Source organism: Gadus chalcogrammus, chromosome 20 (genome assembly GCF_026213295.1).
Source record: "Gadus chalcogrammus isolate NIFS_2021 chromosome 20, NIFS_Gcha_1.0, whole genome shotgun sequence".
Classification (NCBI taxonomy): Eukaryota; Metazoa; Chordata; class Actinopteri; order Gadiformes; family Gadidae; genus Gadus; species Gadus chalcogrammus.
This window is the reverse complement of record NC_079431.1, coordinates 20,672,232-20,796,515: the sequence shown is the minus strand read 5'-3', so window position 1 is coordinate 20,796,515 and position 124,284 is coordinate 20,672,232. Positions and strand designations below refer to the sequence as shown.

Genomic DNA, 124,284 nt, shown 5'->3' with positions numbered 1-124,284 from the left:
GACTGCGCACACAAAATGTTGAATTTGGTCAATAGGATTTCCTGTATTCTGGTGCATTTTGGGGATGGCCACTACCAAAAAAACGATTTTCTTGGTTAAGAATAGAATAGATTAGAATCAAATCTTTATTTGTCATTGGGTTAAATACAAAGTATTTACACAACGAAATTAAGGTGCAGATCTTGTTCAGTGTTTTTTTTTTAAATAAATAAATAGAATACAGTAAGAAATATTAATACATATATAACAACAATAACCCCTCCCTTCAACTTAAGGCACATTAAAGTGTCCTACACCCTCCCCTCCCTCCCAGACAACAACGCCTTCTGCCCACATCTATCTAAATAGCAGCAGGTCCAGGAAGGTAAGCAAGATGAGGAATGTCCAGAGGTAGTGGTGATCGTTTATGTGGTTGTCTATGTATTGCACAGGGGTTATTTTTGTTAAGCGTACGTATGGCCCAGGGAAAAAGCTGTTGGTTAGTCTGGTGGTGTGGGATTTCATTGAACTGTAACGCCTGCCAGAGGGAAGCAGATCGAACAGGTGGTGAGCAGGGTGCGCAGCGTCTTTTAGAATGGCACTGGTCCTGTTTCGGCAGCGGGAGCTGGCCAGCTCTTCCAGGGTGGGCAGTGGGCAGCCTGTGATCTTCTGAGCTGTGCCTATGACCCTCTGAAGTGCCGTCCTGTCTGCCGCTGAACTCCCAGCATACCATGCTGTGATGCAGTAAGTGAGCACTTTCAATGGTTGAGCGGTAGAAGGACACCAGCAGCTTTTGTTCAAGATGGTTTTTTCTGAGAATTCTCAGAAAGTGTAGTCGCTGCTGGGCCTTCTTTTTTATTGCCGTTGTGTTTGTGGACCAAGAAAGCTCCTGAGAGATGTATGTTCCCAGGAACTTGCAGGACGGAGCCCTCTCCACGCAATCCCCATTGATGTGCAGAGGGGCATGGGCTGGGCTGTGTCGTCTGAAGTCTATGATGATTTCCTTAGTTTTGGATGTGTTTAGTTGGAGGTTATTTGCTGAACCCCATGCTGACAGCTGCTGGACCTCATCTCTATATGCCGTCTCGTTGCCCCCAGAGATGAGTCCGACCACAGTGGTGTCGTCAGCAAATTTTATAATGAGATTGGAGGGGTGGGAGGGGGAGCAGTCAGATGTGTATAGAGTATACAGAAGTGGGCTCAACACGCAGCCTTGGGGAGAGCCAGTGCTAAGTGTGAGGGGGGAGGAGAGATGGGGGCCGAGTCTCACTTGTTGTGGTCTGTTGGAAAGGAAGTCCTTTATCCAAGCGCAGGTGGAGGCAGGGAGGTGTAGGCCCAGTAATTTATTTATCAGGATGTCCGGGATTATTGTATTGAAGGCTGAGCTGTAATCTATGAAGAGCAGTCTTGCATAGGTGCCTGGGTGTTCAAGGTGGCTCAGCGTAGAGTGGAGGGTGATGGCAATGGCGCCCTCAGTAGAGCGGTTAGCCCTATAGCGAACTGATGGGGATCAAATGATGCTGGGAGGCAGGCCTTGATGTGCTGGGCAACCAGCCTCTCCAAGCATTTCATCACCACTGACGTGAGTGCAATGGGCCTGAGGTCATTTCCGCTTTTACCAGCTGACGTTTTTGGAACTGGGATGATAATTGCTGATTTCCAGCAGGATGGGATGGTGGCTAGGGACAGAGAGATGTTGAAGAGCTTGGTGAGAATCCCTGTGAGTTGGTCTGCACAAGCTCTGAGTACTTTCCCCGGTACGCCGTCGGGTCCTGTCGCCTTCCTCGGGTTCACTTTCCTCAGTGTCCTTCTAACCTGATGTTCTTGGAGGGTCAGCGGGGCGTTGGTGAAGGCTGGGGGGGGGGTTGGTTGTCTATCCGCCTCAAACCGGGCAAAGAAACTATTTAATTCCTCTGCCCTTGTAGCATTAGAGTTGGTAGTTGTGATGTTGTGGCCCTTGTAGTTAGAGATGTGCTGTATTCCCTGCCACACCTGACGAGGGTTTTTGTCCATGATGTAGCCCTCTATTTTCCTTTTATATGCTAATTTAGCAGCCCTTATGCCCCTTTTTAGGTTTGCTCTGGCTGTGCTGTACTGAGCCCTATCTTCTGACCTGAAAGCAGTGTTGCGGTCCTTGATAAGGGGCCGCACTTCACTCGTCATCCAGGGTTTCTGGTTCGGAAAGACCCTGGTCTGTTTTTTGATGGTGACATTTTCAGCACAGAATGTGATGTAGGATAAAACAGACTCTGTGTACTCCTCCAGGTCCAAAAAAAAACAAAAAAAAAAACCCCACTCTGTTGTTGAGAAGCAGTCTTGGAGCTGGGAGAGAGCGTCCTCTGGCCAGGTGTTGATGGTTCTAGTAGTGGGCTTATTTTTCCTAATGTGAGGGGTGTAGGCTGGAATGAGGTGCAGTGAGAGGTGGTCTGACAGGCCAATGTGTGGCTGGGGTACTGCTCTGTATGCATGCCTAATGTTGCAGTAGACATGGTCGAGTATTCTGCCCTCCCTGGTGGCACACTTCACATACTGTATGAATTTAGGGAGGACAGCCTTTAAACAAGCCCGGTTGAAATCTCCGGCGACTATGTGTACCCCATCTGGGTACGCCTGCTGCTGTTTGCTAATAGCTCCATGAAGATAGTTTAGAGCTATACTAACGTTAGCGTCTGGAGGGATATACACTGCCATAATGATTACTACAGTTATCTCTCTAGGTAAATAGAAAGGGCGGCAGATGACCGTCAATGCCTCTATGTGTGGGGAACAGTAGCTGTGGGTTGCTCGGCTCTGTGAACACCCAGGCATGAAAATCACTCACCTTTCGGCGAAATTCGCCGTTTTGAAACCAAAATAGGTGACCTCCGTGAATCGTGTAGATTCGATGAAAAAATATTTGGGGGGGGGGGGGGGTAGGTTCAGAGGCCGGCCAGTTTATAGTCCTCCGTAAAGTGCTGTACTTATGCTGCGTTCGAGTATTCTCTGCGAACCGACTCGGATCTCGGATCTGACGCCACGCCCACACTTCAAGCGTTTTATTATTTCGCTCGGTCGTTGGAGGAAAACATGGACCCGGAAAGCTGTTGTCGCGGTAGCATTGGCAGAGGACCAGGCGCTCCAAAATAAGTAGGCTATAGGCCATAGTCAAGTCAAGTTTATTTATATAGCACATTTAAAACAACAGTAGTTGACCAAAGTGCTGCACACGAATACAATATATTTGTACATAGGCAGAGATACGGACGCAGTAAGGTATTGCAGTAATACGAGTGATTGAAAATACCATTTTAACTAGGGCTGCAACAACGAATCGAAAAAAATCGATTACTAAATGTCGTTGTGTCGCGCGATTAATAAGTTACTCATAGGCGCAGCACTGTTTACAGCTAGCCGCCGACGCGACTTTCCGTCTCGTAAACGGTCGTTGCCATTTGAAACGGTCGATGCCATTTCCGAACATTTCCGATTGCGTCCGCTCTCCGATCTTGAATTCCGAATGCTTCGTGAAACGGTCGATGCCATTTCCGACCATGTCCGATTGCGTACGCTCTTGGAGTCAGTTAAAAACAGCACAGGGTGGAATGTTTTTTTCCGCTCAGTTGCCGTGAGTAATTATGAAACTATCTATGCCAGTCATACATAATGATTGATTGAATAGAGGAGACCTGGGACAGTTGCAACACTTTTTGCTATAATGGCTCTTTTGCTTAGCAACAATTTGAATTTAAGGGATGATATTTGAATAAAATAAACTTACATCTGTCAGCTATTCATCAATACAATTTAAGGATGATTACCTTAAGTACATTATTCACAGTTGGCCTTTGAATGTAAGATGCCAACAGCAACTGTCCCCGTAAAGACACCCATGATAAAGACTGATATGCTCGGATATAAATAACAATAATCGGGTTAAATAACTTCACATGGTGTGTCTGGTGTGTTTCCAGCATTCGTAGTGTTGATCAGCAGATATATAGTCCGCCAAGACGTTGAGGTTGCTTAGCAACCAGAGACTCTGTCCATGTAAGTGAACGGAGCGTTCCCTCTTCGTCATAACTATCAAACCAAACATCCTTCACATTCACCGAGCGAACATTATGAAAGTAAAATGCACATTTCTCGTTAAAAATGTTTCCATAAAAGCATTTAATGGCGTAACTATGTTACTATTTCCACACAGAATAAAGGAAGATGTCGGCCGTATGCTTCTGTCCAAGCTCACTACTCTCTTCCAGTGACGTCGGGTCAAGCTCAACGCTGATTGGGCAACGCGGCTAATCAATTCAAGATCGGAGAGCGGACGCAATCGGAAATGTTCGGAAATGGCATCGACCGTTTCAAATGGCAACGACCGTTTACGAGACGGAAAGTCGCGCCGCCGACAGGTTGGTTCACGGTTCATGCACGCCACAGCGAGCTTCAGTGTGAGCGACCACAGCTTGTATTTGTCATATCTTAAAACTGGACTGTAGGCCTACATAAAAGTGTTGTACCTTCACTGTCTTTAGGTTAAAAAAAACTCCTTCAACTCAGTATCCGTCTAGTGGTCCAACCGAAAATTCTGTCAGCTGCTGCTGCTGCAGACGTTGTGCAGACGGGCTCGGAGTCGGCACCGCGTGCATCAACAGTCATTCAAAGCAGCGGTAGTAATCACGCAACCGGACGGTGTAGAAAGTCCCGTCAGTTAAAAATAGTAATGCCGTTTTTAAATCCATGTTAAAATCGGCAGGATATAGAGATAGTTGGCTTATAAAAAACAACTAACCAATGGTCACAAACAGTGTCAAATGTGATGTGTTCAGGTCGGCTCAGAAATACGATTGATGCGTTCAAATGCAGCAGAAAAAAAAAAAAAAAAAAATTGGGATTTTGGTGAAGACTTGTTTTCCCAGTAATATAAAATAGATAGTAAAGATAGAATTAATTATGACCTGTTGAATGTCCTATCTTGAACTATCATCATCTTATCAGCAATTAAAGCAATATTACAAGTTCTATTTCAAGGAGTCTCGAAAATGGTATCAATAGGTTTGACCGGTTAACCATGGACATCCCTTATATACATATAAAAGTATATCATACATTGTATGTTTCTTTTTTGTGTTATCCCAGTTATGTTTTTTTAATCTTTTTATTATTTAATATTACTTTTAATAGTTCCGGGACGTTGGAGCAATAACCTGGTGTTTTTACATTTCAGTCTGCACTGTGAATTTGAAGTAATAATTCAGTTTTTGAATAAAGATGCGGCAAGTTTATTTTTATTTTTTTCTATCCGATTCATCGATTAATCGATTATTAAAATAATCGTTAGTTGCATGGATACCCCGGACCCCCCTAGAGGGATAATATCCTTCTCACCTTTTTCACCCCTGACCCGTTTTCATGCCTGACACCAGTTATTATTTACATACAAACTCCGCCTCCTCTGCTCTTTCCGGAGTCTCTGTTCCTGTCGTCCAGTGTTAATTGAACCAACATACATAATTTCATTTTTTCCATGCTCAAACAGCCACATGAATGGTTAGTATTTTTATCAGTGCAAAGGGCTAACATACATCATCATTCTCTCAGTGCGTTTACATGCAGAGTCATTATCGGATAAAGAAATGAATAAGACCTCAACCGGACTTTTAAAATGCATGTAAACACCTTTACCGATCTACTTCGGACCGAAATCGGTACATGAACGGACAAGCGAAATCGGATAAGAACACCTAGATAACTCTTGGTTATCTAGGTGAAGGTTTCTACCTGCATGTAAACCCGTGTCGGATTTCGCATTCTGCGCATGCTCGAGATCTTGAGGCCGGGGAACGTGAGCCGGAAGTAGAAGGAGACGGTAGTTGTGTTGTTATCGCCATAGACATATAAACAATTCTTATTTCTTTATAAATATAAATGTTTAATTATTTCTTTATATTTTTATGGTTTTCGCCGTCGGAAAACGAGAAACGGCGATTTATTTAAAAAGGTGACGTAGAAGATGGAGGAAGCCGGTGTCATGCCATTACCACCTATAAAGTGAAACCCCCTATCATCATCAACATGCATTCAGTACACACTACGCTTCGATTTCACCCAAGGCTGAACTCAAAGTACACGTTTTCCTAAACATCAACAATGTTGTAAAATAGTAACTTCGTGCACATCTGTAAAAATAAACGTTTTTTTTCTTCTGATGAGTATACGATCTTTATTCATTCATTGCGCCGCGACCAAACTGACGGGGATATTCTCTGATATTTTGAATCTTAAAGGCACCCAGTGCAACTTTCGAGGCTTAAAAATAAACATTCAATTTCTAGTCTTTTTTACACGTAGTAAGTTTCAATAACTCCATACCATTACATACCGACATTCAAGCAGCAAAGATGAGACGTCGTTGTGTGGTGAGAACTGATAGAAAATCGATAACAACACAATGCCGCCATTTTCTTTATTTTTTGTAACCTACAATAAATAAAGCAGGCTTCCAGTCAATGGAAAAATGGCTTCTCCCCACCGGCGATTGTTGTTGTTTACGATTTTCTATCAGTTCTCACCACACAGCGACGTCTCATCTTTGCTCCTTGAATGTCGATATGTAATGGTATGGAGTTATTGAAACTTACTACGTTTAAAAAAGACTAGAAATTGAATGTTTATTTTTCATTGAATGTTTACATAAAGTTGCACTGGGTGCCTTTTAAAGACCGCGTCGGGTTCTCCGACTCTGGTACTTCCACAACAAAGACTTGTAGTGGGGGTTATCTCTGCCATGGTGGAGAAGGAATTGGGGGAAATGAATTTTGGCTATGACTCTGAAGGCAAGATTGAAACGCTACATGGAGGAGAAAGGGATCGTTGCCATATGCGGGACAGCTGTCGGTTCACTTCGGGTCCATGTAATTTCTCCAACACTCCATTGTTCCGACCTCTCGTCGTATGCGGACCGCAAACGACCGAGAGGTAAAAACAATGTAGTAACAGCTGTCAGTTGACAGCTGTATGCTGAAAACATCTTTCTCGAATGCCGCTGTTACACCAAATTTGTACCGGGTGCCAAATTTGTACCGGGTACGTAATCAGTTGTCCGTTGCCAGGCAACGGACAACAGATTACTTAAGGGGTTGTCCGTTGCCAGGCAGGTTTCAAAAAACAATCGCACTCATTTTGCCAAACACAAAATAATATAATACAGATAACGGATCGCTAGATAACACTTGTTTTTACTTTATATTTGTATTGTATTTAATTGTTTAATCAAATTGGTCTTCTGCTCTAAAAATGTTTACTTTTCCCACAATTTCGTAGAAAAGCCAAACGTCCACAGTCTCAACCCATTTTGCCTATATGACCATTTTGTTATTGTTTAACACCATATGGCTATTATTAGGTGAATACCATTAACAGTGCAAATTTTCAGATCTGTGCTCTTTTAAGAAAGCCCTTAATTCTCTTGTGAAATGTGTGCTTGGAGTTTTCTTGATGTTGTGTCTTGTGTGCTTATCAATAGACATTTTCACCATGTGAATGAGGCTACATGCAGTTCAGGAAGTCAGTGGCTCAACAGGATAATGCCTTGTACTGGTGAGCTTTAGGTTGAGAGTTTGAATCCTGATTAGAGCATTATGAGCAAGCTGATTATGACATTCTGTCATTGCCACTCATTTAAGAAACACAACATTGAACAGCACCTGAAATTCATCAGGCGATCAACATTCCGACTCATTATTTTCCAAGAATCGGACTGCCAAGACACAGTATGGCATTAGGGGATCTTCTTCGTTAACCATTTTCCTTCATAATTAACTCTGTCATATTTATATTTCCTCCGTTAGTGTTCTTGACTAAAAAGGATTAATTTCCCCAGAATTTCAAGGATTTTCAGGTATATGCTTTTAAGAAAGCCCTTAATTCATCTGGCTGCAGTTCAGGTTTATCAGTGGCTCAATAGGATAATGCCGTGTACAGGTTTCCTTAGGTCAAAGTTCGAATCCCGATTATAGCATTATGAACAAGCTGAACATGACATTCGGCCATTGCTTTGCAGCTCACCTGAAAGCCGAGGCACAGTATTGCATTAAGTGGAACATCTTCTTCATCAACATCTTTCCTTCATAAATATTTGTCATATTTATATCCCTCCATTAGTGTGTTCTTGACTTTTAATTTTGCTCGGACCTTGTTAATCACCGCTTGCGGATATATATTATTATTTTATTAAATTATGTGTGGGCCTGACTGAGTGAGGATGTGGGCCGTATGCGGGCCAGTTGCCCTTCCCTGGTGTAGAGGGTGGGGTTCGGGTGTGTGTCAGTGAAGGGAGTGGGAGGGATTCAGGTGTGAGTTGTGTAGTGATTGGGGTTCAGGTGTGTGTCGGTGTAGAGTACAGGGTGGGGTTCAGGTGTGGGTCGATGGAGAGTACCGGTGGAGTTCGGGTGTTTGTAATGTTTCAGGAGTGGGAATCAACGTTCCACTGTGTTGCAGGTTGAAATCACCCAGGATGCCTTGCAGGCAAGGATGGAAGCCACTGCCCAGGATGTGCGGGCGTTTGCGCGAGGTTATGCCGCCTCCGTGGAGACGCACTGTCTGTCCCTGCTACGACGCCTCGAGGAGCTGAGGGTGCAGCGCAGGTACGTGCTGCAGCCAGGTGTTACACTCAGGTGTTACACTCAGGTGTTACAGCCAGGTGTTACACTCAGGTGTTACAGCCAGGTGTTACAGCCAGGTGGTACAGCCAGGTGGTACAGCCAGGTGAAATAGCCAGGTGGTACAACCAGGTGGTACAGCCAAGTTGTACAGCCAGGTGTTACAGCCAGGTGCTACAAGTGTTACAGCCAGGTGTTACAGCCAGGTGCTACGGGGGATACAGCCAGGTGCTACAGGTGCTACAGCCAGGTGTTACAGCCTGGTGTTGCAGCCTGGTTTGTGTTACAGCCTGGTGTGTTACAGCCTGGTGTGTTACGGCAATGTGTGTTACGGCGATTTGTGTTACAGCCTAGTGTGTTACAGCCTGGTGTGTTTATATTTGAGAAATGTAGTATTATGCCTATATATTTGATAACAGTGTGAAACAAAGCAAAGGGAATTCCATGTGTGGTTTATTACACCTCCTGATAGCCCTCTGAAAGAAGCTCCTTATCTCATGTTTACGTCAGAGCCGGTCCTAGGGCGACCGGTGACCACTGAAGCTTTTATCTCTATATTCCATGACCTCAGTCTATTTCTCAGTTAACTTATATGTTAAGGTGAACTAATGTCACAATTAAAGGGAAACGTTGCCGGCCGTATGAATGTACAGTATCTACCATATGGTTAAAGGAGCCATGTGAAGGAATGTCAACGAAGGCCTACATCCTGAGGGATATTTAAGTTTCAGTCATTTACATAATTACGAGGGGGGGGGGGGGGGGGGGGGCTTTATGACGTCCACAAGGAAGAAAGGAGCCCCCTGCGGTCTTTCTCTCACGTTAATTACACTGACTCAGGCCCCCCCCAGGAAACTATCTTTTCCCCTCCGTTTTCCTTGGCAGTGTTTCAGGAATTTCTCCGTAAAGATGGACTCATTGCAAAAACGCAACTCGCTGTAGTACATATTAAAGGCATCTATGTGGTGCTGGTTCTAACCCAGGTGTGTAACAAACAGCTGTGCAACAGCCAAGTATGTGTTATCACCGTGTCTTTAAAGTAAACCGCAGCTTGAAGCAGCCATCTGAACCAGCGCTCCCTCTCCACAGGAACCAGCTCCACCTGCAGAAGGTGCAGCTGCAGCAGGCGCTGTCCGACACTCGTGGCGGCGTCCGGTTCGCCGAGAGGCTGCTGGCGTGCGGCTCAGACGCCGAGATCCTCAACGCCAAGGGGGTCACGCTGGCCCGCCTCACCAGCCTGGTGGAGAGCGGCTACGACCCCAGCCCGGCCACGGTTGCCCCCGACGACAGCAGCAGTATCCACTTCCTGCCTGGGGAGGGTGCAGGGGAGGTGGACGGGTACCCAGTGGTGGGGGTCATCCAGACGCAGACACTGGACCTCAGCAGGTGCACCATCGAAGGGGAAGGTAAGGCTACTGGAGCTCTCCTACCATAGAGAGATGAGCACCATTAAAGAGGGGATATCATGCTTCTTCGACTTTACCCTTTAGACTGTTTGTCTATATGTTTTACGTCTGCTAAGCTAAGCTGAGTCTGAGCCAGGGGGAGTATTCGTTCCCACCGGGAACTACTCGGGGGTCGGGCCTTAAAGCGACATGATACAAAACTGACAGTTTTTGAAAGATGCGGAAATTGGTATTGCAGAGATGAACAGTATGAGAATAATAAGGGGTATTTTAACATACAGGCATGTAACCCTAGTCTAGTAGTCCTAAATGCAATTATGAACCCTAAAGAAGCATGATATGGGATGTTTAAAGAGAAATTAGGGCCTTGGCATCTTACTCATGAATGCGAACAGGTAGGCTGATGGGAGGTAGACCCAGGAAAATTTTACTTTACGTTAATCATCCTCATCCTAATTTGAGAATGAACACTTTATTGATCTCTTTACCTTATCATAGACCTGCGGGAACATTTCAAGTATGCTGTTGCATTGTTGAGTATGGTCTTCCTCCAACCCCTCATTGAGCCATTCCCCGAGGCAGTTATAGCTTATCTAAGTAGTAGCTGTAGCTGACATTCCTCGTTGCTAGGGCACTTTGAAGTGGGGATAACTAGCGGGTAAAGGAGAATGGTGTGCGTGTGTACATGCTGACAGTGAGGATTTGTGTTCTTGCCTTTGTCTGTTCCATTATTAGGTTAGAGATGGTTAAGTTGAGGTAATAGGTTAGAGGTGAGACAGTTAAGATTAGTTTGTGTGCTTTTGGGTCACTCCATTTACAAATTATATTAATTTAACTACAAATAAAGAACCCAACAAACCATGAATTTAAAATACAGATATGTATTTATTTAATTATGAAAGTACATCACAGGCATAATTATCAATTATGCATTTTATACATTATTCATAATCAATTAGCAACCCAATACCCAATACTTTGTTTGTGTTATTTAAACTTATTTATTAAGGGTTAGGGTGGGGTTGATCTATTATTGCGTACAATCCATGTTCCTAAGGCTTTATTTAGGCTTTTAAATATATTTGATTTTGCTATGTCTCCAGGTCCTGTAGTGTAATACTTAACAAATGAAAAACTAGGCTTGGTTCTGTTTTTGGTAAATATATGTTTTAGCCGGGTTCCAACCTTCAAAAAAAAATACAAGGCAGCTTAGGAAAACTTAATATTTACATATACAGGTGTACTGACTTGGTATGCCAGGTGGTGCTGTTTTCAGATTGACCCATCTCAATAGCTGTTTATGGAGTTTTAAAGTGTTTTCTACTTTTTGAAGTTAGACAAATATTATGTATTCAACAGATGTTGATATATTCCTCTTTACCAGAAGTGGATGGGCAGGAGTATTCACTCTTTTTTTCACAAGCTTCTTTTGTCATAACCACAGATATACTATATTTTTCTATTTTGGAATACTCCAGCGCATGCATGCCTGTTACTGTCCGTTTTGGGTTACCAGGCAACTTCAAGCATTCAGCCTACAACCCTGCAAATTTGATTGTGTGAATTGAGATGACGAAAGCCATATAGTACTGCCCCCGAAAATAAAGTTGGAGCGAAAGCATTTTACAAAATCTGACAGGCAGGGACTAGCTCAAACAAGGAGGGTTGGTTTTCCTTTAATAACAGGTATAGGAAATGTCGGCCGCATCCGTTTCTCTTCACAATGCCGAAGCAGTCGCCTGACACAGCCAGTCCAATTCGCAAAAGCCTGTTAGTCTGCAACCTCTGTTAATTTCCATTTCCAAGGGGAGTCATTCCCGGGCGCGGACCCAAAATGCCCCTGGAATTAAACCTACCACCAAGTCCCCTCCAGCGAAGAAGGGCATGGTTGAAGATCTCATGACAGCATGACTCTGTTGAACCAAGTACGGAACCGGTTGATCTTACAACCTGAACAACCACACTCCAAAAAAGTTTGCAGGGGTATGCATATGAGTGGTTGAGAGAGAGCGTGCAAGCTTTAATGTCACTTTAATGTCAACCAAGTCAGGCTTACAGATATGCCTGACGCATTTCATAAACGAGCAGGTAGGGGGTAGGACATTTGTCTGCATAGGGATTGCAGACATTGGGAGTTGAACAGCCCGACCATTACAGTATCCTGTCTTGTGTGAATGTTTGTACCCTCACCGGTCTCCTCTGCTACTCCACCCCTCCAGGGGTGCAGGTGGGCAGGCAGGGGCAGCCGGGACACTTCACCTTGGTGTGCCGGGACTCCGCCGGACAGCCGCTGGGTCGCGGCGGGGAGAACGTTCTGGTCAGCATCATAAACAAGGACAAGAAGAACTGGTATGACTCTAGAACACTGCCACCCTTTGACTGCACCTTGGCCCACTAGAGGGGCGCCAGAGGTGATGGGTAACATTTAGAAATGTTTCAAATGAATCCTGAGATAGGTCTGCAAAACGAGTCGTTTAGCAGGGCCGTTGATACGTAATTATTTTTATATTTTCAACCATAAGCATATAGTAGTGTATCCGATTATTCATTTGATCCTTTTTTATGTATTTGACTTTTAATCAGATTGAAAGCATATCATATTAAGTTTACTTTTGATTGTAAAGATGCATTCTTTGAGTATTCACATTAATAGCTGCTCGGCATTGGATATTGGCTTAAAGAGAATCAATACACAATCAATGACTTTCTCTCCAGCATGGTGGAGGCTACGGTGTTTGATAAAAACGACGGTAGCTTCTCTGTTTCCTACACGCCGGCAGAACCTGGGAGCTACTCTGTGTGGGTCTGTGTTAAAGCACAACATGTCAAGGTACTGCTTTTTATTCATATTTTTAGTCCTACTACTAACATGTATCCCAATTAGCGAGAAACTATCCTTTCTCTTGCTCTGCTCCGGCTTGAACTATCTTTTGGATAACAATCAGTAGTAACTCTCTAAGGGCGCCCTCAAACTAGGCCATCTGTACCGTGCCCAAGTCCGTTTGACACCTGTAAGTACGATTTCCCCCCCCCCCTTGCTGTGCCGCTGCCCTCTGCTCACACTAGGCAATCTCAACTGGGCCTGAGTATGGTTGCTTGTTGTACATACGTCATCACCAAGCGTCCGCTGCTTAGTAGAACAACAGTGGAGAACAACACAGAGAACACAATTGACACATTACTGACTTTGTTGCTTAATTGGAGCCGCTCTACTCAGATACAGCCCTCTCTCACTGAGCATTTTTACACTGCCAAATATGCCGTTTTATGCCCGCCTTTTTCGTGGCACAGTCCGCACGTTTACACTCCCCAAGGTAAATTGCCTGCTTGAGCTAGAACCCCAATTTACCCTCCCAGACCCTGCACACATTGACAGTTTATTGGGTTTCATTCTGTTGTAAATGCGACGGCTCCGTGGTTCCAGGGGGTGCGGGGCTTGGGTAGTGGTGTTGGCTGCACTGTCTCCACAGAGACACGCAGTGATATGATTCATTGAGCAGTTGCTAATCTGGAAGAGAAAAAGGGAAATCCGCGAGCTGCTTATCATGGTGAGAGAAGGGGGATGGCACTCGTATATAAACAAAGACGTTGAAAGATGGTGGCGAGCTTACGAGAGAGACGAAGAGGACCTGTCCAAGGCTGTTGTCGGGATAAAAATCAAGTGGTCCAAGCAAAATAAAGAAAATGGTTGGCGTTTTGCACTTCCAGCTCAGGTTGTGTGGTCCGTGCGGTGGCATGGTGTCGGCTCCATTAGGCATCCTGTACCGTGGGCCTGAGGCCACGGAATTGAACTGTACAGTGAGTACGGTGTGTCCCTCCCTCTCTCCACGCCCTCCCTCCTCCCCCTGCCCTCCCCTCCCCCCTCTACCTCCTCCTGTCCTTCCCTCACCCGCTCCCTCATCTCCTCCCCTCCGTCTCTCCCCCAGTCGTCCCCTATCTCTCCCCCCAGGGTTCTCCCTTCCCACTGACCGTGACCAGGCGTTGAGAGGCGGCGATGGCCGGAACGTTCCAACTGCTGCACCTTCTGCTCCAGCGGGGGGGCTAAAGACGCCCGCTTGGCTGTCCTGGAACCATGCCTGGTAGGACACACACACTCACACACGCAGAACATAACACAAAAGCGCTCCCACACAATAACTAAAGCATACACTTGCACTCGCACACTCACACGCACAGTTTGATGGAATGTGCTAGGCTCACTCTGGTTGTCAAATCGTTCCCAGCGCGGATCTTCTCACAAGTCCTGGAAAATGAGTATCATCTTGCTTTCGTTATCTCCCTTAACATTGTTTCCATCCCTCATTCCTCTATCCCCTGTGTGTGTGTGTGTGTGTGTGGTGTGTGTGTGTGTGTGTGTGTGTGTGTGTGGTGTGTGTGTGTGTGTGTGTGTGTGTGTGTGTGTGTGTGGTGTGTGTGTGTGTGTGTGTGGTGTGTGTGTGTGTGTGTGTGTGTGTGCGCGCGCGTTAGGAGGGTTCCAGGGCTGTGGTCATGGGCATAAGGGCCACCCTGGGCAGCCTCACTGGTCGTGCTGCGGGAGCACACAGGAACAGTCTGAGTGCCGGGCCCCTGGCCATAGGCCAGTGACGCCGACCATGCGGGGCCAACTGCGCACAGTGGAGCTCTGAGCCAATGGAATCATCACGCCGTGTTGCGCCAGGCAGGGGGATGGAGGTTTCGAACGCTAATCACAGCCATACCACAAGCTTGTGAATGGAAAGAAAGTAGGAGGCCACTTTGTAGACAGTACATGTGCTAAAACAGCACTAAACCATTATAGAGGTGAGGAAAAGTAAATTGATGATCTCTTCTGAATTCATTAATTTTCAATTTGCTAAAAACCAGCAGACAGATTAGTATTTAGTAGGTGAACTGAATTAAATATGTCTGTTGACTATAATAGCAGTCCTTTACACCATTGGGGAATGACAAGCTTCAAGTGCTAATGAGTCGTTTTACAGTAGTCGTGGTACTTTTTGCACCTGAATTTATTTAGAAGAATATTGACTGGAGGTCAAACATATTGAACTCTGTATCACATACGGAGGGAATTGAAAAAAGGCTGGAACTACACACACGGTATTATTTCTACTGCTAGTGTTTGATTTGACACCAGTGCATTTTCCGATAATGAACTGGGGTTCAAATCAAACACTAGCAGTTAGCCTTATAGAAGGCTGCACTCTCATGCAAATATATGGCCTGTTAAGCCCTTTGAGACTGTACTGGTGATTAAGGAAAAAATAATGCAGGCCCCCCACATTTATTGCTGTGTCCTGTGTCATCATGTGGATATACAAGGCTGAGATTCCCATTCATTTTTATTCCCTCTCGAATGTTAGGACTACAGAGATATACACAAACCTAGTATTTTTTATTAGTGTTTTTTTTACATGTATGAACACTGCCATTATTTATGTTGTTAAAATCCCTCACAATCCTATGTTTTCCATCCACTGGTCCAAAACGTCTAGGCATACATATTAAACATTTGCATCTGTTAAAATGAATCTGTAATATGAAATAAACCTATTTAATTGTTCAATATTGTAATATGTATCCTTTTTCTTAAAATGGCCTACTGTTCTACATTCATCCACTAGGGGGCAGGCTACAACGAGTCGGCTGTAGTAGAATCTGTTCCTGTAACATCTGTAGACTTTAAGGCAATCATCATGTACCGTTTAGCTCTCAACGCTTGTTCTTACATAATCATTCATAATCAGTATTCTCCCTCCGTTCCATTACTGGAGCAATTTCAAGCTAAGGAGTCGCTAATAAATACTGCATTATCATAAAACATGCCTTAAGCAGGGAATGATTGCGACTCTTAGTATGAATGTTTGATGAAGCAGGATGAGCCACTAACCTCTGAAACCCATCACCCAGACGCTTGAGTGGTGACATTGCCTGGCGACACATATCGTTGGTGAGGGATGCTACATGGAACACGTGTATGTCTACAAAGAAGGACCACTGCAACCCAAACACAATCATAGATGGTGTTGTTGGAGAAAAATAAAACTGCAGCATTTAAATTGTGTATGTTTTATCTTTCATATTATGTTTCTTGGCCTCTTTAACAACCATAGAAATCCAAAATTTCTGTGATTAATCTACTTTTAAAGTTCACTTTCTGTCATGCTCATTATATAAGTTATCTGTCTGCCTTCTGTTTTTATCCCCTGAAAAATGCATCATCATAGTGCATCATTCAATGTCAAGATTTTGTTTTTAGAAACATAGGCCCATGGCAAATTACATCCTACATCTGACTGTTAAAATTCTCAAAGTTTTGTTTGGTTAAAGAGCCCATGCCATTAAAATCACATTTTTCCTGTTGTTTGTTAAATAACATAGGCCTGAATAAGTTTGTGAGCTGTGGTAAGTTTGAAATCTATGCAGTTTGTCTGCTGAATGCAATAGGCAATGAAAGGAAAAAGGCAGAAGAAATGAGCCAATCTGGATAAGGTGACACTGTGACGTAGCGTTGTCAAACTATTATTCATGGCCCTGCCCACTTGGTTGGTTCGTAACCACCCACAAGAATTCTGAAGGAGTCGTGATTGAGCTAGTGCTAAATGCTAATACGTGTATAGTTGCTTAGTTCGTAGTAACAGGCTAGTTACAGAATTTTGAATGCAATGGCAGAACGACATCGAAGTACATGAACTGCGACATGCTGCCTGCCGCCGGTTGCCGCGAGGCACCACCGCCGCGAAGCACCACCGCCCGGCGGGCAGCCGGGCGGTGGTGCCTTGCGCTGGCAGCAGGCAGCGCGCGGTTCTGTCTACTACAGATTGATGTGGTAGAGGAAGAACCAGAGACGTCGGAGAACCCGACGAAGTCCTTTGGGATTCATTATATCGTCTGGACGTGCACACAGCTTTTGGCCGTGATAATATGTATTATTTGATATAGATATCTATGTATTATATGATATTATTTAGATATAGAGCTCCAGGACTGTAACGCAAGTGTTGTACACTTCCTTGTTATTTGGATAACCGTTCTGCTGTTGGTGTGATGCCGCATAACACGTCGGACTCTCGTCTCTGGTATTTCTACAACGAGACTCGTAGTGGGGGTTATCTCAGCCATGGTTGAGAATGAATTGGGGGAAAGGAACTTTGGCTTTGACTCCCTGAAGTAGCATGAACCACGACATGGAGGAGACAGGGATTGTTGACCGCGGTCGTCTCCCGCCGGAGCCTCGCTGCCGATGGACCACCGCCGGCTTCAGGAGGCGGTGATTAGCGCTGACCGCTGCCGAGGCGGCGGGAAGCAGGGCTCAAGCGGGATACATTCGCGGCCAACAATCCCCTTCTCCTCCATGTCGTGGTTCATGTACTTCAGGGATTCAAAGCCAAAGTTCCTTTCCCCCAATTCATTCTCAACCATGGCTGAGATAACCCCCACTACGAGTCTGGTTGTAGAAATACCAGAGACGAGAGTCCGACGTGTTAATGCGCCATCACACCAACAGCAGAACGGTTATCCAAATAACAAGGAAGTGTACAACACTTGCGTTACAGTCCTGGAGCTCTAAATCTAAATAATATCATATAATACATAGATATCTATATCATATAATACATATTATCATGGCCAAAAGCTGTGTGCACCTCCAGACGATATAATGAATCGCAAAGGACTTCGTCGGGTTCTCCGACGTCTCTGGTTCTTCCACTTCCACATCAATCTGAAGAAGACGCGGTCGTTTGAGATTCATAATAGCCTATCGTCTGGAGGCTCACACAGCTTTTGGCCATGATAATATATATTATGATTATAGATATCTATGTATACAATGGGTTTCTAAGAGCCATTGCGATACATCTACCGTAAACAGAGCGCATGGTACCGTGGCTACAAGCTGCTCAGGGCCAGGTGATAATATATATTATAGATTATATGATATAGATATCTATGTATAATATGGGTTTCTAAGAGCCATTGCGATACATCCACCGTAAACAGAGCGCATGGTACCGTGGGCTGCTCAGGGCCAGGTGATAATATACATTATATTTTATATTATATTATATTATATGATATAGATATCTATGTATAATATGGGTTTCAACGAGCCATTGCGATACATCCACCGTAAACAGAGCGCATGGTACTGTCAGTGGCTACAAGCTGCTCAGGGCCACACCCCCACCCCCCTCCTTGACACGCCCACCGTATACAGAGCGCATGGTAGTGGCTACAAGCTGCTCAGGGCCACACCCCCACCCCCCTCCTTGACCTGCCTTGACACGCCCACCGAAACAGCGCGTTTGGGGGAAGCTCAATGTGCGACTGTTTCGGAGTGACTATAACTCTGCACCACGGCTGAATTTCGGGGACGTCTTTGAATACTGTGTTTGTGGCCCACTAATACCTATATTAAAGCATCATAAAATAGAATGGCATGGGATCTTTAATATAGTAGAATATTTGGAAAAATGTAATTAACTGTTACGGATTAGACTTTTAAAAACCATCCATGTAGCAAAGCCATGTGCAATCTTTTGCGTATTTTGTTTTAAAATCTGTTTGCTGGTTCCCAAAGTGAGGCCTTGGAAGGAGGGCTCATGCCAACAGACCACATTAACCCCCTTCTCCCCAGCTGACTCCTGGTTGAGCTCTCAGAGCTAGAGTACCTTGTAAGCAGCGTAAGCAACGACCCTGTGCCCTGCCGTCTTTACTGACAAATCCCTTATCGTCACATGCCACTTCCCATGCTCTTCCTCTTCTCTTCACCTCCTGCTCATCCGTTCCTCTTATACACTTACTTTTTATTATTATTATATTTATTTTTTATTATTTAAGTCTCAGCTTTCCTAATTGTGTTTCTCATATACCTTTACTTTCTCTTATATTGCACTGTTGGAGGAGCCCAAGACTTAAGAATTTCATTGCCAGTGACTGCTCTGTAATTGTTGTGCATATGACAATAAAAACATCTTGAATCTTGAATCCTCTTCTCTTCACCTCCTGCTCTTCCTCTACTTCTCACCTCCTGCTCAAGGATTGTGAACTCTTATCATTTAGACGCAGTTAGGTATGAGAACGACTGCACCAGTAGGATTTTATTCTACTGCTGTAATAAGAAACCATCATGGACAACCAGAGAGTGAGTGACCCCCCCCCCCCCATTCAGTACTTGTTGAGGACAACTCACATCACTTCATTTGATTTCTGGATACAACTTTATTTTGAGTACCATTTCCCGTAAGTGGCAACTTGACATTGATTTCTTGGCGCCCGAGTCCCTCTGAAGGGTGCAAAATTCAAATGGTCATCCAGCGCCTCTTAAGCACACTTGGCTTACGGAAGTGTGCTTAAGAGGCGGAAATCAAACATCTCGGGTCAGTCAAACGTTGGTCAGGTGGTCTCTTGAGCGCAATTTCCTGTTTATGAAGCCGGAGATCTACAGCTGATTTAGAATAGCCTGCAAAACAGACAGCATGCATACAATCCTTGGCAGGTGCTGTGTTTGACTTCATCATCATTGAAGTTTGCAATGAAGATCTCATTGTCATGGAGACAGAGGGACGGGTCTCGAACAGATTGTGTGTGTGTGTGTGTGTGTGTGTGTGTGTGTGTGTGTGTGAGAGAAAGGCATACTGCTTCAAGACCAAACATGTACACATTGAAACAATACCCTCAGACTATCCTCTCATCTTGTTTGAATAATTTATCTAAATTTAATCAAATGAGTGCAGCATGAAATATTCACTTGTGTCACAGAATGTAGTTTCCGGAACAATGTGGCATTGCATTTCATCTCATACTTATTTGGGTGTGTGGAAGACTATGTGTGTCCATTATCCCTATCAAATATTGATCATCACCAAAACATCCGACCATCGCTAGGTACTTCTTTTGATAAATTTCATGTCATGTAAGTTTAAGTACAAATTCCATTACAATTACGTTCATTTTGATGCATTTCAATAATTATAGTTGCTCACAGGGGCACCAGGAGCCCCCATTGGCTCAGAGCTACTAATATCGTTCTCCCCCCCAACCACCGGCCCTTTACTGACTCAGTTCTGTCTCCATAAAAAAAATATTCTAAGTTGATCCGTGCCCAAGCACTCTTACCTCAGGGATACAAAGGAAACTGGAGCGTTCTCTCAGGGCACCGCCCCTGAGGTCAGACCTCCGTACAGGAGTTGAGGGATGACATTTAAATGGTATGTAAAAGAGTTGTCGATCATTGAAATAGCTAAAAGCTAATTCAGGTCTTTAATGAGCAGGTGGGGCTCAGGGCATCTGTAGGAGGACTACAGGCTGCGGACACTGGGGATCGAACCCAGAACCTTTCAGCTTGTTGCAGATTGTTAAAGGCCCACTATGCAACTTTTTTAGCCAAAATTACATTAAGTATGCAGGTTGAGAGTTATGCTGATGGTTCTGCATCCATTTCTGGGTCGATTGGTGGGTGTGTCATTTACCCATGTCGCCTCTCCAGTGAAAAAGCGCATATGCAACTTGCTCTGCTCGGACCGGGACATTCCGGATGTGACGCAGCGGAAGTATCCTCGAAAATGTAGTCAGATTGTAGTTTCGAAAATGCTTTACGGCACAGACACACACCCAAACATTAAACCGGCTAGATATAAACAGCCAGTTGCGAGGCAATTGTTGCATTCATCATGGATCAATCGACTGATAAGGGACCCAAGAGGCGACCGTCGGTGGAACAAAAGAAGAATGGACCAGAAAAGAGATCAGACACGAGTGAACGGGGACTTTTTTGCCTTGATTTACCTTAATATAACAGGCTAAGAGTCATTGCGATGGTTCTATTATACATTTTTGTTCGATTGTTCGTTGTTTCGACTCACCCTTGCGCATCTTGGCGGAGAAAAGGAATATATTTCTGCCGGCGACCCGCCGCCCACTCTCGCGGGAGTCTCGGGTCTCGCGATGTAGCGAATTGCTTTACGGCACAAACCCCCATACACGGAACCGGCTCGATGTAAACACAGGTCACTAAGGGATTGTTATATTCATCATAGATCAGCCGACTAAAAAGAGACAGAGAAACCCAATGTCGGAGGAACAGAAGAAGAGAAAAGGGAGACTGACCGGCAGAGAGGCCAGACACGAGTAAACGTTGTTTACAAATCAGACGCCGACTCGGTCGTGTTGCTTTTGAAATTGGAAGTAGGCCTACCCTTGGTTGGCCTTTGTCTTCGTGGCATTCTTGATGTTGATAGTCTCTGTACAAATGTGTTTGCTCAACCATTTTGTTGCGAGCCCTGTAAAAATTGTTTTCTCGACCGTTTTGTTGTGAGCCCTGTATGTTTCTAGCTTGCTTGGTTGCAAACCATATAAACACCTTTGTTCCCATTGGTGTTTTGCTGTTCGTCTGTCTCGTCCCCCAGATACAGACTGAATCCCCGAATCCAGGTTCTTGTTTATTTAGATTATTATGTTGGCCAAACCTCTTACACTGATTGTTCTGTTCAACCTAATATAAAACAATTATAATCTAGGATATAAATTCTCCCCGTCAGCTATAAAAAAAGGATGGATTTATGTTTATTGCAATACAAATACACCCTTTTAAAAATGTATAACCTTGCCTACACTTTATGAACATCTACTTCGGACATGGCTCCACGCATTCGCCGGCTTCTTTGAAAACAAATGCACATGGCTCGCGTAGAAGTGCATGGGGAAGGGTCGTCAACGAGTTGTTACGACAGTGTTGTGAAATATCTACTACGAAGCTGTAGGGGGCGCTGTGTAGAGAAATGTGCATGCCAAAACCAAGAAAACAGCGAAGAAATGCCCGAAGTTGCATAGTGGGCCTTTAAATAATGATTAACACTCTTAATAACGAGGAGTCAGCTTACTGGGTTCTTGTTTACAGATGCAGAATGTGAGGCCTAGTCCGCTAACATGGCCACAATTCTTGTCCAGGTGAAGAGGGAACAGCTATTGTGAGATAATGAGATTATATACTCCTCAGTACACAACAGGGTCTTATTGATCCACGCTTATAAGACTCTTTGAGGGTCTGTCGATGAAACTACCCATAATGTACAGCTTCCTGCAGGAACATAATTTCTGTGCTCATAGTATGTGAAGAGGACAGAATAATCTTGAAGTTTGGCATGGGCATGGCAGGATATACTACTAATGGGAGAGTTTTTGGTTAGATGTTTACCTTGAGTAACATTTGTTTTGGATTCATTAAGTTAAAAGGTTAAAGGTTATGTTATTAATTAAACAAGTGTTTTATATGCAGAGTTCTTCCAAGAAAGTGTTCAAATCCGGGATAGCTTTTAACACACTTTATTTGTTAAAGTTTTTCGGTATGGTAACTACGGAGCAAAAGGAGGTGGAAGCGTGTTGAACACTTGCTGAGCGTCTCCCAGCTGATCAAAAACATTAACCCTTTGTCTCGATAGGGTGATAGTGGTAGGGTCAAGTGGGCGTGGCCTATATGAAGTGGGCGTGGCCTATGTGACGTATTAGCCTCGGCTTCTTCACCTACCTAAAGGTGCTGCCTTCTGTGTGGTTGGGGCAGCTATTGCAGCCTTCAATAAAGTCCTGCTCCCCTTGTGGCTATGTATAGTATTTACGGCTTATATGTTTGGTCCTGCTTCCTAGGGGCTATGTGGGGGCAGCTCAGGTTCTTAAAATACGTAACATATATATATATTATTGATTCATGCTGACGACATACAATAGAAGATCTAGGTCATTACTAAGAAGGAAGCCAGGCTACAATGCTATTGCAACAGAATACAATTGGATACAGGACTGCAACCAGTAGAGAAGGGGCTGGGATAGGCTTCTCTTTGAGGCCTTTGCCTTCGTGCATGTGTGTGGTCCCTACAATATCCACCAATGCAAGATTGACAGTTTCAGCCTGAGCACACAGCAGCCCTTTAAAGGCAGTACTTGCACACATAATAACGCCTGCATGGCTGCCAGTAGCAATATCCGCTGACCTTGAAGTCTCCTGTGTTGCTTATATATGAAGCATCATTCATCTGGTTTAACGCAGCCCTTCGTAAAACTCCACTCAAACAAACACATATGCTGCTGTGTCTCTGTGTTTACTAGCCTGTGAGCTAATTTCATGGGCTCTCAGATCCGGGCTTGCATCGCTCTCTCTCTCTCTCTCTCTCTCTCTCTCTCTCTCTCTCTCTCTCTCTCTCTCTCTTTTGCTCTCTCTGTCTCCCTTGTCCCTCACTTATACATTCCTTTCCACAGTTTATTTCATAACTTCACCTCACAGAGGTGTTTGGAATTGTTTGGAAGCTTTGTTTGTGTGTTTGAGCATCACCGTGTGTGGGTGTGAACAGCATAAGAAACCTTGAGTCCAACGATGCAGTCCTCCATAACAACGATAATCCAAGATGAAGTAAAGCCTCCCCCAGCTCCTACTATGGAAAACTTCAGTCCGATTCTGTCTGCTCAGCTCTTTAGCGTGCTTGTGTGTGTGTCTGCTTTTTGCACCCACGTTGACGTCCAATTTCCCAGCCTTGCCGGCCAGGAGTGTGTGTGACTTTCAGCGGTGGAGCCTCATAGAGGACTCAGTGGTGATCAAAGTACCATTCTGCACCACAGCACAGCAACTAATTCACTCACCAAGGGCTGGCCAGTAAATCAGCGTGCACCGCCGTGACTGTATAAAAAACCCAAGCCCTGGCTGCTGCTGGACAGCTCAAGGACCTGCTGATTGGCAGAGCTCAGCTCCCCAGAATCAGCAGAATGCTGGGATACAAGGGGGTTGTTTATGGAGGTGTAGATGGGGGTACAGGGAGGCCTCTTTGCGCTCTATAGATGGTGTGTTACAGTGGTTCTTTATGTATCGATGCTGTGTCACAGTGGTTATTTATGTACAGATGGTGTGTTACAGTGGTTCTCTATGTACAGATGGTGTTACAGTGGTACTGTACGTGTGTTTTATAGCTAGACGGTGTGTTACAGTGGTTCTTTATATGTGTTTTATAGATAGATGGTGTGTTACAGTGGTTATTTTTGGGTGTATAGATGGTTGTTACAGTGTTTCTTTATGGGTGTATAGATGGTGGGTACATCGAGGGTCTTACGGTGTTTCATAGATGGTGGTTTACGGAGGGTCTTTAGGGGTGCATAGAAGCGACGGCCTCATGGGTGTATTATAGATGGTGGCTCAGGGTTCTTTAGGGATACTGCTGGGATACAGGGAAAGTGTTTATTGGTATGTATGGCTGATAAGATACAGGGTTTTATTCGGGATATCTTTATGTGTGTGTGTATGATAGGTTATAGAGGTGATCTTGATGTATGTTTAAAGAACGGGATCCATAGGAAAATATTTTACGGGGGACACAGAGGATAGGTCCCCTTCTATATTTGTAACACTTTATAACACATGTGTCTGCCCTAATACAAACATGAAAGAAGGAGGACTTTTATTAAAAAAAAAAAAAGAGGCTATAATGTTACTCATAAATGTAACAATGCGTTTGAGAAGAGCAACACGTACACACGCACGCACGCACGCACACACACACACACGCACACGCACACGCACACGCACACGCACACGCACACACACACACACACACACGATAATCAATATTGTACGTTTTCTATTTTCCTTTAAATAGATGAATGCAGAAAAGCCTCAAATTGGTTCATAGAAGCAACAAGATTGCAGGAGGTTTTTGACGCTCAAAATGTCCCAGACCCCATGACCGCTGCTTAACGTTGTCCTGTCCCCCCCCCCCCCCCCCCCCGCCACCCTGATCTAGGGATATGAGATAAAAGTGTTGCTATTCAACTTAACAAATGGGCTTACTTATAAAAAAAAAATTGAAAATTTAAAAATAAATAAAGATTTTAGTTTTACTTTGACCTTGGTGGGTTATTTTATTTCCTTTTTAATGGCTTCTAAAAACCGATGGCCTGCATCCAAATCTAAGCCAAAAAGAGCCATGTACAATACTTACAGCACTACCATATTCATTGGTTTAAGGTTAAATAAAGCTCTTTTATCTGCAGGGGTCCTTGGCAGCGTGTGGAAGTATAGAACACAAATGTATGCATGTATGTATGCATGCATGCATGCATGTATGTATGTATGTATGTATGTATGTATGTATGTATGTATGTATGTATGTATGTATGTATATATATATATATATATATATATATATATATGTATATATATATATACATTGCAAATACTGCAATTATATGCATCCCTGAGAATGCTGACAACTACCCCAAGATGAATTCCTTGTACACTTTGTCCACAAATACATTAAAAGATTCTGATGGGGAAAACGGCAGCGTATAGTCCTTTTTTGTTATCTTGGCTAAAATATATTGAAGATGTCTGCATGAGCCAAAAATCCCGAGTCGTCCAGATTAGAATGTGTCCGAAGAAATTGGCAGACGGTCCCTTATGTGGCCAGGATGAGTAGTGGATGTTCGAGCACCGAGCAGAAGCAGCAGCAGCAGCTCTAGTAGTCGGCGGTCGCTGTCTGACAGTGACCCACCATCAACATCCAATATACCGCCAATTATTTATATCAACGGGCGCATCGGGACTGGATATCGCGCTTTAACGTTTCATTGTGGACATGAGGACATCTGATAAACGTCAATTCCTAAAAGGTGGACTAAAAAGCTTCTCTCGCCTCGGTTTTCGTCCAGCATATGAAAGGTGATGCCGCAGCACAGCCACAGAGAGACCGCCTCTCCGGGTCCACGACCCGTCTGGTAGTAGCATTAGCTCCACGGCTAGCAGCACAGCCTCAGAGGACCGCCTCTACGGGTACACCACCAGCCTGTAGCATTAGCTCCACGGCTACTACCAACATCACATTAGATGGGGGGGGAGAGAGCTGAATTATTGCATTCATTTCAAGCTAAAACCCTGTTAGATTCATGCTCGCACAATAATTATTGTGCAGTCTCGGCGATTCACTCACTTCAGTAATTTCATGAGCCGTGTTGTGTGTTATGTTAACACAGCCGAGGCTAGCGCCGTGCTAGCGGCGGAGGATGAACTTGGTATTGTGCGGAGTTGCGGAGCGGAGCAGGCCGGTGAGAGGGAGCGACGCAGGCCGGGGAGAGGGAGCGACGCAGGCCGGGGAGAGGGAGCGACGCAGGCCGGGGAGAGGGAGCGACGTAGGCTGTGGAGAGGGAACGACGGGCCGGGGAGAGGGAACGACGGGCCGGGGAGCGGGAGCGACGCTGCCTGGGGAGAGGGAGCGACGCTGGCTGGGGAGAGGGAGCGACAGGCCGGGGAGCGGGAGCGACGCTGGCCAAGGCAGAGAGCGACGCAGGCCGGGGGAGGGAGCGACGGGCCTGGGAGAGGGAACGACGGGCCGGGGAGAGGGAGCGACGCAGGCCGGGGGGAGGGAGGCCAGCGGAATACATAAATACAGCGGCCTCGATCAACACCGTGTCCGTAAATTAGCTTGTTACGAATGACAGGATACTATAATATCCTTTCAATAAATGGAAGAATCTTGGCAAACGCTATGTTTCCGTTCAGCTTTGCTTAATTGATGAACGTGAACCGAAATCATCTTCACGGTGTTTTCCTTTCAATGCTATAAGTAACGTCATAGTTTCTAATATATCTTGCGGTGATGATTGCATGACGTTTAGCGATCTATTTTTTTTTTAATGAATGACTTGGAGGATAGCGAGGGACATTAACCGATGTGTGCATTGATATATGTTCATTACATTCGGGATTGGGCATCCGTGTCCAGTAGTCTGAGTCTCACTGATGGAGCTGAATGATCAAACGGTTTGTCTTCGACAGGCGGACACACCACACCCCAGGTTCTGTTGATCTCATTTTCAAATGTGTATTACCATGGTGGCACCATATCCGACCAACATCTACAACGAACCCATATTGGTTCATTGAGTTAAGCGCTCCGCGGCGTCCGTACTTCAAGTCCGTCGCCACAGGAGAGGCGGCAGGTGTTTGGTGATGTCGGTGCTCTGCTGTTGCACAATCTGTAACGCTGCACCGACATACAGTTTCTCTCACGACTCACTGTACTGGTTTAAAAAAATAAAATAATCGGAAGACTATCCCTTTGAGCTTTGAGTCTTTCACATATTTTCACGCCGTTCAAGTATCTTGGCTATCATAGCTATTTACTCAGGAGAACTGTCAATGTTAATGCTGACATTTTTTAAATGTTCTAGGCTGAAACGCTGACAGCATGCATTTGCTAATATAACATGCCATCCTCGACTTTGAGATGACCTTATATTTGACGAAATAAATTCTAATTATATAGCTGCAACTCATTCACTTTCCATTTAGCTTGAGTGTAAAATACAATGTGAAAGGAGTAAAAACCTGTTAAGGTAACTCAATGACCACTCCATCTCATGTCATTACCGTAATGGGTTGCCATTCATTCACCATGGCACATGTGCAAAGGAATGTTTCATCTCAAGGCTTTGGTGCCACTCAGTACCTGCTGTGTTCCCCTTCAGAACCGAGATGACCGTTTCCCTGGCAACAATACAGCCCATCCGCAAGGGATATCAGCCCGGCTTGGTTTGTGGACAGGGCACCGCTGGGATGAGATAATACAGCTTGTCTTGGCTGCTTCATCCTGCTGCTACACCAAGCTCCACGGCTCCACCTGTAGACACCAAAGCCCTCCCAAGCTACCCCCGCCCCCTCCAGTGACATCATGACCACGCCCGCGCTGCTGCCGCTCTCCGGGCGCAGGATCCCGGCACTTTCGCCTGGCGCCTCCTCCTTCCCGCACCATCGCGCCACGCTGAGGCTCTCCGAGAAGTTCATCCTGCTCCTCATCCTCAGTGCCTTCATCACGCTGTGTTTCGGGGCCTTCTTCTTCCTGCCCGACAACTCCAAGCACAAGCGATTCGACCTGGGCTTGGAGGACGTGCTCATCCCCCACATCGACGCCCCCAAGATGGGGAAGCACGCCGCGGGGCAGGTGGTCATACACGGGCAGGGAGGACACGATGAGCACAGACACAGGTAAGCAGAAACGCTGCGTTGTGCTGTTCACTGTTTGCCTGTTCTGGATGAGGTCGCTGCACCTGCTGTTTAAGTATGTGTCAATATGACCGGCATACAAAATCCATCCATGTCATCACAGTTCAGGGTGGAGTGAAGCCCTGTTTTGAGTATGACAAATATTTAAGGCTGGCGAATACATTTGTAATTTATTTTGCTGTCTTAATCTCTTCATCCAGGGACCACCCTGGGCCCCCTTCCCCTTTCCACAATAAAAGGACATTTAAACATGTTGAAAGCAGTCATGTGACAAACCCATTGAACAATAACATTCCCAATTTTGAGTTCATCGTTACCATTGTTGGTTATTTGAAATACATTTGCAACTTCCATGAAATGATTAGCATGCAACAGGAGACATGTATTTCATAGCTGTGCACATGCACAGCAATGGTGATATATTTCCTGTCATGTTATCTGCAGAAACTTGCCAACCTTAGAGGCCAAAAACCACCAACAACATTTTGGATGTTTTACACGGAACAGAACCTAAATGTGCTATCTATACAGTACGCGAGGCTGCACAGCGTGGCGCTCTGTGGTGACCCACTTTATATTGACGCACTACCATAACTGAGTCGGATTCGGACCAAGAGTGACCTTCGCCAAACAGCACTCGGGTGCTGTTTCGGCTAGCAGGTAGAGTGGTACTGCAGTGCACGGTGGCCCAATATTTGTTATATTCTATCACCAATCAATCGATTGGTCATAGAGTTGGTAGAAATTTGAGCCTACAGCCCTACTGTCAAATGTCAATACCAACATATCCCCTTTACTTCCAGGGAAACACAGGGAGAATTAATCTAGGATAGAATTTATCTGTTATTTCTGTGTAGATCTAGCTTACTTTGAGCATTTCACTGACAACTGGCGCATGCCACCCGCCAAGCTAATGGGTAGAACAGTTTCCTGATCTAACAACGTCCTTACTTTAACGTCATAAAGTGATTTAAACCTTTTGTTTGTACCATGGATAAAAGTGCTTGGCAACCTCACGGTTGATTTTGCCATGTAAGCTACAGCTGTTTAAGTACTCAACTCATTTAGATTTAGGATGATATATTACGTTAGCTTTTGTTATTTGCGGCTACTTTATTGCAGTGAACTATTGGATGTCTAAGCTGTCTCTGTCCAACTTTTTGGGCATGTTTCTCTGCCGCAGGGGTTGACACTAACGGTTGCCCGCTTGCCCGGGGCAAGTAAAAAAATGTTTGGGCAAGTTGAGATTTTTTCTGGTTGCCCGAACGGGCAAGTGGATTTTGGGTGGATGTTAATATAAAAGCTATTTATTCAAATGTTTTTATAAACTGCAGAACAACCTTTTGTTCCTCAAAACCACACAAAATAGAAGTATTTGCAATTGATCAGCGCGCTGTCTTCTCTTCTCTCGGAAAGCGAGTTAACAGTCACGCATCGCTTCAGTGCGAATATAGCCCCGCCTTCTGTCACTCACTCGCTGTGCGGTCCCTGGCATTGATTCGCTAAAGGTTAGCCAACACAGCTAGCATCTCAAGTGCAGCACCTCCGCGAACGGTTTAGGTAGAAGCTAATGGAGTAGTGATGGAGGAGTGCAGTTTGGAAGTACTTTGGATTGAGGCAAATTATCAAGGAAAGTCAAGAACACGGTTTTGGGTTTCATAACTGTGCACATGCACACAGCAATAGCGATCTTTTTCACGAAATTGGACCCTCACAAACTACTGTATATTACATGAAAGCTGACCCTCCACTTATTCCAACAGTCCAAACCATATCATTCTGTGACTAAAACTCGCAAATATCAAATTAAGAAGAAACGGCCCCTTTTCTTTTAACAACCAAAAATGAAGTATTACCTTTGTGATTTTTGTCCACAAAGTTGATTCTGATCGAATAAAGCCACCATAAACAGATTATCCAGTATCTGGGCCAAATTTTGCAACTTAACATGCTGTTTTCAATCAATGAATAAGACAAGATTTCTTAGGAAATAGGTAAATTGCCTTCAATCAGAAAAAATATTCTAGTGGCCATATATTTATTTGCGAGTGTTTGGCTTGGTGCATTCGATTGCCCTGAACTTTAAAAAGAGGTGTCAAGTGTCAAAATTGTAAGATATCTACCTTTTATTTGTGTCTCATAGTAAGACAGCGCTCCCAACTGATAACGACCAACTGATGGAAATGTTATCTTCCACTTATGCTGTGTTCCATGGCTTTATTCACTTTAACCAAGTATTATCCCCATTGAATATTTCAATTGCACAACAATCTTTCTTTTGGCCCAAAGATGACATTATCGCCCTTGCAGTTGTGGAGATATCATCTATTTACTTTGGGTATGTTCTTTCCTGAAAAAAACTTTTCCCCTGATATCAAAAATGGTATAGAATATCGATCTTTTTCCAGGAATAGTGTTGAAGTTAGAAATCCAGTATCGTGACTGACAACCCTACTAGAAACGCGATTGTGATTATTCAGTTAGAGCTACAAGAAACTTGAAAGTTAAAAAGACGTATCTTTGCTACTACCTCTGACATTTAGTTTTGTACATTTGCATAAAATCATGCAGGTCTACATATAACTTGGCGATAGCTTTAATAGGTTGGAACGGTGGACTGAAATCACTTCATGGCACGATGTGACCGCTCGATAAATAAGTAAACAAAGAGAAGTTTGTTATTTTTTAAACACAAGATGTGTGGAAGCTAACATTCAGCTTCAGTCTGAGCTAGGATGATTTTTCTGAGCCCCCCCAAAACCAGGCCAGGTGCCTGGCAAAAAGAGGCCCGTTCATGATTCTGATTATAATTTGGGCAAGTGAACATTACATTCGGGCAAGTTGAACCTGACCTGTACTTGCCCGATGGGCAAGTGCTTTTGAAACCTTAGTGTCAACTGTCAACCCCTGTCTGCCGTGTTCTGTACCATGTGCTATCTGTTAATGTCCGTTAATTTCTAACAAGCTTCATCTGCTTCATCCAGATGAGGAGGCTGTGCTGCTGCAACAACACAAAGGGCTTCCATCTTCAGGTACTCGGTAGCGAGCATTGAGTGTTGGTCAGGCACCTCTTCATCTCCGTCCACAATGGAGAGCCTTCCCCTGATTCCCCATGCTTTCTGCAGCAGTTAACTTCAGCGTGAAGTCACTATGAAGTGAGTCAACTGAAGTGTTTTGATAGTAGGATTTAAGTGTTTTTTTTCTGGGTGCTTTCTGTTAAACTAGACAATGAGCAGGGTATTGTTTGATGGGCAGGAACCCAAGAGTCGGCACAATCTCTGTCAACAATTACACTTTGTACTACATTTAGGTATGAAGTGACTTATTTTATCATCTGTCGTTAAGTTATTAATGTCAACAAGTCCATGTGTCTAAATTTCAATATAAATAATTTGACTAATTGACTACTTGATGTCCATGGCAATATAAGACTTTGTTACTCTCTCAGTATAGTTGATGTTAGTCAAGGGTTACCGAACATGAAATAATTGGCTGGAATAGCAATGGCATTGAGATCTCATGAATTTAGTTTTATACTAATGCTATGTCTTGAATAGTGCTCCTCAAACGTGAACCTCCTATAAGTGTCCCAGTTGTTCCTCTACCGCTCCTTGCTTGTAGCAGCTTATGGAAAAGCCTTAATTGCAGCATGTGTGTGGCTGACTCAGCTGTTTAATACTTAAACCCTGAGGCTCTGGTTGGTTACTTTTGAAGAAGGGGCTTAACCAGAGGACACGGAGCTGCGCTGGTGTTTAAACAGACCCATGGGAGCAGGCACAGTTTCCCCTTAATTTCAGATGTCCTGGAACACCACCCTGCCTCCATATAAGCCCCTTAATAAAGCTATTCCCTCATTCTGAGAGAATGCAGGCTATTGGCCCTCTTACCACAGGGCTTGCCTCCATTGGTTCTAGCTGGGTAGGAAGATGTTGATGATGATGATGATGATGATGCAGATGCTTGATAACGGAGGAGGTCAATAAAGGCGGGGCAACGTGTCAAGAATGCTGCCCAGTTTTCCTAAATTTCTGGCCTGGTCGTCCTGGCTTTGTTGGCCCGAGGACAGAGCTTTCTCAACCAGCCCTTTGTCTGCCCGAGGGGGTGTTCGATTTTGGCAACATTACAGGGGGATTGGAAAGAGCAAATTCTTGGATCAGTCACATATGATTTTGCTTGTTTGGTTTCCACTGTTGCAAGGGTTCAGCCGGAACCCATCTATCTATTCTGGTGTCAGTGATTGAATTTCACCTGCAGGGAGGCCTTAAGCCTGCTTGTTCAACCTGCTTGTATCTCTGTAAAGTTGTCTCTTGATGGAGTACAGGCGTCTACAGTGCTTTTCTGAGGATTGAAGAAAGCCTTCATGTAATCGTTATTAGTTGAGCTATCGCTATCACAGCATCATACTTTTGCTGTACTGTTTAGTGTTTACACAGTATTGGTAAAGTTTGCAAAATTTCTGTACGGTCTTATTTATTTGATTAAAAGGGGTCCAATATCCTATCAAGCTACCTCCTGGCTGGCCTTTCACATTTTGGCATCTTCCTTTATCCTCCTTCATTTATAGAGGGCAATTAGCAGGGAAATGGGGATCTCTTGCTTACCGGAGACTGAATGAAATCATGAATAAATAAAGCCCAATTGATGCATTATAACCGTATGCCCCTGCAGCTGAATAGTGAATTATGCATGGGGTCCCTTATTTATAATGGATACATTTAGACTCAACCGACAAGTTTACCACACGCAGTGCGATTATCGGTACGTGGTAAGCTAGGTGGCTGGTATGTTGGTAGCTGACGATAAGCAAGTAGGCTAATGGAATGCTAGCTGGTGGGTGCTGGTAACATAGCAGAGCGATGCCAACATAGTAGACCAGATGGAGACAGGGTCTGCTACAGGGCAAGTTGAGGCTACAGAGTGATGTACGAAGAGGTCCTACACCACGATGAACACTAAACTCAGTGTTCATAAACTCACAGATTTAAAGCAAGCAATCGTAGAGAACTAAGAGGTCTACCTGATATATTTAGTATAGGAGATAGCAGATGACCAAGACAGCCAGTCCTTGGTGGAACCTTGTACCGTTAGTCAAATAATTGATTCAAATTGATAATTGATAGTCTTTCAAGAGAGAATTGTATGGTAAACAGTTTTGATAATCATCTTTAATTGATTGCTTTCCACTGCTCTGAAGGCCGCTCCAGAACCAGTAGTTAACTGTTAACATGAAGGCTGCTCCAGAACCAGTAGTTAACAGTAAAAATGAAGGCCGCTCCAGAAAACCAGTAGTTTACTGTAAACATGAAGGCCGCTCCAGAATAAGTAGTTAACTGTAAACATGAAGGCCGCTCCAGAACCAGTTGTTTACTGCTAACATGAAGGCCGCTCCAGAATAAGTAGTTAACTGTAAACATGAAGGCCCCTCCAGAAAAAGTATTTAACTGTTAACATTACAAATCATGGGGCTGTACACAAAACGCGATTTACGGTTTGTGAAAAAGCAAAATGCATTTTATTTGCAGCAAAGTGGATTCTTTGTTTTCTGTTCTTTTTTACGTATCTAGTCAGCGAATAAAGCTGCTTAACCAATCACAATCAGGAGCTTAGTTAAAGTCACCATGGCCAATTTAGGCAGATTTTACAGCCTTTTAATGTTTCTAACCCTTAATTATCGCTATCTGTTATTTGTATTGATCATTCATCTCGATAGAAGTCGGCGCTACAAGCCAATGTTTACTTGCACTACTCTACGTGACTATAGGTTGCTTTTGAGTACATTGAGGCGTGCAGTTGTATTCCTTCAGTTTTCTTTTGGATACCATCTTTCTCCAAAAGAGTGAGCCATCTTTTATTTATTAACAGGAGATAACAACAACAGGGGAACAACATCAAAAACCAACGTCTCCGAACATGAATGTAATTAATAATATTGATCACCCACTTCAACAATTTACGCTTAGATGCGAAATAAAAGGGTATTGTGGTGTAAGGAGGGAGTGTAAGATCACAAGGCTATGGAGGTTGAACATCCATCCGTAATTTGGCCGGCGCCATTATTATTGGAAATTGCCACATATTCACTTCACGTCTGATGTAAACAATTCTGCTGCAACAATTTCGTCTGCATTATTTTCGTCATGTATATACTATATTTCCGTTCATGTTTAAGCGTAAACATTAGATGTAATGTGGCTGTGAACTGGCACTCATTGAGGAAGCAATTCGATTTGAAGTGTTTATCACACACATAAATGAGCTAAAAATGAGCTGACTGTTGCCAGGACGTTGCCATTAAAAATAAAATGAATCCACTCTGTCCTGTAATTTTCTGGTTTTGAGAGACTGTGCAGACGGTTCCTCTACATCCACACCGTGGCGTTATAAATGTCCGAAAAGCTAAACTTTTTTGGGACACCACAGTCAACCGCTGCTCAAACAGAGCTCACGCATCCTTCAACAGAACATCTTCTGTGTTTGGAATGGGAGTGGTCATTCACCTGAGAGGGGCTGGATTACGCTAATCGTCCTTGACGTCCAGGCCAGGGAATTTTCAAAATGGCCTGTTCTGATCAATTGTTCTGATCAATCTTCCGGATTTCTGATTTGTTCCTCTACTAAAGTCATGGTTAACGAGAGGGTTAGCTAACAAGTCGAGGGGCCAGGAATGGGTCATTTGTATTAATATGTCCTCTTAAATTATCTGAGTAGCTCCGGCCGGGGCTGACTTAAAAATCAACCACTTTTTTAATTAGGTGTAACGGTACACAAAAGTCACGTTTCGGTACGTACCTTTGGTTTTGAAGTCAGAATGGTCGTAGAATGGTCGTAGATCAGCCGCAATGAAAACACCACTAGACTTGGTTATGGCATTTGCCCGTTCTGAATTGCACATTATAAGGACCAATAAAACACCAAATAAGATTTGAAAAGCTTTGGAAGTTTATTTACAACACTACTTACATGGTTTGTCATGGTAGTCAACATATAAGATCGATCTGGTGGCGAATTGCATTGCGTATCCGACATCCCAACGGAGAACTGCGAATGCTCGAGGGGTCTCCGTAGTAACGGAGTCGGATTACGGAGTCGGAGTAGTATATTTAGTATACTCCGACTTCAAGTTTTAAATTCTGCATCGCAAAAAAAGCCTAAACGTTCGCCATATTAACGCTATGTACGCCACATTTACGCACCGCGGTCCACCTCTGTAACCACCCAGAAGTGCCTGTACCGTGACGGTTCGGTACAAATACGTATATCGTTACACCCCTACTTTTAATGCAAACATCCTTCCTCTATTTTAACGCAGTCAAGCTTCAGCTGGCCAGAACCCTGCATGGGTGCCTGGGTGGGTTCCATTGTTCCCATGAGATACTGCTACTATCATCCATCCATATTTGATTTAAAATGCAGGCGAGGCCAGCTGCAAATGCAGTGCGACAGTTGAGAGCTGACGGAACAGTTACTTTCTCTCCATAAAAGTGTCCAGCTGGTTGGAGCTGGGCATGTTTTACCCAATCTTGAAACAAAGAATTAAATGAAATGATGCTAAAGGTTTATTCCAGGCAAGCAGCTTGAAAAGGGCTGAGGCTGGATTATGTACTGGCTCCCAGCTGAAAGGGCCTGGGTTTTATCATTTATCTCATGTCCACAGTCTTCTTGTAGGTAAGAGTGCTTGCCTTTAGCAAGAGACCTCACCCCTTTACCTACCTGCTCCTTAATGACCTGTATTCTCTGCAAGTCACTTGCAGCCTTTTCTCGCTGATATTAAATGTTTATATATTTTTTATGACCTGCCACATAGCCATTTGGTATCTTTTTTAGATTGTGGACTGTGGACTTCTCAACGACATATTGGCACCTTATGCTAATCTTTGCTTGGTCAATCTTCAGGTAGCAGAACAATTTCCAAATAACCGAAGTGGTATGACCTAGACTAGAGGTTCAATTTCTTCGTCTGAGGCAACAAAATGACCTGAACTGAGCAAATGTATTTAAAATCATATCACCATTATCGCAGCAGATTTGATAACGATAGATATTAATATTGATTTATCGTCCAAACCTACAACAAAACACACACACAACCTACTGTATATATACCCTTGTTTATCTCAAAACATTACACCAGTTATACATTTATGTTGTACAATGAGTGTCTCTTTTTAATTGACAACAGGCTTGACAGCTATTTTATTTTTTAAACAAATCAATTAATAGATAAATGTATGCTTTGGAGATGATAGAGCTGTTTTCTGCTGGATGAGTGGCTCTTCATGGTCAATTGGATGGGGCTTATTTGAAACAAGCACTTTGAGAAGTGAAGACGTAGTGTGGTCATGGTCATATTCTAGAAGCCTTTTGCCACGTGAGATTACTGGGGCCTGCTAAACGGCATAATTATCTGGGCTCCTTCATGGCTTTACCAGCTAGCAGGCGTGGTGTACATAAAGTGGAAACCGACCTCCAAACGCTGGTTGGTTATCAGCCAGAGTCGCTGGCAGAGAACACCATTAACAGCCAGAGGCCAGCTGCTGGCTGGACTGGTTCACACTGTTGCCATAGAGGACACGGATGACCTTTTTAAATGGTTATGTTTTAAATATTCCTGGGTAGATTCGCAGTGCACAGGAAGTTACTGTATTATGGCTAGTGTAAATTGGGTACTGTGTGTTTGGTGTCTGTGATGGAAACACGATGTACTGGATCGTACAGTCTCCCAACTGTCAAGACAGAACTGTGTCCAGCTGCGTTCTAAAACACTTGTATGTTTCCCCCAGCACTGTTGGGTTAAGGCGGCCGCCTTAACAACAATAGGGCCCCCGCCCTGACTACCAATGTATAATATAAAATAAATTATATATTTTTAAATTACAAAATATAAGTACAAAACTTGCATCAGGTACAAATAATAAAGATATAATGCATTGGTAATACTGTTCACAACAATAGTTGTGCCATAAAGTTTATAAAATGGAATTGAAACGGCAGCGCCCCCAACCCCCACCCCCCCCCCCTCCCATCCTGAACCACCTTGACAAGACATTTCCTGGGGGAAACACCAAACTGGTTTAAGATTATGAAGCCTGGGAACCTCAGTCACTCATAGAGTAAAGGATGACTCGTTCCCCCACCAATATAAGCTGATGTATGGTTGAGCCATGGGTTCTATGGTCTTGTTTCGCTGTGTAAATCTAAAACAATGCTATGCTAACAATGCCAACCAGGGTTTCTTAAATCCAGCAGTTGCAGTAGTATGACAGTCTGAACTCTAGTGCCACTTAGAAAGGGTGTGTATTGTGGACCATGGTGTGTTAAGCACACAAAGAATGTACAGACAAATGTTCATGTCAAAACCAGCTCTTATCGGAAGTTTGTTTCGTCCTGAATTACTTATGATTTACATGTAACGGGTCTGATTCAGAATTTGTTTTGATTCTATGCCTCAAGGTAATTAAATCATGACATTTTTTCTTGATATTTAGTGTAGTGGCTTTAATTTAATTAAGTGCAGCATTCATTCAAATATTTGAAACATTCTAAGTCTATTAAATCGATGTAGCATTTTCAGTTCTTTCAACTGGGATTGAATATCTAATTTACTTTAATCGAGAGAGAATTTAAAGTAAAGCCCTCTTTGGAAACGTGGTCACATCCTTCATTTCCTTGGTGCTATCGAAACTGTCTGCCGTGTGTCAGGGTGTATGTCAGACATAACGTACACAGAACGAAAACATGTCAATAACACCTATGGTGAATTATGTCTATAGAGTCCACCACAAGACTACACAAATGTAATTTTACTCTCCTCACAAAATGTCTTGCGATATTGATATCCCCCCCCTCTCCCCTGCGGACTGTTTTAGTTGTTTTATTTTTCTTATGTTTTGTGTGTATGCTATGTGTGACTGTAGGCTACTGCTGCCTGTCTTGGCCAGGACACTTGAAGAGATGTTTAATCTCAATGATGATTATTATTTTCAACTAACCAATTGTAGTTGCCATGCATTTTAAAATGTCAATGCACTTTCAGCCCTGAATAACACTAAAAGGGAAAGCTATTAATAATTGATTTGCATGCATAGTATACTACACTTTCCATTGAACATTTACCCCTGTTACCCATAAATTGACAAATTTATAATGTAATCAAATGCTCACACACTAGCTGTTTACAGACACACGTGTAGGTCCTGATATTCTCCTGATGGGCTGATATTACCTTAGATGTGAATTGTGAATGAGGAGTAGAAAGTCGATATTTCTCACACCACTTCAGTGGGTGTCTTGATGACGCTTCTGCATGTCATTGAGTGGCTCCCTCAATGATGATCAGCATTGCCTTTTGTTCGCTGAATGGTTAAAACATTTAAAGGTTGGCACAGCTTTTAAGAGTCATTGTGGTGAACGCTAAAAGATAGGTCTTATCATAACCCTAAAAGTACACACCATACAAAAATTCACAGCTGCACGTGTATAGAATCATCTGAACATTATAGGGTCCCGTCCTTCCACTCCCTGTTTTCGCATTTAAACACAGAAATCAACTACATTTGTCCAAGTGTTGGTTATATGTGAAATGAAGTGAAAAAATATGCTCTCTTTCTCCGGTAACGTCGTTCGCGACGCCTTTCTTCTTCGTCGTTTCTTCTGTTTGTCTCTAACTCATGCTCCAATCTTTCATCGGTCAATGCTTCGGATTTTGTGGATGTAACGGAATATATGATGCATCATTTTAGCAACATTTAAGATGATCCCGATGAGTTCTGCCCATTCTGCCTCCATTTAGTCTACGGTCAATCAACTACAGGGACAGCGGCCACACTTATCCCGCCTCTTGCGAATTTAAATCCTACGCCATATCCCGCCCCTTGCAAGCCCACCCTCCTTACCCACCGTTGATTCTACTGATGTCTAAACGACATCGATGGCCGCATATAAAGCATTAAGGGTCACCCTCAGGGTAGAATCTCCTGATATATAAATGCGGTAAAAATTTGTGGAAAATGATTATTATGCTTGCTTCATAACGTAAGGAGGAAATTATTATGCTTGCTTCATTACGTAATAGGTGAACCAAAATGTTATACGTTGTAACATTATAGGCAAAAAGTTACATTATGTTATCACAAAGTTGTTAACGACTGGGGTTTCCACATTATTGCTATGGATTAATTACAACTAGAGGTTGAGCGAGCGCAAAGCACGCGCGGAAACTCTAGTCATTGTAATGTTTCCACATATAAATGTGGCTACTGGTACAAAACACCCACTAGACACCATCTCATTCCTTAAATCCCGGCAGAACACAATCGTCTTTACCTCCAGCTGACTGACAGAATGCCAAACAGCGGAGGTGTTTATGCTAACGCGTACATCTGGAACTGGAGTTTCTGCACCAACTCATTAATAATGCATTGATGCATGTACAAACAGCAGGGGTTCATCTCCGCTGAGATTTGATTTGAACAGTCTCTTCTAAAATCAGAGTCTAACATACAGCTGCTACTCCGATGGTTGTCCCCATTTATGTGTACTCGAGCACAAATACGTGTGTGTGTCTCTGTGTAAGCGTACGCTGCCAAATATGGCTGTCTTATTCCCTGCCTTTTCCAGGCATTGTCCACACGTTTACACTGACCGAGTTAATATACCGGCTTGATTTCGCACCCCAATTTAACCTCTCGAACCCTAGACATATTGTGGTTTCATTTCATGTAAATTTGATTCGACGGCATCGGGGTACCAGGGGCGGGACTTGGGTAGAGGTGTTGCTGTGACATCAACATGAACTGGAGAGACTTTGAAATCCGCGAGCTGCTAACCATCATGGGAGAGAAGGTGATGCAGTCGCATTTAACGAAGACGGGGAAAGATGGTGCGATCTACGAGAAAGCAGCAGAGGAACATTCCTTACGAGGCTTTCATCGGGATAAAAAACGTGTGGTCAGCAAAAATAAAGATTATGTTGGCGTTTTTGCACTTGTAAACAGTTAATTGCACTCTTAGCCTACACACAGATGTGGTCTACTCATTCTTGCATGCGAGTGTCTTGAAGAAAAAAAAAGAGTAGAGTATGCAAATTGTTCTAAAGAGGTTTACTCTCTTCTCGAGTGAACCAAGAAGGCCGTCTCCTTGAAGAAGGCAGAATATATACCGGTACCCCCTCAGTTTTACCAAGGCAAGACAGTAAAATTGGCGTGTGTGTCTGTGTGGGGCTTCAGGCTTTTTACCTACAGAACAAATTATCATGAAATCCTATTAACTCAGTCCAGAGGAGTGTCACGTAAACTCTGTTTGCACAGAAATGGGTTTTCCCTGGGGAGCAATAACACACCCCTTGCAGTGTGTTGTCGGCATGTAGCCTCTTCTGCTCATGAAGACAGTTCTGCACCCACACATTATAATGAAAAACGGGACTCAATGTTGTGATTTTCCCTGGAATGTTGTCCAAATGGCGCCTGGTTTAAGTTTCTCTTTCTACCTGTTAGGGTTGAAGTGTGTCCTTGCCCATATAAAGGCTTACATTGGCTTGAGTGACTTTTGAGGGGTTTTAGGGGTCTTTGAATGTTGGACCTGTCACGTTGGCCTTTAAAGCTTGAGAGAAAATAACTTAAAAAGTAAACTAGACCACCTGATTTAAAGGGATATCCCATAGCAATTGAACAGGCCCAGCCTATATAGTGCTGTGAGCTTGTTTCCAGTACAATGTAAACAGCATGGTGGATATGGTTGAGATGGTATCGCTGTTCAGCAACCCTGACCAACTTTTGGTTATAAACTTCTGTTGATTTCATTCATACAGCTGTTTTATAGACATTTATTTTTATTATGAAATTGTTGAGATTAATATTTTTTTATTTGTAATTCGTTGTTAATAATTTTAATAATAATCACTGAATTAAAGCTAAGGTATCAAGATTATTTTTTGGTCATATTTCTTGAAATTGTCTTTGTTTGAACAGCTATCGGTACATACATAAAATGCTAAACTAAACTTAAATCCAAAAAATTTGGACTAGGAATAAGTCCAACCATTCAATTTGGGCAAGAATAATAGGATTGGTTGGCCACCTGTCCATCTTGTGTGCACCCGCCCTTGCGTGGGCTAAAACATTTGAGGAGTGCCACTACGTGCCACTGCCAGGCCCGCTGTGCTACACGCGCATCAGGGCTTCTGCGTATGGCGATGTTTGTCCAACCAAGAACCAACACAATGAATTAGTTTTATAGGCTATGACTAAAAAGCTAAGAAGACCTATTGCTAAAATAAGCGAGCTAGTCACATGTTTTTGGGGGACCGGCTTCAGCGGGAGGCCTTCACAGAGGACAGGGATGTTTTAGGTTGAATACAAGTTGAGAAATAAGACATATTTAATTAAATATAAATGGTTAGTAATAACAAACATACTACCATATTATGTTTTGCTGAGTGCCATGCACTCACCTTGAGGCTTTAAGTGATGTCACTTCAAGCCTCTAGCTTGCTTATTCTGTGGACCCACTGAAGATGTATCCTATTCTTGACTTGTGCCAAGCCTGTTATCATCATTTTCTTTTTGGCTCTGTTAAAATATATATATTTTGCTGACTCCTGCATACGTGTTAACTTCAGCTCCTGTCAGAAACACAAGATTGTTTACTGAAATTGACAGAAATAGCTTATTTTAAAAGTTACAAACAAAAGTTTGGACAGAGCCGACCGACGAAACACTGCTGAACTGTGGCGGCAGCCTCCCCGTCTCCTTGACAACACGGTAATCTCCTGACAAAGGGGAAGACTATATTCACCCTTTTTCCCGCGATGCATGAGAGAGAGCATTATGAGAAACTACATTTGAGCGTAGCTTTGAGATTACAGACTACATCTCTTTACATGATGGTCTGTATCCTGGTGGATACAGACCATCATGGTCTCTGGTCTGTATCCTGGTGGTGGTGAAGCCTTCCCCGCCGTCTCCTAATGAGGGTACTCTCCCCGCCTGAGTGGACTACAGCTGGGAGCTGCTGATGTCATGTAGCGATAAACTGTGCACACAGCAGCCCTGCCAGTAGACTCTCCGCTCCATTAAAGGCTGTGCATCACACCACAACCCCCCAGGGAGGGAGAGAGATGGAGAACAATCCTAATGGAGGAGCTGATTATTGTAGTGTGTTTGTGTGCTTGACCAGCTTGAATTCACCTGGAGTGGGTCTCAGTGTTCAGAGGTGGGGGTACAGGCAGATGTGGCAGACCGGCTCTACAAGTCTATCTGGCAAATTATTTTCACTCGCTTTCTTAAGAGAGTCTGGTCTTTGCTGAAATCAATTGATTTGAAGCCATGACTTGACAGGCAACACATTCAGCCAATTGAGAAAGTGTAACAGCACCGACAGGGCAAGATGACACATCCAATTTTTTTACAAATACGGTCGGACGACTGATGAACAGTGCACATTTATGTCTGTAGGCTGATATGTTTCTGCTAAAACTGATGCCATGGCTGCTTCCATACGACCATCTTCTACCAGACCACAGTGACATGAGGAACTGTGATCTCTACTGCAGCGCTTCCCAAACCTCTCCAAACCACCGCACCCTTTTACAGCCAACTGCTGTCCAATCCATCTAACCACAGCCGATAAAACACATGTTGAAATTAAGTGCCTCTGTACCAAATGGTGTGTGCGTCCACAGGCCCTTTCTGTCTCATTAGATGAATAGCTACAGCTACATTGACACAGACAATCTGATATTTAAATGAGGCTTTATGATTTGAGTTGAATGTGTTCTTTATAATGTGTTTTTTCCATGTTTTGAAATGTTATCTGTGTATGTGGTCTAAAGATAATGCTCTTCCTGTAATTATATGAAAATCTAAATTAGCAGAGTCGAAGCAACCTTCCTGTCATCTGTCTTGCATTCACTAATTCCTGCCTCCTATGAAAACAGCAGCCTCCTATTGGAGGCTGCTGTTGTCATCAGAGGCGAGTTTTTGTAAAAAAAAATTTGGGCTGGCTGTTCAGCAATTCAGCATGTGCCCCGCAGAGAGAAAGATGGACACACACAAGGACAAGTACGATTGATATAGAAAAACAATAGAACCTGAGAGGACGATAAAGAGAGAGAGATTACTGAACTTCTACAATTAATCAAGCAAAGCTGTCCTCTGCTCAAACCAGGGCAACAGCTAGACTCTATAGGCTGCCGTCAGATTAGAGAACAGGATCAAAGTGAGTGTTCAGTTTAAACTTACTGATCATCATATATCCAAGAGCTCCACCTACAATAATAAAGTTCCGGTTGATCATTACGTAATAGACTCCAGTTATGATGTTTGCTTTTTTGGTTGGTCATCCATAATAGTTTGTGTGTGTGTGTTTTTTGTTTGCATGCTCTTGAACAACGCTTGTCCTGCTGTGCAACTTAATTTAAACTTTGCCCAGCGTTCCAAAGAAAAAAAAAGACATATTTTTTTGTTTTATGGTAATTTTATGTGCTCCCATATAATGGAAGCCATTTGTTTTCATTCTTCCCATCATGTAACCAGCGCCCCGTTTCCCGAAAGCTTTGTTAGCCTAAGTGGATCGTGAAGTGCGTTGTACGAGCATCGTACAGTTTTCACACCGTTTATCCGAAAGCATCGTTGGTAACTAACGTTGTGAAAACGCTCGTAGCTAACGAGGACTCCAGGGGTACTCGTAGGATGCTAAGATCATCGTTAGCCTACTATAGCCTCAGTGGCGTCCCCAGCGGACATTCCATGATATTGGATGTGTTTTATTAAAACACATCCAATACCACGGAATGACCAGCTGGCACAAATTCGCCACCAAAAACAGTGGTTACCGCCGATATATTACTGATAGACTACTGTTAGATTTAAACAGCAAAGATAGAGACATGTTAGAAGTCAACAACAACATAATATATTGCAGCAATTTAAAATTCCAAAAATACATGCGCAGCCGAAATGAGAGATCAATCGCCACATCACAAGGCATATAATAAAATCTAATGATTCCATTGCTCTTGTGTGGGAGGTCGCTTTCGAGCTGCACTTGCTGTCTCCCTCTGATTTTCATTCAACCATAATGGTTCAAATGTCCTCATATTGATCAATGACAGAAGACATGGGCTACTGTAGACATGAATCATGCTGAGACCAGCGGGTAGGGATGTGACGATACACTCAGCTCACGAAACGAGACGAGACACGATATTCGGTTCACGAGAACGAGACGAGACGAGATTTTAAGAAAACTACAATGACAAAATATATGACTGGACCAACAGACTTTTATTTAACCGAGTTGCACAAGCATTTTGAAATGTTTTATTATAACCCTTTACATGCATGAAATTGAAACTTAAACTAAAATTTATAAAAGTTGGAGTAAAATAAATTCAATTAAATAATTCTTAATTCTTTTTTTCAAGTACAAACAATATAATGTGCGAAACCAAATCAAAGTTCTACTCCATCAATACAGAGTGCAAATAGTGCAAACAGAGTCTGACCAAGTATGTCACTGACAACTTGGTATTGTCCGTGTCTTATCAGTCACTCTACTGCCATTCATCATTATCAGTCACTCTACTGCCATTCATCATTTCTGCTGGGTACCCAAAATGTTGCCAAACAAATGATTTAAAAGTGGCGGGGGCATCTTCAACGGTAATACGGGTATTTTCCGACGTCATTCTGGCTGCCTATGGCTGCTTCCCCTCCTTCTCCTCCTCTTCTTCTTTTCCTTCTCCTTCGTTAGGTTCTGGCAGGCTAGACGTAGCAAAGGCGCATTACTGCCCCTACAGGCCACAAATAGAAGTTTGGATAGCTCACATATCTCGCGAGACAGATTTTTAACGCGACGGGTAATATCGTCGAGTTTAATCTCGCGAGATCTCGTGTCACGAGATCTCGTCACACCCCTACCAGCGGGTGTCTGAGAATTTCTGCAGGTGTATTTTGTTGCGATTGTTTGCATTAAGCACTGTAGGCGCTTCGGTGAGAATGTGATGAAGATCACTATTTATTGGACCGTGTCTAGACAGTAACGAACATCCCTGACCATAGTTAATCGCGTTTGTAGTCTACACTCAAACTCATTATTGCATGCGGGTGTCTTCATTCATACAATTAAAACATTCGGGAGTATGCAATAATACAAATTATTCTAAAGAGGTCTAGACTCCGTGCTCAGCCGCCTTCTCCAGTGAACCAAGAAACCCCGCGCCATGACGACCGGGGGTTGACCCCCTTGGTTTTACACAGGAAACTTGAGATAAGAAGGTGAAATCGCCGGGTGTGCCAAGCTGCGACAAACCCGGCTTGGCAGCGTAAAAAGACCTATAGCCTACATCATCCTGCCCAACAATATGGGCAGGATCTAGACCAAGCTCTCCTTATCGGGTCAGCAATAGCCGTGTGTCAATGCCTCTGCGTTTGAATGAAAATTAATTAATGGAATGTTACATTTTTAATGTCTACAAATCTTCTAGATTAAGAGAAGAGTGCGCGCCAATCAATGAAACCTTATGGCTCAGATGATGGAGCCTCTCTCCCAATGTGAAGTCATGTGGAAAGGTGGTTTCTGATCTTCTGGGTCCCTCCAGGCTTTGAATTGAATTGATAAAATGTTATTTCGAACTGAAGAAAAAGAAAAAATAAGCAATGACAAACAATACGAATAAAATGATGAAGCAGGTGGACTGTTACAATTAAGTAATATTTACAAACAATGAAAACAACAAATTAAAAGATACTGTCTTACACTTGCTTTAACTGTTCGAAAAAGTTCTCACCCATTCTCCATAAATTATTGATCCATAAATGGTTAACAGCCTGATAATTACTGATATAAATTTCCTTAACAAAAATATGCATTGGAAAAACACATCTCGCGCTGTCTTTTCTGCAGCCAGAGAGGAGCTGGGGACATTAAGCCAGGCCAGGGTGGAGGTCACCTTCCTGGACGTAGATCAGGATAGCCTGGAGACAACAAATGTATGGCTCTTCACATAATACAAAAAAAGCACATTGTTTGAATGAGAAAGACAAGATCAGTCACTCTAATGCCATTCATTCACCGAATTCCCAGACCGAAGGATCCCCACAGAGACAGAAAACCGTGCCCCTAAGCTCATTGTTGTTTCTCCTGGCTTTCCAATGACCCGTTAAAGTAAGAGAGGGAGATGTTATTTCAGACTGTTGTGTTACCAGAGCAGTGATGGCCCCTGCAGATACACAGGTATCCTGAACCCATCGCAACCAAGTGGGTCACTGGGAGAACCCGGACGGGTTGTGGAACACAGACACCACCCCCACCCCTCCCTGCTGGCCCCTTCTACCTCCCTATTGTCTGTGGACCAGTGTCTATTAGACTTGCCCATATCACTTGATAGCAGTGAGGATTGTTCCCTGGAGGGCTCTCTGGCTGAGAGTCCTCTGACAGTCAGGAAAACACACACACGCACGCACGTGTGAGTGCACATGCACATGCACGTACACATGCACATACACCTATACACACAAACAAAGGAGGCTCCCCGGTCAGGGAGAGGGCCTGCCGAAGAGACAGGCTCCTCTTGAATAGAGGTGAAACAGTGGCAGCCATTGTGGTGGTGCGCCTTGTTCTATTTGGTCATGGATCAGGCTGGTGCTTTAGCAGAATCCTTTTTTTACCATGTTTTGTTTGGTCGACATACTGATTATGTTTAATATATTATTTAATTTGGTGCTGCCCTAATCTGGTTTGGGGAAGTTACATCCAATCTTAACATACCCCACACCACAGGATAATCTTTTAAGAAATTGTGAGAACAACCCAGAATTTGGGGCTTTGCTGACCAGAGTTGGAAGGGTGAAATCGGGAACAAAATTTGACTTATTATCCTGTTCGGTGTTGTACCGTGTGCTGCATAACGACTAGTTGACTACTACTATTATATAAAACTTGGCAACTAGTACAAATAAGTGCAGTTGAAAAGTAAAAAGTAATGTCGAGTAGCGTTAATACTATAGAGTAAATTCCAGAGCCCTTTCAAATAAATAAACTTTATCGCTTCTAAATGAAGAAAATAACACAGTGCAGAGGAATAGTGGAGTGCAAAATTGGAATGGAGGTGTCACGTTAAAATTGTACCGGGGGCGAAAATTGTACCGGCCTACGTCATCGTTTGTTTACATCCTGACAACCTGCCCGGCAACAGACGACGCGATGCAGAAAACATGTTTCCAAACGACGAAATAACATAATACAGATAGCGGATCGCTATCTGTATTATGATAGATAGCGATAACACTTGTTTTTACTTTATATTTGTATTGTATTTAATTGTTTAATCGAAAAAATAAAAAAATGTGCCCGCGAAACGGGCGATCGCGTCAAATGACAAATGTTTTGCCCGCGAAACGGGCGATCGCGTCAAATGACGTAGGAGGGTTCTTGAAACATAATACAGATAACGGATCTCTAGATAACACTTGTTTTTACTTTATATTTGTATTGTATTGAATTGTTTAATCGAATTTAGCTAGTAAACTGAGTGTTTTAAGCAGGTTTCATAGTCTAGAATGTTCAAGAACCTTCCTACGTGATTTGTCATTTGACGCGTCATTTGACACGATCGCCCGTTTTGCGGGCAAATTTTTTTATTGTTTCGATTAAACAATTAAATACAATACAAATATAAAGTAAAAACAAGTGTTATTGCTATCTATCATAATACAGATAGCGATCCGCTATCTGTATTATGTTATTTCGTCGTTTGGAAACATGTTTTCTGCATCGCGTCGTCTGTTGCCGGGCAGGTTGTCAGGTTGTCAGGATGTAAACAAACGATGACGTAGGCCGGTACAATTTTCGCCCCCGGTACAATTTTAACGTGACAGGGGCATTGATACACTGGAAATTGCCAAATATATTGACCACACTTTGCCCTAAACCCCCACAATTAGTGTGGTCCACTCCACATACAGCCATTTGCATTTGCTTGCACTGCTCAGACAGTAATTAGCACCTTCTCAGGGTCTGGAAACAATCGTAATGTAACTACTTGGTATTCATGTATTCTGAGATTAAAGGGAGCATGGTGCACTGTTGGAGAAAGCTGACTCTCCATTTCCCCTTTGCTCGTATGGTTTAGAGTAAATAAGATAACATAAGAAGTAGGGATGGGCACGAGTAGTAAATTCCAAACTCGAGTGATCGAAGGAATTCCTCGAGGATCAATCGAGTACTCGTTAAATCAAATCTATTTTTAGAATGCAACGCATCTGCAGCAGGAATAGGCCTGATGATGAACGGCAATATTACCAACCAAACATGTAATGCTTATTCTCCATCAAAGCAGTCAGTTATCAGAGTATTCATTAATTATTTTTGCAAACGTTCAAAACACATTTTCCTTACAAAAATAAATATGCGTCTCACAATTGAAATCACGTCGAACCAAGGCCTGTAACAGTTTAAAAAAAACGAAACAAGTAGCCTAACCATTGCAAATAATTTAAAGCTGCAAATAAAACGGCAGCAAATGGACTATGGAAATACTCAGCGTTGTGATCTTCTCTACACGGCCGGGATTACAGCTGCGTCTTGCGGCGGTGAAAATAGCCGACATACTTTCACTTTCACCGTTGCTGCGGGTCTGCTTTCCCGAACTCACCGTTGTGTTTCAGGAGCATATGTTGCCGCATAGTACTTTCTGGTAGCTCGATTTCGCTTGGCTTATTTTACATTTCACCTTATGATCTCCTATTTCTTTAAAGTATTTCAATTCTTCGCTGCGGTTTGCTTTAACCGCCATCTCTTAACTTTTTTAATTCTGGCGTGCCTGCACACGGCACGGAACACGCCATGGAAATGGATGCATTTAAATTTCTTTGTGCCCACGTCATGCGTTAGTGGCGCCGACAGAAAATTGATACATTTGCTTCAGAAAACTTTGTGTGTGTATATGCAAACTCGAGTTTGCCTGTCCACCAACCGAGTTCATTTGTAACGACGAGAAGTACTCGAGTAATCGATTCCTCACGCCCATCCCTAATAAGAAGAGGTTTCCATACCAGTAGGAGATGGAGAGAGAGATCAGGACAGGAGAGGAAGAGGTTTTGGATGGAAGGTAACTAGAGCCTCAACCAGGTGTCTTTCCCTGGACACTGCATTAGCGCTGCTCTTTATGAGGCTGTCCTTTACCACCACCTCCAGAACCTTTTGATTTGTTATGTTGCATACTGTTGCTCTTAGTTAAACGGATGTTAGGCTGCAGAGACCTGACTGGATACTATGTGCTTTAGTCATTAGCCATTATCCACTTGCAATGCACATTCACTGCACTCATGTTTACTAGCATTGTCTGTTCAGTGTGTCAAGCAAATGATCTTAATGCCTACTTTTAACGAGAAGTGTCTAATTGGAGATGGTGAATGGCATAATTTTCTTCAATAGCGGTGTAATCAACCTTTCCGTTGTTGGCGAATTGGCCAAGCCTCCAGGACCTTTCAACATCCTTTCCGCGGAAATAAATTTCAAATAAGTTTGAAATTTGAAATGCAAATTAAGACTTAATGTGCCTGGCCTGTATTTCTTTTTTTGGTCTCCATGTTTCCATGACTATTCGTGCGGTCAAGAGTCTTGGATCATAGACAGCAATCCCATATTGCAATAGGGCTGCTTCGCCATGGCGACCGTATGAGAGGGGGGATGTGTGGGTTTTGTTGGCTGCTGTGACCATGCGACACACCACAACAGCTCTAGGAGTGCAGCTTCCAGTGGCTGATACAATGAGGAAGTGATTGCAGCTAGACATGATGAGAAGCATTAACCAGGGGGGCGTGCCATGCCGTTCATCTGATGGTGTCTGGGAGAGAGGGAGAGAGAAGGCGCTGTCAGGGTGAGAGACGAGAAGACCAAAGGGGATGGGAAACCTGCAGAATGTGATGAGGTATGGTGCTGCTGCCTGCTTGCCCTTGCTGCCTGGTTGTAGCTGTCAGGTTAATTGATTCAGGCAGCTGCCATGAGGCTATTAATTGCATGTCTGACAATTCAACTGGAGAGAGAATCGCCGGGATGCAGAATGGAAGGAGGATGGAGAGAGGAAAGGATATAGGATATGGGTTATGGGTTATACGGAGGATATGGGTTGAGGTTCACCTTTTGAGGAAGAGGAGGGGAAATGGCAGGAGGCCATCAAAGCCATGCAAAGAAAAAAAACAGTATTCTGTGAAACAATTTATGTGTTAGGGTTATTCATTTATTAATTCCTTTCCTTCAGAATAGGAAAAAGGCAAATCTGCTGCTCTTCCTTGAGGATAACTGTGAAAAAAACGATGGAGGCCTTTCTTGCGGCAAACATGGATGTGTGCAAGAAAGCACTCCACCATTTATCTTAATCCCCCTCATCCACGGATTGCCATGCACTACACTAATTTACACTTGGATTGGAAGTAAAACTCGCGAATAACTGAATCCTGTAAAGACAAAGGATGAACCATAAGATTGTCTTCACAAGGCTATGGAGGTTGACTAGTCCATCTGTCATTTTCACCTGTGCAATAATTGTTCGAAGACGATGAATATTCGCGTTGCGGCTGATAATTTGGAAAAGGCACACAGGCCTGGGTTCAGTTTGAGAGAGAGCCTCTTACAGGTGGAAGAGCCACTTTATTAAAGGAAATGCACCAAGCAAGCTGGTATTGTCTGATATACAGGAAGTTACCTAGCCAGCTTCCCTTAACTTGTGACCTGTTGGATGTTGGAAATCAAGCATCCTCATCTGATGAGGGCTTCTTTTGTCCCCCCTTCTCCTCCCTTGTTATTGATTCAAGTTGATGCGTCAGGCCTTATTCTCTTCAATGCCCCAGCCAAGTAACGCTGAAGGCGAGGTGTGTGTGGACGCACTGGACATGTAGAGTCTCTGCAGCTGTTGACTGCGGCGTCTGAGAGAGGGTTAAGCTTCTCGGACACTTTTAGAATGGCACAATAATAACAGGTCTCTCCTATTGGCTGACCATACACACACACTAACACACACATAAAGTCCTCTTTCCTTCCCACGTTTCCCTTAGTCCGATGCAGAGTTCTTATACTCAGCGACATCCATGAGAAGGGGAAGGCACAGCTTACCTCACATTTGGATACTGTTGCCTTCCTGTGTTTACATAGATATGTCTGAAGCCGCGGACAGGGATTTGCATCCTCATTGTCAGTCTCTGGCGTGGTTTCCTCCCAACTCCCTTCTGGCGATCCACCATTCACTAGTCGTCACGCTAGTAACTGGAGCTCTCCTTAAGCCGATTGGACTGTGTTTTGGCGATGAATGACATTTAGATCTGGTTGGACAGGTTTTTGTTGGCGAAACAAAGAAGTACGTTGGAGGAGATGGAAGCAGTTTAACACCCTAACACCCCATACATGAGGTAGACACTAGTACTGAGGTTTATCAAGACATTAGGATTTACCTGATGAGTCGGCAAGCTCATGATTTTATTTATGGGAGCGCCCTATGGGAGCACAGCTGAGGCATTCTCATAAACAACCAAGATGGCTGCCGCTGATGCATCACACGTTTCTTCATAAATTATGTTGGTTAGCAAGGATCAGTCTGGATCTCTAGCTGCCACATCTCCGAGTGGGCGGGAGTCCTGAACGTGACTGACCTTCAGTCCTCGTAACGATCCAGTCGGAAGAACGGCTAAAACCTATTTTCCTCAGAGGAACTCTGCTAGTGCATACTTTTGTTCTTTAATAGTTGAATAGTTGTTATTGAGTCTATTTCTGCAATAGCTGAACTTATGGCTGTAGTTACTCTACTAATGTTTAAGTTTGCATTCATGGCTTCATCTTTGTCTCCAGCCATTGATAACGCCCCTTGGAAACCAAAATGTATGGGGTCAGAACAGTCATTAATAATGAATGCACAGAGAAGGATTCACAAATGTATTTTGTGATTTATATATTAATTACTCTCTTCTCACAAATACATTTCAATGCACACAAATGGATATCGGTATGTATAAATGTAAAATAAATCCCTAAACAAAACTAAATTTCACAAACACATTTCTGATCCACGCACAAATATGTCTTGTTTTAAATAAATGTAATATAAATCCATAAATATATGAATTAAAAAAATATTTGCAATTTTCATAAAAAATGTATGGATGTTGTTACATTTATATAGAAACTGTTAAACTTGAATTTACAAGACGCTTTTCATTTGTGAACTTGTTTGCATTTGTGTGTGACCTGGGGCCGTATTCACAAAGCATTTTATCTTACCGCTAGGAGTGCTCCTAACTCGCGCTAAAACATTTTCCGTAGGAGTTTTTTCTTAAAAGTTATTCACAAAGCCGCTGAGACCTACTCTTACTAAGGATAAATCACAAAGAGTGAACTAAGAGTGACGCGCCGTTGCTATGGATTACGTCAATTCTCGTGCACGAGTTTAGAAGCAGTCAGTTCGGTGATTGGTTGTTCAGACGAGACCACCGAATCACCGAAAAACAAGGAAATAGCCAAGGTTAGAAATGAATTCCTATTAAGTAGTTATAGTGCAGTTAGCAGAATACACGCATGACTACACAAGCGTTGACTGCTTTGTGCCAAGGTGTTTACCTAAAATGTGTTTTCAAAGTGATCCCTAAATGCCAGTCCACTCGGTTCCACACGGCCAAATTCATTGTCATGTTGATCGCCATCATCATCATCATCATCATCATCATCATCGTCTGGCTGTGGAATGTTCCTCCGCTTGCAGAGGTTGTGTAGAATGGCACATACAGTGATTACTGCTTGCCCTCTCTGGGGTGAGGCGTATTTCGCCGTGGAGGACATGAACCGACGTTTCATCTGCCCAATTCCTCTCTCCACAACATTTTGTGTATGTTTGTGTGCTCTAGCATATATGGAAGAAATCAGTAAACAATAATAAATATGGATTCAACAAATAAAAGGCGTCAAAGAGCCAATACAATGTGTTTTACGCATAGGACTAAGCGTAATCTGCGTAATCACTTACATGTTATACTTTAACTGTGCTCCCGGTTGTGGATTGAGGTAGGGTGTCTAGAGCCACGTCTTGCATGGATAGTCACTGTCACCCAGCAAGTGACACCCAACTGGTACATCTCAAAAAGCTGCCTCAGACCGCTCTCCATTAAAATGCGCGAATCATGGGTGGCTGAAGCTCCAGGCCACTTTGCAACATCTTCCATTAGGCTATGTTAAAATTTGCATCAAAAACAACCTGCGTGTTGATGGAATGCACTTTCTTCCTATTGACGAACACATCCTCGTCTTTTGATGGCGCAATTATTTTTATGTGCGTCCCGTCAATAGCACCGACCACACCGGGCATACCTGCACAGCAAAGTCGGCAAACCCAAATTAACACTGTCAGATTTGATTTCAACTCTTTTAAAGTGTCTATATGGGTCCACACCACATAGAGTTAATTTCACTCTTTTTGAAGTGTTAGTACCTTAACACTTATTGAGTGTTATTATTAACACTTGTGGAGTTAAAATGTAAAATGTCTTAACACTGTTAGAGTTAGCCCTTTTAACTCTTTTATGCAGTGTTAGACATCAACTCTCTCACAGGGTTGTTTTTTAACTATAGAAGTGTTGCCTCAATTTAACACTGTAAAGGTGTAAATATAGCTTTCTGGATTTCCAAAATAAAATGCTCTGTAGAATGAAAATGGCTGTTTCAAAAAACATTTATTTAAAACATTCACCACATAAACACTGCTTCTTAAAACATGTGCCAATATGGAACAATGTATATCTCACCATCATTAGAATACTGCTTGTCAAAGGGTTTAAAATAGGTGAGCTGGTCAATGCAAATGAGAGAATTGTCATTATTCTGCTCCTCTATACAGTATGCATGAAAATGTTCATCAAAGTACAAGGTGTCAACAGTACAACCTATTATGAAAGCACGCTGATCATGTATTATGATATTACAGATTTTCTTGAACACAGGTAAGTCATGGAATGTTCCAGTGCATATAAATAGATCTTTCTGGTATTCAGTGCCATCATTTCTGACCCAACTAGTAGTTGAAACATGTGAACATTGGTCTAAAAGCAATATTTGACAAAGTAATTCTCCACCTTTCAAACTATCAATAGTTTTTGTTTTTAAAGGACCAAACTCAAATCTCTTAAAATAATAATTTTCAAAGTAAAAAGCTTGTTGACGCTGATGCTGATTTACTAGAGATTTTATACGATTTTTGAATTTTTTCTTTGACTTTTTAAAAAAAATTGTGTTTGGCTTCGAATCGCATACACCACATATGGATAAGAGGACCAATTTTTTTCAATAATCTTGGATAGTGGATCATCAAGTGGTGTTTGGGAATCAATCTTTTATCAGGGAACAAAGTTTTGAACATGGTATGGTGGTCACAGATCAAATGTTTTAGGTAACATATCATGTAAATATAGGTGAGAACACTATATTAACAATATGTAACAAAAGAAGCACTAAGTTCCAGTGTTTATTGTCCCTTTCAACTATATCACCAAAAATAAGTGGAGTATTTCGGAGAATGCACAGTGACTGAATAGCATTTATACTCAAGTGCTTGCTGTTATCATCTATTTTTAACCCACTTGGTTTGTTTTTATGTTCTAAGAAACCATAATTAAAACTCTGTACTCTGTGCAACAGCGTTTTAATAGAGGTGTAACCATTTTTAATCAGGTACTGAAAAAAAAGCTTCAGCTCATACTGTACCCCCTCTAACAAATCATGCATTATATCGACCGTATAATTGTCAGAACTATGAAAATAATGTAATGAATTGAGCACACAAGCTTTTTTAACACCATAAACGGAAGGTAGAGTAGGATCTTCACTTAGTAAATTACAATGTTCAACATAAAGTTCTTTGGAGCGCAGAACAAGTCCAGGATTATTCTCAGTAAATACTCATTGAATTTCTTCCTTATTAGTTAAACAGAACCTATAACAGTATGTTGCGCTAAAACTTTCAACAAAACCCAACAAGCCATTTAAAGCAAGATTATCGCCTGTGATTTGTATGACGGAGCCAAACAATGGTTCGTTAATGAATGGAAGCTGGATTCCTGTTGTTTCTAATATTTTCAAATCATCTATTAGAGGCTTTAGTATTAGATCAAAACCATATGTCTTTAAATCCTCTGTGTAGAAAAGAGCTGCAAGATGTACATTCATTAGCACAGAGTTCAACTTTGGTGGGAGGTTCTTTTAAGTAAAATAAACATATCCAATTTTGTGGATCCCCTTCTTGGAACCTAGTGGGTTAGCCGTTTCAAAATCGTCGTAGTAGAGCAAGATTTGTAAGGAATGTCTATGTTGTGAGAACAGAGGATGGTTTCGGAAACATAACCCATCATTAATGTCTTGGTACATCCCTGTTTTACTGCGTTTCTCTTGCAAGAAGCACTCTCTTATCTCACTGTTTTTGAAAATGGATTTGAATGTACCTAAAATGGGTACATGCATGTACTTGTCTGTAACAGGAATCTGACTATAAACACCTGTAGGTCTATCTCTACGTGTATCCAATCTCACTCCAAGGACCAATTCTTTAGGCTCTACTATGTCCCATTTTTCAGAAAAGTATTTCTTTCTCTTTGTCTCTGTGTTCAATTTTGAAAAAGGATTATCTAATTTATTTAAACTGTGTTCTATTTTCATACACATTTCTGACTCCTTATTTTCGGCGGAAAATGTTTGGAAAACTGCCTTGTGTTTGAAATTGTACATCACTGACAACTTCCTCCATTGAACTAACTATTGTTGGACCGTGCTTTCAGCAACACCAGAAGCTTGTAAGTGTGCAACAATTGAGCCGCACATACTATCAAGAGAGTTCGGTGTGATAACAGGGGGAACCTGCAACAGGGATGCAGAAGTTGTTGGCTCATCACTTGATAATTCAACATCAGAATGTCTTTGCATGTCCTCTTCCTGGTTGGTATCAACCTGTTCATCCTGGTGATGACTGTGTACATTGTTAAGATGCTTCCTGAAGCCATTGTATGTACAAAAAGAAGAAGGACATCCTTGTTCTCCACACTTCAGACGTAGGTTTTTGGCTGGGTATAAACCGTGTTGGAACTTTAAATGCTGACATAGAAGCGAACAATTGTTGTGGTGTGTTTTGCAAACAAAACAGGTGAACATAATCACTGAACAGTTTTTTTTTAACAATTCCTTGACCTTTGTGCAATGGTGGGAATTTAAGCCTCACGTAGCAGTCGTGCTCTCAGCTCCTTGACTCGTGGCGTTTCCTTTGCGCTTCCAACATCTATGTTGTAGAACTGGTTTGAATCTCTCGACTTTCTTCTTATGTTGTCCAGTGCAGAGGAGGAAAGGCTGTCTGGCATCAACTTTCTCCAGGAATGTAGTGAGGCTGGCTCCAAGCTATAGTTACAAAGACACAAATGGATATGCTTAGCATACTATAGTAGATAAACAGATCCCGTCTTAGTCCTTTGTCAACCTACATCTCAAACTTATTTACATACAGTACAAGTTCATGGTACATACCTTAACAAATTTAACAAGATGGTCCTCTGCCTGTGCGGCGCTGATCTTGACAGTTTTCTTATGGCCTCTTGATGTAGGGGGCAGAAGATGCAACAGCAACAGGAGAGCTGACATATCACTATCCCAGCCTTGAAGACAAAAAAGGACAGAACACAGAAAATTTAAAAAAAAGTATCACCTTTCTTATAGGGTTAGGGTTAATACATTTGCCATTTAGCTAAAAGAGCAGCTGATCATTGTGTTAAAAAAAGCTGAACTGCATATGTGAATAATTAAAACAAATTGAGATATTATTGATACAGGAAGACTATCCACATTTACCATGATTATTCTCAGTCTCAGGGTTGCAACCTGCCCGCAGTTCCTCAACATGAAGACTGAAAGGAAGACTCTGGCTTTCTCTGATGACTTTGGGCTTGAAACATGAAGGCCACTTGGCAAGAAACTTTCCAGAAACTTCGTCCCCAAACATCAGTGAGAAATCCTGGTCAATCTTTAAACAGAGATACAACATCCATTTACAGGTTACTTGCATTTAGAAGGATTCAGAATTCAAATATTTATAACACTATCAAATAGTCTATAGATATCCTTACCAGTCCGGGTATGTCAAGGAAACGAGGGAAGACGTCAAAGACTGAAGATGTTGCATCCTGGTCATGAACCAGCTTCTGTCTGTATTCGAAGGTGGCTCTCATCTTCTCTTTGACTACGGATTAATCTGTGGAGTGTCTTATTACAGACACGGCCTCTCTGCACTCCTCATCCTTGAGCTGTTCAGCAATCAACAAATATTCTCGTTGGGTTGTTGGACTGCCCTGGGGATTGGGCCTGGAATGCCCACGGAGGCCATCGTGCGTGTTGCGTTGGACTGTCTTGAGTCTCCAAGCAAGATAGCCAGTATTCGCCTCTGGGTCATAGTAATGTTCCTGTTCACACACAATCAAAACATTTAGAAATATAAGGCAGAAATATCGATTGATGATGAAAACAACTGTTTTTGGATATCAAAAGACGTACATATCCATGCTCTGAGTACGGATCTTGTAGATATGGGAAAAGGTTCACAATTCCGAGTGCATAACTAGTCCTGACACTTCTGGGGGGAATCCTCCTTTGAAAAAATAAATGGATACACACATACAGTTTATTACATTTGTTTCTTATTAATGTTTTTCATGTTTGTCATTTGAAAGGATTTCTTACCCATGTGAATCTGTCATTTCTGCAACCAGAATGTTGATCATATGTCTGCGTGTCGTGTCTGACAGCGTCTTAGTTTTGTCATATTCTTTGAAGATTTCTTCACCTTTCGGGTTGGACCTCAGAATAGTATCAACTTTCTGCAAAAACATTTTTTTTTTAAGTAACCAGTAGCTTCACGTTTAAACAAATTAATTATTTAATTAGGGCCCTAAACTTTGTTACATTAGTTTAGTAACACTATATACTGTTATAAATTAATCTAATAATCTTAAAATCCAGTACATTTTACAGACAGTTTCAAGGTTTACCTGTCTTGCTTCATTACGTTCCAGCTCTACCAGGCCTCTCTTCCGGTTTTTAGTGGATGGGAGGATGATTGTCGAACCTGAACTTGTAGAAGCTGGTGATGCGGGGGGTCCTGGCAATGAAACTGGTGATGCTGTGGAGTCTGACAATACGGAGGACTGCGAGTTGTATTCCACCAATTCAATGTCCAACTCTAGAAATGAAGTAAAAAATACATACACACGATTAGTGGAAAAGCATGAACATGAACACCCTGCCTCCATATACGGGTGCTTGGACTCAAAAGGTTTATCCTTACCCGTTACTGGGTACTTGCGGTATCCAACCTTGAAGTTTCGGACCCCTGACTTTATCAGCTCATCAAATGTGTCTGCATCAATCTCGGTATCTGATGCATCAGTCAAGGCTAACGCACCCTCGGATAGATGTTGAGCCTGCAGACTAAATTTGTCCGTTGCTGGGAGAAATAAAAAATAAATAAAACCTTAAGCCACCTCATCTATTATCAATATAGCTATTTGAGCAATAATTATTCCTTTGTTTGAATTACACAGACCTTCTTGAAGAAACTGGAGGAAATGGAAATTGTCATCAGTTTGAGGAACTTGTCATCAATTTTTGGACTCCCCCATATTCCACTTTTGCCAGCATTTTCAGCCTGCATTCAAATAAATGAATGAGGTTAGCATTCTGCACAATAGACTACGCAAGTTAAACATAACCATTTCAGTGGTATTTATTCTATGCATGTACTATTGTGATAGATGTAATAATAATAATTAATTCCCTTATGTAATAAATGTACATTATTTTTTTTTAACAATGAGCAATAAATATACTCAACTAAAACAGTAATCATTTCAGAATGACTTACAGTACCAAGACATAAGATTTCACTTTAAGCTAATATAGTCTACACACAATAGGCTAACCCGTATAGGCTTTTAGCACAACACATACACCATATTAACCAGGGACGGCTGGTATTAATGGGCTAACAGGGCTAAGCCCTCCCTACCTTTTACAGTAAACATGTTTTATTTTATATAATTACTATTAAAAAACGTAGAACATATTCTTTTATATTTTGGTTGAACCTAAAGCAGCAACAGCACCAAAAAGTGACAGAAAAACCCAGGATATATGATATATCTTGGGTTTTTCCGCGTGAATGGGCTAAATGTATTCAGCCCAAGCGGTAGCGTAAGCTTCCATTACATTTTGAATGACAGGTATCGTGACACGCCCCCTTCATATGCTTCCCATTTGGGCTAAGTGTTCGAAACCACCTACTTGCTTACTGCTTACTACCTACTCAATACTTGGCTTACTTCTCGAATCCTTAAATAATGATTGAGTAATCCATTTTGAGTAATCGAGGTTCGGAAGACCATTCTTACTTAACCACCTCAGATGACGTGAATCAAATGACGTGTCAATAACCTACCGGCCGGGCGCCGTTAATAAATATTATAAATAAATATATAAACGTCACATTTAACGTCACAGTACATCTTCAACCTAAGGATTTGCGGTGATATGTTAAAAACAATTATTAAACAATTATTAAAAGCACTGCTGCTGCGGCTCCCCGTTTAGCGCCATTGCTTCCACTGTTCTTTTGAATAGACGCAGTGCATTCTGGGGCAGTTGAGTACGTATAGTAAGCTAGCGATGCTGGGTGTGTTCGAAACCGCGTACTTGCTCAGCCCAAGCACATGGGTAAGCGGCCATTTCATTGTGATTGGCAGGTGTCGTGACACGCCCCTATTTGGGCTAATTTTATTTAGCCCGCCAGAATATGGCCGGTAATAGTGCATTTGTAAGCGGGTCAACAACGTTTCGTATCGATACATTAAAAAAGCATATGTCTAAATAACCCAACATGACATGACAAGTGTGTAGAGAAATTGGCCCCTCTCCCAGCTGCATTTCAGCGACAGGCAGTAACAATAAGGTTCTCTAAGGAATCAGAAATGATCAAATATAATGTTGCATACAACACTGCCAAAGAGGAGTTGCCCTTCACCAAATTTAAATCCGAAATTATTCTCATGAAGAAAAATGGATTAAACGTCAACCCAACGTATAGCAATGAGATGGCATGTGCACAATTCATTGCGGTAATAGGCGACACCTTAAAGCTAAAGACAGCTGCGGACGTCGGAAACGCCACATACATGTCCTTCACGATTCACGGCGAGACAGACGTCTCGACCAAAGAGTGTGTGTTCGTCTACAGCCGCATTTTTGCGCAAAGGGAGACCGGTCAACATTTTAATTGTTTAATACTTTAAGCACAAAAAAATGTTTTATTTTGCTCAATGGTTTAGTTCGAAATGTTCAATTTCAGCTCAGTGAAGCACTATAAACACTAGAGATGCACCGATTGCAAAATTCTTGGCCGATACCGATTTCCGGTTTTTAAGGAGGTCTGACCTGCCAAAACCGGTTTTTCCGATACCGATTTTCTAAGAAATAATTATAATCATATAATGTTGATAGGTTTTCAATGTATTGAGTCCCCGGGACCCACAGGTGGCGAGTTGGGTTGGTCCCTGAGAAATTCAATGGGTCCCGACTCCCCAGTTTAAAAAATGTGTTTCTTTTTTATTATTATTCTATTTCTTAAATTAAATTAATAGTGTTAAACTCAATACATGAAATTCTCATCTGAAAAGCGCAGCCATTTGTATGTGGTGAGCCACTGCTTCAGAAAAGTTCGCTTTTTTTGGGAGGAACATGTAGAAGGTTGAGGCACTTCTTCTGAAGTGGGCTCATCAGGCTCAGTAGAGGGGGAGGCAGAAGTAGGTACAGGCAATGTTGAGGTACTCTCTCTAGGCTGATCAGTCAGGGAGGAGTGCAGAGGTAGTGGGGACAGAAAATGCAGCTGCAATAGTTTGCTGACCTGCAATAGGTTTAATCTTTTTCTTTGGTGGTATTTTTGCGTTCTCTCTTCTCTGCCTGTTTCTCGAGAAAAACGGGATCTCGTTGGAAGCGCGATGTATGCGCAGGCGCCGTTTGGGCATAACAATATGGCGGCTGCCGTTCAATGTAGTTTTCATCACCACCACCGGATTATGTTTCATTTATTTCATTACAGCACGTCCCCTAAACGTTACAACATAATCGACACGAATGAGCACAGCATCGAGCAGTTGAAACGTGGGTTTATTCACTATGAAGTTCGTATTTTTAATTGTTCAAATGAAATCAGCGGTGACGAGCTAGTTGTTTTGGTAGCGGCTAAATGAGCATGTCGCGATACTTTGTACAGGGGATCACGTCTGCGCCGAGTAGATGCGCAGAGGGTTGAAACAGCGCTTGTCCGGTCTGCTCACAAGAAGGTTTCTTTGGCCAGTTACTGTGATTAAACACGAGTTGTTTAATGTTCACAATGTATCGTTTTTCATGGGGAAAATGAGATGCGTCCCCGGGACGCATGGATAGTGAGTTTAGTGCGTCCTTTCAGATTTTAATGCGTCAGGGACGCAGGACGCGTACCTAGCAACATCACGTCTTAGGCGTTGATCCCCCACGGCTTATTTTTGACTTGCAAGCATTACAAACAGCGTGTTATGGGTCGTCCTGGCACACAGTGAAATAAGTCCAAATCAGCGACATGTTTTCTTCCCGCGCTCTGGGCGCCTTGAGCTGCTACGCACCGCGCATGCGGGTGAGTTTGATCGGCCGAAAACCGGAAATTACGACAGTGACCGGCAGGTCACCGATTGTGGCCGATTGGATACAAAACCGGCTTTTTTAATCGGCGGCCGATTGATCGGTGCATCTCTAATTAACACCTTATTTTTCTTTATAATTGTGCTTCAAATAAAGACACGCATTTCTCTACAACTTATTCTTGTTTAAAAATCATTCACATTATATGAAAGTTATGAACAGAGATATAAAGGTGACCTCATGGCGTCTGGCCCTGTGAAGTATTGATAAATGGTAGCCCACCCACCTAAAAGCACCACCAGCCGTCACTGATATTAAGGCCACACTCACACTGGCAGATTTGAGCATGGTTAGGTGTGAAAACGGCCACGGCAAGATGGCCTAGTGTGAGTGCACCCTAACACATTGAAAAGTAGCTAACAATTAGCATCAAGCTAGCAGACATTAGCATGTCCAATTTATACATTAGCCACACTCCAGCTGTCCTACATCATGACGCAATATTGATCCCCTTTATATGAGGATGCATATTATATACTGAACTTGTAATACCGAAGCCAAGTCATACACCTTGAAAACAAGTAGGCCTAAAGATAGCAAAATATGCGCAGCCATTTTATCAGTTTGACCACCAAATGAAATAGGCCTAAAAAATGATCCCGGTTTAAAATACACAGGGGGCCGGAGGCGAAATATAGCCTTAATATGAGAAACTAATGTTAAAAGAAATACAAAAGTTGACTTACTTACCGAATCACAAGAGGATGCAGGTTTCAAACAGACTCCTTGCACCATTGAGACGAGACTGTGCAGTGTGTACCACGTCGGCTTTATAGGCTATGGTGGGGGAGGGTCAATTTACCAGAAATTTACACCTGAAGTGTCACTTCCAGGTTTGGAGTTAAGTGTTCAATTATTCAGAGTTAATTTTACTACAATGACACTTACAGATTTGATTTGAAGATAATTCGTTTTGACACCCTGTTTTAACACCAACTCTTCGAAAAATTAGAGTTAATTATACGGTATTTGACTCTTTCCAGAGTATAACTATGCTCTAACTCAAACTTCCTCAACACCAACATTTTAACTCTCCTCAATTTGCTGTGTGCAATTGCCATGAAGTTGGCTTTGATCCTGTGTAATTGTTGAATGTCAAAAGGAAAGTTTATGGCACGGCTTACTGATGGTTGCGATATTTTTAAATCGTCGGCATTGCAAAGTTGCATTACCCCTGTTGCTAAATAACGTAGTGTGGCCAAACATTTTATTTCGGGACTGATCGGATTATTCCTGTTAGTCGGGGATGTTATTGCATCACGATTAACTCCACAACAAGTTTAATACCCTACCATATCGTCTCGCAGGCATTTACGATTCTTTGTGAATAGGTCTTACTGAGTTAAGAGTCCTCTTGAGGACTTTTAAGCTCTCCTAGACTTAGGTGCTACTTTTAGGCCTAAAATACTTTGTGAATTGCTCTTAGTGAAAAAAATTAGGAGTCCTAAATGTAAGAGTGACACGCCCATTATTTTTAGGAGTTACTCCTAAATTCGCCAGTTAGGACCTACTTTTAGCCCTAAGATCCTTTGTGAATACGGCCCCTGGTCTGTATTTATATGTGGATTTTTGAGACTCTTCTGACGTGGCTGGATTCACAAATGCATTTTTTTCAACAAGGAAATCTCTGTATCAGATGCCTCCCTCGTTTTCAGCCAATCACATGACTGCAGTGACTGGGTTTTTAGATTGTCTGTGCCATTAAAGTAGAATTAATAATTGTTTAGTACTTTAACGGCACCGACAAAACCTAGTCGAAACTAGATGGTAAAAGTGTGTAGTTCAAAACGTGATGCAGCTTTTACTTCTTCGCCACCTAGAGATTGTTATGTAAGATCATTTAAAAAACCCATGTTATTTCCCATAGACATTTGACCGAGGGAACCGGGAGGCTCGGAGGCTGGACTTATTCTTCAGAGGTCGGACTGCAGTCATGTGATTGGCTGAAAACGAGGGAGGCATATGATTGGCTACAGAGAGTTTCTTGTTGAAAAAAATGCATTTGTGAATCCAGCCACGTCAGGAGTCTCAAAAATCCACACATAAATGCAGACCAGTTCACACACAAATGCAAACAAGTTCACAAAGGAAAAGCGTCTTGTTAATACAAGTTTAACAGTATGTTTATGTAACAACATCCAAATACATTTTTGATGAAAATTGCTAATATTTTTTTAATTAATATATTTATGGATTTTTATTACATTTATTTAAAACAAGGCAAATTTGTGTGTGGATCAGAAATGTGTTTGTGAATCTTATTTTTGCTTAGGGATTTATTTTACATTTATACATACCGATATCCACTTGTGTGTGCATTGAAATGTATTTGTTAGAAGAGAGTAATTCGTATATAAATCACAAAATACATTTGTGAATCCTTCTCTGTGCATTCATTATTAATGAGACTGTTCTGACCCATAAAAATGTGAGGGTTCCAGACTAATACACATTTGCGAATTGGTCTGGCGATGTCGGGCTTGGATATAAACACACTTCGAAACAAACAGATGCGGTGTCCTGAGTGTGTTCTGGTAGATAAATAATCACATTGAAACACCATGCAGCTCCACAGCTGAGTACACAGACACACAAACTTTCTGTGTGTGTGTGTATTCATCCAATCTAGGAAAAATAGCAACTGTATGACCATTGAAAATAACAGCATCACAAGTATACTTATTAGTGTCAAATCAACAAATGAAACAAACCTATCAAACTCTGTTTAAGTCTGTATCTTTGCCGAGTTGCGTGTAACGCCTCTATCCAGCGCAACAAATTTTGTTTAGGAAACGTTCTCTCTAGGGATTTTTTCTAGAATGAATGACCGTTATTATAATCCATTCCTATCAGTGACAAAAACAAGCCATTTTAGAGGACGAACATTGACAGGGGGAAATTATTAGGTTTAAAATAGGTTGAAAGATTCTTCTTTAAAGACACCCAGTTGCTCATTGCCCCGTTACATTTCATAAGGTGCAATACAAATAGACTGGACAAATTCAAACATCTTACAACTTTATGGTAGTAAAAATTAATGAATTATAATGACTGTTTGTTTGGGCGTTGTCCCTAAACTTCTGCAGCCCAGTCCACATCATTTGGGGTGGATTTTTAGATCTGCTCCGAAACCATGTCCTTGTCCTAACCTGCAGTGTGTTGTTCATGCCTCCCCGCTGGGGACTGAGCGGAGTCAACAGCCCTCAGCTCTACAGATGAGGCAGCCTGAGACTCGAGTCCACCGTCCTCATTGGCTCACCTGTCCCATGGAGGGGGATGGAAGAGTGTGGCGCTGGCCACTTCTGCCTGGGTCTGCTGCTCATAGCCTTGTTGTTAAACCACCAAGTCCCCATACCTGTTGGATTCTGGGAAAGGATTTTAAAGGGCATTTAAATGATCAACATTTTTATTTTGTTGGACTATTGTTAGGGGTGTACGGTATAATCAGTATAAAACACAGGTGTGAATTCCGTCAGACTTTGAACAATGACAATGTAACATGAATAACATTGTATTGTGCTACGGTATGAATTTTGACGTTACCGTGTGACCGGTAGACAGTGTTGTGTGTAACATGTTACATAGTAAGTAACACGTTAATGCAGCAACGTAAATACTATTTTGCGTAAAAAGTAAAGTTACACGCAACTACTGAAGATGAGGTAACGATACTTATTTCCTTTTTCTATTCGGCGCAACGTTACTTTTCCCAGGGACAGATTTGACAGCAATACTGCCCTCTCAGGCAGTATGCTATTGCGCAAGCACACAGGCGCAATAGTCCCTTCACGAGCTCACATTCCACACCGTACGAGACTATGGGGTCAGAACAGTCTCATTAATAATGAATGCACAGAGAAGGATTCACAAATGTATTTTGTGATTTATACATAAATTACTCTCTTCTCACAAATACATTTCAATGCACACAAATGGATATCGGTATATGTATAAATGTAAAATAAATCCATAAACAAAAATAAGTTTCACAAACACATTTCTGATCCACACACAAATGTGCCTTGTTTTAAATAAATATAATAAATGTAATATAAATCCATAAATATATTAATTAAAAATGTATTTGGATGTTGTTAGATTTATATACAAACGGTTAAACTTGAGTTAACAAGACGATTTTCATTTGTGAACTTGTTTGCATTTGTTTGTGAACTGGACTGTATTTATATGTGGATCTTTGAGACTCTCCTGACGTCGCTAGATTCACAAATGCATTTTTTAAAAGTAAACTTCACCGACAATGTAAAAACCCTGTCACTGCAGTCATGTGATTGGCTGAAAACGAGGGAGGCATCTGATTGGCTACAGAGAGTTCCTTGTTGAAAAAAATGCATTTGTGAATCTAGCAACGTCAAAAATGCACTTATAAATACAGACCAGTTCACACACAAATGCAAAAGAGTTCACAAATGAAAAACGTCTTGTAATTTCAAGTTTAACAGTTTGTATATAAATGTAACAACATCCAAATACATTGCAATAGGAAAATTGCAAATAATATTTTTTTTATTCATATATTTATGGATAGATTTTACATTTATTTAAAACAAGATACATTTGTGTGTGAATCAGAAATGTGTTTGTGAAACTTATTTTTGTTTATGGATAAATTTTACATTTATACATACCGATATCCATTTGTGTGTGCATTGAAATGTATTTGTGAGAAGAGAGTAATTTATATATAAATCACAAAATACATTTCTGAATCCTTTCATTATTAATGAGACTGTTCTGACCCCATACGAGACAGACGCTGGTAGCGTGAAGCTGTCTCTGCATCTCTTCCACAGACATCGCTTCCGCAGGCATTTTACAAAGCCAGTGCTTACGACCAAAAAAGCCAGCGTTGGAACGAGATAACAAACACCGTCACTATTAACCTGTGTAAGGACATGGTTTACTTTCAAAATGTCGATAGAAAGGGCTTTAAAGAGATGGTCAAAACACTCGATCCTAGGTACGCGTTACCTGCCCGCACATACTTCAGCCAAATTGAGATGTCAAAACTATACGTCAAGGTCCGCAAGCAAGTGGAGAAAGAAATGCATACTATTAAACATTTGTGTTTTTCAGAGATGGAAGTAACTTTTTAAAGTAATTTAGCTTTTTTTTTTCATGCAGTTTTGCTGCCTAACCACCAGTATTTTACCCCTTCAGTAGCATTTCTATCGAAATTAGTAGATAACATTAACATACTGGGATATAATACCGTTACCATCTATGCCTCAAATCATACTGTGGTATATATTTTAGTCCATACCGTACCGTACAGCCCTAGATATAGAGTGGCAAAGTCACACACCTTCCGGTAGAGCCCATGGGACCTATGAGATCGAAAAATATGAATGGGTTTCAATGGAGAGAAAGTAATTATCTTCTGGTCCCAGTCTTTATATGCCCCGGATTACATATATGTTGTTTGTGGATTTAAATGATAATTTTTCATTCAAAGAAAACTAACCATTTTCGTGAAGGAGTTTGATAATGTTAGGTTTTTTCCAAGGGAGGATAAAAGCAGCAAAAGAGGTGAAAACCATTATAAGTCGGGGCATGTGGAGAGTTTCAGTTATGCAGATGGGGAGATGGTCAGTCTTGTCCACGCCAGTCGCAGGGAGCGTGACGGCACATACGAGACGTGTAGTCTTCCTCTTTGTGTTTTCTCTACAGCCTCGGTTTAGTGAACAGAATATAAAGTGTAGTCTGTAGATCTCGAGCAAGTTAGCTGTTTGTACGATGGCAAAGAATCTTGTTACAAAGATTGAGCAAGAAAGGTCCCCCCCCCCCCAAAATATGGATTTGCGCAAAAAACCTGGACTGGGAACACTTTTCTGAATCCACCTCATGCATATAATAGTATGATGAAGAATTTTTTTTATCATGCTGAGATATTAACGTCTTCCTGTCCGCTCCCCCCCCTGCATACTTCCTGTCCCCCAGGGAGGAAGAGGAGAGCCTGCGGGACAAAATCCGCGCCGACCACGAGCGCGCCCTGCAGGAGGCCAAGGAGAAGCTGCGCAAGTCGCGGGCGGAGCTGCAAGCAGAGATCCAGACGGAGAAGGTGCGGGTGGTGGAGGAGCTGAAGAAGAAGGAGGCGGGGCCAAGGCCCCTCCCCCCAGTCCCCATGCCCAAAGTGGTGGGCGTCAGCGACGGCGAGCCGCCTGAGCCCGCCGTCAAGGAGAAGAGGGACAAGATCCGAGAGGTAAGCCCCCTGATGTAGGGTCTGTGGGGGGGGGGGGGGGGGGGAGGATGGTATGTGTCACTCTGGGCCTTCACACGTTCTTACAAATCCTCGATCCCAAGCAACTTGATGGGTGGAATCATATCTAGGGAGTGAAGGCTGTTGCAGTGTGGCATTGTATGAAGGCTGGGCCAATTTGATCAACAGACTTCATTAACCTTCCATCTCTTGCTAACCATGACTGTACAGTGTAGACTTCGTCTAGATTACAGCCACGCTTCATAATCAGCAGGACTACTGCAATTACCTCTGAACCGAGCTAGAGCAGATGAATGTTGTGTTCAGCAGTGTGCTGGAGCCCTCTCTGGGTGTGTCAGCACGGTTCAGGAGGAGTGGGAGGTTTGTTCGTCTCCAGGTCGGAGGGAAGGGCTGAACCAGGCTTGGGGAGAGAGAGCTGTTTTCATCTGAGGTGTTTTAGATTTATTCATGTTTGTGTGTGTGTGGAACGCAGGGGGAATGATAATATGCCTGATTATTATAAGTAGTATTAGTCGAGTGTGAGAGCGAGTGTCAGACAAAAACTCCATGAGCTTAGCCATATGCTTCTACCCCATGTTCCTTTGCATCTAAAAGGTGCCATGTGACTACCTCGTATCATGTACGCGTCTCGCTATGGGGCCACGCGTGAGTGCTGATCGCATTCCCAAGAAGAATACCTCCCCGTCCTTCTGTCTGTAAACAAACCCTTTGTTCCCGTCATAATTGTCCTTCAGTAAGAGAGAGCTACACTCTCCCCAAACCACGCAGAAGCTAGCAGCACACCGGCTGCAGCAAGGCATGACGGTTGGCCTGGTTGCTTTGCACAGCAAGAGTCATCAACAGACAAGGCTGCTGTACAAAAGTGCATTGTTTTTCATGCAAACAATCCTGTTATTTATATTTCTGCCAGAGGCGTGGGTTTCATTAGCTCTATTATGTTTCGATGGAGCATGGCGGTGTAGGTTCATTACCGAGCGGCTTCAAGACGCACACCGCACGTGTTGTTTCACAGTCTTCCACATGTGATGTCATTGTGATATGTCAGCATCGGTGCTCTCTGTCACATCAGACGTTTACCAGGAGTATAGTATGATGATGATCTACGATGATAGCATCGGCAGGAAAAAGAAGAAGTAATTAGATGTGCTCAAGTTGATTACTTCAGTGAGGTGCACTTGTTAGGTTAAGCATGCTCTTTATATTGAGTGTAAAAAGCCTTCTATTGGTCGGCCTAGAAGGCCTCTCCAGCCTTATCCTCCTCCAGCCTCATCTTATGTCTTGTAATGTATATATTTCAGTGACCGAATGGAACAAAATGACATGTTACCCTCATGACATCCATTGGACCAGAGCTATATGTAATTTTCTTTTCACACACCACACACATTACCATCCATTTGCTGCTAGTAGCCATTAGCCACCATTAGCCTTGTGTCCAAAGAGATAGTGCATACGCTAATAGGGGGAAGGCATGCTAGGATAAAGTGCTTTTTGTAAATAAACTGTTTCAGGGGTAAACAACTGCGTAAATCGAGTGTAATTGGATGGAATCAACTATAGCAAAAAGGCCCGCAGAACAATATGGACTTTGACAAACAAGCAGGCTTTTTCCTGCGTAAAGTACCGCAAGCCAACAGTCATTGTGAGATCTACCTGTGAACCAGGGCCCTCTTACCCCATAGAGAAGCTCCGCTACGACAACGCTTTGACCCTCTGCTGCTCCTGGTGGTTAACCACCACCATACAACATCTCACAACACATTCTGCCCACTTAAAAAAGAGCTCCAGGGTAACCAAGTGTGAAATCAGAAACATGCATTTTAAAGATGTAGAGGAAATAAAGAGACCACCAGTATGGCCCTCCGAGGCCTACCTTAAAGTTCACCGTAAGGGTAACTATATTCTCCAACAACAACCCTGCATACCCAAGCCAAACACTTTACATGACTCACAGGGGTGTGTGTGTGTGTGTGTGTGTGTGTGTGTGTGTGTGTGTGTGTGTGTGTGTGTGTGTGTGTGTGTGTGTGTGTGTGTGTGTGTGTGTGTGTGTGTGTGTGTGTGTGTGTGTGTGTGTGTGTGTGTGCGTGCGTGCGCGCTACAGATGCACGAGCCCATAAAGGGACGACACAGACTCCCTGAGGAAGCACAGAATCTGCCGAGAAGGCAATAAGCCCTCGTTCTCCCTCTCTCGCCCTCGCTATGGTCCTGTGCCATGTAGTCTGTGTGCGTGCCGAGCTCAGCTTTAACTCCATCTTATTCCTCCCCCTCTCTCTGGCTTCCTCTCTGCCACTCTCTCCCGCTACACCTTGCCCCTGGCTCTAATCCCGTTTATTGTGCTCTTCCTCTATGCTGATCTCTCTATTCTCTCTACTCTCCCTAATGTCTCGCTCTCACCCCCCTCACCGCCTCTTTCAACCCACCTGTCCCACATATCTATCTATCTGGCACTCTACCCGACTCATGTAGTATTCTGAATACTGCTGTGTGTGTGTGTGTCTGTGTGTGTGTGTGTGGACGGTGAGCACAAAGCGAGGAATTCTTAAGTTCTTTAAGCGGTCGTAAAGCCTTGAAAAGCACTGTACATAAATGTAGAGAAAATGAAAGTTCAAATGAATGGCTCCACCCGGCTAACATCAAACGATGCTCTATGAAGAAGGAGATCAGAGGACCCGTGGGGAGCTGCTTTAATAGGATACGATGAGGCCGTTTATTACGGGTTGGTTGCCATATTATGCTTTAATCAGCTGGATTTTAAATACATTTACAGTAGGGTAGGGTACACTCCAAAATATCATCCATAGTAAATCCATATTATTTACACTTGAGCATGCTAGTGCTAACCAGATTCTCACACAAATAATAAAATATAAATAAATATTCAATAAATAAATATATTTTATGATGGAGTTGAAGAACATTTCCATTTTAATATATGATGAGTTAAGAACAGTTGCATGCATGGTGGCTTACTTATACAGCAGGCACAATAAGTGTCAGCTACTGTGATCTACTGCCTAGCATATCTTCGGTTTATCAAATACCCAGATAAGCAAGTCGCACCCCTCCAGGTCGCTGTGATGACTGCGTCAAGTCAGGTGCCACTGCTGCGTCGTGGGCGGTTGACCTGTCGGCTGAGGACCAGGCCGGGCCTGAGGCCCCGATTGGGGCTGAGGCCCAACGATCAGCCCCAGCCTGAGGCCCAGGCTGGGGCTGAGCGATGGACATGTCGACTGAGGCCTCGTTGGCTGAGGCCCAGGCTGGTTCTCAGCTGATGGAAGAGAGTGGGAGGCTGGAACAGAGAAGCTAGCATACCACACATCCCACCAAGCTCTTCCTTCCCTGGGCTTCTGCCACGGTATCGGCCCACTGTTCAAACAAACCAACTGTTAAACACACAGCGGCCTGCTTTACTGATGTCTGCTGGGTGGGTGTGGTTGTGTGTGAGGGTGTGTGTGTTAATATACAACATAATACACACGAGAAGGAGTTTACTGGAAGGCTTCCAACATTTATGTCTAAAAAGCTGTAGGCCTATATTATTCCTGGGCTGTTTACAACGTCCTGTTTCTTTTGGTTAAAAAGTAACGTGTATACTGTCGCTATAACGGTTTAAAGCTACAGCCACTATCCATGGAGAAAGTCTGTCGTCAGTAGGTGACACGTCATGTGTTTTACTGCTGAAATGACCTCTACTGCTAATGGTTTGGGATCCAAATGAGTCAGAATTATTTTATACTGATTGAACACTTATATATTGATTAATTCTACGGATGCACGCAGTTCAACTCAATTCTTTGGTAATGCTGTGTTCTTGAGCCTATGCTGGGATGGACTGCACAAGGGAGGATTTTATGAATAGAGGTGAATTTAGTGTGTTGTTGCTCTGTAACAACCTGTGACGGCCTTATCCCATCACACCAGGTCTGGTATGGTGCTCCGGAACAGGTCTTGGCTGGGTGTTCGGTGGGAATCCTCCATAGCGCCACTATTTTAATCATCTGTTAGTTTAGTTTTTAATGAGCTCGGTGGGAGAGCGTTGCGGCGTTATGCTAGGTAGTCTTAATATTACATGACTCACCCGCTCCTCAGTTGTTCTCAGAGGCAGGGTGGTAGAGCGCAGCTTGGAAGGAACGTGTGTTTTTAAAAGACGAGTCATGGCTCTGTTGCTCTTGGAACGCCAAGGGAGTGTCTGCAAACTTCCAATGCTACCACTAACTGAACCAAACGGTAGTGGGAAAGAGTCAGCTGGTAACAGGAACGCGAGTTACAGGGACAGATGCTAGGAATGGAGCCGGAGGGTTTGGTATGGCTGCTCTATCTTCTGTTCTGCTGTACTGGGTTCAGCCCAGTGGAATCCTGAGCCCATTCGTTCCAGTGTGACTTCAACTCTCTAAGAGAGTCTTCTTCTCCTGTCGTGACTGATTTACTGACAGGCCTCATAGGCATGGTGGGGGGTTGGTGTTTACAGCTGTATGACCTCCAGAGGTCACTCCTTACTGCGGCTGTCTAGGGCTCTGATACATCACTTGGATTGATCCCTGTAACACAAGGCTCCACAATGCATGTGATCAGCAGGCAGAGCAGGTCTACAGCAGCTGCTTTGGAGATGGAGGTGCCTCTCAAGAAGAAGGTCACCAGCTCTACCGGTCGCCTCCTACTCCTCCTGTCCTTTAGGAAGTGGCTCACTGCTGCTGACAGGCCACTGGTCACCGTGCTCTGACATCTCCGTGGCTGTGGGTCTATTGCCAAGCGCTGAGAACCCTTATGGGGGACGTTTCCAGTCCAGAGCTATGAGGCCCTTGTATGCAGTGTCAAATAAGTCGCCTAAAAATAAAAGATGTTGTTCTGAAGGAACAACATCTTTTATGCAAGCCTATATGCAAGCGTCAGTCTTTGCTAAAACTAAAAGATGTTGTGAAGGCCTGTACAAGCGGCAATAGGCTTGGACACATCTGCGCGATAAGGCGTTACAACAGTTAATAGATATTTTTTGTGTCACACACATGACACACAGCATGCGCAAGCTCACGTTCAGTGACTACTATATGTGACAACGCAATGCAAGAGAGCGATTGAGGACGTTAAGAAGATACTAAGAAAAATTAGAGAATAGCGCCGGACAGTCAGATTTTTTTCAGTTATCGTGGCCTTTTTTGTGACTTTATGAAGTTAAGATTTAGCCTCATGTGCTTGCAGTTAACGCACGCTTGTTGCGCTGATCGGTTGACAATTCCAAAACGCCTTGCATTCGTTTAATATAGGCGTGATTTCACGGTACAAACGTAAACGTGTCAATACTAGTGCGAGAAAAATCGACCTCAACTGTCGGCCTGGGTCGGGCTCGGACTTATCTTGATGCCTGTCGGGCTCGGGTCGGGCTTGGTTACTTCTCTGTCGGACGCGGGCGGGGCTCGAACAGAAAAATGCAGACCGTTCCACACTCTATTGCAGTTCTATGACTCATGCACGCATCCAAAGTTGTTTTCTCAGCCTAATCTTAAATCACACAATTTGCTAGACCGTTACACGGCTTCCCTAGAGAGACAAACCAATAAACCAATAATAGCAAACAGTAAGTAGTGCCTTGGATTGAATCCCCTCCCCCTATTTTTTGCTGAGGAATTGTGTCTAATAAGCTACCTGATTTAACGATTCCTACCAATGTTAGATTTAGTTTTAATGTTATGCAGCAAGAGTGCACTTTACTTGCTGTTTACCTTTTGAAACCAATGTTCATTTTGGGAGTTATGCAAAAGTCTCTGATTGTACTTGAATACAAGTCTAAACCACGTCAACATTCTTGTTGAATGTTCATACTTTGCAGAATTGCACTTGCACAATTGATTGAAATCGGTTTGAAAAAAAACTTTGGCCTAAATGGTCTGTTATTCTTTCAGTTTTGTTACCTTGTAGGGCTATACTTTTTTAAATAGGGAAATAAGTTTGGTGATACTGTTACTTGCAAAATAGTCTTAAAAACCAACATGAAAAAGAATTGTGATAAGATTGTGGATCGTGATCCTGCCTGAAAGAAATCGTGATATGTTATTTTTGCCATATTGCCCACCACTAGCACAGGCAATCGTAAAAAGGAACAAGACACGTTTACTCAGATGATGACAGCCTGGAAGACAGAGAAAAAGAATGCCAATGCCATCACTTTCCAAGTGATGGCATTGGCCTCCATCATAAAGGGCCGTCCAATTACAAATCAACTGTTCGAAGATGCTGTTTGAATAATGTAAAATAAACTAACATAAGAGACAGCAAACGGCAGACAAAGCTCTGAAGAGGGTAGAAGCATGTGCAAAGGATAAAGCAGTGGTTTAGGGACGTGGCACCAAAGTTACAGCCCTTACTTGAAATTTAGGTTTTGATTTTCAAAGCATTATTCCAATAAATCTATATCCTTTCTTTCACTGGCACCAATGGGACTTAGGAAAAAAATTCCTGGCATCCACATGATAAATGGTGGCAGTATTCAGCCCTGCAACCTCTTCAGTGTGTGTGTGTATGCGTGTGTGCGTTTATGTTTGTTTGTGAGAATGTGGGGCATGCATCGCGGAAGGTAGAAAAGCGGTAAGTAAGTATTCCAGCTGCCATCTTAGCAGACTCTATGGGTTGGAGAGAGGGAGGTAAGGGTGTTGGTGGCGTATTTGTAAGAGAGAGGAGAAAAGGGGGGCTTGAGGTGGCGTTATTTAAATCAATCAGGCTGACTACGGAGGTCAATCGGGGCAGAGCAGCTTCACTCAGCCAATCAGAAGGCTCCTGCAGACCTAAGATGGATGCTTCGGGGAGCCTAGCTGATTTCTTTCTCGTTTCGCAGTGGCACACGTATTGGCCGCACTCTCAGCACGCTCAAAGCCTCCTTATGAATATTTCAAGTGTGTGTGTGACCTTGGTGCATCAGGATAAGGTTGTGGGAATCCCTACTGTTCTTTTCCCCTCTCAGGCTGGATGGCTTGGTGTCACATCAGGCCTCCTGTGTGCCAGTGCCGGCAGACGGACAGACAGCGGGTACCTGTTTGACGGGCACTTGGCTGGCATTGAGAAGGTCATAGTTCCTAGCGTACACAATCCCCCCTCCCCCCAGGTGTCAGGTAGTTGATGGCATTTCCGGTTGACAGGCCCCTTAGTCTGCTCCACATCCACCAGGGCATTCTGCAGGCCTGCGTGGCACTGGGCAGCAGCTGTCCTCTGCCTTCACTCTTTGGTCAGTCTTGTGGTGTTGGGAATTCTAGTACACTAAGGTGTTCAAACCCCAGCCACAGGGTTCAGGTTTGAGATCCCTTGGCAGTCCCCGACTACCTGTCTCTTATTACTAATTAATTAATCTTATCAGCATTGAATTTAAATTGCCTAAAGTGAATCACTCATCTTTTCACCACGCTCTACCTTCTAGTGCTAAAGCCCAAGGATGGCATGGGAATGCATAACCAGACGGGTGATCAACAGGTTCTCTTTACGATGAATGGATTTTGATTCAGAGGATTTCTGCAGCGTAATATTAGCAACCTGTTTACTGCTGCTAAACTGGAATTTCCATAGCCATTCAGTGTTAATGAGGTAATTGAGAGGATAGGGTAGCTTGCATCAGTACCCCTCTGCATGCATCAGCCAACCTGGTCAACTCATAACATGTGCTAAACTCACACTGACCTTTACCAGGCTTGAGCCATGCATGCAGTCAACACAGCTCTAGTTTTTGTTTATTTAAGTCTCAGAGATGTATAGAGAGCAAGACTCTGTCTTAATAACTTGGGTCCATTTAAGGCAATTCCAAGGCGAGGCACAACATATAATGTTGCATGATTATTGCGTCTACCCTGGTTTTATCAACAGTCGGCTCAATGAAATTAATAAAGATAGACGGACCAGATGATAAAGGACGTCTGCAGAAACAGACCACAGTATAGTTAGTACATAGTACATAGGGCTGCTAGATTATGGGAAAAATCATAATCACGATTATTTTGGTCAATATTAAAATCACGATTATTCAAACAATTATTTTTGAGTTTGAAAACATGTTGTATTTATTCAGCATGTCTCTCCCAAAAAAGACGTAACTGAGAACTTTGAAATTTCGGCTTAGAAAATAATATGCAGATATGTATCCAGCTGTTCTGCCCTTTCTATAAAACATTAAATATAGTATTAAATATATAGTACAGTTTACTACTACTACTGCCTCTAGTGGGGATGCTTTTAGTGTGATTAGGTTTAAGTGTGGTTTATTTATGTAAGTGAAGCAAATAATGCACACAAATAATGCACATCTAAAGCAGTTACTTATGAAATATCCATCCAACTGTAATCAGCTTTAATGAAACGAGATGCAGAATGCTGATTACACTAGATGTGTAATCGTTTGATGGATGTATGGATAGAAGGATGGCTAAACATGTAGCTTGCTTTGAGCAGCTTGGAGCCAAATGTTCTGTGGGATGTCTTTTAAATTTAGTTCCTATTAAGTTCCCTGTGAAACTAATTGCATGCTCAACAGGGACAGATCATCATTTTGTAAACAAACTCCTTACTTGAACACAAATGGTAGTCGATGTCACATTCTTTTAAATAATATTGTATGCCCTTTATGATAACATTTTATGTTGCCATATCCAACAAGATAATTGCACAAAGCATCTGATGAAGCTGTACTTGAACTGGCTGTTAAGTGAAGCCCAAAGATTGCCACCACCAAGCAGGGGGATACACGACCCAGCGACCGACGTACAGCCAGCGTCATGGATGTGAAGGCATTGTTTGAGGTGGCCAACTCGATAGGGGCGCCGCGTGGTGGGGCGTTCCTGAAGCTATGCTGGATATCTACAACTATGCAGTGATTCGGGTATCAAAAGATTTAATAATCAATAATTGGAAGAGATGGCTCTTGGGTGCAATTGATGGCTCGACACTAGAGCTCATGATAGGTGTCATGATGTTTTTTGTAGGTCTCCTATCCATGTGAATCCGTATGGTTTCAGTTTTCCCGTTGTAAAAGTACACTATGTGTGATCATGTGACTCCCGAGACTTCTGTTTTGTCCCCCCCCCGGCCCGTGGGATTGGCTTAAGCGGCTCCATGCTTCTGTCACCAAGCAACCGGGCGTCCTCCGCATACGCGCTGTAGTGGAAGCCGTTGGGTTATCAGATGGCAGTGTGGTTTGCCAGCAGGCTCTTGACGTCCCCCTTTTGGGGTATGCTCGGTCATACCGTCTGATAGACCATTAAACCTGGGCTACCACACGGATGCCTATCTCTGGATGGTTATATTTAGACGGGCGGACTGTAACTCTACTGATGCAGACTGCTTCTAGGCCCTGTTGGCATGGTGATGAAGGTTTTTATGACCCAGTGGATAATGGTGGCAGTACATATATCAGTGGGCGGTGTGCGCTAAGCAGTATTCTTTTGATTGTGAATTTCTGCAGTGGTGATCTCCCATACTGAATTATCCCTTTTCTTTGTTATATGTTTTGTTTAGGATAAGTTTTGTGTATTTGGTTAAAGATGGTTCAGTTCAGGTAAGGGTTTTGCGTTGCTAAAGTCACAGTAGGATCCAGGAGAAAACACTGCATCATGGGAATATTTTGTCACACTGATTCAGAGGCCATTGAAGCACCAAACTACATGTGTGTTCATGGTTATTTTAATGACGTCACCAGCATTATTCTGACGGAGTTTGAATATGTAGAGATAACTTTCTACTGTTAAACCAAATCTAATCTGAAACACCCATCTAATTAAATTGCAATCCAACGTTGATGGTTTCATCTTGGCTGCCATCTTGTTTTTAAGGATGGAACAGGTTAATGAGTGACTCATGAAAAGAGCTTGTCACTTTGGCTAGTGGACAAAAATTATATTAGTTCCTCTCCCTCTTCTCAAATACGCCTCAATGGCAAGGAGGAGCTGTCAAGATCTCTCCGCACTCTCCCTGCGTTAATGTCCAATTAGTCTGCCAAGATCCTTGTAGCCGAGCAGTCAACATCCTCAAAGCTAGGACCGTCCCACAGGGCCTCCGCATATGGCCCTCTCAGAGTCTGATAAGGCGTCCAATCAACATGTATCAAAGGGTAGCAGCACGTGCCTAAGTGTCGTGTCCATGTCCCAGCCTGTGTAAACGTGATTTATTGACCTCAGTGTTCACGCTGCGGACGTCACGGAAATGCCAACGCCAAGAAGAGAGTGAGACCCGGGCACGGATCCCTGTGAGCCCGACTAGCCGCCCACCGCAGGGGGAGGGAGGGGGAGGGGGGAGAGGGGAGAGAGATCTGGAGGTTATTTTCAACATGGCTGCCTTGGCCAAGAAGAGGCCAGAAACACAAACTCATAGGCAGGTAGAAAGAGAGACGGACAGGCCGAATTGTGCCCTGTTTAACGGCAGTGTTCGAAGGTAGTTCTATCTCTTCACTTTATAAATTTGGCTTTGTGCTTTGCATGTTAATGAGCATGGCGCCTAGTCGGACGCGTGTACATTCAACTAGCTTTGACCATAGTCAAACCCATACTGAAAACGTGTTGTGTTGATGTGCGGCTGGGTCTATTCTTTGTAAAGTAGTTGCATTTCAAGTGTTGTGTGTGATTGTGTTGCAGATGATGAAGCACGCCTGGGACAGCTACCGACAGTACGGCTGGGGTCACAACGAGCTGAAGCCCCTGGCTAAGAAAGGACACACCACCAATATCTTCGGTAAGACTTCCTCACACAGACACAGAGAATTCATGCATTTTTCTAGCTGATATCTGACTGGATATCGTACCATTAAATAAATATCACAAATATCATGCACTGTGGGATGAATGCTAACCTGGGGGGTTAGTCCCTGGTTACCTGGGACCCCATGTCGCAGCACTGTGGGCTGAATGCTAACCAGGGGTGTTGGTCACTGTTCTCAGTGATACCATGCTCCCACTATCTCCTCTCTCTTCTCTCTTTCTTCTTTCGTTCTCCTCTGTCCCTCTCTCCTCTGTTGGAGGAGCACTAATGTTGCTGTGGAGGACAGATATAAACTGAGCCATTGTCTCTAGAGAGCTAGCTGTTAGCAATTCAGCACAGGATATAAGGCATCTCCTTGGAAGGAAGGAAGGAAGGAAGGGATCAAACCAGAGAGAACCAGAGACAGGACCCCCCTACACAGTGACAGGCAGTGCCAGCTATGTAGTTTATGCTCGCTCTTGCAGGCGACCTCAGATTGCACTTGAATACTCAATGAGTCTTTCACAATGTTCTTGTTGTGGAGCGTGACAATCGAGACGAAAAGATAGAAACAGACTGCTTCATGTTCATCGAAACTTTCCTCTAATCACTTACAGGGGTAATTATATAGCTAGCATAGAGGAATTTGATTTTGAACAGCGCTTGTACTCAGATGATGCCCTAACAGTGTTACAATATGGTTGTCAGAAAATGATATCCGCCTACTCAATGCTCGTTACTCAATCATAACAGTGTCTGTTTTTGAGGTGGTATGCACTGAACAGGCAAGGTTAAGTCAGGTTCTGGAAGACCAAAACCCTTTAACATTTTAACCTAGCACATCTTTAGAAAAAGTCATGATTGATTTGCTTATTTTGTAAAATGTAGTTAATGTGATTCTACAACCAATCCACGATTAACGTGGGCTTCAGTACATTGCTGGTTTGGAAATCAGGTGGTGTTTATTTCAGAGTGATTGTTTCCTATATAATCGCTGTTGGTCTGACCTCACTAACGGGACACGCTGGCCATCTGTACAAGGTCTTATGTCTCCTGTTACGTGTGCCTTTGATCATATTGTGTGGCCTACATCTGCTGTGGTTTCAGTGATCGATCAGATAAAAGACTTCTACAACCATTCTCCTAATCTCATGGCGTCTGATGTAGAAACTCCTGCTCATCCACACATGCTCTCACTCTTTTCTTACACTGAGGTGATGGTCATTGATCAGCTGCCATTGATCCATCTTGAAAGCATTTGACCTGCGCCGTGAGCCTAGGTTTCTAGTAGGGATGGGCATGATTAATCGACGATCGACTAATTGATCATTAAGAATTTCGTCTATGGGCAGTAGAGTAGAAAATATCGAGTCAACTCTTACGCAACACATTATAGCTTTAGCCTTTTTGTCGGTTAAACAAATCGTTGTGATGAATTGGAACCAAATTGCTTCAACACTGACAATTGGTTAAAAGACCTTATGTATCTCCTGACAATGATCTTGACCGTGGGGATGAAGATCTATGGATTTTTATAAAACTTTATAAGACTGTATTTGAGAAACTGGGCATTTAAATGAATTTATTAAAAAATTACTTTTGTCTTGTAATGTCCTTTGAGTTTTATCATCTTGTGATGTATGTTTATGAGGTTTGTGATTGTTTTGTTTGATGTTTTGTTTTGTGTTTAAGAAAATTAACAAAAACCCAAAAAAATATATAGATGTAAATTTCTCATCGAAAAAAACTCTTACTAAAAATATCTTTTTACAATTACCATTCTTAGTGTTGTTCAGCAGAGAAATAGTCCGCCAAAGGCGGACTATTTCTCTTGTTGCTTAGCGACCGGACACACTGGGGTTGATCATTTACCAGACTACTTGCAGAGTGAGAAGAAAGAAGAAGAAATCAGGCAAAAAATCCACTTCCCTTGACAGTGGTCCAGTTCGGTGTGCATAAAAGTACAGACGGACCAATTGCGAACTACTGCAACTGCTGATGCCATCTCTCGAAGTTAAAAAGTAGCCGCACCCACCCCAAACCATCGGAATAAGTGTGTTTGTCGATTATAGCAGATTACACCACCTCTTCTATTCTATTCCGCATGGAATTCTATTCCGATCAGAGATTTGTATTCCGATTAGCCGTGATTACATAGACACTTCTGATCCGATTAGATTTATAATCTGAATAGATGTATTCCTATCATGCAATCCGAATGTACTGTATATATGGCCCTTACAAAAGTGGTCAGCGTACGTCCGTATGTCTCTCGCGCATTCTCGTGTATTCCGATTTAGCCGTATAAATGATCATTTTCTATTCCGATTGAGCTGTTCTTCCACTTCTAATCGGACCAGAAGTTTCCATGTAATCGTGGGAGAATTAACAATAAATTGTCATTGCATTTCGAATATAGCGTATAAAGGGGCTGTGTCTCAATTCAGGGGACGCATCCTTTGAAGGACGAGGTCTATGAAGGTGTGGCCTTTGTAGACCGTGAAGGCCGGACCGAAGGCTGAACAAACGGTCTGGCCTACGGAGCATTTCAAGTTGGCGTAACAAGACGTTAACACCCTTTACCTTGCGTGACGACGCGCCGCTCCTGTCACCTAGCAACCCTGACAGCTGCGGTTCAAACCGGACGGCGGAGGAGAAATATGGTTAGATAATAATTATATAAAATATAACGTTAATTAGTTTAACGTTATATGGCTCGTGTTAATGTCATTGAACTTTGACGATAAAGTTACAAATTTAAAATAGTCCCAACTTTATTTAATATAAAAAAATGTTTTGTCATTAAATATGTAATTTGCTGCAACTGCCGCTTCCGCTCTCTCCGACGCTATTTCAATGCGCATTCCAACGCGCAATGAATCTTGGGATACGTTGGGCCGTGAAGGATCCAGCCGGTGGATCCTTCAAATCCAGGAAAAGAAGGCTGCATTTGTCGGCCGCATTTGAAGGAGCCTTCGTTATGGGACAGCCTTGACGCGTCGCAGTGGTGCAATCGGCCTTCGAATGCAGCCTTCGAAGGATGCGTCCCCTGAATTGAGAAACAGCCATAGTTAATTTTAATCTAAAATGATTAATGATCAATCAAAGATTTATCGCTAATTCTCCCGACGATCGACTAAGACAATTTAATTGAATGCCCATCCCTAGTTTCGAGGGAGAATGAGATGTTATCTGGAGCTGGGCTGTTCTGCCGGTTGCGTCTAGATATCCCCATTGATCTTTAATGCTCTGAAGCACCGGCCCGACTGTCGGCGCGCCTCCGATGTGGGGCATTTGGTGACTGTCTGTGGTCTTTGGTGACCGTCTGGGGTCTCTGGTGACCGTCTGGGACCTTTGGTGAGTGTCTGGGGGCTATGGTGAGGGTCTGGGGCCTCTGGTAAGGGTCTCGGGCCTCTGGTGAGCATCTAGGGCCTCTGGTGAGCATCTAGGGCCTCTGGTGACCGTCTGGGGCCTCTGGTGAGCGTCTAGGGCCTATGGTGACCATCTAGGGCCTCTGGTGACCGTCTGGGGCCTCTGGTGACCGTCTAGGGCCTCTGGTGACCGTCTGGGGCCTCTGGTGAGCATCTAGCCTGGGTTTCTGCGGCGTGCCCCACACCTATGGCACTAGTCTGCCTGTGTCTGCGTTTTTTTTCCCGCTCTTGTTTTTCGGCCGATTCAGGAAGTCGGGAATGGAAGCTGCCTATGGGTGAAATCACTTTGATTGGCTGTCGGCTTAAGCGAATCAATGCACGAGAAGATAAGCGGAATTGGGCAAAGCAGCAAACGACTAGGTCAGGAGTAGGGATGGGCATTCGATTAAGCTGTCTTAGTCGATCGTCGGGAGAATTAACGATCAATTAGTCGATTAATCGTTAATATTTTACATTAAAATTAAAAAATATTATATTCAAAATGAAATAAATACAAATGCAACGTGTTTTCCTCATTGGGATTTTTATTTTTAGATGAACAACTCAGTTAAACCAGATCCGTTCAATAGTTATGCGCTTCTCTGCTCTAAGCAACGGAGCATGCAGCTCGAAGCCGGTGCTCAAAAAATAAACACAACCCTAGTTTCATCCCAAAATAATAACAATAATAATATAAAAAAAAACAATCATGTTATAACTTAACCAACCAGTCTACGGACTTGGCCGTGGCCTCATCCGCTTCATGATTACATCGCCGTGTTCCAATATCCATACTATCCGTACTTACTAGTCTAAGTTTGAGTACGTAGGGCGTTCCGATTCAGATCGGGCGAAAATAAGTGTACTGAAAACGGTCAAATCGCGAAGTGTGTGGCGATTTACACTTTTCGTACTCAACGGCAGCCATCTTAGCTACGTAGCGGAAGAGGGCTGAGCCAAAGTCGGCGCATTTTCCACATAGCCTGCATTAATAGTCATTTTGTAGTTTTTATAGTTTTTATAGCTTTTTACACCTGCTAGGCGTAAAGAGTTCACCGTTCAAAGCGGGATGTTTATTGCGGGGGAGGAGCCGCAAATTTAAATATTGCCCCCGTGTGGTAAAATGTTTAATTGCACACTGCATTAGTTTAATCAATGAAACATTTACGTAATCGACGAAACTCTTAACGATCAATTAGTCGATCGTCGATTAATCATGCCCATCCCTAGTCAGGAGGGCACCTGCTGGGATGGAAAGTTACTTCCTCTCACGCAGGCGCAAAGCCTACCTGCTAGTTGGCCGTTGGCTGTAGTCTTTGCCCTGTGTTCTAGGGGAACTTTTTGGCCAAGAAACGGGTGACCCTACGCATGGCAGCTCGTTCATTGATGTTTCAGGGCCTTTACACACAATGTGCTGTTCCTGGAAAAACGTTCTCAGGGGAGCAGGTCAGTTTTCATAGATCTATACGGTGAGACTTGTAAGCCCACACTGTTCTCTGTCACTATTTTCTCTCCTTCCTGTTCCTCTGTGGTCCGACAGACCAAGCCACCTTCTCTGGGATCCCCACAATACTTGTTTTCGGGATTCATTCACAGCACAACCATGAAAGGTTCTGACGTGGGTTAATTGAGTCACTTTGAACCATGTGCTTTAAGCTTAAAGATGTATTATTAAAACGGAGTAATTTTAAATAAGATTATACTGAGGAATTTAATCTGTGACCTTTTAGAGTGTTTTTCTTGGATTACTTTCAGTGGATTAAATTCAGCCAACTGAAATCATTGGGAGTTCTAGTGTTAAGTCTTCTAAAACCTTCTGCTCTGACATGTCGGTGCATGGCTTTGGCAGCTGTATACGTTGTTGTCCTGTCTCCTGGATTATCTCCTGGTTTCAGTTCTACCTTGCAGAGCAGCATCATCCCACACCACATAGCCTCTCTCTAGCCCTATTGACACCATCACAGAAGGTGAGCCAGGGCTGTGTTGGAGAGCAGGTGGTACCAAGCTAGGACAAATGGTCATGGTCAAATTACAAATAAGCCTTGTGTATTGACCATAGAAACACAAGCAGGCCTGTTGCTGTCATTGAAGCAAGGAATAGATTCCATGATAGTTCGATTTGAAGCTTTCGACTAGTGTTGTTCACATTCTCACTGTAGTCCACAAACCCCCCAAACACCTGATGATGAAACACAGCTTTGATCACCAGCCACCAACCATCAATATGAACCCACTAGTAGTAGTGGAAATGCACGCACGGACACACACACACAGACATACATACATACACACTGCTTTTACTACCATTGCCAATATTAGTGTGTTTGTTGTTCTCATTAATTATCAATATCTAGGCTACATCTAAATGTGGTATCCTGCCAGGGCAGAAAGTAGTGGTGCATTCTGGGAAACCCAGGACCAGGCTTGACAAAGCGGTCACCATGGTAATGCGTCCCGGCACTGTGCTGATGATTTGGTGGCAGCATTAGAGAGATGATGTGTATGGAGGCCAGAAGGAAAGTGTGTGTTTCTGAACCTGGGGAGAGGGAGAGAGAGAGCCTTGATTCCACCAGAGAGAGGGAGAGAACAAAGGTAAAATAGTGTGAAAGGAGAGGTAGAAGAGAAAGGGGGAGTGAGCAGTGTGGGGGGGTTTGGTGTGAGATAGAGAAAGAGATGGAGGGTGTGTGATTTCATGTGAGGATCTATAAATGGAAGCCAGCCAGGTAATGTTTTGAGCTGAAAAGGTTCTGAGTGTGAAACATAGCTTCTAGGCTCTAGCCCAGCCTGTGCATCTTCTCCTAGAAGGGAGTTATGTGTATTCAATAGCTGTAGGGCTGCAGAATGAGGAGGCAGAGAACCACTTTGTGATGAACCAACAATTCAGCTTATTCAGATCATTGTAAAGCTGACGTAAACACTAGAACTGAAACCAATTGTTAAACTGAACCCAATTCAAGAGATGCCACTTTCTAGAAGAGCCCCTAATTCAAGAAGGGATGCTTATTCCTAAGCAGTAGCGTGTTTCCTGGTAGCCAATTAAGATCCTTCCTCTTCCTTGATCGCTAGGGGATAATGGCTAGATGAAACTCTGTCTCCGCCTGGGTGCCAATTCCACCTGATCACTCCATAACCTCATTACCACAATCCGCCCCCTTTATTACCACTTACCTCCCCCTTCACTTCGTGCACCAAACTATCCTCAGCCCCTTCGCTAGCTCAAAAATAAAATCTCACGCATGCACGCACACACGCTCACGCACGCACACACGTATCCTCACGGTGAATTGCAGAGTTGTGTACCCCGGGAGGTTAATATCATCTTAATGAAAGAGTTGATTTCCCTTGTTAGAGGGGTTGCACAGAGCCAACCTTCTCTGCTTTACGATGACAGTGACTCCGTGCCAAACAACAGGTTCTCGCTAAATCCGGGGGTAAACTGAGAGTATGGAAGTATCCGGAAGCTTCTGTACAGAGGCAGATATGCTTGTTAGCAGAGCCGTGAATGGAGTACTTTTGTGGGGCTGGGAGATTAGACATTAGGGAGAGGTAAGATCAAATGCCACAGGGCCTGAAGCAGCCTGTTACGAGAGAGAGGGAGAGAGACATGCGATGGTTCTGCTTGGGATATAAGCATGTTTATAATTGCTCTGGAGCTATTCTGACTAATGGGGGAGAAAACTGTGCAGATGCACAGTTAAAGCGACTACTCTGTCTTTGTGTCATTATAACATTGAGGCTGCATGCCGCTGTAAGTGCACTTAAAAAACGCTTTTCCAGTGCCTGTGCCAACTCAGAAACCAATCCATGTTCTGCTTCCCATAACCCCATGTACATCCACATTCGCATGCAGACAGTAGTTTGAGCCAGCTTGTTGGGAGCGGTCTCTGTTGGGGTGTTCTGCTCAACAGTTGCTTCGCTATATTAGCCAGAATTTAGCTAACTTTTTTCCCAAATGTAAGCATCATTAATCCAATAGCCAAACCCATCCTTTTTAATTACCGGAGAAAGGCATGATGGCGTATAGTTGTACCCTAATCGCAGCCCTTCGGCTGGATTCAGTGAATGGAAGGCTCACTTCCAACAGCGTCGCAACTCTCTAAAACATTGGCTCGTCGTCATTCGCTGCTTTCCGACCAATTTAAAGCTTAAACATGGCTCCAGCGCCCAATCGGAGGGTAGGAAAGTGGAGGATTGGCCGAGAGCTGCAGGAATGTGAATAAGCCCTTCAAAGACAAGAGTTGAGGCTACCTTGTTAGTCACTAACCCTTCTGTTGTGAAACCCTATCTGCCCAAACTGGGAAGAGATAGTCCGGACTAATTGGGACCGGCCAAGTTGTAGCTATCACCCAAGAATCCATCTAGCATAACGGGCGCTGTGAGGGTGTGTATTAATGTTGATATAAATTGGCTATTACTGGCTCCAAGGAGCTGCTTTGAGATGATGCGGGGGCCACTCTCCAGCGGCATGGTGGGTTATTTAGATATTAAAACAAGTTGTTGTGTGTGCCCCGGGGGATGGTCCCTGTGCGGCACAGCCTGGTGATTCGTCCCTGATCTGGGCGATGGGAGTACGCCATTGCTTGGTAAATATTCATCAGCCTCTGACGGCGACCGGCACGACTCTGCCCGCGCCTGGGAAAACAAGACTGCACTGCATCTGTAATCAGCCATCATCACACAAACCCCATCGCACTACCTCTATCAAGAAGACCAAATTATTAGCATGGTTATTATAGCATAGAACTGCAGTATTCCAACATATGCTCTAGTGGCATTTGCCAAGAAAATGTGTTTGTGTGCATTTTTGTTATCTCTTGTAGAAAAGATGTCAACTTAAGTTTGTGCTTTAATTGAATAAATAACATTCTCAATGCTAGGCTGAGCCGAATATTACTTTCCAGGTGTTGCATCTCAACTTTGGTTTATTCGCTGTAACTTTTTCACTGTCCTCAATGTTGCTTAGGGTACAGCTAATGAGATCCAGTGGTTTAGATTCGAGCACATTTCTATTTTTGTTTATCATGTCCCGCAATCTTTTAGGTTTAAGGGTTACATAGATGGCTGTACACTACTCTGGGCCTAAATCCTAGTTATAAATCCTATAGTATTCATACAATTTTGAATGTATGTAGGTACCACAAAATTGTCGTTCAGACACCGCTGCGCAATTTGTGTTGATAAATACTTTTTTATCCTTACGCTCATTTACATACTTTTACACCCATAAATGACCATAGATGGTCACAAGACATCCCCTTTAATTCCACGGGAAATGGGTGAATGATTATGACAAATGGAAACAGACAATTAAATTGTTGTATCCAACGAGTAAATTACATTTATCGCAGAGTGAGATAGAATTTGTGACAGAATCGTAATCAAAGAAGTACTTTGTAGACTCTAAGCTCCCTTCCAAACTCTAGGAGGTTGCCTGTGAGCGTGTGTGTCCATGAACAGAGAGTCCCTCTAACCCACACAATAAAATCAAGCTCTAGAATGCGTGTTTCGCCACATTGGCCGAATTGGTGGGTGAATAAGTGAGGCTGACCAAGTCCTCTAAAGATGAACATTACCAGAATCATTGGCCTGTACATAACCTTTCTATTTACATGATTGAATTCATTGCCTGATGGGATGGTCTATCACTTCTTTGATGTTTGGAAGTGTTGCCTCGGAAGTTCCTCTTTATATCAGCCTGTCATGCAGTGGTGTATGGAAACAAATTAAATGTACTGTTCATATAGCGATGATGCTGTCAAGCACTGCAGGCATCAAACTACTTAGTGAGAGCCTGGAAACGCCTGCTTTATCTCCTGTTTCTCAGTGAAACGGGCTAGTAGCCAATAACCTGAGGGTGGATAGGACTTGGACACTGCATTGTCTGAAAATGCTCCCTTCTCCTTATGCGGCCTGCAGCCCCTTTCAATTGCAATAATAATAATACATTTTAGTTATGACGCACTTTTTATCAACTCAATGACCTCAAAGTGATTCAATGCACATTAAAAGAAATAATACAAAATAGGGATGGGCGTGAGGAATCGATTACTCGAGTACTCCTCGTTACAAATGAACTCGGTTGGTGGACAGGCAAACTCGAGTTTGCATATACACACACAAACAAAGTTTTCTGAAGCAAATGTATCAATTTTCTGTCGGCGCTGTCACACTAAATTTGTACCGGCTGCCAAATTTGTACCGGGCGCGTCATCAATACGTAATCCATTCCAAACCTGCCCGGCAACAGATGATCGCGTCGTCCGTTGCCTGGCAACGGACGATCGCGTCGAATGACGTGAAAGGTTCATGAACATTCGCGAACCTTCTATCTAGCGATCCGTTATCTGTATTGTGCTATTTCGTCCTTGACCTGCTTTAAACACTCAGTTTACTTGCTAAATTTGATTAAACAATAAAATACAATACAAATATAAAGTAAAAACAAGTGTTATCTAGCGATCCGTTTTCTGTATTATGTTATTTCGTCTTTGGCAACATGAGCGCGAATGTTTTTTGAAACCCGCTTTAAACACTCAGCTTACTAGCTAAATTTGATTAAAAACTGAAATACAATACAAATATAAAGTAAAAACAAGTGTTATCTACCGATCCGTTAACTGTACTATGTTATTTAGTCTTTGGCAACATGAGCGCGAATGTTTTTTGAAACCTGCCCGGCAACGGACGACGCGATCATCTGTTGCAGGCAGGTTTGGAATGGATTACGTATGGATGACGCGCCCGCTACAAATTTGGCAGCCGGTACAAATTTAGTGTGACAGCGCCACTAACGCATGACGTGGGCACAAAGAAAATTAAATGCATCCATTTCCATGGCGCGTTCCGTGCCGTCATGCCAAATTTGTACCGGGCGCGTCATCCATACGTAATCCACTCCAAATCTGCCTGGCAACAGATGATCGCTTCGTCCGTTGCCTGGCAACGGACGATCGCGTCGAATGACGTGAACATTCGCAAACCTTCTATCTAGCGATCCGTTATCTGTATTGTGCTATTTCGTCCTTGACCTGCTTTAAACACTCAGTTTACTTGCTAAATTTGATTAAACAATTAAATACAATACAAATATAAAGTAAAAACAAGTGTTATCTGTAATGATATCAACATCAGTTATTAGACCGTCACACGGAGCATGCGCAGTTGGATTGGCGCGCTGCATGTTGATGTCTGTTCCAAGATACATCGTGTGTTTATTAAGGAACCCAACAAAACATTACATTATCTAGCGATCCGTTAACTGTATTATGTTATTTCCTCTTTGGCAACATGAGCGCGAATGTTTTTTGAAACCTGCCCGGCAACGGACGACGCGATCATCTGCTGCCATGCAGGTTTGGAATGGATTACGTATGGATGACGCGCCCGGTACAAATTTGGCAGCCGGTACAAATTTGGCATGACACAGGCACGCCAGAATTCAAAAAGTTAAGAGATAGCGGTTAAAGCAAAGCGCAGCGAAGAATTTAAATACTTTAAAGAAATAGGAGATCATAAGGTGAAATGTAAAATATGCCAAGCGAAATCGAGCTACCAGAAAGTACTATGCGGCAACATATGCTCCTGAAACACAACGGTGAGTTCGGGAAAGCAGACCCGCAGCAACCAAGTGTGTCGGCTATATTCACCGCCGCAAGACGCAGCTGTAATCCCGGGCTTGTAGAGAAGATCACAACGCTGAGTATTTCCATAGTCCATTTGCTGCCGTTTTATTTGCAGCTTTAAATTATTTGCAATGGTTAGGCTACTTGTATCGTTTTGGTTTTTTTAAACCGTTACAGGCCTTGGTTCGACGTGATTTAAATTGTGGGACGCATATTTATTTTTGTAAGGAAAATGTGTTTTGAACGTTTGCAAAAATAAATAATGAATACTCTGATAACTCTGACTGTTTTGATGGAGAATAAGCATTACATGTTTGGTTGGTAATATTGCTGTTCATCATCAGGCCTATTCCTGCTGCAGATGCGTTGCATTCTAAAAATAGATTTGATTTAACGAGTAGGCTACTCGATTGATCCTCGAGGAATTCCTTCGATCACTCGAGTTTGGAATTTACTACTCGTGCCCATCCCTAATACAAAATAATGTCATGACGTCACTTGAATGAGTAATAAACAGCATAGTCAAATTAAATAAATAATGAATACTCTGATAACTCTGACTGTTTTGATGGAGAATAAGCATTACATGTTTGGTTGGTAATATTGCCGTTCATCATCAGGCCTATTCCTGCTGCAGATGCGTTGCATTCTAAAAATAGATTTGATTTAACGAGTAGGCTACTCGATTGATCCTCGAGGAATTCCTTCGATCACTCGAGTTTGGAATTTACTACTCGTGCCCATCCCTAATACAAAATAATGTCATGACGTCACTTGAATGAGTAATAAACAGCATAGTCAAATTATCACATTGATGGAAGATCATCAATCTTCCTTCGGTCAATTGTTTTCTAGGCCTGCTCTAGGCGTAGGACTACATCAATGTTATCATTAAAACTCACTTTATTTCCAGAGGGTTAATAGTATTTGTATAATTTGGTTGTGTTACAATTTCTATCTGGTAATTCTCCTATTCACTCTATTGTTTGGTGACCATACATTCACTCCCGATGTCGTGTTGTCCATAAACTGTGTATGGTTTGCAAACAGATTCCTTTGATTGAAATGTGGTTTAAAAAGGTCCCTGTTTTTTAAATACTAAGACTGAAATCCATTCTTTCAGGACTTAGTGCTTTGTTGCATTTGGGTTATTTTGGGGAGATCTCCAAACAAGGAAGTAACCGCATTCATTCGTAGTTTGAATTGGACCACACTGATGAGCTGACAGAGTGTTCTCCTCAAGATTAGGCAATTCTGTGAGGCGCTGCTCAGACAGCCCAGCATGGAGCCTTGTTCAGCAGGACAGCCTGTTCTAGACCCTCAAACATTTCCAATCCCCCTCCACATCTTAAAAGACGCTGATGCTCACGCCCAGGTTTGGGTTGGTGTGTCAAGGCTGGGGATTATACAGGTTACAACACCCTGAACGTAGCCATCGCTAGGCTCATATTTGCTGACCTCTGTTGGAAAGTGCGAAGAAATGACTGAAAGGTTTCACTGTTTCACAGAGAATCATTCCCCTAAGTCTCTCAGTCTAGCCCACTTCTTTTCCCGCAGCCACACTGACGTAATCTTCTTACCACTTCAGAAAAGCATGGTACACACTTTTCAAGGGACACAGGATGGTCACCGTCTCTGGTTTAGCAGTATATAAAGTAGAGCCCAGACCGTACTAAAGCCTAGATTGTTTCTCCCACTCTTCTGCTGTCAGATTATTGGTAATTACTTTGTTCCAGTGTCTTTTATTTAAAGCCTATCAGGAGGGACATGAGCAGATCTCCAGATCTGCTCATGTCTCCAGACAAAAACATATCTGATGGGGGGATACTAAGGTAGTTGAGGCAAACCTGACCACTTTACTAACGGTAACGTTCAACTGCTCAAGGAGATTCTAAAATGAGGAGGTTGAAGGTCTGGGCTTTGGAGGGAGATAAGAGGAGATGCAAGACATTGAAGAGATAGAGGGAGGGAGGGAGGGAGGGAGAGAACGTGTGCAGAACCAACAGAATCAACGATGAAGGTCTTCTGTCCCGTTTCACTGCAAAATTGTATCCTGTTAAGACAATAGACACGTGTGTGTGTGTGTGTGCGTGTGCGTGCGTGCGTGCGCGTGTGTGAGACAAGTATATGAGCTGTCTGGTATAAACGTATACAGCAAGGGGAGACGTGCTGATATCACTATTCAGCCTCCGCTCTCCCGGTCTGCTGATCTGCCAGCAGCGAGAGAAGAAGATTGAGAAGCCACGGGGGGCGGGGAGGTTGTGTGTGTGTGTGTGTGTGTGTGTGTGTGTAGTTGCTGGGTGCATTGTGTGTGTGGGGAACTGTATCTCATTAGCTAGGATGCTTCCTAGATTTGCAGTAATGTCAGGGGATATGAGTGGACGAGTTTCCTTGCAGTAGGAAGCATAGGAAACTAGTCTTCCTAGTCTGATTCCTCAACGGAGGATATACCAAATGGCCCGACTGCTGATATCACTGGTTCTCTGGACCAATAACGTTTGAGCATTAGCACTATATAATCATCCTCAGAAGATAAAATCATCATGTCGGTTGGGTTAGCACCAACTCTCATCATTCCACAAAATCTGAAGATCTGTAATTCTCCATTGGCCCATCACCCCTCACTTCGTTTGAGGGTTTCTTTGGCCAAGGGTTAGGGGCATGCTCAAATGACTACTGAATATGGGCCTTATAACGCCAACAATAGAAAGGGGACTCGGCTTAAATAATGGTTATCACTGGAAAAGGTTGTTGAGCCTGTGGAGGTGGCATGCTAAGGGCTACCTGGAAGGGAAGAGGGGGGTTGGAGGAAGGAGATGGGGAAGGAGAGAGCCTGATAAATGATGCAAGACTGAGTAATAACAGGATTTAAGTTCCCCTGCCGAGATGGACCTCTGTGGATATTGCGTTGGCTCCACCATGACACCCAAAGTAAACAAACCTCATCCCAGCCAATTCGTCTCCGATTAGCGGCGCCTGCCACCTCTCAGCCAATCGGCTCCAAGTGCCAATTCGGGCTAATTTGCAGTGGGCTTGGCGACGTTTGAAATGCCTTCTGGTTGGCTCAGGAAGGGGAGGTAGGGTTAGTATGGGGCTTGTCAAGTGAGAAAAGCATACAGGTGGATGACGGCAGTGACAAGTGTGTGCTGAGAAGTGATAAAAGCCCCCCCACTGCTTCTCCCCCGTATGCCACCCCCCGTATCAACCCCTGTATCCGATACCTCCCTCCCCCTGTCCCCCGGGACTTCACACACATGATGGCGTGTGAGTTTACGGCTGGTCAACCAAGGCCATCAAGGAGGAGATGGAGGTGTGCGTGGGCGAGCGGGGGCTGGTTTAAAGTCCAACAGGAGCAGGACAGGGAAATGATACAAGCAGCAATCCTCCAATGGCACCTTATATCTCACTGATTGTTCTGTTGATGTGTCAGAGACATAAGGTAGAACCGACAGAGAGGAGCACACACATCCGTGTATTTGGTGAGCATGTGCAGTCCAATGTGAGCATGTGCAGTCCAATCCCCGGGGGACGTTTAAAGCGAAGTAAGAAATGAAAAAGTGCAAACCATGGGGACCCCATGAACACCTTCAGTAAGACCTTCATAGAACACAGGATTAAGAGTGTTTGAATAGTCAACTCAAAAAGTGGTTTGAGTTGATTATTCTCTCGGAAGAGACTGTAGGCTTCTGCTTTGGACACAGTAGTGGTTTCAGGTTTCATATGTCAACCATGGTTAAATACTTTTGTTACACCAGGCCTCCCCGGCTATCCATTACTTCTTATGGGGTCATTTTGAATGCGGCTCATTTCTGGAAATGGCAAATTTAGTGGCGTTTAAAGACGAGGTAGAATTGCTCCATATTAAAGTGTGAGAAAGTAACCCCTGCCAATAGTGCTCAGTCAATTGGGTTTGGTGGCCCTGGACGAATTGATCAGAATAACTAGTGAGATAGTAGAGCAGTTTGAGTAAGATGAGGAGAAGCTTCTGGTTAAAGCAGAATGATTGTTACTTGTATCACTTCCTAGTCCTACTCAACTTCTGTCCTCTCCTTGTTCTGCTTTTTTCTCTTTGCATTTCCTCTCTACCCGCTGCCTAGCTGGCTAACGCCAGACCATCACACGCACTCAACGCCCCTTGCCTCTTGTCAGCTGGAGGGAGGGAGGGAGGGAGAGGGAGAGAGAGAGAGAGAGAGAGAGGGAGGGAGAGAGAACCCACCTGGCCTTATTTCCTCATTGAAGTTAGGGACAGAAAAAGAGGAGAGCGACGGATAAGTGAAGCAGTAGAGAGGAACAGGCATGTTTGGTGTGGGCTTCTTATGAGCTCCTATAAGCAGTTGGTGAGAGAATTTGTGAAAGAGAAAGAAGGACAACCTTCCAGTTTTTAGAAACAGCGTCTCACGCTGGTTACCGGGTAACACATCCACTACACTAATACACTAGTAATGCCTATCTAATGGGTGTCTTCACCAGTTGTTTTTGAGCTGATGTTAATAGATGAAGCATTATCTCCATTTGATGCCTTTCAGCCAACAGTGTCCTGCTTCCTGGAGACCCTATGCAGTTTGTTTGGATAATCAGTTGAGAAGTGTGTAACCAGTGTGTGTCTATGTGTTGCAGGTAACTCCCAGATGGGCGCCACCATCGTGGATGCCCTGGACTCCCTTTACATCATGGGTCTACACGAGGAGTTTAAGGATGGGCAGGAGTGGATCGAGCAGAACCTGGACTTCACCGGCGTGGTCAGTAGAGCCCTTTGACCTTTGCTTCAGAAAACCTTCCAGATACACAGCTTGATCCAAGAAACTGACAGACAGAAGCTTTCAGAGACAGAGATATGATGCACAGATACAGAATCACGACCCCCATTGAGAAGAATAGAATGAGATGAAAGCACACGGGAATAAGGAGCAGTGTGGGTGATCAAACCATCGGGACCTCTCTCCGGGCTTAACGGGGCATGGGCTTTGAATACAGAACCAGCTGGGACTCAACACCCTACACCATCCTGTCCAACATTCATCCAGACTAGAGTTACTAACAGTTGCTGACTGATTTCAAATCATTCTGAAAAATCTGAACCGTAAAACCTTCCAAAAACAGAATATAACTCCAGCCACAAAGACTGGACCTATAACTGCTCAACTGTATTCAAAACAATTTTAACAGGTGTTCTTGATGAAACTTTTAAGAGTGTGGCCATATCGCCAAGCCTGAGTTTTGGGCCCACTGAGGGATAGAAGGACAAACTAGACTAGAACACACTTCAATGGTAGAGAGAGACTATCACTCTCTCTGTATCTCTGTATCTCGCTCTCGCTCTCGCTCTCGCAATTGCAACTTCAGCCCTTTCTCCCTCACACACACGTCGTTGTCTCATTCTTACCTGGATGCACGCTCCCTGACATGCTGCCACAAATGTATTATCATTTCCCAAAGCTGTGAGCGTTCGGCCTTGAGTTTGATCCTTAGTATTGACAGAAAGGAGGGTTGCTGTGGTAACCGGGACACAAAGCAGGAGCCATGGTAAACATGCAGGCGCAATGGTAACCATGCAGGCAGGAGGCTACAGCTTCATGGAAAGAGGCCTTAGGACTACTTTAGGGGCCATGTTTAAACCAACCTCATTCGTCGTCAGGTCAGTTCAGTCATTCAAGGGTTAATACTTTTATATAGTATATGCCTTACTCTAGGAATAGAGCCCTAAACACTGGGGTATTTATGCCTTGCAGTTATCATCTTTCCTCCCTTCACTCTATCCCTGTTATTACTCCCTCTCTTTCTCTCGCTTGTTCTTCAATACCCTCATTCTGACACTCATTACTCCTTTAGACCTTCCACTTTTCCCTCGTTCCAACCTTCCCTCGTTCCAACCTTCCCTCTTTACTCTGCATTTTCTCTCTCTCTCTCTCTCTCTCTCTCTCTCTCTCTCTCTCTCTCTCTCTCTCTCTCTCTCTCTCTCTCTCTCTCTCTCTCTCTCTCTCTCTCTCTCTCTCTCTCTCTCTCTCTCTCTCTCTCTCTGATACTCCCCTATCACCACCTCTCCTCCATGGCCAGCCCTCCCCCATCACCAGCTTTCTCTGATGCTCTGGTCTACTTATACTCAGGCAGAGGTGATGGAGGTAGGCAGGGGGGGCTTTCTGGCTGAGGCTGTGACAGCTCATTAACCTCTGTAGTAAAAGGGAGAGAGACAAGAGGGAGGAGAAGAGTGAGAGTGGGACAAGGGTGAGAAACGGCCAATTGATGGTGTGGTGAAAGGAATAGAGGGAATAGAGAAAGGGCAGGAGAAAGGGGAGGAACTGATATTCAGGAGCAGAGCAGCCATGGAATGGAGAATAGTGAAGACAACAAAGGAAAGAGATGGGGTGAGAGAGGGGGACAGAAAACCATTCTTAAAACAACAATCATTTGAAAATGTTATTTCCATCCAATCAGCTACTAGGGAATTCATTTGCGGTTGATGGACACACTTGTTACATAGGCACAGTTGTAAGGTTACCATGGCAACCAACCCATCACACCCCAGACTGGCCTGGGGGTCACACAGATGGCATTCATTCTTCATGATCTCAATGATTCATCTTAATCCAAAACAGGAAACGGACCGTTAAGCATTCACGTTTTCTGGCAGACTTGTCACCCAGAGAGAATTCAACAACAAAGTCGGAGCGACGACATCGTACAAGCAAAAATAACTTGCATTCTGTAGCTCACAGTGTTGCCCATGCATAGACCAATGTGTGGCGCATCGCCACAGAAACAACACAGAGCGCCACAAATTGATTCTTCTTTTTTTTTCTTTTTTTTAATGCGCGTTTTTGAAATATAAATATCATTCTGTTCATTCATCTCCGCATAGCACTCTTTCTCCCTGTCATTCTCGTTTGCACACGCACACAGAGACAAGCGCGCATACATGCCAATGGTGCGCGGGTATGCACTACCACTTATTGGATCAACCTGCGTATCACTGATACTTGCACACGTACTGACAGCTGATTCACCTGCTCCTCCCTCAACGCGCCTACAAAGGAAAACCCGAAGCAGCGGGATATTTGGAGACGGTCGGCGACATCTGAAGTTTAACAATGTGTGCTCAAACACACCTGGCCAAAATTATTGTTGACTCAGAAAAGATAATGTTACCCTTATGAACTCAACCTTATTGATATTGAACATTCCGCACCCTAGGTCAGCATAGACAACGTTGGTAACGCAGCAAACGATGTGATTAATGTGAAATGCGGTTATAGTTTAGATAGATTACGGTGTTAGACTGGGTATCCCCAGCCCGTTCTCCCGGCGATTTCTGTTTCCGATCCCCTTTTACTGGAGCTAATCACCAATCACCTTTTCCCTCTTGCGCGCTAATGGCTGGTTTAACACAATCATGACAGGGAAGCGATTGCTGCGATCGAAACGATCGTTGGTCTGATAGTTTGAAGGACTATTATTATTTTTTGTTCCCCCCGTCAGAACTCACTTTTGTGTTGTAGTAAAACATTTGTGAGAACGGATTGAATCGTCTTACAAATCAGAAAAGGCACTCTCATTGTGCGCTGGTTAAGGGCCCTGCGCAATTCCGTCAGATGTGTCTCCCAGCCCAACTGATTAAGGTGTTTCTAACAAGCTTGTTAGAAGGGACAGTGAGCAGCTCCAGCTTAACCTGTGCTGCCAATACTCTCAGGCTCCATTCAAGTTTTTACAGCGTTTACAGGTCCCTTAAAGAAAAACATTAGGACATTAAATTGGTCTTAGCTATGTTTAATGTCTTGGCATTTGTGTTTATGTTTGTTAAGGCAGATGCGTGCATGTGTATCCCACAATACATACCCTAACACATTCAAATGCATACTACATTGTGTTCACACACACGTACCTATTTTCATGACACACACACAGTTATTTAAAATGTAATGGCCTGCCTTGTCTGCTTTAATCCAGCAATAAGTCAGTGTTGGACTGTCCAGGGGCCCCTGATGAAGGATGGCAGTGGGTCTGGGTATCTGTCACCATGGTCAGAGGACCAAGCTGAATGAATTGAGTGCATTCGTCAGAGCATTAATAAACCTTTATCCTTTGTCAGAGGAGATGGAAGGCTGCATGGACCTCTTCCGTCGGTCTCCCTCTCTGTCTCTGTCTCTGTCTCTCTGTCTCTCTCTCTCTCTCTCTCTCTCTCTCTCTCTCTCTCTCTCTCTCTCTCTCTCTCTCTCTCTCTCTCTCTCTCTCTGTCTGTGTCTCTGTTTCTGTTTCTGTGAGAAAGACTATCAGTGTCTTTCTCCCCTCTGTCGATCTCTGTCTTTCTCGTCATCTCTCTCTCCCTCTCTCTCCCTCCCTATGCCTCACTCTCTCTCCCTCTAGCTCTCTCTCTGTCTTCATCTCTATCTCTCTGTCTGTGACCAAATGTGACCACTACAGGTAGCAGGGCAGTCTTGCAAAACTTGTAGAAAACGATGTGCTGCTCTGATATTGCTCTGCGTTCAGCTGCGCGGGTCGTATTCAGGCGGATTGCAGTTGCAGTTTAGCACTGACTATGGGCTCACATATCAACACATTTGGCTGTGGCAAGAAAATGGCGTTTCATATTTTAGTCAGTATGGCCGTGCCCTACATGCTGTGAAACTAGATGCTGTGTTTGGCTGAATATGTGACATGTCCACAAATCGAGGCAGAAGGCAGCCATAAAGGAGATGTGGGAGAAGCCAGTGACAGGCTATCTGGCTGCATTTTATTTTGATATGAAATTCCCCCGGTCCTGCATGGCTGCTCCCATACGGCAGGACCTGTCATGTTAGTCATGATTAGTCTCTTCAAGGTAAAGGCGTTCTCCCCCCCCCTCTCTCTCTCTCTGTTTACCCTGCTCTTGGTCTTAACCCCCTATTGAGTGACAAGGAGATTCAGAATTAAACATTTAAGATGGCTGCCACTTGGATGACAGTTTGTGAAATTGTTTTCCTTCAGACCTGAAGAACTGTCACCATATTTATGTAGTGCAGCTTGGGGAATGTAAAGGATGAAACCAGCATCTATCTCTCACACACACACTGTCAAGTTATCTGGGTGATGTTTTCATTTGTGCTCCAACTTGAAATGGCACTGTTAGACAGAGTACGCAGGACAGCTCAAATCCTTCTCCTTCCTTTTATTGAACATGAATTGTTTTAAACATGAACATGAATCTGAGACCTGTTCAGTGTGCTCAGAAATCTGTGAAGCTCCTCCAGAGCAGGTCTGGCCCCTACAAAGTTTGTGCCAGGATCTGTCCACAATTTCCTAGGGTGTCACTCACAACATCAGTGTGTATGGCTCTTGAAGCCATGCAGCAGAATACAACCCCCCAGACTTTGAGTTTGACCCTTTTCCTTACTTCATCTTTTACCTCATAAGGTCTGAACAGGTCCATGGTTGTAAACTCAAATGGCAATGCTGGGCCTGTTCGCTCTGGTGGCAAGTCACTCATGATCTGCTGGCACTGTTTTGCCCTGTTTTTCCTGCATACCACACAACTGTCTACTACTTGTTTTGCAATTCTTCGACCTTTGATTACCCAGGCTTTTTTCCTCATCCTGAGCAAGGTTCCTGCTATCCCCTCATGGTTTGCCTTGTGGGCTTCCTGTGCCAGCAATGTAGACACCCATGCCTCGTATGGTAAGACGGGCACTGCAGTTTTGTCTTCATCAAACATCTGAATCCTGCCTCCACAAACCAAGAGCTCAGAGTCCACATCTCTGTATACTGCCAGTCTGCTTAGGGTAGTGTCAGGAAAAGCTACACCTTCCTGAGCTTCACCAAAGAGATCCCTGAGGGCATCTTCACGCTCTCTCACTGTAAGCACAGTTTGCTTGGCCTTTTCCTTTAGTGATGACACTTTATGCTTAGCTTCTTGAGTTCTTGACTGGCTTTTCATCTCTATCCACTTCTTGGCAGCTCGCCATATCCAGGCGATGATCCTGACCAGCTTGGACAAGGAGCTGTAATTCCTCACTTCCAGTAGGTTCTTTATTTTCCATCTCCTGGGTGGCCTTCCTGCCAGAAGAGCTGGATCAGCGGCCATACTTTTCTCTTCACTTTCATCCTTCAGGTCTTTTTGAGGGGCACTTGCTTGGCTTATTTTTGCTTGAGCCCTTGTCATTCCTGCTGAGAATGCCTTTCTCTGGAGTCTGTTGACACTCTCTCTAGCGTGCGCTGCAACCTCTCCTGCTGACTTTTTAGGCCACTCCTCCAATGTCAGCAATGTTATACTCTCCAGGGATCCACCACCAGTCTTCAACTGGGCCAGCCTTCTGGATTTCACCCACTCTGTTCGCAAAGAAAGTTTGGTACCCATAACTCTCTCTTTGAATGGCTCCTAGGACTGTTTGACTGTCCACCAGATGGAGCCATCGCTCTATTTCCAGGCCTCCATGCTTCTCAACATACTTCCTGAGCCTGGCTGCAAAGACTGCGCCGCAGATTTCAGCCTTCACGGCCTCCCCTTTCTGATCCAGTGGAGTCAGCTTGGCTTTCGACTCTACAAACCGGATATCGGCTCCTTCACTAGTGTTCCACCTCAGGTACATCACAGCTCCATATGATTTGTCACTCCCGTCTGAGAATGTGATTCCCCATGGTTTCCCTTTCCAGTGAGCTGGTGTCAGGCTTCTTTGAAACTGAACTTGTCCAAGCTGCGCATACTCCTCAAACAGCTGAATGGCTTCTTCTCTGAGGCTCTCTGACGGTGGTTTATCCCAGGTCTCACGGGTCAACTTCCCTCCTCCTGCCTCCTGGAATGCTCTCCTAACAAGGATAGCGCCCTTCTGTTTCAGAGGTGATACCAAACCGATGGGGTCGTAGAGTCCAGCTACTTGGCTTAACAGGTCCCTTCTTGTCAGCGGGTTAGGCGTTCCAGGTTTCACCTCCATTCTGAGAAGATCCTTGCCTACTCTCATCTTCTTTTTCCTTTTGGAAAAGTTGATCGAGGTCATCATGTAGAGCTTGTCATCCTCCACCTTGTATCCAATGCCCAGGGCTTTGTTATCTTCATCCCTCATTTGGTTTGGGAGGATGAAGGTTTTCTTCTTCTCCATCCCTTCCACTCTTGATGTCAGGACCTTTGCTGCAGCCTCTGGCCTCCCACTTTGGCCTGACCGGACCCACGGTTTCAGAAAGAAGCCTCCGGCTCTCAGAATTTCTTCAACCCCTTCAGTGATCTTGTCTAGTTCCTCCAGGCTGTTATGGGAAGTTAGAATGTCATCCACATAACTGTCCTTTTCCAGGACTCTGCGCTACCTGTGCAATGCAACCGGCTGGTCTGTCTCCAATGTTCACCCTTGTGATGGCATATTGACCCATCTCCTCGTCTGGACTGTCCCTCCAAAGGAATCGGTGGAGATGCATCTCTCGCTCTTCTAGCCACACTGAATTATACATCTTCCTGATGTCTCCAAGTGCAGCATGCACACCTCTTCTGAATCTCAGCAGCACAGCTCTGATCGGGTTTAGAACATCTGGCCCCTTTAGCAGAATATCATTCATGCTCACTCCCCTGCACTTCTGGCTGCTGTTCCACACAAGCCGGACTGGAGTCGTCACTGAGTGAGGGTTTGGCGCCACCAAATGGCTTACATACCACACTGGTCCTGTCCACTTGCTGATGACATCATTAGTGAGTTTTACGGCTGCGCCCTTCTCAACCATCTCGTGGACCTGGGCTGTGTATGCTGATTTCCACTCTGGCTCCCTCCTTAGTTGTCTTTCTGTTCTCAAGAATGTAGCTTCAACTGCACCTTTGTTGTTGGGGAGCGAGGCAGGATCTTCTGTCCATGGATACTTTGCATCCCAATGCGGAGATGTTGTGTGAGAGTCTTGGCTGGCTTCCCCTTGCAGGGGGTATTCGTTCCAACTCCTCCAGGATTTCTATGGCAATGGTTGATTTATTTCCATACCGGTTGTCCATGACTCTGAACATATCCTCTGCAGTGTTGTAGGTTGACAGCCGGATATCCTTCCCAATCTTGTCATCCACACTGTCCAGGAGTTGAATTTTCTTGACTTCGGCTGAGCCAGACGGCTCTCCCTGTCTTTGAAGGCTCTCCCAGTCTTTCTTCCATCTGTGGTATTCTCTTTTGCAGCCTGAAAAGATGGGCAGTGTGGTTGGTTTTATTCTGACAATTGGTTTTGCTGGCGGGGGATGTGCTCTCACTGCTTCAGGTCCTGAGGCTCCTGCAGCCAGCGCATCCTCCGACATCCTCTGTGCAGTGACAAACTCAGCCTTCCTCAGTTCAAGGTTGCCGTTTAAAGCTTTCAGGTCCTTGACCCTGCCATCTAGCTCCTCTCTTTCAGCCTTTGGGATCCACCGCTCCCAGGTTGACATAACTCTGGCAGCCTCATTGATCCTTTTCTCCAGTAGAGTCAGGTGCATCTCATATGCATCCAGGTGAGTACTCTCCACAGGTAACTTCTCCGCCCGACCGCAGGCCTTCTCTCCTTCAGTGATTGCAGTTGTGATAGCGTATTGGCCATATCTGGACCACAGGTTTGTTTGGACAATTCTTCTCACCTCTCCAAACCTTGCTTCTGCCTTGTTAGCGGTTCTCTCAACGTCTAGCTCCTCCTTCTCTTCGAGAACCGCGTCTTCCTCTTCTGGCTCTTGAGACTCGGCCAAAAGCCCTGTCTTGTAATCATCATTCGCCTCAAGAACGATTTTCCGGCAGTATGAGAGCTCGGCAAACTCCTCCCTCAGCTCTGCTTCCACCATGCTGTCTGCCCCTTTGCTGAGGAAGTTGGCCTGTCTGGTGAAGGTGCTTTTCGCAGCGGTTCTCTCCTTCTTTAGCTGCTTCACCGTTTTCCCCACGACATCTTCCGCCATCTTGACCTCACGGACCAGCACAGCTCTCTTCTCCTGCGTAAACAGCTTTTCCTGGACTTCCAAGGCCTTTTATCCTCTTCTCCAAGCTGCTCCGCTGGTTTTCAACTGTCAAGTTATCTGGGTGATGTTTTAATTTGTGCTTGCCCAACTTGAAATGGCACTGTTAGACAGAGTACGCAGGACAGCTCAAATCCTTCTCCTTCCTTTTATTGAACATGAATTGTTTTAAACATGAACAACAAGCATTCTGTATTGCGATTCGGATTAGGATTAGGATTAGGTTGAAAACCTATTGATAAAGACAAATTAAATCAAGTTAGTTCTCAAATAAATCAAAATGCCTAATCAAACATTTAAATCAAATCCAAATATCTGTTAGATATCAAACAAATCCAAGTAATTCGGTTAGATATCATAAACAAATATATAATTACAATATCACTATGATATCTAATATCACTGTGTTGTAAAATAACAATGGTCTTCCACACAAACATTTTCACCATGTGCGCCTCCACCAAACGTGCCCAAGACGTCACTAACGACGTCTGCGCCGTCCCATGCGCTGTCACATGGAAGACATGACAAACGGGAAAAAGTGCCAGAAACATACGCATTGTTCAAACTACACCTTAGTTCAAAATATAAATTACATACCAATGCGTGCTCTCGTGTCGTCCAATGCACAAACCCTTCTAAGCCCGGCCGGAAATCGCGGACCTTTATAGCCTCACCCGTGCTCACTCACCTCACGTGCCGTAATCAGGCAAGTGCCACCCGGTGTGTTTACAAATCGAACACGCCTCCACGCCACTAGAGGTCGTCCTCAACGATGCGATGCTATTTCTTTTAATCTAAATGTGATCTCTGTCTTTACACACACACACACACACACACCCTCTCTCTCACACTAGGGGTGGGAATCTCTTGGCACCTCACGATTCGATTCAGATTATTAGGTCAACGATTAGATTCTAAAACGATTATCAATGCATCTCGATGCAACAAAAGATTTTATGTACATTTCCATGCGTGATTTTCAAAAATGTATCTACACATCTTAGTTTGCTACTCTTGAGTTTGCTAATCACTTCCTACTTTTGTGATGATCATTAAAGACATCAACATTTCAAAAAGTTTACAAATGTATCTGGGGTCATGGAAAAAATATCCTTGCATTAATTGTCACATCATGATAATTTCACTCTTGGCAACATCAGCTGACTAGCAGATGAGACAGGGCTGTAGCGCATAGAAAGGTGGAGGTTTGCGTCTTATTTTGGGAAAGATGTTCTGTATCATCTGTGGGCGTGTCCTGCCAGTGACTCCGCTGTGTCTGATTGATCTCTCCTGTTTCCTCCCCAGAATGCCGAGGTGTCCGTCTTTGAGGTCAACATCCGCTTCATTGGAGGACTGCTGGCTGCCTACTACCTCTCTGGACAGGAGGTAGCCTCACGTGTGTGTGTGTGTGTGTGTGTGTGTGTGTGTGTGTGTGTGTGTGTGTGTGTGTGTGTGTGTGTGTGTGTGTGTGTGTGTGTGTGTGTGTGTGTGTGTGTGTGTGTGTGTGTGTGTGCTGATGCCAAGTCAGCGTATTTGCTCTGGAAGGACATGATTTTAGGTCTCTCAATATATCATTACGGCCGATAGTTTCTTAACTCTCCTGTCGGTTCTCTCCTCCCTCCTCCTGTTCTATCTCTCTCCCGCTCTCATATGTCGGCAATGCCGCCATCTAAATAGATTCCTCAGCATCCAGGGCTTTACGCCATATTTATTAGCTGGTAGACTTCAGTAGACCAAATACTAATTTTGTTATAGCTTATTGTTAATAATAATGAAATTAATGATAATAAATATCAAGATGGACAGATTATAGGCTACTGAAAACGGTAAAAAAGTTTAGTCCAGGACAACAACATAGAAACGGATGGATTCAACGCTCAAGTGAAGATGATTTTATGATCCTCCCTTTCCCCAAAATATATTTAGTAGTTAGAGATTTCAGTAATAATGGAGTCCTTTCACAGCTTTACCTATGCACCTCACGGTGCCCGTGAGATGTGAAACAAAAAAGATTAGACAGTTCTACTCTTTATGAAATGGGCACAACGTAGAGAAGAGAAACTGAAACTGGTATCGATCCTATTGACGCTACTACCTAGCTTCGAAAATGAGACGTAGTATCCGTAGTATTGACATTTTGGGATCAATCTGCCCACCCTTAGTTTATCCATATGTTCTCTTCGCACACAATCATTAGTAATAGCATATGCATTCAAAACGGTGGCGCTGTACAGCCCTATCTGCCTCACTCACTCAAACACACACGCCTCAAAGCCCTGACAGATGTTCAGATGATTCAGCTGCTGTCTACCTCCTGTTCTAACTATCTTCATTTAAACCATTTCGGGGAGGGGACCATGAACCGACCCAGTAGCGTTTTTTTGTTGACGGGACTGGCTATGTCTTATGTAACGACAAATAGATTTGAAATACAGTCTAAAAGGACAGAATGATGAGCTGGAGCTGATTCAGTGTGTTTTCAACCTGCCCTGCTGGAGAACAGCGCGCCCGCCTGGCAGTGCGGTGTTGGGGTAGACTCTCTGTTGAGGATCATTGGAGATGATGGATTTGTACTGAGCCAGATGGAGGATTATACCACCTAAACATGCTCAGAGATCTGCCGTCACATCTAGTGGTGTTATTACCTTCCTTTCCCTGCTCAAGTGCCCCCCTACGCTCTCTGCTACCGAGCGGTCTCTGACGCCCATTACAGGAACCCAACCCTGGTTTTACTGAGCCCACTAGACTGGGGTCGCTGGTTTCATCTCTCCTCACTGCATAAGGAGGGTTCCTGTTGGACTGTTAACACGGTTTCATGCAATGACAGTTTATAATGAAGGGGAGAGACATCCTGTGTCTCTCCCCCTCTCTGTCTCTCTCCCTCTCTCTCTCTCTCTCTCTCCCTATGTCTGTCTGTCTCCCTCTGTGTCTCTCTCCCTCTCTCTTTGTGTCTCTCTCCTCCCTATGTATGTCTCTCTCCTTCTCTGTGGGTCTCTCTCCCTCTATTTGTGTCTCCCTCTCTTTCGCTCTCTGCCTCTCTTTCTTCCTGTGTATCTCCCCCTCTCCGTCTCTCCCCCTCTCCCTCTTTCTGTGTGTGTCTCTCCCTCTGTCTCTTTCCTTCCTGTTTCTCTCCCCCTCTCTGTCTCTCTCCCTCTGTGTCTCTCTCCCTCTCTGTGTGTCTCTCTCCCTCTCTGTGTGTCTCTCCCTCTCTCTATGTCTCACTCCTGTGTGTTTCTCCCTCTATCTGTGTCTCCTTCTTCCTGTGTCTCTCTCCCTCTCTCTGTGTCTATTTCTTCCTTTATCAACCCCCCTCTCTCCCTCTTCTTTCTTTCCCTCATCTACAATCATGGAGTAAACGCTCAGACGATGCTTCCACAGAGTTCACTATTCCTGTTCATGTTTATTTTTCTTATTTATCGGCTGCATTATGTAAAAACACTATTATAAAGCCACTTACAAAGACCAAACCTACCTTATGTAACCGTGTTTCTGTACTTCACAGCAAACTAACAGTTCCCGGTGCAAAGTTGAGCGGTGCAACAGTAGTGTGACCAGTTGATGGGAGGTTCTGAAAGTCCTACTGATGAGTCAGGTTTACATCTTGTCTCAATAACATCATCTGAATGACAGACGGAGGGTCCCCAGGCAGTCTGGCTATGACCACACAGACATCAGGCTGTCTCCTGTCTTTGTTTTCTTCATTCATCTCTGTCGGCCTCTGGATATATTAACTGTATGTATATATGTCAGTATGTGCTTGACAGTGTGCTTCCTTGCAATTTGTACTTTGAACTCTAATTCTGCATTTTCCATACCGACATTGATAGTACTATGTAGGTGTACTAGGAAGTAATGGTGGCAATATCGCTCCTGGCACCTGCTTCTGGTAGCGAGCTCTGATACCATTTGGGATGCTAGACACAACCTGTATTTACAAATGTTCTCTCTCTGTCCCTCTTCATCTTCCTCTCGCTCTCCAGGTGTTCAAGCTGAAGGCCGTGCAGCTTGCAGAGAAGCTGCTGCCAGCCTTCAACACTCCTACTGGAATCCCATGGGCCATGGTAAACCTCAAGAGGTGATTAGCAAGCGTCTACATTACCCATGATGCACCTCATACAGAGACACACCCACTCTCTTAATGAATTAATTAAAATTCAGAGCTTTATTGGCATGGAAAATGAACAAGAACATTGTTAAAATTTAAGGTATAAGTTACTATAAAGTTTTAAAATAAGTTTACTCAAAATGACCAGGGATGTGTGAATGAAAATATAAAATACCATGCATAGGGAAAAAAAGGGAAAACATAATATTTTATGTTATAAAAATGTAATGTGTTCTGTCCCTAATCATTAGGCCTTATGATCCTCTTTAAGTTCCCGGTGCTTGTTCTAAGTGCGTGTGTACATGTGTGTTTTACTCTGGGACTTTCTCTCAGTACTGCTGTTCACCAGGGCTGTCTGTGCTCTGTATTTATTTATCCATTGAATAAATAAATAATAAAACCAAATGACTTCATTAAACCACAGGCCGACTCCTTCCACTCGGGTGGGAGGGTGGGTATCATTAGTTCTCTAGTAATTCCATTCATTTTGATGCATCCAACTGGCGGTAAGCAAACGAGACAATGGGCAGAAGTAGAGGCAGTATCTGCATAATGGTCCAACTGTTCCACTGTTTGCCATGGGGTCGACAATCCCCAAGATCTCATGCAACAACTATCACGCTTTGTGGGGCAGGTCTCCATTCAGGGTTGTTGTTTCTCACTAACACAGCACAGTGGAAACCTCTGCTGCTATTAAGGCTGTGGTCAAGTTGTCAGTGAATATCGACACAAAAACGAACCATCAGCCGATGAACTAGGGCCTGACTTGGCCTTTGTTTTACTTCTTGCTGTGAAAATGCACTGGACTTTAAAAGTCAGTGACCCAATGTATTCTGTCAAGGTCTGCATGGGTATTGTGTGTGGATTATTAGTTATACGTATATATAGCAATACAAGTCAGGAGTCCATACAACTTGAGTTTACATTGGATTCTTTGGTCACAACTCCTGTGTCTCAGAATATGCAATGTTTCTATAACTCTCACCCTGTCCCTCCCTCCCTCCCTCCCTCCCTCCCTCCCCCCTTCGCTCAGTGGTGTGGGTCGTAACTGGGGCTGGGCGTCTGCAGGCAGCAGTATCCTGGCCGAGTTCGGAACGCTGCACATGGAGTTCGTCCACCTCACCTACCTGACCGGGAACCCCGTCTACTACCAGAAGGTAGGAGAACCCTGTCGACTAATAGCAGGTAGGATGACCCTGTCTACTAACAGTCGGTAGGAAGACCCTATCTACTACCAGAAGGTAGGAAGACCTAAACACACGATGAAGGTCTGAGTGTTGTTACCGTCTACTACCATTGACTGATTGCCGATACGTTTTTTTTTGCCGATGCAAAAACGTATTGTTGCATCGGCTACATGGTGTGCAAGTTCCGCTCCTTTTGTTGTTGTCAAGAAAGGCAATTCTATATGGTGTATTCAAATGTATTTGATAATTTCAGGCACAGATAATTTCACTTACTATCAGCCCTGCTCCTTGCATCCACCGCAAGGGCCTGACAAGGGCCTGCGCCTCCAAACAACTTTATCCTTGCGTCGAGGCAACGCAGAAGCAAGGGCTGTGATTGGTCCGCTCACTAAAACCCAACGCAGAACCAAAACAGGTTCACGCGTCTGCGTGGTCCTTGCGTTGTGTCGAGATGGAACCATAATCAGCCCTTAACACATGTTGAAGGTCTGAGTGTTGTTTCCGTCTACTACCAGAATGTAGGAAGGCCTAACACATGATGAAAGTCTTGAGTGTTGTTCCCGTCTACTACCAGAATGTTGGAAGACCTGAACACATGGTGAAGGTCTGAGGTTGAACAGAGCTCTGAACACACTCCTGCTTCCTCATAGGTGATGCACATCAGGAAGCTGCTGGCCAAGATGGACCGTCCTAATGGACTGTACCCCAACTACCTGAACCCACGCACCGGGCGCTGGGGACAGCGTGAGTACCCCCTGGGTCTCTCTCTCTTTTTCTCTTCTCTTTTTTTTATCGGTCTATTATATATCTATGTCTCTTCTATCACTCTGTATTTATACTGTTAATATCTATGTATGTCTCTTATATACCTCTTTATGTCTATTGTATCTCTCTGTATGTCTCCTATCCATCTGTATGTCTCTGCTATACCTCTCTGCCTATTGTGACTCTCTGCATGTCTCTTATCTATCTGTATATCTCTTTTATAGCCACTCTGTCTATTGTATCACTCTACATGTCTCTTATCTATCTGTATGTCTATTCTATACCTCTGTCTATTCTTTCTATATGCATGTCTCTTATCTATCGGTATTGTTGTTTATTGTTGTTTAAAAGGATCCCCATTAGCTGTCACCGAAGTGGGACGAGCTAGTCTTCATGGGGTCCACACATAAAGACACAAAACATAACAAGACACAAATCATAATTCAGCTAACAATGATAATATAAAGGGAGTAAATCATTATCAACATCCTCAACAACAAATTATTCAGATATAGTTATTACATTCATGGGTATTACAATCATTGCATTCATACAGTAGGTATGACAATTCCCTACTCGCAAATTTAAATAGTGCATTCTCAAACGATATTTGAAAGAGAATTTGTTATTAAATTGACGTATATTCAGTGGGCAATTATTCCAATGATTGATGGCCCGTTAAATAACTTCTCTTTAAAGCATTTGATTTTGGATTTGGTAATATCATCTGGCCATCATCGGCTGACCTAGTAAAATGAGACTGAACCTGACTACATCTAACAATTTGGTTACATAAGAAAACGGGTTGAGACGAGAAGACAGTGTTCCTGAAAAATGTTGTATTGAAAACCAGCCTGTTCTCTACCGTTAACCATGAGAGTTGATGGTGCATACTGATAGTGTTTGTTCGTATGGGACAATGTAATACTAACCTGGCAGCCCTGGCCTGAGCAGTTTGTAATTTCTTTAGTTGACCTTTAGATGCAGAGGAACAGATGCAGAGGATGGATGTCTCTTCTATACCTCTCTATGTCTATTGTAACTCTCTGTATGTCTCTTATCTATCTGTATGTCCCTTCTATACCTCTCTTATGTCTATTGTAACTCTCTGCATGTCTCTTATCTATCTGTATGTCTCTTCTATACCTCTCTATGTCTATTGTGTCTCTCTGCATTTCTATTCTGTCTGCCTGCTCGTCTGTCTGTCCGTTAGTTAAAAAAGTGTTGAAAGATGAGCTGGTTTTGTTTGGCCGACAAGCTGGTTGGCTGGTTGGCCAGCTGGCTGGGCAGACAAGTGAGCAGACAAGTGAGCAGGTAGAGGCCTTTAGATACCTGGGCACAGATATCGACACCCACCTGTCCTTCTCCCAGCACACAGACTCTGTGTAGAAAAAGGCACAGCAACGCCTGTTCCTGCTGAGGAAACTCAGGAGCTTTGATGTCACAAAGGACATCTTAACAGCTGTCTATAGATCACTCATATATTCTGTACTCACGTTCAACATCACATCCTGGTTCACCCTCACCTCTGTCAAAAACAAATCAAAGCTTTCCCGGATCATCAATCAAGGAAGCAAAAAAACTGGCAAAACTCAAAATCAATTACCAGTACTCCACAGCCAGGCAGTTAAAAGAAAAGCCAACCTTATTACACAGGATCCCAGCCACCCCCTGCACAAGTCCTTCCAACTTCTGCCACCAGGCTGCCTATATAGAGTACCCCTATCTAAGAAAAACATACACAAAAACTCATTAATACCCATTGCAATAAACAGCTTAAATAAACAATGAACAATGGACAAATTAACCCTGACGCACGGTCACTTTACACTTCAAACATAGCCACAGCTTTTGTCTTTGGTCTTGGTTATTTTTACAGTTTTTAATATTTATACTTGTTTTAAGATCGATACACAATATGTGTGCTCTCAGAAATCAATGTTGTACGAGTGCCTATCAGTACATTGTCCTGTTTGTATGTCGAGCCAAGTCAAAGATGATTTTCTGTTACGACAGACAATTACGTTTTCTGAATCTGAATCTTGCCGGCTGGCTGGCTGGCTGGCTGGCTGGCTGGCTGGCTGGCTGGCTGGCTGGCTGGCTGGCTGGCTGGCTGGCTGGCTGGCTGGCCGGCTGGCTGGTTGGCCGGCTGGCTGGCTGGTTGGCCGGCTGGCTGGCTGGCTGGTTGGCCGGCTGGTTGGCCGGCTAGCTGGCCGGCTGGCTGGCTGGTTGGCCGGCTGGCTGGCTGGTTGGCCGGCTGGTTGGCCGGCTAGCTGGTCGGCCGGCTAGCTGGCTGGTTGGCTGGCTAGCTAGTTGTCTTAGCATGCAGACAGTGGGTGGACTGCAGGGTGAAGGAGAGCGAGAGCATGGCAGAGTGATGGATGCATGCAGACTACATTAACAGATGGATCGTTAGGTGTGGAGTCATCCCGACAGCTGGTGATGGATCTTGTATCTCTGCCTGTTTGTTCTTCACTTTGTCATGTACCATTCTCTTTGTGCGTGTGCCTGGGTGCATGTGTGTGTGTCTGTGTCTGTGTGTGTGTGTGTGTGTGTGTGTGTGCGTGTGCGTGCGTGCGTCCAGATATTTTGGTATGTTTTAATGAAGACCACAGTAATTATGGGATGTTCTCTGCACTACCTTGTCCTCTAGGCCCCTGTGTTAATCAGTAAGAGATAACTGCTGCCTAATTAACACTTACAGATGCTGAGAGAGGGACATAGGTGGAGAGAGGGTGAAGGAAAAAGGAGCAGAGAGAATACATGAGAAAGAGAGATGGTGTGTGTGTGTGTGTGAGTGATTTGTCTGCGTCACTCTGACTCAGTGGAAAGTAACATTAGCATAATGAAGATTAACCAACCCTGGTCTGGTTCACTGTGACCTGCCTTTACATGGTCTCAGTACCTCCATCTCGCTCTTTGTATCTCTAGATGGCTTTTTTTTTTTCTTCTTTATGCCTCATACATGGCCCTGTTAGATTGTTAAACATTCAAAAGAGACTATCTGCATTTAAACAGTTATTTGAGCCTCCCAGCTAGGATGGCTCATGTTAGTATTGGATCATTGGGCACACTGGAATTGGATTTAATGGTTCATAATTCAATGAATAATAATATATTATTTATATTGAATAAATTACATTTTCCTCAAGGCATAACCTCTTGATCAATAAACCCTATTAATGGAATCTCACTTTAGCAACGTGATCCATAGAAACATACAAACACCTCATTAGCAGCAGTATAAACAGTGGTAATATATATTTTTAATTCTAATCAACAAATAGCTATGTAGACCATGATGAGGGTAATTGCTTGTTAAAGCACATTCTCTGAATTGAATACTAAGTCAACTTTTTTTCTTGAAACATTTAGACATATTTTGCAGAATCATTTTTCATCAGCTTATAATAAATGAGCTTGCTGCGACTGAGGGGTCCACTCTAATACATGTTAGATGGATCATTTTGATCTTCAATGTGCACGCCTGGCCTCTTCTGTGCTTGTTAATTTTACTGTGACATCTTTATTTGACTTCCCTGTCTCTCTCTCCATCTCTCTCTCCAGATCACACATCGGTGGGGGGTCTTGGAGACAGTTTCTATGAGTACCTGTTGAAGGCCTGGCTCATGTCCGACAAGACAGACACTGAGGCCCGCAAGACCTACGACGACGCAATCGAGGTACATGTCCAACATAACGCCGACTTTACCCTATAGCAAGGCATCAATACTGCCAGGGGTTGTGTTATTCCCTATGTTGATCAATGGGTAAAACCAGGCCCTAACCCATTGTTTGACCCACAATCTAACACATATTGTAGACTAGGCTCTGGTGGGATTAGGTTGTACTGGGGTATGTAGAAATACAGACGAATGATTCAATGCCGTCAAAAATACAAGCTCTCCCGCCCGGAATGTCCCAACATTAAAACTGAAAGGGACATTTATTTTTAGCATACTGCTGCTGGGGCGGTGGATTAAAATAATCACACATAAATCTGAAAGATATTGATACTCAAACAGATATTCATGAATCCCAGCGAGGTGATGCAGGGAACTAAAGACGTGGTCCTGTAGGAGTCCTGTGTCTAGCAGACGGTGTATACCTGCCCTGGAGAATCCTCTCAATAGAGCCATCGTTTGGTCATTAGTTCTACACAATGGGCGCATTACAAAGTACCCTGCCTCAAACAATAGCCTAACTAAAATGCCATTTACTCAGACGCATATCACATTTCAAAATATCCCCAATGGATTAATGTTGCTGTGTAGAATTGTATCCTGCATGGCCAGTGGCGCTCTGGTGTAGGTGTAACACTGTATACAGTGGTAAGAATAAGTTTATGCACCAATGCTAAAGTTGACTAAAAATAGGAATAATAAATCACCTTTTGGAAATCGATCTTTATGCCTTGATTAAACAAATGAAGAAAAATCCAACCTTTTAGGCCACCAATTTTCTTTGTGAATGAATAATGTATTGTAAATAAATAAATGTTCTTCAATCAAATACAGGGTGCATAAGTATAGGAACCCCTATGTTTAATTCCCATAGAGGCAGGCAGATTTTTATTTTTAAAGGCCATTTATTTCATGGATCCAGGATAATATGCATCCTGATAAAGTCACCCAGGCCTTTGGAATTAAAATAGCCCCACATCATCACATAGCCTTCACCATACCTAGAGATCGGCATGGTTCTTTTCAGTTAGCCTAATGATTTCTCAATGCAAATCCAACCTAATAGGCTAACTGAAATAAAACCATGCCAATCTCTAGGTATGGTGAAGGCTATGTGATGATGTGGGGCTATTTTTTTTTTTATGTACGCACATAATTTTTTTTAAATAAAAGCACTGTTCTTTTTAAAAAAGGGATGTGTACATATATGTAAAGATATGTGTACACATATCTGTGTGTACACATATGTATATGTGTACACCAGGGATGGAAATTAACACCCGCCACACGCCACGTCAGGTCAGGGCCCCGTTTCCCGATATCGATGGATCTTCGCTCGTAAGATGGTTCGAAAGATGGATCTTTCGAACCATCGATAATTTCTTTGGAGCGTTTCCCGAAACTCCTCTTAACGTGAACGCGCATTCGCTGCACTCAAGACGATACTAGGATTGTACCTGTCCACTGACATGGTGCTGAAACGGGCTATGACGCAGGGGGAGACGCAGGAATGTCGGAGGAAAATGGGGTTAAAAAGGGTTAAAATATCTCCCCATCAAGGCCAACCGCAGAGTAGCCTACGAAAATAATAGATTGCAATAATATGAATGCTAAAGATATTAAAACACAATTGATTAAGCCTAGGCCGACATATATATCAGTCCTAATCCTGAGCGCACGATCGGGAGGTGGAAGTTGCGCTTTAGATGCCTTCACAAGTCCAGCGGAGGACTCCAGTTTTCGCCGGCCAAGTCATGCGCTGTGATGTGTGACAGCTATGTTGCACAAAATTGCAGCTAAGGCTGGGGTAGCTGGGGTAGACGATGACGACGAGGAAGATCGGTGTGAGGACGGCCTCCCTCATAACTACGCGGTTGGTTTTCATGCACGTCAAAGAGTGATTGAGACTTTTTTTTAACCCCCTCCACCCTCCCACATGTCACTAAACATTCCCGTCAACTTGACCAATCCCCAACATATCTCAGCCTTTTGCCTGCTCCTTTGCATATTTGTTAATATTTTTATAATTAATATTTTTATTTTTATTTTATTTGTATTTTTTTTACATTATTTTAGACTCCGTTTTATGAGTAGCCTATGTCAGTCTGCACAAATCCCCCCCACTTTCTCTCACACATTTTAAGTGCCCTGCCTGCTCAAACATTTCCGACTGTCTCTCTCAAACTAAGAACATAATGGCCCACATTAGGCTCAGACGCACGTGATACACCATTACCAATGTGTTATAATAAAACGCATCCAATACTAGGAATGTCCGCTGGTTACGCCACTGAGGCTATAGTAGGCTAACGAGGCTCTTAGCGTCCTACGAGTACAATGGAGCACTCGTTAGCTACTCGTGACTCGTGAGCGTTTTTAAGACGTTCGTTACCAAAGATGCTTTCGGGAAACGGTGTGAAAACTGTACGATGCTCGTACGACCCACTCTGCGATCCACTTAGGCTAAAGATGCTTTCGGGAAACGGGGCCCAGATCAAATTTGCATATTTAATACATTCGTCATAAGGCGCTGCACAGTTCCACAACCATTACTGTCAACATCCGGTCCCCTTCTTCTACGCCTCTTTTGCTGAACTGCGACTGTCAACATCCTGGATAATATACCGGTAACGGGGCTCTCAAGTCTCACGCATTCGGCGTGAGACACACACAATTCAACCCATGCACACGCTCACACGCCACACTTTCTTTCTCGCGCAGAGAAATTACCAGGATAGCGCCCCCCAATTTGGGCCGCTATTTAACAGTGTTACAGGTAGGAATCAAATGGGTTTCCCGTACGTAGGGTAACCAGACGTCCTATTTTGCCCGGATATGCCCTCTTTTTGAGACACTTTAAAGAAATGTTTTTGTCCGGGATTTTATTAAAGCCTCATACATGTTCACATTGAATTTGCGTTGCGTTTCTCTGGGTCGTTCACAAACTAGTTAGGCTACGCCCTCCCCTACTCAGTTATGTTCGCTTTGCATTGGAGGAAGTGAGTAGGGGGAGTGATTAAGTAGACTCTTCAGATTGGACGGTTTGACTTACTCAGTTACTGTCGTGTTTTGTATTTATTTTTTTACCATTATTGTTTTATAGGAACAAACATTAACAAATTTGTCCTTCAGGGGATTGATAAAGTTGTATCTATTGAACAGAAAGAAACACTTGGTCATACTTTACACACTTTACCACAGCATTGGACTGAATGCCACATAAATATATAATTATGTTTTTGCACGTTTGCAACGTTCAAAAAGTTCAGGGTATAAAGTTCAAGTATATGCCTCTACCTGTATTGCTTAAGCCAATAGCCTTTTGAGGCAATGTTTTTTCTGAATATTAGTGTTAAGGGCCAATAATGCTTACTATCATGCGTTAGTTACCATGTCTGTTGATACATTTGTATGCAGTCACATGTAAATATAAAAATAAAAAAAATCCCATTGACTTATGATGGTGTAGCCATGCATGTTGTTTTATTGTTAATATGTCAATTTGTTTTTTATTGAAGATATTTTGTATAGATGAATTATCCCCAAACTTGTCATCGTAACACCTTTGAAATAAACATGACTTAACATGGCAGATACCTGTATATTGTTTATCATATGCAGTAAGAGTGTAACGTTTTCAACTCAGTTTCTTGGTAGCACCTACTTACAGTAAAAATCACTTCTGATGGGAAAAAAAACATTTTTTTTCCATCAGAAAAACATTTTGCTTATCTATTGTTACTATTATATTGTTTAAAATGTACGCATATATTTTAAAAATATATAGCGTATAAAAAAAGTGGCTGGTCGATTTTTAAATCTACCTGTCACAGTGGCCAAAGTGGGCAAAAAAGTTATACATATATATGTACATACATATTGACCCCACATGCCCCACCCCTCCAGGCCATCGAGCGCCACCTGATCCGTAAGTCCAACGGCGGGCTGACCTTCATCGGCGAGTGGAAGAACGGCCACCTGGAGAGGAAGATGGGTCACCTGACCTGCTTCGCCGGGGGCATGTTCGCCCTGGGCGCAGACGGCTCTCCCGACGACAAGGCCGGCCACTACCTGCAGCTGGGGGCCGAGATCGCACACACCTGCCACGAGTCCTACGACCGCACAGGTAACGGGTACACGTACACATGTAAACACATGTATACACACGTTCACACACACACACACACACACACACACACACACACACACACATATACACACACACACACGTACACATACTAACACACATACTAAAACACATACCAACACTCACACACTAACCTAGCCATTAGCTGTGTCCAAGAGGAGAGCACTCTGTCCACTCTGACCCCGGTGTTATCCTATATGGGCCACCAGGTCTGTCCATCTGGCCGTAGTGCCAGTCTTCATTGGCAAAAACCAACATTATTGGCTGAGAATAAAACTGAACGAACAAGAAATCTGAAAAACTGTCAAGGCCATGGAAAATCAATGAATTGAAAGGCAAAAGGCTTTCAATTCAAACACAAACAAACACACAGCCACAGGCACACACAACCCACATATTTACTTTACACAGGCCTATAGACACATTGAACTGAACACACAAGACTCCTTCCACTTTCTCCTGCTTTCCGCATCCTATCCCAAACACTAAATCGCCCTTCTTCTGTCTCCTCAATCTCTCCTTATTCTCCTTCCTCCCCTTGTTCTCTCTCTTCTACTCCTTATTCTCTCTCTCTCTTTCTCTTTCGCTCTCGCTCTCGCTCTCGCTATCGCTCTCTTGCTCTCTTGCTCTCTTTCTCCAGTGCTGAAGCTGGGACCAGAGGCCTTTAAATTCGACAGTGGCCTGGAGGCGGTTGCCGTGCGACAGAACGAGAAGTACTACATCCTGCGTCCGGAGGTCATCGAGACCTACTGGTACATGTGGCGCTTCACCCACGACCCCAAGTACCGCCAGTGGGGCTGGGAGGCTGCGCAGGTGAGGTCACTAAATAATGCGTCCCAGGCTAAGCGCCCTGTTTAGCAAATGTTGACTGAACAACTAGGCCAGACCGGAGAGAGACATAATACATAAACAAACAATGACCTAGACACTATGGACTAAAGCTATGAGCGCGAAAGAGCCAAAACAGAGCAAGTAGAGACCTAGAGAGGAGAGAGTAGAGACCTAGAGAGGAGAGCGGAGAGACCTAGAGAGGAGAGAGTAGAGACCTAGAGAGGAGAGAGTAGAGACCTAGAGAGGAGAGAGTAGAGACCTAGAGAGGAGAGCGGAGAGACCTAGAGAGGAGAGAGTAGAGACCTAGAGAGGAAAGAGGAGAGACCTAGAGAGGAGAGAGTAGAGACCGAGAGAGGAGAGAGTAGAGACCTAGAGAGGAGAGAGTAGAGACCTAGAGAGGAAAGAGGAGAGACCTAGAGAGGAGAGAGTAGAGACCTAGAGAGGAGAGAGTAGGGACCTAGAGAGGAGAGAGTAGAGACCGAGAGAGGAGAGAGTAGGGACCTAGGGAGGAGAAAGAGAGGGGGGGCTGTTGTTTAATAAGCAGGAAGCGATGATGAAGCCGTAAACGTAATCACGTTGTGCTTTGTGACTGATCACACAGAGCTGATCTCTTTTCTTCCAAAAGCCTTCTAGAAGTTAAATCACATCCTCTCCATGAATTCATAACACGTTAGTAAATACACTAGGACCAGCTGGGCTCTCATCACCTCGGGCTGAGCGTAACCATAACAACAGGGGGAAAGCCTTCTCCCTCCCGCTCCAACCACCACTCCCCTCCCCCCTCTTGGATTCCTCCCATCTGCTCAATGAGGAACCCCTCTTCTGAGACCGCCGTCTGGGCTTCACGGAGCTATTTACAAAGCGTACCTCCCCTCAACTCCCCCCGCCCCCAGTCCACAGCCTCCTGGCTCTGGACCCCCTGGTAGCCATCCATGTCAGGGGGACGTCACCGGGGCTCTGTGGGGCACAGCCAGCCTGTCATAGACTAGAGCCTGGATGATGAAGATGATGATGATTATGCCTTCGTCCTCATGGACCCTTGACTCTCTTCGTTATTTGGCCTTCCCCTGAATATTTAAATGACTATACTACTCCTCTATGTTGGTGAGCTATAAATGAGCTGAACACGTGAGGCATTCTGAAGGTCTTCACTGAAACTAAACCCTGGGAGGTCTGTTCCGGTAGTCCTTCTGACCTGGCCATCATCGACCATGTCTGTTTCATCATATGTATCTCTGTTGTAAAGACGTCTGGTGCTGCTGGGCTCTTTTGAACATTGTAGCCCCCTACTCTATATAAGTGGTGTGTCATGTAGTGATGGTGTTGTTGAGGCTGTTAGTGTAATCTCTGTTCTGCCCAGTGTTGTGTGTGTGTGTGTGTGTCTCCTCAGGACCTCGTCTCATATATAACAAGCAATGACATTAATTAAAGCATGCTGCTGTAAGCCCATTAAAGCCTCCCCTGCCTTTATCTCTCTCTCTCTCTCTCTCTTCTCTTCTCTTCTCTTCTCTTCTCTTCTCTTCTCTCTCTCTTTCCTCTCTCTTCCCCTCCCCCCTCTGGCTCCTGGTTGTATTCATGTCCTCCGTCTATCCCTCTCCTGCTCCCTCTCTCCTGCTTCTGGCTTCCTATTCATCACATGAGATAGAAGGCCATTTGAGTTCAAATAAACAATTAATGAACTAATAAATATGTGTATGAAAAAGTAAATGAGGCAACCCTGTGTGTGTGTTTCCAGGCTATAGATAATGATGCAGGGGGTCTCACTCTAACTCTTGTCTGTCCCTGTTTGTGTCCAGGCTATACATAAGTACTGCCGTGTGTCTCACCCTAACTCTGTCTGTCTGTCCCTGTGTGTCCAGGCTATCGATAAGTACTGCAGGGTGAGTGGGGGTTTCTCGGGGGTGAAGGACGTCTACTCCTCCAACCCGACCTACGACGACGTGCAGCAGAGCTTCTTCCTGGCCGAGACCCTGAAGTAAGTGTCTGGTGCTCTACGGGTGGATTTGATTGGCTGTGAGTAAGGGAAGTTAGGGTCTGGTGCTCTGGGTGGATTTGATTGGCTGTGGGTAAACAAAGCAAGTGTCTGGTGCTCTTCGGGTGGATTTGATTGGCTGTGTGCGGGGCGGTGAGTTCAATGACTTGTTGATGCAAGGTGGAGGCAGGCGTTAATATTTAACAGCCGAATGCTTCCAGCTTGAATTCAGTATAACAATATTTGTGCTATTATTAATAAATCATAAATTATCTGGACCATTGAAACTTAAACTTTGTCTTGCAAAACATAACTATCATGTATTTTCTCGACTGTTTGCATCAACATAGCTAGCATGATATTAATTAATCGTAAATGTCTATATATTATCTCGTTCCACCTGTAACCTGCTGTTTGGATATCATCGGTGGCAGGTAGAGGGCGCTAGAGCTCCGTCAGCTGGCCCACATATAGCCCTTCCCTCTGGTGCCCCTGCTGGGGAAGCCACTCAACAACAGTAGTTAGAACACTTAGGTCAGTTATAGGTCAGTGTTAGGAACTGTGAATGAAGCTTGCTTGCACTCTCTCATGCACTCTCTCTCCTCCTCTCTCCCTCCCTCCCTCTCTTCCTTTCCTCCTCTCCCCTCCCTCCCTCTCCTCCTCTCCCCCTCCCCCTCCTCTCCCTCTCCTCCCCTCCCCCTCCCTCCTACTCTCCCTCTCCCCCTTCCTCCTCCCTCTCCTCCTTCTCGTCCTCCTCTCCCTCTCCTCCCTCCCTCTCCTCCCCTCCTCACCCCCTTCCTCCTCCCTCCCTCCCTCTCCTCCTCTCCTCCTTCTCCCCCCCCCTCCCTCCCCCTCCCTCCTCTCCCCCTGCCTCCCTCCCTCCTCTCCCCCCGGCTCCAGGTACCTGTACCTGCTCTTCTCCAGTGATGACCTGCTGCCTCTGGACAGCTGGGTGTTCAACACAGAGGCCCACCCTCTGCCCGTGCTCCACCTGGGGAACATCACCCTGCCCGGCAGCCAACCCGCCCAGCGCTAGAGCGCCCCCCACCACCTCCACAGGGGGGACGTTAGTGCTCATGAGGAGAGGAGCGCTCGGTGGCATCTCCCAGACTGCAGAGAGGGGAGGAGTTAAGAGAGAGGAAACCCAGAGCATCAAGGACTCCCACTCTGGTTCAATGTCTCTCTATCTCTGTCCCTTTCTATCTTTCTCTATCACACACCCACCTTCTTTTGTGTTTTTGTCTCTCTCTCTTCCTCTCTCTTCCTACTGAGGACACCATGAGGACAGTGAGGTGCGATACTCAGCCCTGTGATTGGCTGATGATGTTGTTTTTTTGTTTTAGTTTTTTACCTGTCGGACCGAGCTCCAATCAGGAGGCTCAAACAAGCTTATGTTGTTTGATTGTTTTTGTTTTTCTACTATCATGAAGTTGACCAAACTGTCCTCTGAGCGGACCGTGGCGCGTTTAGTGCTTCTTGTACAGACAGACGGATGGACGGCCCCGGGGACCTTCGGGGGCCGTCCTCCAAACCTTTTCTTTGGTGTTTATCAGCTCTTCTTCACCTGCGGCGGGGGCCGGATCACGGCCTTCCTTTCCCCCCCCTCCCCCCCCCCCCCCCCCTCCCCCCCTCCGGTCACATGACCTCTGACCTGGGGTTGTATATGGACCTTTTGGGTACCGCCAGCGGGGAGACGCTAGCGCCGCTCGGGTTGGTTGAGAGATGGAACAGTACGAACAGTGATGATGATGACGCCCCTCGGACAACTCCTGATCACCTGTCAGCCCCTCCTCCTCTTCACCCTCCAGTCCCCCCAGCTCTGTGTCTCTCGCCTTCTCTCTCTGCGTAACTGTTTCCATTCATTTCTGTTTCTTTGCTATTGACTCACATCATTCCCTGCCTCATCATCCTCTGCCTTCATGAGCTTGTGTGCGTGTGTGCATGTGTGTGCATCCGTGCGTGCGTGTGTGCATGTGTATGCTTGCGTGTGTGCGTCCATGCGTGCGTGTGTGTGTGCGTGCCCGTGGCTGGGACAAGTCTTAATGAGAGCACGTGATTTACTTTAAAGCCTTACTTGATGTGTTGATTTGGACGCCTTGAGCTAAAGCTCTGATCCCCCTCACCTTAGCATCGTAGGGTGGTTCCTCCTCATGTTCCAGTGATCACACAGAACCTCCCCTGACGGCCTCTAGCTCTCTGAGCAGCTCCCACTGAGGTTCTAGAGGGTTCTGAATGAGTTCTTTATGATATGTTTGGTCTTTGGTTCTATACTATGGAGTCTAAATCTATCCAGGGTCTATAGTGTCTGGGAGGTCCTGTGGTTTTTCCTCAAGGGTTTTTGTGGGGACTTTGTAGGTGCTCTCCCTGGTCTAAGGGTTCTGTCTGTGTTGGTTCTAGGGTATATGTCTGCATAGGGTTCTGTATGGGGTCTCTTAAGGTTCTTTGAGTTCTTGGTAGGGTTCCTTTGGGTTCTGGGTTAGTGTTCCACTGGACCATGTATGAACAGAGTGATGGACCCAATCGCCATGGTGACCTTCATCAGAAACCTTCCTTAACCCTCCCCTCCTCCCCCACACTGACCAACCCCAGCGCTCTGATCATATCATGACCACACGGGGTCCAAGGCCTTTAACCAATGGCGGGTTATGGTGTTTGTTCTGTTCTCACTGTGATCACGTTGATTGTATAAAATACACAAAAAAAGTTTTGTGTGAGACCTCGGGCGCTATGCACGCCATGTGGTCTCTCTCTATATCATGACTTTGGGGAAAGGTTTCAGTGTGTGTGTTTGACTGGCCTTCAGGAGAGTGAGACGGGGAGACTTGGAGGCATATCCTGTTCACATGTAATATTCCCTGATGAGTGGACACATTGCGGCGGTTGATGGGCATTATGTATGAGTACGAGCTGAGGAGGGAGGGTTTTATAATTAAGTTAAGGGTTAGAGTTGAACCCTGGGTTACAGAAGTTTGAGCTCCTAGCAAGGCTTCACCTGTTCATGTGTGCATCTTAATGTGTCCATGCGGTTCCGCCTCTACAAGGGGTTGTTTCTTGGGAAAACCATATAGTGCGACTGGTTCTGAGTTGGTTCTGCTGAACTATTAACAACACACACAAGCACTCCATCCCTCTTTCATCATCACTCCATCATTTGCCCTCTCTCTATCTGTCGGCCCCTGTGGCTACGGACAAAACAAGCTTCATGTCCAAACACAGGACATGCATCATGCTGATGTCATCACCTGTAACCAATGGGGAGACGGGTCCAGGTGAACGGCCCCACATCCCCCACCCCAATCCCAGGGTGGTCGCTAGGAGCGACGGTGATTTTGAAAAATTGAGTGTTCTGTATTTGTATTTTTACTGAACAATATTAAAAGAACCTGTACATATGTTTAAAACGAGGCAGAGATTCAATAAAGATGTTATCAAAAGTGAAAAGATTAAGAGATTGTGTTGCCCTGTGGTGCTTTTGTGTATGTGGATGAGCCAAACACAAACCACTGTCAACATGTCAGTTACTGTTATAAAATGAAATCACCCCTATACATGTGTGGCCAAAGCAAAATCATGTCAGTTTAATTTTCTACCCTGATCTGTTTGTCAGTAGGTGGCAGCACATATTCATATTATATGCAGGAGACGTTTTTTGAAAGAAATACATGAAAGAGAAAGAAACACGAATGAAAGTAAATCATTTCCAACTGAAGAGATGTATCTGTTCAATAGTGATGTGTGCAGTTGTGTTTCTTGGCCACATTATTGGATAGACTTCTCATAAGTTTGGGATTGGCTTGTCTTCCAGTTATGATCTCAACCTGAGGTCTACCGAATACAAATACACACACACATACGCACACACACGCATGACCTATAAAGTGTTCCCAGCTCCCTGGCCCCATGCTAGGTTTGGGAAACAGATGTGGAACTAAATGTGAGGTGGTTGGGGAGGGGAGGCAGACTGAGCTAACCGGCATTGTGCTGCTCACACCTTGTTCTAATTATACACGTGTGTGTGTCAGAGAGGGAAAGTTATCGTCCGCAAGGAATTTTAGTGTGGATATTTATGAAATATTTCCATAATGATCATTGATGGCCATTCCAGCTATCAGAGTTGAAACAGGCTAGGTACAATAGGTTATGTGGATAGGAAAACCAACATCTATTCGTTTTTATTGTTCACATGCAGACCTGCAGGTGAGTAAAGAGCTGCCCTGGCTGTGGCTCCTGCCATCGCCTGGGAGTTTGTTTAAGTTGCAGTCCTTTGACGTCATAAGAGGACATTATGCAGTCACTACTAAGTAGGAGTGTAAAAACTATCTGTTCATGTGGGGGCAAAGCAAACAAATGATTTGACCAGCGTTATTCAACCTGACATTGAGTTTGAGGTATAGTTAAGAGTAGAGTACAGGAATACTCTGACAAGATGCCAGATCAGATAACTGGATGTCAGACTGCAGTCACAGTAGAAAGTCAAGCAAATTAAATGGAGTCAAAACTGCAAAAGATAAGTACTGAAAATAACGGCCTATCCACACACCATATGAGAGTGGCATCAAAGACAGACAGTTGAGGTAGACATGATGAACAATGAAGGCCACAGTTGTGAATCAATACCCAATTGACCGACTCGAGAGAAGGAGGCATGTCGGTGTATGCGAGCCGGCCGCTGAGAGTGAATCCCTGCATCTCCCCGTGTTTACATAGTGGTGGAGCCCTCTAAATAGGTCATGTGAAACAAACACACTTCTACCACGGCCTCCTTTGAAATGGCTCCCTCCATTGTAATTCTGAAATAAGAATGTGCCTGGAATAAACTCTGAATGGTGTAATTAGTGGTCAAGGACACAATGAAATCACACATCATCTTGCGTCATTTCCGTTGTTAGA

At 43.8% G+C, this 124,284-nt stretch overlaps 1 protein-coding gene, 1 long non-coding RNA gene and 1 pseudogene across 3 annotated transcripts; 2 read left to right on the top strand and 1 right to left on the bottom strand.

Annotated features, from left to right (window-relative positions):
- Positions 1-3,218: 3,218 nt before the first annotated feature.
- LOC130373647 (tripartite motif-containing protein 45-like) lies at positions 3,219-15,561 on the top strand (annotated as a pseudogene).
- A 9,898-nt stretch (positions 15,562-25,459) lies between these two features.
- Positions 25,460-120,987, top strand: man1a2 (mannosidase, alpha, class 1A, member 2). Of its 2 annotated transcripts, none has more exons than XM_056579404.1 (14): positions 25,460-25,645; positions 27,500-28,016; positions 67,788-68,049; positions 78,666-78,762; positions 94,418-94,539; positions 104,010-104,090; positions 106,685-106,779; positions 107,843-107,966; positions 108,647-108,740; positions 112,329-112,444; positions 116,351-116,570; positions 117,232-117,404; positions 119,282-119,397; positions 120,295-120,987. In XM_056579404.1, the coding sequence occupies exons 2-14, from the start codon at positions 27,703-27,705 to the stop codon at positions 120,428-120,430; spliced, it is 1,950 nt and encodes a 649-aa protein (XP_056435379.1). In that variant the 5' UTR covers positions 25,460-25,645; positions 27,500-27,702; the 3' UTR covers positions 120,431-120,987. The 2 variants fall into 2 exon arrangements, with proteins under 2 accessions (XP_056435379.1, XP_056435378.1); XM_056579403.1 differs by having other exon boundaries at positions 25,460-25,694.
- Positions 57,701-58,490, bottom strand: LOC130373143 (uncharacterized). The gene is made up of 3 exons (XR_008893484.1): positions 58,384-58,490; positions 58,088-58,278; positions 57,701-57,916 (listed from the first exon to the last, which is right to left on the bottom strand). It is a non-coding gene; the product is annotated as an uncharacterized LOC130373143 (long non-coding RNA).
- Positions 120,988-124,284: the final 3,297 nt, after the last annotated feature.

Excerpts from the sequence above, each read along its gene's own strand:
- man1a2 (XM_056579404.1), top strand. The coding sequence starts at position 27,703 with ATGACCACGCCCGCGCTGCTGCCGCTCTCCGGGCGCAGGATCCCGGCA. Across the intron at positions 28,017-67,787 it reads CACGATGAGCACAGACACAG|GGAGGAAGAGGAGAGCCTGC; the intron begins GTAAGCAGAAAC and ends CCTGTCCCCCAG. Across the intron at positions 104,091-106,684 it reads ACTACCTCTCTGGACAGGAG|GTGTTCAAGCTGAAGGCCGT; the intron begins GTAGCCTCACGT and ends CTCGCTCTCCAG.